Source organism: Clytia hemisphaerica, unplaced genomic scaffold (genome assembly GCF_902728285.1).
Source record: "Clytia hemisphaerica strain Z4C2 unplaced genomic scaffold, Clytia hemisphaerica genome assembly, whole genome shotgun sequence".
NCBI classification, from domain to species: Eukaryota; Metazoa; Cnidaria; class Hydrozoa; order Leptothecata; family Clytiidae; genus Clytia; species Clytia hemisphaerica.
Window position 1 is genome coordinate 3,191,150 of NW_027103286.1, and position 117,235 is coordinate 3,308,384.

Here is a 117,235-nt window from a genome sequence, read left to right on the forward strand (position 1 = left end):
TCAGGTGTACAACCAGTAATACTATCAATTTTTGCTATCATTGCAGAAAGGAGTTCTTGTAATTCAGGTGCTTCAGATTTGTGGTCTGGATTGTTGGGTTGTCTGTAGATAACACAGAGAAGAATATTAAATTTTTTTGATAAAAGCATCAATGCTTCATTTACTCCGTTCGAGAATTCGAAAATGGGCTCGAAGAATGGTGCAATGTCATTACGCACATAAAATGCAACGCCTCCGCTTGCTCTGCCATATTTCGATTTTACTCTGTCTCTGTTTTTCTTTAAAAAAGTGTAATTTTCAATCCCAAGTTCTCCTTTTTTGTGATTGTCCGTTAACCAGGTTTCGGTTAAGCCTAAAAACAGTTGTTTTGAGCTGTTTGTAAGATCTTTGAGGTAGGGTACAGATGAAGGTTTTGTTTGTGGGCAAAGTCCTTGTATATTGACAAACGAAAACATATTCAGTGTAGGTTTAGAAGTAGTTTTGGTAGTCGGGTCAGCATCAGTAAGGGCAGTCACTGTCCCAGTAGATTCCTTGGAAATGTTGGTTCCATTGTTGGGTGCTGGGGTGGTAGATGATGTAGGGGATGTTGACGATTGAATGTTTGTTGAGGTTGATGTGACAAATCAATCGTTGTTCCTGAATTGTATTTGTTGGTTTTGTTGGTTTTGGTTGCTGAAACAATTGTTCACAAGAGAGATTATTTCTGTGCGAAAGTTGTCCAGGATTGCGAGAAAATCCTGAGGTTCATCATTACGATTGTTTTGCTTTTTCTGATGTCGTTTGGTTCCCTTAACATGCGTGAATTTGCAGTCAAGATTAAAGCATTCCCCTCTTGTAATAGATGATGAGCACATCCTCGGGTGGAAGCTTTGGCACTTGGTACCTAGGTTGCAGCCTCTTGGTTGTTTGTTGCCATATTTGAGCAATTTTGTACAGGCTTTAGGATGGATAAATTGACAGTCTCGGCCTTTCAGTCCATATTTACATTTTCCTTTTATGTAAAAGCGACATATTTGATCATTTGTCTTTGATTTGGTCTGAGATCTTGATCCAGGATATTGGGCGTGATCGTTGTTGCTGTTGTTCAAGTTGATTTCATTTGGTGGTCCGCGAGCTGTTTGGTTTACTATGTTGGAAGTATCGTCTTCTGTCATTGGTGTATTGATCTCATCATCCTCATCTACTACACTCCAAGTAGATTTGTCCTGGGATTCAGTTGATCTTGGTGTTTTGTTTGGTGGATTCGGTGTGTTACTTTCATGGGTGAAAGACACAGTGTTATCTTGGCAGGATTTACATAGGAAGATCATGCCTGGAAGTTATGATTAAAAGGAGTTCTTTACCTACCATTTCTCTGCTAGGTTTCTTTACGAGAACCGGAATTTTACCTACCGTTTTTTTACGCGGGAAAGAGCGATTGCTAAAATCAAAACAATGGAAAATTTTTTGGACGCGTGCGCAGTCGACACTCCTAAACGGTGTATTGATCAGGATTAGAAACTAGGCTAGTCTTACCTCTTTTATCTTTTCCTTTACAACAATACAATGCTGACAAGTTGACACAACACATGTGTACATGTACATTGACAAGTAATCGCTGAGAGAAGTTTTTATACCGTCAACTGCTCTAACTTGGGACGATTGGTCGAAACATGGGACTGGTTGATATCTGGTCTGTATTTTCACTTACCGTTAAATCTCTTTGACAACAAATTTGTTTTGATAACTCCACCAAGTTTATCAATCATACATACTTCTTCGTTCCTCTTAGAGTGCACAGACACTTTTTTCATATTTCGATTTAAAAGTCTACTCGGTGTGAAAGAGAAATCGTGTATTTTCTAATACGACGTTCATTAACTCAAATTTAATGACTTTGAAGGTTCGGTGAAATGGTGGCCGAATTGCCGTCCCATGTTTTGTCAGATAGTCCCAAGTTAGAGCAATTGGCGGTAGAAATCTGCAACAAAAACGAAAGTGGTCTCTTCTACTGGGTCAAGATGAACATTTAACAAGAATTTTTGTCATTGGATTGGTCGTTAACTATTCAAACAAAAACTTTTATTATATTTTTCTAAAGAACGCGTCATCTCTATTGTTTTGAATAACCAATTATGTAATCATGTTATAAAAACTGCAGTACAACTGCTTCTACTGATTGCCTCCCAGCGCTCCTTCGCAGTTGTTTATCAAATTTCCACCAATGAGGTTGCCACATTTCAAACAGCCCATCTTTTTGGCACCTGTGGCCTTTCAGTGCCTTGCACGACAGGCGGCTGTAAAATCCCATCCTTCATATGTTTGTTTCAATCCTTGATCCGTGGCTTAGGTTTTTTCTCATCTTCAATTTACTGAAAAAAGTGGGAATTTGATGCGAGAGTTAGATTGTCAAGAAAGTGCCTTAAAAAATCATTGAATAAAAGAAGAACTTAAAATCTTAAATATTTTCATTTTGAAGAATAGGTGCAAAAAGGTGAAACATAGAAAAGTTTCATTTTTCATTGCATTAATCAAAATGGGGGATTTGGAAAATTTTCTATGTTTAGTTTTTTGCACAAACCCCTGTAACTATGGGAGAGCACCCGTTGCTAAGATGCTGGCTTGAAATTGAAAATGAAACCACTCAAAACGAAAGTAAAATCAGCCTGTACTCGAAATCCCGTAATCTTGATATACGAGTTTAATTCTATACTGTGAAAGTGGCAGCCTATGGAGAGTCTTCATTTGATAAAAACGCGGGAATTTTTTATGTCTACCCGGAGATTCAATATACCGGTTTCCTTTGTTATTTCAATCCGGAGCTAGAAACTTCGCATTGGAGTTGTCAAGTTGAAGACCGCGGGCATGCCCCTTGAATGTTTTGATCGCAATGTAAAGTCTTCTTTTTCTTACTTTCGATTTTGTTGGTCGCAGACTGGACGTCTAACATCAACTTTTTTATCAATATTTCAGACGAAGGAAACTATATTGAGCTGATTTTTATAGAAATGCTTTCTAACATACTCATTGTTTTGGACAAGTATTTTTTGGAGTGTCAGTTGAAGCATTTTTTCTTAACGAAGCTTTTTTGTCCACAGGTGGCCATTTTTTAGTTTTTCGTAAAATCCGTTTTTTTCGTGTGCTTCCGTGAAAAGTTGGATCTTTCTGATTCTACTCGTTCTTTTCTAGAATTTTTTTTACGTAGTACGGGAAATAGGTCAAGGCAGATAACTACCAAGAGAAATTCTCCAGAGGTTTGTTATTGTATGACTTATCTGGGTTCAAAGACGTTCGTTCGCCAACTTCAACTAGACCGGTCGCCAAATGGGCAGGGGACTCTATTCTAGCAGTAAGTGGAAGTACCTCGATTTTAAGCATGTTCAAAGTTCACAATAACGACTTTCTTTTTATACAGAAACCAAACAAGTGAGAACAAGTCATAAAACTAAAATTCAGCACTCCGTGGTTGTGACGTAGTTTACAAAATTGTTAAGATAAAATAACATACAGATACAAGATATACTTTTTAACAACTTTCACTTTATGGCAGATCAAAAAGACAATCAGAAAACAAAAGCTTCTTCGTTTTTCATTTTCGCATTTATGAGCATTCCCATTTCCGTAAAATCGCAATTCCCCATGGTTGCAAAATGGTGGCTATGGGTAATTCCTTTGTTCTTTTGCTATTTTCTTTTGTTCTATGTGACATAAAGACGCTTCACAAATCGAAGTACTTCCACTAACTATAGTAGGCTAGTAACAATGACAAATTTTTAAGCAGCATTTAACAGTTAAGTGTGGGAGGGTTTACCCAAAAACCCAACTCTCGAACATGGCCTGAACACGCCCCAAACATGTGGGCAGGCCAAGTAATTAATGTGTAAAATTGTTGTTTAATGTCACTCGCCCTTTTTACTTTCTGTCTAATTTTTGCTAATTTTTGCCTTTTGTCAACTTCCTTCACTGTTATTTTTCGAACAGAAATTTTGCCTACCCTGAGCACTTCCTCTGGTATGTCTAGTCCAACATAAAGACTTAACTATTAACACTATTCCAGAATATGCCATGCTAAGTCTTTGAGTCTTCTTCTAAGCTTGTTTTTCCCCTTTCTCAGCTTATTTTAACAATGTATTATAAATTTATCAGTATTTATAGGCTTAACCTTTTTAATTTTCATAACAATTTTTGTTAAATATTTGCGAAAGTAATTCTAATGAATTTATCCAAATAAATATATAGAAATAGAAATGAATACAGCCATCAAAAAACATTTTTGAGCAAATCTTTCGTGATTATCTTGCATTATCATGCAGTTTATATTCTTCATTTTCTTCTTTCTAGTATCTTTTCTCAGAGAATTTGACGGAGAACGCCAAGATAGAAATTGTGTTATTCATAGAGCAGAATGTAAGTTTTCATTCTATCAAAGACTACCAGTTAATTTCTTTAACTTATTTGCTACTACGTTTTTGAATTTCATAATATACCGAGTGACCCAGAAAAAAGTATAAAGGTTTGATGGTTAACTGTGTCCCAATTAATGTGAATTTTTACTATATTCTTTTTTAATTGTCAAGAGGAAAGGCAAACTTAAAATTTGGCACAGTGGTTTTTTTTACTTCAAAAGCTTATAACTTGAGACCCACTGAACCAAATTCAAAAAGTTGTATGTACCAAATTTTAAGTTTGCCTTTCCTCTTTACAATGACAAAAGAATTCATTAAAAGTTCACTTTATTTCGGACACAGTTAGCCATCAAACTCTTATACTTTTTTCTGAGTCACCCAGTTTACACAATGATAAATTCTATTTTTTGCCAATTTGACTTTATTTTCTACAAAAAAGGTTTTTACTATGCAAAACATTTTGCAGTTACAATTTGGCAATTTTTAGTCTGTAAAAATGAGTTTGTAGTACTTTTGGCCAATGATGGTAGGTATCTGCAGGCTAAAATCTAAAACAGTCTGGTAATTCTTTAAAACTTTTTAATTTGTTAATTAAATACATTCAAAGTAAAATACATTTCTAAATTTTGAGTTCTCAATATTTTTCATCTCTTAGATAACTTTTCTTGTGCTTGATACAGATGGGTAAAGTACTTCTACTTTCTTTTATCTTTCTTTTTTACTTTGTCAGAAAATCGATTGTTTTTTCCTAAGATGAAAATCAGTAAACTTATTAACTTTCTACCAATACGCAAAATTTAGAAAGAATAATAGTAAAATTGATTTATAGTTTTATAATTTTCACCATAAAAGGTTGTAATTTTTCATCCGTACTTTTGTATGTATGTACATTTGGGCTCAACTTAATTTCTCTTGGCAGTTCCTTAAATGATCGTAATGTTTCTATTTTTTCTATCCATTTATTTGCATAAGCCTAAAGAAGCTAACATTGCAAATGTCTCGTCATAAGCTTGGTTTTAAAGACTTTCTATGCTTGTTTTTTTAGTGCGGAGCAAGTGTTTGGTTCCCTTCAAAATCTTTTCACTTTTCTTGGAAATCATTTGGTTGCTTTAAAATGCCAGGTCATTTTTTTAATTTTTGGTTTTGACATTACCAAAAAATTAGATTCTGTTTTTCTGGGGAGGTTGTAGTAATTTTCAAGTTTCTTCTTATACACGTTTTTTATAAGAACAAACTATAAGAACATAATGCTTCAATGGCCAATATATTAAGAACAAGTTAAGAACATCCAAAGGTTTCAAAAATCTTTTTTTATCAAGAAAAACCAAGAACATTAAAAACAAAGTATATCGTGAAATAATTGGGTATTTTTCTGCATGGTATTCCTACTTTGTATATAATAAGATTTACTCTTTTCTTTATCAAATGTTTTTCAGGTTTTACTGACAATGACTGTGGTTGCGAACGTTTTTGATTTCAAGGTATTTCATTAAAACTGTTTGACTTTTCTTTATTTTCTATTTGTGTTTAGCTGCCATTTTACTTACCTGCCTTTGATATGTTCAAAGAGACTTGCTGATTTGCTTTGCCTCTTTTGGTAAAAATCAATGTCAATATTTAACTAATAAAAAATAGTTTGTTTTTAGAATGAAAAATATGACCTTTATCAAACATTACTGGATCAACTTCTGGATACAATCTTCAAGGCATGAGAAATTTTAATAAGTCATCTACAATTATATCCCAATTATGTGTTAAAATTACATTGCAAAAGTTGGGCTATCCCTTCTCAAAGAAAAGAGTTTTGAATTTTGTTTTTACAATTTAATCAGCTTATTATATATGGCCCGGGGGGTACTACCCTTGTCGACCGACGGGGGTGCTCCGCTGATGTTCGAAAAATGGACCCGACGTGGGACTGAAATTTGCGAAAAAAGTGACCCTGAATGGGACTGAAATTCCAAAACTTTCTACTTTTTCCCCAAATTTTCTAGAAATAGGCACCCTACGAGGGACTGATTTTTCTATTTTGGTGTTTTTGCGACCCTACCTGGGACTCGTGGAGGTTAAAAAAGGTACCCTGACCAGTGGAGCATCCCCGTAACCCATTTTGCCCTAGTACCCCCCCCCCCCCCCCCCCCCGGATATATGGTATGATTATTGAGTAGTTCCGTTAACAAATCTCTATAATTTTTATTGTGCTTAACCGAAAAATACCACATCATCACATCCAAACAAAAACTAATTAATAAAAGAACTGAATTGATTTCCACATTTAGACACATCAGCAAATATTTATTGAAAAATTTTAAAGAGGTCCCACCGGACAAATAATAGTATTTTACCCCTTTTTTATCACACTCGATAATTAATTTTTAATAGTACGCATCAATTCATCACTTTTTAACACTTATTTCAAATTTTTAACTTCTGTAGATAAGAAAGAGTATGTTTTTGATTTTCATTTACATATGATTGTTGCTGTAAGCAGCATGAAGCTATTAGTAATATGTAGAAAATATTTAACTTGTTAATGAAATATATTTGATTTAATTTTTATAGGTTAACAATGGACATCCATTGCTTAGAAAAACATGCAGTCAATGTTTAATTTTGTTTCAAGAAAACTTTGATGTAAGTTTCAAAATCTTTCTGTACTTCATGTGATTAATTTTTTCATTCTATCTTTTTATAACAATGCTTTTATAATGAAGATACTTTCCAATCCATTTTATAGGATGGACTACTGGAACAGATGAGCACATTATTGGCAACCGCTAAAGGGGAGAGAAGCTTTGCATCATATGATCATAGTGTAATTTCATCACATTTTTGATATTCATGATGTAATCTTTTTTTTGATTGACACTCCGATTCAAAACATTTGGCCCTCATTATTGGTGGCAAAACATTTGCATTCCCCAATGTTTTCCAAGCAAGGACCCCCAGAAAAAAATAAGAAAAGATTAATCAAAAAGTCCAAATACTCCAAAACGCAGAAAAAAACTCTCTCATTGAAATTCTTTAACTATCTACAATAGACTTCCAAAAGATATTTAGTTCTATTATATTACATCACAAATTATTAAAGTTTATTTTCCCCTGGTTTCAATATGAAATAGGTTAGTAGGCCAAATTTCTTGCCACCAATAATGTTATCTCATATCTATTGTTTCGGCGCAAAGATTACATCATGAATATCGATAATTGGTAAAAAATAGTGGAAAATTTTTGTATACTTATAGCTGATCAGTAAATCTTAATTTTGGGCACATACAAGTGACTGTAGTGATTATAATGATTATTATGTGATTAATATGTGATTAAAATCAAATGTTTACATTTTGTCGCAAAAAAATAAACATCTTAATCTCATTGTTGTTTTTTTCAGATTCTTTTGGCGTTTTTAATTAATCATATCACTGGACTAGCACAGAGGTAGATTAAAAATTTTTCTTAAATTCCTAGAAAACATACAGCTACTTATACAGTGATTCCTAACTAGGCATTCTGTAAGATAGGTATTTTCTCTTGCGTATTTATAATTCTCACTCAGAGTATTATTTAACTGTCTTCTTTGCTTTATTTTAGGAGCGAAATTCAGGTATGCTTTCTTTATTGACATATTTTAATTGACTTGAATCAGTGTTCCTTGAAAATAATCTTTGAATTGATGAAACCTCCATACCATATTACTTCGAATAAACGCCCAGGGTGTTCATTGAATTTTTTGGATTTTAGAAGGGACATTTGAAAGAGGAGAGAGTTTAAAAGAAGGGGGCGTTTTTCAAATAATCTTCCACCAAGGTTAATTCAATAAAGTGAATAGGAACCATGTTTTACCTTTTCATTTTCTTTCAGTTTAAATGTGTCTTTTTAGAGATGTAAAGATGGGTCAAAACTAGTTTGAATACTGAAAGAAGAAAAATATTAACACATATCCAAGTTTTCCTCCTTACGGTTCTCCCTTACAGCTACTCGTTTCAAATAAATGCCCCTCTTAGAGGGGAGGTGTTTATTCGAAGGGGGTTTGTTGGGTTTGGGGGTTGTTTATTGATTTTTTTTTCTTTAGGAAGGTGCCTTTAAAAGAAGAGGATGTTTATTCGAATATTTTTTATCCCTTTCAGCTGGACGAAAAACTTCAAGCAGAGCTAAATAAGAGTATATCTTTCTTGATTGATCAAACAAGATCTCTATCTGTGACGGGTTTACTGCAACTACTGGTCAAGGTAAAATGCACATCTCTATTCTCTTAGTTATTCTTGTTGCATCTCTTCAGATTTTTCTTGAACGTATATTTTGTTATTTCAACAGTATTTCAATCCTTGTGTTCTGTACTGTGTTAATTATTACTATTTTTTTTTAATACAAACCCTTCCTTTCTCTTTCAGCTGTTACCTTGCTTAGATCAAGGGCGTATTTCCAGAAATGTAAGCTCCTACTACTGAAAATTTGTGGAGGACTTTCTTCACTTGCCTTTATAAGATTCAAGGAAATGGGGGTCATCCTTCTCTAGTGTTCGAAAATTACTACAGTGGAATTTCTATAACTCGAACATATATTACTCGAATGTCTCCTTAACTCGAACAAGCTTTCTGGTCCCTTCAGTTAACAATGCCCTATAAACTATTATCCGTAACTCGAGATTCCCTTATCTCGAACAAATTTGCGTTCCCAATGGGCTTTCTAGTTATGGAACTCTACTGTATTGACGAGTTTGTCTATTTCAAATAATTATTCAATCATACAAATCCAATCATACAAGGTGCTCGACAACCATTGGTGTATTTAGCCCCATCAGCACTTTTTACCAGCATGATAATCAAGTAGTAATTTTAAATATACCATGGTTGCAATACTGAAAAAAGTGAAAAACTGTTCTACTTTTATCACTCATTTTTACTTGCTTTTAGTTGCTGAACACTATCATGCAATATAGTATTCAATCCTGGGATGTGCTTTTGACATACATTTCTATTTATTCACAGGTCAGTTCTGGCTTTCTTTTGATAATTTTTTGACAATTGAAATTCTTTACCATCAAAACTGCACTATATTTTCTTATAAATAGCATAATTCTTTGTAAAGTAGTCTTAGTTGATGATGAATAGTTATATTTCAGCATAAAGCACAATCAGCTCTAGAATTTTATTTTCAGATGAATTATCCAAGTCTGCTACAAAGCCAACAAGCCGATGATCAGATTATGACCACGTTGATGTAAATTGATAGTTTACCATTATATAAATTTAAGTAATTTTGCCAAATATTTAGATTTAAAGATTCTAAATTCCCAAAAGAATTTACATTTAATGTCTCTGACTTAGCCGTTCGTCACATCATCTCCAACATAAATCATAAGCGTCATTTCCTTTCGGCTTTCTCCAGAATACCCTAGTGACCAAATAATTTAAAATACATTTTTTTCAGGAAGTTAACACTTTCACAAAATATGGATCAGAATTATGACGAACTCATTTCTTTAATTCATTATTGGATTGATGGGCTTTTCACAGTGAGTAGAAAACTTTTTCATCCTAAATCTTAAATCAACAAAAATGTTCGTTTTATCAAACCATCAACTCTGCATGATGTCTTTTGGTCAATTTCACTCAAATTATGTTGCTTACAACTGTGTTTTCTCTTTGTTTGTTTTTTTTCTGTAGAATTTACCTCGAACTGTCAACCAAAGTGCAAGCTTCATGATGTTTTCTTCGCTGCAACCAACCATATATGATAATATGTGTATGTTGTTTCAGTATTATATTTTGGTTTTAAAAAATTTGTAGCGCTTACCCGGGGGGGGCAGTGGGTTTACCAACTGACGGTATGTGCGGCGAAAAAATTGGCTTTTAGAATCGCACCCTTACAGTGCAGAAAAAAATCGGTGAAATTCATACCCTTACAGTGCATTTTTTCAAATTTTAAACTCTTTTAGGGCAAAAAAAATCAACATTTTCGAGCAAAAGTTTGCAATTTTTCTCAGATTTGCTGAAATTTCCACCCTTACAGTGCATTTATCAAAAGTCCACCCTTACAGTGCATTTATCAAAAGTCCACCCTTACAGTGCATTTCTGATTTTTTGAAAAACATACCCTTAACCGCCGCACATACCCGTCGGTCAATTTGCCTGACTGCCCCCCCCCCCCCGGGAGCGCTTAGTACCACCTTAAACAACTTGATAAGAGTAGAAAAATGTTTTTCTGAGTATTTCTAGTCATGAGTTTACCTGGAAACCAGTAAAATATTTTAAAGATTTGATTTGACTTGACGATTTTTTCTAGATAAATTTCCTGCAAAATATCAGACCATTGTCAACATATCAGAAAGATGTAGCATAGGTATATCGTATTAGACCATATTATGTCTCTTCAAATTCCGTGAGGTTTACTCTCATTCTTTAAAAAGCCAATTAAACGCTAAAGGAAAACCATTAAGGTTTAACTCGATAAACAATTTGTACTAAATGTTCTGTTTTCACTTAAAGGTTTTATTGTCGAGTGTTCCCGTTTCATATCAAATTAAAATTGATAAGTAAGCAAACGATATCACTCTTATTTAAAAACAAAATCTTTAACGGGCCTGCAAATATTCTAAAAAGTTATTATTTGATATATTTTTCGCAGAAATACCAGCTGAAGTACAGAACTCGATGTTAGAGATGGTGTTACGTCATGCCTCGTCCATCCAAACAAACAAAGACACTTCTTCTTTTTTCTTATGTTTATTTCACTTGTATTGTCATGGGTCGAAGAAAATAAAAGATCAAGTCATTGCGTAAGTTTCTTTGTATTTTTATCAAATTTATCCAGCTATAAGAAAATCTTTCTTTAGTGCTAACTTTCCGTCTCATTTTTGACTTGTAAAGGACTAAGTAAATTAATTGGCTGTCTTAAATTTAAGGGACATGTCTTTGTATTATGATTTTATCATTGACCTTATGAATTACTTTTGAACTATGCACTATGAGAAAATTAGTTTTATAGTAAGTTTTTGTCTTCTTCAAGCATAAGGGATAAGAACATTATGTGTAACTTTGCTATTACTCGATTATTATCATTATGGTTCTCATCGTTTAGGCTCATAGAAGAAATTGGTGTCAAGAATGTGGAGGTGTCAGCCAATGTCGCCGATTTCTGTCAAAGCATAGAAGCCCATTGTGAAAAGTATTTCCTTTAGTTTTGGGTATAAAACTTCAAGAAAGAAATTTTGCATTGAAAACGAAAAAGAGGCTATTTATTGTTGACTTATTCCAATGAAAGTAATCCATCGATTTTCTCACAGCATTTAAAAAGGGTTTAGTCGCAGTCATGACTGGTGAAATTTTTGATATAGTTTTCATGATATAGTTTATCTTCAACCATTACTACATTTATCCATTCTGTGTTTTTTTTTGTTTCGTAGAGGTTGCTCAAAAGCTGTATGGAAAGCCATCATGAAACGATTACTAAACTTCACATTGAAAGAAATCGCAGCTTCCCTATCTTTCTACCTCCTATACGTCCAATATGTGGCCTCTATCAAAGAAATATGGCCCATGGTGAGGAAAACATCTTAAAATCTAAACCAGAATTCGATTCTCTGCACTGTCAGTCGGCAAACATTTTGTCTGAGTTATGAGTGAATTTCGTAAAACTTGAGTCTCGCAGCACAACTGCCATTCACGTAGATCTATCTACTTTGTAGCTCGTGCGAATTGATGCACGTCAAAACACAATTTTATGCTTATGATAAAAATTTACCTTATTGACTTTCATGTTAAATTTTTATTGATCAAACCTTTTTAGGCCATCATACAGAAATTACAAGGTCTAGTTCAATCCAGTCTTCTTGACGAATGTAGCTGGGAGAACGGATCACAACTTCTCTCCGTTTGCACAGAAATACTCCTATCTAATGGTCAAAAAGCAGAAATCAGATACGGTATAGAAATCATCTTTTTTGTGTATGTAAAATGTTTTTTCCGAATCTTAACTTTCCTTATTTTTGTATTTCGGAGCCATTGAAGATAAATTCCTATTCTTGATATGCGTAAGTCATTTTTTAACGTAAACACACGAAAAAAGCCAGTATTTGACCACTGCTTGTTACCAAAAAATAGAAAGACGGTGATCAAAACCTGGCTTTTTTCGGCTACTTCCGGTAAAAAATGCGACGTCATTTTGACTTACTCATATCAAGAATTGTTGTTAGCACTTGACTTAATAAATCTTACCTACATTCTTTTTGACTGTTCAACGCATACTTTATTCACAATAATTATGTAGGAGTCTGTTCTTTTAGGTGTTGCTTCAATCTTATGGGAAATTTCACAGAACTTCATCGACTACAGTATCCTTTTTCACCATATGTCGACTTAAAATGTTTTTGAATGTTCGTTCTTGAAACTATATTGAAATGAAGTATTTTCGTACTTTCTTTGTAGAAACCTTTCCTTAAAATGATGAGTAATCGCCTAAACGAAACACCTGAGTTTATTTTAATTCATTCATTCATTGAAACAGTCTCACAAATCCTTGAATCACAGACAAGCTAAAGATATTTTCCCTTGACTATATGTACACAACCAGACATATGTGATCGAGCAATGTTTTATTATCTGACTATTGGCAATGTCTCGCACGAATATGTAAGTGAAATACACGCTCTTTCTTGACTTGTTTGCATGCAAATCAACCCCCGGGAAGGGGGCATATAAGATAAGCAACCTACCTTACGTGTGTAAGTACGTTTTTCAGGCTGCTTCCCAAAATGCACTGTTAGGGTAGAAATGCGGGAGAAAGTGCACTGTAAGGGTGTACAAAGTGAGAAAAAATTTCTAAAGAAAATGAAATGAAAGGGTCGATTTTTTGCCCAAATTTGCTCGACCTTAGTTAAATTTGCTCTGTACTGTCGGGGTCCAACTTTTGTCCGCACGTACGTTAGTTTTCAGGTCGAGTGCCTCTGGTAGCAAACCAAACTTTCCTCCCTTTTTTCCAGTTTTCAAACATATTGATACCACATTCACAAGACAAAAATCAAAATGTTAACCATTTGGGAGGTATACTTTGTTTATTTGTTTTATCACAAGTTAGCTTCATAATATTTCCAAATGTAATGTTTGATCTGCTCTTCTTAATGTCTATGTGGATTTATTTCTGTTCCCTCTCTCCATAGGTAGATCTTTATAAAAGGTAAAATTTCCAGGGAAACTTTTTTATGAGAAACATCTAACCTTTATGTAACCAATTCTGTTTTTTTTTTAGAAGTTGCAAAGGCTATCAATTCTGGTTTACCTTTCATTAAAGAAGTCGAAGAAAGCTTCCTGTCCTTCCAAATGTAAGTAAGTGATATTTTGTCACCGAATAATTTGGCCCTGAGTAAATTTCCCGTACACCCCTTCTGTTGAGGATATCCATTTTTCGAGTTCCACAGCCCCCTGGGTGTCTGGGTTAAAAAAAAAGACCCCCTGGATATCCTGGATGTCCAAGTCGATAAAAGGATTGAATATTGTTATATCCATGGATTTTGTCCGGCACCCATGGATATCTAGACATTTTGTCCTGTCCGGCCCTTGAATATCCAGGCATTCTGTCCTGTACCACCTGGAAATCCTCTCCCTCTTATAAAGCCCTACTCTCTGGATATCCAAAATTAATAGCATTGATCCCCTGGATGTCCGATATATATCCTCAACAGGGAGGCACGGACTTTTTTGGAAAAGCAGAATTATTTGGCCTTGAGGTAATTAGCGCGTCTATGTGTAAAATATCTTCCAGCGCTGAGATGTCTTTTGTTGTAAGAAAACACTGAATAGACAAATTTGATTACCAAGGTGAGAAGAATTATTATTAAATATATTAGTAGAAAATGTATACGGATTAAAATATGAAAATTACAAGTATTGGCTACTGCCAGATTGATTCTTCCAAATTCTCGATTCCCAATGGGAATACACGTCATTGGAAAATTCTTCAAAGAAGTTACGTTGTGTTCGGATAGTTGCCATTGGCATTGGCATTGGCAATGCATTTTGGTTTTCGTTATTTTTGCTTTTCACTGGTGGCCCGATGGGACCAAATTTACTTTTACTCTCGTTCAACGGCTCATAAACATCCTTGTCGTCCTTCGGCATGAACCAAGGTTCGAAGGTTTCAATATTTTGGCTACTGGTTTTGGCCAGAAGGTTGGACAATCCGAAAGCCGAATAGGTTTCTCCTGATCCACTATCGGATTCGTATCCAGCGTCTTCCAATTCCTTTATTTTGGAAGCTTCTTCATAAACATGAGTTTGTTCCAAACCTTGTTCACTTTCCATAAGGAGATTAACATTTTCCCTGGTGTCGATTGCTGGCTCTTCCAGGCCGGTTAACGAGTCCTCATAGTGGTCTTCTTGGACCTCGACAGCATCGGCCTTATCTTCAATAATTTTAGATTTTATGATTTTATCACTGGGGTCCATGAAACAGATTTCTTTTTCAACAAACCGCCCTTCGTTTGTGAAAAAGCCTGAAAATTACAAAATTGGAAATTATGAGTTGTTTCTTCAAACATCAAATGTAAGCTGAACCAAAAACTAATTTGTTAGTAGCTTTAGTACAGACAAATTTACCTTTGGAATAGCTTTATTGAATTGATGTAGGAAGTCATTTATACAATTACCTGTTTCAAAAGATGAGCCATCGAACCATTCAGGGATCATCATGTTGTTCTTTTCAAGAATTCTTTTACATTCTTGCAATAAGTCTAAAATGACCGCCTTGTACGATCTGCTTCCACCTTAAATGAAAAATATGTTATTAGTTCTCGAAATTAGAAATTAGGCAAATATCAATGCGAATTTGTCTTTGTCTAAAGTCACAACTAATTTTTGTATCGTAAAATTAGAAAGCAATTTTCCATGAGAGACCTTCCAAAAGACTCCTAGGGTTAAGGTATTTCAAAAGTTCGAAAGCTTACCTTTCAACTTGGGAATACCGTTAGGTTTCTTGAAGACACGTCGAATTCTCATCTCAAAATTTTGTAATCAAGCAAATTGATTAATCGAATAACCAAACTAAATCAGATTATCTAGCGGTCCAAATTCAACTTTTACTTTGGAATAAAGATTTCAAGACTTTTTTTAAGTTTTCGTGCAAAAAAATATTTGACGTCAGTCTGCGCTATTACGTCAGTTATAAATTGATATCTGTAATAGGTATCTTATCTGGCCTATACTAGACGACGTGGATTTTTTCCCTTAGTATTTACTTCTTTGCACCATTAACCCTTAGAGGCGCGATCTGCTTCGAAGTGACTGGTAACGAAAACACAAGCGTAACAGTACTCTTGTAAACAATATAAAGTACTCTTATTTTCAACTATCAGCAAATTCAGGCAGAATATAGCTTAATAGAACTTTATTTTGGCGGAATATTTTAGGCAAATTTGGCGAATTTAGACGAAATTCGCCAAAACTAGTTCCCGCCGAAATATAATATTTTGTTCGCTCGCCAAAATCAGATATTTTGGTTTCTTGCCCTTAAAATTACCCTTAGAATTCATTGAAGTTGCTCAAAATAAGGGGAAATGGAACATATTTACGCTGTCATTTTGCCAAATTAAGTTCTCACCAAAATTAAAAAAACTTTTCACTCGCCAAAAATAAGCTAATATTAAATTTTTTTTTGACTTTTGCTACTCACCAATATTAGTTCCTACCAAAATTAGTTCCCTTTTGGTATGCTTTTATATTTCACCATACCAAAAGTCAACTTGTTGACTGCGCCTAAGGTATTTTATTCTAGAGTCTTAATTTCTCGCCACTCGCGCGACCCTACCTAATTTCCCAGGACATTTAGACCCATGACGTCATAATGTCTTGGGAAATTATGACTTTGAGGTCCTCATTTCCTGGAATATTTAAATTGACAACTTTATAAAATTACCAAGGTTAGAAAAATTGTTATTAAATATATTAGTAGAAAAAATGTATACGGATTAAAAATATAAAATTATAAATATTGGCTACTGCTAGATTAATTCTTCCAAATTTTTGATTCCCAATGGGAATACACGTCATTGGAAAATTCTTCAAAGAAGTTTCGTTGTCTTCGGATGTTTGCCATTTCGTTTTGGTTGCCTTTATTATTGCTTTTCACTGGTGGCCCGATGGGACCAAATTTACTTTTACTCTCGTTCAACGGCTCATAAACATCTTTGTCGTCCTTCGGCATGAACCAAGGTTCGAAGGTTTCAATATTTTGGCTACTAGTTTTGGCCAGAAGGTTGGACAATCCGAAAGCCGAATAGGTTTCTTCTGATCCGCTATCGGATTCATACCCAGCATCTTCAACTTCATTCGTTTTGGAAGCTCCTTCATAAACATGAATTTGTTCCAAACCTTGTTCACTTTCCATAACAAGAACAACATCTTTCCCGGTTTCGGTGACTGGCTCTTCTATGCCGGTTAACGAGTCCTCATAGTGGTCTTCTTGGACCTCGAGAGCCTCGTAATTGTCTTCAACGATTTTGGTTTTGCAAATTTTGTCATGACTGGAGCTTACGGAACAAATTTCTTTTTCGACGAACCGCCCTTCGTTCGTGAAAAAGCCTGAAAATATAAAAACGGGAAATGATTAAGATAAAGAGCTAAATTCTTTCTCAAAATATAATCTGCAGCAAATTAAAGCCTCCAATTTTTTAAATAAAATTTGAATAAAACAGCGATTTTTTGCTCATTGAAAACATATTCAAGAGTGGAATATTACAAAATAAAAAATAATCAAAATATTATAAAATAAAGAAAAAATCGATTTCGTGAAAAACAGTGCTATAATTATCATTTTCACGCGAGCGATTCTTTGTTCTAAAAACAATAAATGGAGCCCATTTCAACCAGCCAACCAGACAGAAGTTTCAAGCTATGTTTTTTGACTGAATGAATATTTTTGAAAATTTCTTCACAGTGATAACCCTCCAAGATAGATTGGAGATTTCCTAATAAGAAAGTGAAGATCCTAGGACAATTTTTAATGAAGTTTTTTTTTCTTCTTCATTTTCATCTTCATTTTCATTTTTTTTTTAATATTTTCAAATTTATTATATTTTACTCAATGTCATCTCTTCAACCAGTACAGAACCACTCTTATATACGAATTCTATCACATGTCCCAGTCTTTTTGTCTTCGCTACAGATTATATTGAGACAGACTTTATTTCACGAATTATAAGTCGAACCAAAAAATAGTACTTTTTAGTACACCACCAGGCTATACATAGAGTTGACTTTTTTATGTCTGCATACCTCTGAGTGGCTAAATGATATAAAAAAAGTCATTTATACAATTACCTGTTTCAAAAGATGAGCCATCGAACCATTCAGGGATCATCATGTTGTTCTTTTCAAGAATTCTTTTACATTCTTGCAATAAGTCTAAAATGACCGCCTTGTACGATCTGCTTCCAGCTGAAATGAAAATAGATCATCTTAGTTTCAATTATTCTAAAGACAGATAAAGTATATATAAATGCAAGGAAGATCCCTTGTGAAATCAAAAAAATGCTGATCCTTCAAAACTAGCAGTTGTTTAATAATTTTAGAAATTGGAGCGTTACGTCTTTCCATTCTTCCATTAAAGAATACGTCTCTTTATAAAAATATATAACACCGACCATAAAATAATCAAAACGCTTTGACTAGATGAACTCAGAATCACAATAAATTTAAACTAAAAAATCCAAGAAATCTATTACCTTTCAATCGCAATACACTATTAGGTTTCTTTAAAAGACGACGTACTCTCATCTTGCAACTTCCAAAAATAAAGTCAATGAAATGAAGCAAAATCAAATTGACAATTTTATAATCCAACAGCAAAATAACTAAATATCTATTGGCTATTCACTACTGTTGCTCTAGAGCAAAATATTCCAACTATTATTGATTTCGGCCAAAACATCGAACTTTAAAGTACTGTGAAAAATATTTGACGTCAATTTTTTCTGGTTGTCTAGCTTTCACGTCACATTTTTGTATTGCTAAGACCGATTTAATCATAGTTGCTATAATAAAAAACAAGTCCGGCTCGGAAGTCGGGTTGTTTTAAATTTTAAAGATGATTTTTTTGTCCATCGATACTGGTCATATTGATCACATGATCAAAATCTGCGTCAGAGAAATCAACAAAATCTACAAAATTAGGAAAGTCGCTGCAGGTGACCCAGCTAAACAATGTAGATTGTTCACCGATATTGATCATTGATAAAATGAAATTGAATCTGCTTGCCTGAGTTTGCCGACCAGATAGATATTCAATTGACCTTGATTGAACCTAAATTTGAGTAAATATACTAGTGACAAAGCTCCATATCGAAACGCTTGTTGTTGTTTTTTTACCAGGGATGATTGCAACCAAACATACGTCGAAAGGGTCCTACCGGATATTCCCGAAAAATGTAAGTCGTCTTCTGATTGGTTGGTAGTGGACAGGAGTGTTTCCATTATTAATTTTTTAACCTTGATGGCATCACTTGAATGAGTGAGTGTTAGACTTTATCCGACTTTTTCCAAATTGTGAACATTTCTCCTGTAAATTTAATTCTTTTTTTATTTTAGCTCCTGCACAAATTTACCACGAGACTTTGACAAAAGATGGAAACTTTGATAAAATAATTCAGAAAAACTTTCTGCTATCTTACGTAAGTTTACTTTGTATCCAAATTCACTTTCTTTACTTTTCCTGTGTTTTTTTTTTTGGCTCCTCTTTTTTCTTGTTTTGTTCGTTCCTTCATTCTCCGGATATCAAAATCCACATCTTAAGCCTGAACCCATTATTTCTCTCATATTTTCAAAAAATCTTAAAAGCCAAGTTGGTCGTATTTATGCAATGTTCGTTCATTCATTCGTTCATACATCTTTTCATTCATCTGTTCGTTTATCTGTTCATTCATTCGTTCATTCATCTGTTCATTCATCTGTTCATTCATTCATTTATTCATTCATTCATCTGTACAGAAAGACGACCTGGAGAACAAGGAAACTGTTGACGATATTTTCGGAATCGAAGTTGAGATCATTTCAGAAGAAAATCATACAAGTGCAGAAAACGTGTCGTGCCCATACCTCTCCAAAAGGAAAAATACCAAGCCTGAAGGTAAACGATCCATAAGTTTGTTAGTCTGAATCACAGACCTCTTAAAAACCCGCTGGTAGTATACACAGGAAAAAATGTTCGAATTCATGGCTGGAAAAATACCATTTTTCGCCCCCGAATATGTAAATATCCAACCTGGAATTACGTCATTTTCGCCGCCGAATATATAAGTATCCAACCTGGAATCACGACATTTTCACCCCTGAATAAGTAAATATTCAACCTGGAAAAATGCTTTCCACCCTGGAAATAAGCCCTTTTCGAACCTGAAAACTATTTTATGAATTATAACGAGGCTGGAAAATTATTTTCTCTGGTGTAAATAAAGCAATTTTCCTACCCTGTAAAAAGTCATTTTTCCTACCCTGTAAAAAGTCATTTTTCCAAGGCTGGAAGAGGCGTCAACATTAACCCTGGAATTCGATAGTTTGTTCATGTGATAGGTATCAGGAGCACGAATCCGTTAGTGGATATCAGTAGTCTATACGTCTGTTAGAGCAGGTATCCCGGCGATTTTCTTTTACACTTTTGTCTGGATTTTGATATTGGTGATATTGGTAAAAGTGTGAACTGTGTGTTTTGGTTGGAACTTAAATTTTTTGTTATTTTTTCCACAAAGGACAAAGGTTAGCTGTTTGCTTTACCTTCGAAAAACCATGTGCTGCAGATTTCAAGACAAGGTAGTTAATTGCTAAAAGTTTTACATACCGTATAGTAGGTCTATTAATAAGTTTCTTATATAATTGAAAGAAGTGTTGCTTTGAAAATATTAACTCTCCGATATGTGTTGATGGTTAAGATGGTTAATTTTAAATATCTCTACAAATTTTTTACCATTGCAGTTGCATTTTTTGGCTCGCTTTATCACTTCTCAATGCTAAGGGTCACTTCGCCCTTATTTTAGGCGTACAAAGTGTCGGGAACAAAAACCTTTGCAACTTTCGCGATTTTAGTTTTTTTTTCTCGCAAAAGTAAACGTCTTTGGGACTGAGTCTTGAGAGTTTATTCTCGCCAGCGAAAGGTTTTGTCGTTAATTTCACGTAGAGTTTCTGCTTGCGAAAGCATGAATGATTTTTTTGTTCCCCACTCATAATGTTACTTCAAAAAAAGAAATATTCTTAAATTCCAGGATAACATACATTGACAGACAGAACGAATGTTCGGTTTGCGCATGTCAATCTTTTCAACTGTCATTTGTGGACATCATTCAACCCTTACCTAAACTTTCTACCGGACAGGTAAGTGTCCAAAGCAGCTTGTCATTTTAAATTCACCTCATTCTCATCTCGTACCCAGAGCCACTTGCGCCATTTTTTTATTTCCCCAATAGACGTGATACAACCTTTCATGAGCGCTATCAGTAGATAAGAAGTGAACTAAAGGAACTGGGTTCGACTTTGTTCTTTGGTTAAAGTGAATATACCGGTAGATGTCATTTTGTGATCCTTGTGGTTATTGGACAAATTTACAAAAATTGGCGCAGTTTATTTTGTAACGCCCCCCCCCCTGGGGGGTACTAGGTTTGCGTAGTGATGGGTATATCCGAGTCAAAGTTCGACAATCGACCCCTGAAAGACCGAATTTCGACGTTTTTGCGACCCTCTTAGAGACTTTGTCCCAATTTTTAGCTCAAATTTACCAGAATTTATGACCCTTTTGAGGGAGTCGGCTTTTTGTATTTCGTAATTTTGCGATATTTTCAGAAACTCAATTGCGAATTTAGCGTTTTATGTAACCTTTTGAGGGACTTTCGAGAGTTTAAAAAAGGGCTTTTATGACTCGCACATACCTGACATCCATTTTGCCCAAGTACCCCCCCCCCCCCCCCCCCCCCCCGAGTGTAAACCATTATTTTAAACTGATTCTCATCCATCTTTCCCTTTTTACAGAATATCGAGTTATTCCATCAACTTTGGAATGATATTATTAACGACCAAAAGTCTATGTAAGTAGCAATGAAGTGAATGATTTGAACAATGATTGGCTTTCATCCCTTTGAAGAATAGTTCAAATTTGTTTCTAAAGGCTTGGGGACACGAGAAGTTTTTTTCGCGTTGGTGCAATGCAACATGCTCCATCCCACCAACCTGAAACGCTTTCTCGTGTCTCCACCCCATTTTTCTTTCTACCAATAAAAGTGAAATCTGACTTTTGTCCCAGGGACAAAATCAGCGTGTCTTTTGGGTATTTTCCTCACTTTTTGTCCCATGAAACAAAAAAAGAAACCACACACTTTTTTTCTTGTGTTGGTGGGATAGAGCATGTTGCATTGTACCAACGTGAAAAAAACTATTTGTGTCCCCAAGCCTTAACTTTTACCGGAATTCATCTTTCTCTTTCAGAGAGAATCCCACATCAATGAAAGCTCTTTCAGTCAAAGTGCTTCATAATTCAACTCAAGAGCAATTGTTGACGCTACTACAACCGTTTACCTTGGATGATGACCAAGATTCAGGTCAGGATCCCTTTTATTCGAAATTCTGCTATTCGAATCTTTATATAATTCGAACTAATCCCCAGTCCCCGCCAAAGAGAAACCCACTTAAAATATCTTATATTATAATACGCTTAAATCGGAACTCTCCCATTCTCGCATGAGGCTTTTTCGCTAGCGATTTTTAAATACACGGCAATTTTTTTCGCGCCTTTTTGATTGTATATTCAATTCTATTCGCCAAGTGCACTTCCATTCAAGAGAGCACATTTCTCCTTGATGGAGAAACACAACTGACTATGCAATAGCACTATCAGCATAATTTATAGTTTTTTAAAAAAAAGTTTATGTCGGTTATGAAATAATTTTGATTCACATGGGAATACGTCGAAGATAAAATTTGAGTTTTCAAAAAGACATCATATTTATGATTACCCTTGAGATTAATAAAACTCCGATGACATTTCCCTTCTATTTGATACTCTGATAAAAACATTTCAATTTAATGGACTTGACAATATGAGAAAAGTTGATGACTTATTCCCAATTCAATTATGAAAATTTTCAATCAATGTTTGCTATTTTTTGTTCTATTGAGATAGCAAAATGAAAACGCTTTTACTTACGCATTGAGTTTAATTGTTAAATAATTGTTGACTCTGTTAAGAGGTATTGAAAAAAGGCACTCTTTATATTCCACCGTAAAGCACTGTGGTCTTTGGAGTGATCGGTGTTGCCAAGTACCTCCAATACTGAATTTGAATTTCTATTTGTTTTTTATCTTCATCCTTGCGTGAGGAAAATAATAGTCTTTCCTCTCCCAAAAACCCAAAAAAAGCACGTTTAAAGTATGACCGATTTCTCGCGAGAAATTTTTAACTCAATTTTCACCAATATTTGCATGAGCATTATTTTTAGCGAGTCAAGAACATTATTGTTTGAAGGTTTTCAACAAAAGAAATTATGACAAATTTATACAATTTAATAAGGAGAAGAAAAATCAAAATTCAACTAAAAATACTTTCACCATATTTTTTAATGTGCATTAATTTTAGTGTCCCCTTAAAAATTTTAAACATCAATTTTTACGAAAAAGGCCTAAATTTAACAACATTTCTTCTCGCAAAATAAGTACATTTGTATACAAATCCCTACAAGTTTCTGAAAAATAGAAAAGCGAGCGAAGCGAGCGTATTAAAAGGAGTAAGAAGTCGTCTCGGACGACGCCGGGACGGCTAGTATTTAATAATTCGAATCTCTCTTTAATTTGAATAAAAAAGATTCCCCGTTTCAGTTCGAATTAGCGACTGTCAACTGTATTCATTTTGATAGTTTGTCATTTCCCCACAACTTGTGCGTGTTTGAGCTAATTATTAGTTGGCCTCAATTCATTTGCTATATACGTACTATCAAGTTAGTTGCTGTTTAACGGCGCACCGTATAAACTTTCATAACCTTTTTCTTTCATCAGCATTCTTGAAAGTTGGATTTTACTTGCCGCCACAGAGCACTATTTTAATGAAATTCGAATCCAGTGAAATGAGAACGATCGCACGAATAGCAGTTGATAATTACACGTTACTTGATGACCTCGACCGCTACTTGAACAAACTGGCGAACTCTTAAGAATTACAAAACGGACGGGATTTTTATGTGAATGTTTTCTAATATTTTGTATTAATTTTGATTTTCTAGCTATTTTCTCGACGATTATCGAATTCTGACTTCTGGGCTTAGCATTTTCACTTGAAACAGGGAAATTCAAAGAAGATGCCTTCTATATTATAATACGCTTAAATCGGAACTCTCCCATTTTCGCTTGAAGCCTTTTCGGTAGCGATTTTTTAAAGCACACGGTAATTATTTTCGGTGCTTTTTCTGTATTTATTGGTCATTCAATTGGTCAATTTTCAGCCTTAAAATGAAAACCGTGAAAACATCAAAAAACATGTTTTGTGTTTCGTTATTTCTAATCTTCTTTTTTGAAGATTTTCAAGAGTAATATCCAATTTTCAAAGTTATTCCAAAGTCACCCTCGAATGTCTGCCCACGATGTTGACGATGGCTAGCCACGATGATTGGACTACTAAAGGCTTAAGAATAGGTTTACAAGATACCCTTGATGGTAGATAAAGATCTACTTTCCTTGCCACTAGATTAAAAGAATGGCAGTTTCGATTCGATTTGCTTTCAAAATTACTCTACCATTTTTTCTCTTTTTTTAAGACAGAGTAAGAACATAGTATAAGAAAGCCGCGGCTGGAATGAGTACAGCTGAATTTCTGTTGTTCTATCTATGTCGTAAGAACGAATTTTTTTTATGGTTCAGTGACAATTTCCATTGTCAATTTAATTTGACTTTTAACAAACTCCCTCGTTGGACGTAATTTTGCTCATAAATGCAAATCTCTTGATAATTCGCGCATTCATAACATCAAAGTAAAAGAAAAGACTCTTGGTTTAAAAGTTCTAGAACGTCAGAATGTCAGTGCTTTAAGAACTTGAAGAAAATTGAGTGCCTCGAAATGCCTTCCTGATTATTCTGAAAAATTAATACTTATACTAGTAAATAAATATTCAAGCTGCATTCTGTGAAAATTCCATTCGAAAAACAACAGTATTGAGGTGACAGCAAGCATTCAAAGTTTAACATTTGAAAATTAGTTCTTGTAATAAAATGTGTGTTATTTGGTCCAAAATTTATAAAAGTTTATTTGGAATTTATAGAAATATACTTCAAATAAGGTAATAAGAGAGGATAGCGAGAAAAATTTGAGACTTGAAAAGTAATTGTACTTCAATTAAAAATTATGAACACTTTTAAGGTTAAGGATTTTGTTACCTTCGACTTAGTTCTTATAAACCACGGAGACACAGATAGAACATCCATTTACGACAAAAACAATAGCGTCATCATTCCAGCCGCGGCTTTCTTATACTATGGTAAGAAAGCGATTTTCTTGAAAAATCAACTTGGTGAAAGTAGCAAAAATTGTTTAACTTCAATAACTTTCTTGAAACATATTAAGGTTGTCTCATGTAATTTTTTCCTTGGAAAATACAAGAAATGTGTTTTATCTAATTTTCCTTAGAAATACTAGTATAATTTAAGAAATATTTTCTGTATAACTTTTCTTGGAAAATACAGGAAAATGTTTTAATGGATGTTCCTTTCGATATAGGAAATATTATTGTTCATTCTCCTTGGAAAATGCAAGAAATCGTTTAAGTAAAAATACGTTTATTTTCTCAACAATAACAGCGAGCTTAATTATCACGGTGAAGAGTCTTCTCGGACGAGGCCGGGATGGCTAGTTTAGGGTAATAACTCGTGGGATGAAAGCTCATTAATTTCATTTTGTATAATCTGAAAAAAGTATACGTCAAATGTTTCTTGTAATTAAGTCAGCAATAAATAAAATCTAACAAACATTGAAAATTGTAGATAATAAATTAATTTGGAAATAAAAAACAAAGTTGTTCATATATCAATTTTTTGCATGAGGTGCATTTGTGATTTTTAATCTTTTCATTTTTACTCATGTGGTCCTTCATGGCCTGGAGCGACACAACATCCAGACTTTCCAACTTCTGGTTGCTTGAAAACTGTTCCAGCCGGGCAGATATTGCAGACGGGAAAGGGATAGATTTTTCGGATAGGGTCCATTTTATGTGGACATTGACAGTAAACACGTCTGTTGTCGAAAGCTGGGTATTGGTATCTGATGTCGTCTTTTGGGCAGAATGGGCAACTGTCGTTGTAACCTGATATATAAAAGAAATGTTTTTGAATGAAGAGTCATTTTAATCAAATGAGCCTAAATGTTCACTACATACCTAAGAATTGCTTGAAAAAAGCATTTAGAAGTTTGAGTACTTATTTCGCTCTTTGTGATTAGAATCACCGTCAAATTTTGGTAATGATTTTCTTTGATGAAAAAAATTATTTTGTAGAATTGCTTTTTTATAAGTTATTATGTGACCTCCTTAGTTTAGAGTTTTTTTTTCGATGAGTATGTGGTCGCTTATGGTCGCTACTGGAGGTTTGGGCAAGAGTAATTTACTTACAGATGGGATCTTTTTCTTCTTGTTCCTTTTCTTCCTCTTCCATTCGTTTGAGGCATCCTGAAGAAAAAAAGAAAGAGTCTCCATTTAACAGATTGGAAATAATTTTTGAGAATAAATTCACCATTTAACGGATAAGAAGTAATTGGTATATTTCCAAGACCATTTAAAGAAGGAAAATATGGTTTGAATGGTGGTATCGACTTACGTTCTTTGACCTCTTCTTTGTCGAAGTCACGTTCGTGGACGCAAGTTTGACACTCATCCAAGAATCGGGTGAATCGTGGACAACGGAAGCATTTGAGCGCACGGCATTCAATGAATTCACGTCCTGTTTCATCATTCTTGTTACGTTTGTATGCTCTCAAGGTGAATTTTCCTTTGCAAACATTTCTGGCACGTCTTGCTGAAAAAGGAAAGATATATTTTTTTTATAATCTTCAAAATAGTCATCTAGTCTCTGTTATAAATGTACTGCAAGCCACGTGCTCGGTTTAGTCTAGTCGGTGTATGTTGTAGAACAAATATTTCATTAGTCCTTGTTTTGACATAAAACCTTCAAATTGCTGCATTACATAATTTTAGAATTGCTGGGAGTTAGAATTCCAATCCTTTATTTGTACCCAGAGCTACTTGCATACCACTTTTTGGATTTTTTACTGATAAACGTATTGCAATCTTTCGTGAGCGCTATCAGAATTATAAAAAAGGCACTGAGTTCGAGTTTGGGGTAATTCTTCTTGTTGACTTACGACATCTGGGGTTGAAGACTGGTGGTCTTGTTGGTACAATGATCGGATTGCCGTCGGCATCGGTTTCAGGTAAGTAGGATCCTGGAAGGAAAAAAGTTGAAGTCAAAGTTTAACAAAATTGTTTCTCAAAGGTCCGGGGCCACTTGAGACATTTTTCAATTTTTTAATTGAAAAACTTTGTTTCAAGTGGTCCACCTTATTTAATGATAATCGACGAATATGAATTTGTATTTCATAGTGTCCAAAATTTTCTGCAACAGTTTCTGTCTAGGTATCATAATTTCAATGAATTAAGGAAGCACTCAGATGATTGAGAAAGTAATAAATTAATTAAAGATTGCGGTTTAAGAAATAATTTTGTCAACAAGTACATACCACATGCTGCAATGGTGATGCAGACAGCCAAAATTGTAAGTTTCATCATCTTGAAGACTTTGTTGTTATCCCTTTACAGGTTTATTCAAAGTAAAGATGAAGGATGATTTTCAATTTGGATGGATAGAGCTTTTATACTGATCTTCGGTTACGTAAACATATCCTTTCATCAAGAGGGTGTTATTTCTCTTGCTACTCCTGAAAGAGACCCATCATTTCCGCCCTATTGACACTCGCCCGCTTTCGGTTTGATAGACAAAAGACAAACAAAGTTGACAACCCGATAACAGTTACGGAATGTACACAACAAGGCCCAGCTACGTCATATTACAACAAAACCATCTTCGTTCTATGTGACGAAATTGTATCATTATTCGGTATCCTTCTTTATACATAATACCGCGACTGGGTGGATAAGGTATGAAATTGATGTCAGTAAACCTACCCATCCTGAGTGTCTGCAAATTGTCTGTTGCTATGTAATGGAGTTGATGAGATCAGGGATATGTTATAGCGGAGCTGGATGAAGGACGAGAATTCCTTAGCGAATTGCTTCTTTGTCTTTTCTATTGTCAACTGTTCATAATAGAAATCCATCTCAACCTCGTCCCCATGACGATTTGCTTTTTATATATGATGTAGCAAATCGCCCTGGCAAACAACATTAGTATTCCCTTTGATCTGTTGTTATTCGCCGACACGGGAAATTATGACAGAGTCAGCATTTTTTTTCGTGTGGGCGTCTATATGTAAATCGATGTGAAGTGCAGGCTGTCTGCCTGCTAAAAAACAAAACAGTTTTCGAAGTCAAACTTTCAGTCAATATGTAATGAAATGTTATTATCTTGTTATTTTTGTACTAAAGACTGGGTAGATCTTTTTCTTTATAATGTTTGATGTGAAAAAGCTTCATAAGTAAGTAAGAAGTAATGTTACGGATATATAAGTAGGCAGATAGGTTGGAAGGAGACTAGCCTACAACTTTTACGTTTTACCACTGCCACTAGTTGCCACTATTGACTATACAATTTTATTGTGTATCCACTATACAATTTTATTGTGTATCCCCTGCCTAGCATTTTCATTAAAATTGCAACTGAATTTTTGCTTGTTGTGTTGGTGTTGTACTGTACTTTTGTAAGGACATATAATCCAACATGTTTGGAAAGCAAGAAAAGTTGATGGGGGGGGTCAGGGGTGTGAGATCTGGTGAGATGACAATAAATCTCATTGAACATTCTTGGGCTTTGCATTTTCAAATTTTCCCGTAGTTTGCACCCCTCTTTTACCCCCTATTAAAAGAGGATGCCAACTTTTCTTGGGTCTTTCTAGGGGGCACAGTACAAATCCTGCCAAAAAAAACTGGGGTGGGGTGAGAATTTAGGGAAATAAAATAATAAAGGGGGTTTGAAAATTTTGGGCAAAACTTAATGTTTACATTTTAATACTTTTATGTCCCTTTAAAAGAATAAATGATAAATGTGATTGATGGCAAAAGTGTAGGTTAATAAAACTAGCAAAGTTTCATTGTAATGGCTGCATATACTTTGTACTCTTTAAATAATTTTGGTGGTGCATAGACATAGAGCAAGTTTCCTTCAAAACGAATGTTCTGTAAGAAAGGGAGGGGGATGGATGGGAATAAAGGGGGTCTCTGCAAATTATGTTTGCATAAACAGCCTTCTGACAGAGTCCCCGTTTCACTGATATTATATAATTCAAGAAGCTAACAATGCGGCGTGGATGATTTTAATATGGTGCAGTGAGAGCTACAGATCGAATCTGTGTTTGACTGGACGCACCAGTCTTTATGATTAACTTTATAAAGATACAGTCTGTATTGCAATAATTCTTTGATAAAAGCATAACAAATGTGTGCATTAAAAAAAAAAACTGCTCGCAAATATTATTTTTTAACTCAGCTTATTTCAAAGCATTGCATGAAAATTGAAACCAGCAATTTAGCTCTTTGTCAGAACTACTTTGCAGACAAAGTTCTAGCCTATTTGGAAGAGTCTTTTCCATAATAAGTGTAACCAGATGGTTTGTAATATTTGGCATGTGGGATCAATGAAGTATAAGCCCGAAGGGCTAGAAGTCAATCTCCTTGGTAGGATTTGAAGCCAACAGATCCTACCAAAGTTGCACAGCCTTGAGCGGCTCGCCTGGTTTTTACACAAATGACAGATTGAAACTAAAATTTACCCCTAAATTTAGAAAAAAATTTCAATCGTAAACAAAGGAATTGCTAGATTCAATCTGTCGTCAAAAATGCGGCGCATTTTTTAAGGCTTCATTTTTTCTTGCCTGAGAAAGGTTAGATTAGAGATTGAACTCTAGCCCTTCGGGCTTTAAACTCAATGTGTCCTGTAATAACCCATTTAAAAAAATTCTAAATTCTGATACCTCAATTTCGGAAAGTTGTTACAAAAAAATACTTTGAGGTTTTACTTGGCACATTTTGCATAAATGATTTTCACGGTTGCCACTCACTTTTTGCTCAAACCCTTTCATATTCCAGTATAAAGATTGTATTTCGTGGAACTAATTTTTGCAGCACTCTTTTGCGGTTAAAGGGGGTCACTTTGCAATTTTTCGGGAAAAAAATCCCCCAAATCATTTTATAATGATAACCCCAATTTTATGAAATTTTCCTGAAAAAGTCCCAAACCAAAACCTTCATTCTCCTAGGGGTTTTTGGGAAATGCACCCCAAAATCGCTTAATATTGACCTCCCCATTATGGATTTTCTCCCAAAGTACCAACTCCCCTACTTATTCCACCAACCCCTACAATTAAACACAAGAGTAGACACCGAAAAACGCATTAGTTCCACAGAAATCAGTTCCTGCGAAAAATATTGCTATTAAACTTATAATATATAGGCTCTTTTAGTTTATAGTGTGTTATAATTTCCTCGAATTCTGAGAATTGGAGAAGTAAAAAGATTTTTCTGAATGAAAACAGTGGAATAAGATATTTCAAAGATCAGAGATTTTCTGATTTCTTTAAGAGCTTGTTGACATATGTATCTGATGCATGTGCTTGATTTGCTAAGTTCTCTCCTACTGTAGAAATAATTTGACTCACACAAAAATATTCTAAAATAACCTGCCTGACTTTTTTCTAAAAGGCCCTATATAAGACCAGAAAGAATTACGAACATCATATCCTCTTGTAAATATAATATAGGATGAAAAGGGAAAAAAGATTAAACCTTGTATCAAGAATATTTTGAAAATTGTTTCTTTCTATCTTTCACTAGAATTAACAACACAATTAAGTGTCAAGACACAAAATTTGTAAGCCTCTTTAAAAAATACACTTACACGTTGATGCGTCTTTTGGATCAAAATAGATTTTCAATAACAGAATAAACAGGCTGTACCCTTATGGTAGACCTTTAGGCTAACGCTATGTTCTATTGAATAAGGGAAATTACTTCTGCATATATACACGAGTTGTACTTATTCAAAACAGAATAAATTATTTCATCTTAAGGCAACAGCTGTAATTTATGCTGTAGTAATTAGTTATTCAATGGACCATCCTGATCACCTAATGTCTATCATAAAGGTTGGTGAGTCCAGTCTAAACACAGATTTGATCTGTAGCATCACGCTTCACCTTGTCTTGATAATTGTCAGATAAATTGCAACAAACAATTGCCAAAAAACTCTGGTACTTTTTCTTGATTTCAGAAGAAATACACGTAGATTTGGTCGAGCAATATACTGTAGTTACAAGAAAACCAAGAATGGGTTACTGTATTATCAGAGATATCAAACTATCAGTTTTTGGCAATAAAAATCTTCCATATTCCCAAGTCAAAACAATTTGAATTGAGATAAAAGTGAAACATTTAAAGACGTAAAAAATCAGAAATCAGCTCCCAAAATCTTTACGAGTAATTTCTTGTTCATTTTTCTTAACTTCTTGTGAGGCTCACAGTTTTGAACCAAATCTCCAGATCTCAGAGTTTTTCTGCCACCTTAAGATCAAAACAAATTCAATGTGAAAATTTTTGTATAAAAACAAACCTACAGGGATAAGTACTGGGAATTCCCAAAATTTTACCTTTTATAGATATCATATAGCCTTTGTCAGTTGCAAGAAAGTTCGGAATTTTGTGGGGGAGGTACTAAACTAAACAGACCATTTTCTACAAGTTTTTAGGAATTTTTTAACAATTTCCTTAAAAATAAAAGTCACATGGCTTTCACACGAAATCTCCAAGTTTTTAGAGGAACCAAATTAACAGTCTCCAACTCTTTTTCTTTTTTTCTTTGTACAAAAGTTCTGGTTTTACCACCTTCGATAACATGGAAAATGAAAAGTGCTGACTTCAAGTATATATGAAATGAATGGATCCCTTTTTAAAAAAAGCATTTACCTTCTTATATAATCCATCCATCATCTGTATGCTTCCTTCTTCCAATTTCGATCAGCCTGGTGACTGGCTTTACAATCTTTCCATTACCATTGGCATCAGCCATTTTTTTCAACTTTTTAGAGGAGGGTCAGAAATGCATGAACAGAAACTTATACACATCTTCCATCGATGAGCTAATGTTTTGATCGATTAAGGTATGTGATTGGTTCTTAGTAGCTGTGACGTCAATGCAACCACGGTAACAGCAGAAAAAAATTATCTTCCAGAAAATGAAAGCTTGCGAAAAAATAGTTGAAATCCAACTTTTTTTTCGCTGACGTCAGCGAATTTCAATCCTTTTTTGCCAGGGCGATTCGAAACGACTATCAAAATTATAAAAAAGTGAGAATCAGGCCCTGGGAACGAGGTTGAAATCCATCTCTGTCCCCTTGAGTGTTCTGTTTTTATAAGAAAAATGAAGCAGACAAAGTATTCATGCAGTACGTTTGCACATATTTTGCTATGATGTTCCCGCTTTTTATCAAAATGATATTTGTAGAAGATACCCCAAAAGCTTCCCTGTAAATGAAATCGATTTTTATCAGCGTGTGTTATGAATTTTGGAAGCTTTCATGATTTCTCTTTAAAATTTCGGATGTAAATATTTTGACAAATATTGTTTCAATTGACTTGAAATTTTTTCCATAATCAGACATACCGACTTGCTATCTGAAAATATCAGTTAGAAAGTGAGGCACCCCGCGGTGTAGTGCGGTATTTCAAATGAAAAAGTACTATTTATAATCTTAGAGAAGAAACTTCTTATAACTTTACTAATGAAAACAATGTTTTTCATTTTTTTAAATTGTCATTCACCAATGTTTTACAGACCCTCTTGATAATTAAAAGTTTTTAATCGTGAACGATAAATGTAGCAGCAGAATCATTGGCTAAGAGGAAATCCAAATTTCACGAGTTTGTAATTAAAAAAGTTAAATTTCATATCAAATTTTAATGTCAGTGACAGAGATAAGAACAAGGCTTTTTTAAATGTGCGTTATCCAGCTCCGCTATAACATATCCCTGATGAGATGATGATGATCAGATTATTATTTGAATTCGCTTTAAAAGTGTGAAATAATTCTTGTTTTGCTTACCATCATTTTTCAGCCAATGTTTCAATCCTAATAAATTATATACCGTTGGAAAGATAATCCAAAGCACCAATCTCGTCCCGTGTATCCCAGGCTTTGTTTGTGTACCGATGGGCACCATAGAATATCTAGCACTATCAATCAGTAATTAGTAATGAGAGATTTTCAAACTTTTCTTAGATTATTAAAAAGCTGATAATGCACAGGGAAAGAGGTTGCCAAAAAACGATAATTTTTTAAAATCATTTGCAAAAATTCTAGAAATTAAAGATTGGAAGAAGAAAAAAGGATAGATCCTATAGATCCTTTGCTTTAAAAACACTTTTTAGCATGGAGGTACTTTTTATAGCCTTTTATGATTTCAACTAAAAATTATGTTGCATCCAAAGTTACAGCCGATCTAGTAAATGGTCTGTTGAAGTAAACGAAAGGGTTTCTTCGAATTCAACAAGCTAACAATATGGGCTCTTCCAGAAATTGTGCGTGGGGGGGGGGGGTGGAGGAGGATATATTGAATAGTTTTGTCCAGGGGTAGTGGAAAATCCGCAAAATTTGGCTTGTTTTAGGGGTAATTTTGAATGCCCGGGGGGTCAACTGATGCTTGTCCGTGGTGTAAGATCTGCGGTCCGGGGGTCATAATTCAAAATGTCCGGGGGGTAAATTTCCAAAAGCTAAACTGTCGAGAAATACTAGTTTTATTAAGTAGCGCCGAAAGGGTTTCAGCCGTTTTCATGCCCGTTTCTTACATTTGCACCACTCACTTGACAACCTTTCGTGAGTGTTACCAGAATTGAGATTACTCTTGGGTACCTAATAGCCGGGGGGGGGCCCGCTAATTAATTTTTCGAATATTTTCCACCCAGGACATTCTTATTCCAACCCCCCCGCTTATTGAGTTTTGGGAAAATCTTTTTGAAAATTCCCTCTTTTGCCCTAATTTTACTGTATTAGCCTCCTTTTCGAACATTTTCCACTCAGGACATTTTTATTCCAACCCCCCCTGCTTATTAAATTTTGAGATTTTTTCCAACCCCCCTGCTTATTCAAAACCCCCCGGCTATTAGGTACCCGAGAGTAAATAGATAACCGAACTACGGACTGGGGGCTATAGTTTCAGTTACCAGCCTGTTCATAAACTGTTGGTTTTCTGTGATGGATTCGTTCTCTCTAATTAGAGTTTATAAAGAAAGTACAGCTTTTAGCCAACTACTTTGGCTTTGCTTGGATTAGCAGCCCGAGGGAGGGGCGCTGACCGACGGCGACGTGCCGCTAGAGTTTGAAAAGTTGACCTTATCAAATACGAATGTTTGGTAAATTTGGGACCCTGTCAGAAAGGAAAATCGAAAATCCTACAGATAGACTGAAGATAAGATTTGACTTTTTGAAAAAAGCAAACTAATTGTGCACTAGCTAAAAGTTGATATTTTTTGTTGTGACACTCTAACAAGGACATGCTAATTAAACACAAATCTTCATAATGATGCGATTAGTCGTCAAGAATCTCCAATTTCTATTTCTGATAACATAACAAGGAAGATGTGAACAATGCATGACGTAATCAGAGGACAGTTGCGATGTTATCGAGTTCGAAAAGAGTTGAGATGAGATCTTCAGTGAAAAGACTTCAATACATCAAAACAAAAGAGATCCCTTCACATGTAATTGATGAAAAACTTTCGAATGTTATAAAAAAGATGCATAAACAACAACATGGGATCTGTCACAATTTTAAACTGTCGTAACGTCACGATGAAAGTTCAGTGTGTACAAGCTTGATAAAGATATCTCATGATTCTAGTAACTTTCTTATTTCATTACACAGATAGGGATATTGCAACGGTTATCAGAAGTCGGAAAAAATAGATTCAGAAATGGGTTGTTTTTCTCATTATCTTCGGCGTAGTGTTGTGATGATCATCGCTCGCGCGTACTTTAGACTTTCGCGAAGTCGAAAAATTGCGAAATTTACAACATTTTCTGAATTGAGGTAAAACTATTATTTATATTTTTTGCGAGCATAAACTTCCCAAATCGTTAGAAAAAAATCAGAATTTTGGCAAAGAAGGAACAAATGTTTTTGAATCCGATAAAACGGTAGTTCTTGGGCTAAAAATATGCTGAATTTTCTTATTTTTTACAATTTCGATGTTCTATAGATTTTAAATTTTTTAATGGATTTTTCGCACAGCGTAAGGAGTAGGACCTACGTATTTCCCTATGTATGGGGAGAGCGTATATCACGTCTTCGTCTTCTGTTTGTTGAGAGCCAAAATATTTAATCTTTCGGAACAATTAAAAATAATTATCAACATGAGCAAGCTTTTACACACTGGAACATCTTTTGAGACAGAGCCATTTTTAAGAGGTTCAATATTCTTACACTTCACACCATCCTTTATGACTTAAAGCTTTTTTTCAGAAAATTACCTTAAGACAAGAAATTATGGCGGAAGAAATTTTGGTGAATGAACCCATTCGCCAATTTTGGCGCAATTTATTTTGACGATTTAATGAAATTTCGAAAATTGGTGAGAATTAATTTTGGCAAACAACCCATTTTTGTTGAGAGTTTAAGCTTAAAGAGGATGAAATAAGGGCTTTACTTTTAGGAGATATAGAGACTAGTGTGAAAGAAATTTAAATTTGACGGGAAGAGATTTCGGCAAATTTTTGAGGCGATTCGCCAAATCCGCCGAAATTTCTTCTCTTAAGCTATATCCAAAAGTTGTTAAGCAGAGAAGGAGTGGCATGCGAGAACAAGAAAATAAGACATCTTTTTGTTGTTATTAAAAAGACCCTTTATAAATTTTCTTCTCACGTGACGGTGGCTAAATATTTACATTCGATTACAAAAGACTAACAGAGACGATAAAACTGCATTCAATCTTCTACTTTCGATTTTTCTGAACAAAATCCCACACTTCTTGTTGCGTCTAGAAATAAATGAATTGGAATACTTTGTTAATAAACAAGTGATACTTTTATGGACCTACCTTGTTATGAATTTAACACATAATTGATATCTACGTGAGCATGACCGTTAAACAATCATTCAGAACACAAATAGTGACGATCTATTAAAATTAGTCGTTTGTTTCTTATTAAAAAAAAAACGTTTAGAAACCAAAATTTCATAATCTTGAAATATTCTTTCATATTCAAGACTTCGTGAGCAAAAAAAACATCTATCTCATCAAATAATTGAGTAATTTGACTAAGAACATTGATGTATGCTTATTAATAGTGATTCTTATAGATAAACATGCGTTTTTTGAGCCAACAAAATTTTTTCGCAAAAATCTGCTTGAGCCATCTTTCACCTATGATGGTACCTATTTTCATGGCAAAAAATCAGAAAAAATTAATGATCCAATTTTTCACAAAGTCCAAAAAACCCGTTTTTTGGCCCAAATTTGCCCAAAAACATTTTCTTTCGAAAATCCGGCTCCGTCACATTCGAGGGTTTACAGTTAGGCATCTTTGTGCAAAAAATCATCATAAAGAATGAAAGAGCCAATCTTGAGAAAAGCTAATACCTAAGTAATTTGCTCATAAAAAAATATCGAATTTGGCCAGTTTTTCTATAAAAACACGCCAAGCATGGGAGTGTAAAGAGATGGAAAAACAGCTTCTCGAAAACAATTAAAAAACCGCTCGTCATATACTAGGTCTCTTGCCCTTAAGGGAGTCTATGTCGAGTAAATAGGTTTCTTTTGTTGTCGCTTTAAAAAATCTGCATAATTCTTTTGTTTTATGCCTGATTATGCGCAAACTTTTAGGGCTTATATTTTGGGTACACCTCTCCTATACGAAAAGGTACCTAAATCTTCTTGCTCAGAATTTCCTAGCGATTCTACTAATATAACCGCATCATGACCGCACCATAATACGGAAAGCTAGAGCTCGAGAAAATTATAACTTCATCTTGATTTTACTCGACTTCTGACAGTTTTACAAGAACCAATTTAATATCATTGCGTTAAGAATTTCTTTTGCTATACATTGGTAAAAATATTGCTCCTTATTCTTAAAAATTGAACTAGTAGTCGGCAAAAAAGGAAAAACAAATTTTAATTTTTATCGTCAAATCATGTAGAAACCGTCCGATTTGTATGGCGAGCCGTCTTTTCTGGACTTTCATTTTATGACCTAATCAATGTTTTCACAATAGAATTTTCAATAGAAGTGATCGTTGAACTTTGAGTAATCAGAAAAGCTGTTTTTCCATCTCTTTACATTCCTCTGCGCCAAGCAACCAAAATTTCATGTCTAAACACACATATTCTTCAAAAGTAAGCCCTCATGAGCAAAAAAAAGCATCTATCTCATAAAAAATTGAGTAATTTGACTAAGAACATTGATGTATGCTTATTAATAGTGATTCTTATAGATAAACATGCGTTTTTTGAAACAACAAATTTTTTTTGCAAAAATCTGCTTGAGCCATCTTTTACCAATGATGTTAGCCTACTTTCATGCAAAAAATTAATGATCCAATTTTTCACAAAGTCCAAAAAAACCGTTTTTTAACCGTTTTTTTTGCCCAAATTTGCCCCAAATTTTTTTTTTCTCGAAAATCGGGCTCCGTCACATTTTGGCCACTACCATTTTTGCACCTTTGTACCAAAAATCAAAAGATTCCTATGATTCAATCCTGAACAGACGAACGAACAGACGGACGGACGAACGGACTAACACAGGTAAATTTATAGGACCTCCACCCCACCAGGGTAGGTCCAAAAAGGCGTTGTAGATAGGGAGAGGTGTAGTGACATTGAGTTTCCGCGGTAGCTTCTCGTAACAGCTTAGCTCCCGATCCCATTTCCACGAAAATTGAATGGTTCACCAAATTAGAATCAGTGAAAGCACACAACAATGAAGGTACAATATTGAAAGTAAATTCACCTTTTTATCCGTAACTTTCAGATTGTTTTTCATATAATTTGCAAATTTATCGAATTTCTTTGGTAGATTTGGCGACTAAAAAAAAGGTTTAGACAATTAATAGAATTCTTCCAACAGAATTTTTGCATTTTTTCCTGAGAACAAGCTTGAAAATAAAAAGATATTCAATCAAAACTGCTACACAAATTCCGAGAATAGAATATAAAAGAAAAGCTAGGTTAAATAATTCAATCGTGCTTACTTTCAATAGGAGGGACTTGATTTCATCCGTACCCTAGAAATAAAAGAAAACATTTAAAGTAGTCAGTGATTCTGACGATCGACGAAAAACCCAATCAAATCGATTAGCATTTGCTATTTCAAGTGCATTCATAAATGAAAAACAAAATGGAAAACTAAGCTTACCTTTTTAGCACCAGCTGATTTTGAGGGCGTTTTAGCGGGAGTTTTTTCATCTTTTTTAGCAGGTGTTTTCTTAGCATGACCATTTGTAAGCGGTTTTTTGGCGGGAGTTTTTTCTTCCTCACTTTCCTCATCTTCATCATCGTCTTCCTCCTGTTGAATTGGAAAGATATTCAAAAGTGGAATTAATTTAGCTTGGTAAAAACAAGGGAAATTTACCACCCTTGTGTACTCTTCAAATCTGCTAAGGTTCCCTCATATTCACTCAACTTGAAATAAAATCTTGTTCTAACGACCCTCTATATAGACAAAAGTCAGTAAGACAAATTCAAAGAAAACAGAGGTAACATACTATAAAAATGAAGGACACTTTTGTCTAAATCCTGACTTACTGAGGACGCCTGTACATCAGCACTTTTACCGTTCTCGATTTTGGGCTATTCCAAATTGCTTCTGGCACTTTACCGTCCTCAATTAAGTGCAAATACATAAACTCGCTATGCTTGAGTAGGGTACGGTAGTCATAAATATTCGTTCTTTTTAAGTTTTAGAGCACGTAAACTCAGTGCCTATCCTTACAAATCTAGCTTTGCATTAACTTTTCAGCGGAGAAAAATCTGGTACATACCTTTTCATCATCTTCAAAGTCTGCTCCAAGCTTGAGCTTACAGGTAGTTTTTCATTTTAGCCTGTACCAATCAACCTGGTGCCTAACCTAGCTTCAATCTTAAACTCTAAGCAGAGAAAAGTCTAGTACATACCTCTTCGTCATCTTCAGAGCCTTCTTCTTCTCCTTCTTCCTCATCTTCTTCAGAGTCGACATCGTCACCTTCCTCAGGTTCATCTTCGTCCTCACTCTCTTCATCGTCATCTTCGACCGCCTCACCGTCTAATAAACTGGGCTACAAAAAGTAAAGAGCAGCTTTTTTAACTTACTGTGAACCATCTTTTGTTATGTTGTACTCGCAGAAGTTAATGAAAGGGAGAATTATAAAGATAATGTAAAGGGACAGCAGAGCAAAGATTCTTTCATGATTACCCTACAACAACATGACCAACATTTGAAAAACACGCTTATTAATAGACTATACAGTGTGTCCATTCTAAATTTCAGCAAGGTGATGAGTTTTGAGGATTTAACTTTATATAAGTAAGATCTGTTCCAACACCTTTCCATAGAAAATTTAGATTCTCAGGAGTATTATATCTGTAATAAATATCCATAGATCATACCATTTCTTCGTCTTCAGAACCTTCTTCATCTTCACCACTCTCATCTCCTTCCTCAGGTTCATCTTCGTCTTCGTCTGACTCTTCTGGTTCCGGCTCAGGTTCAACCTGAAAGCAAAAGAATTCATTTTATCTACCTTATTTAACTAATTTTCGCGAGAACTAATTTTTGCGGTCAAAAAAAAAATCAAAAAAATTTCATTTCGCGGGTTTTGCTCTTTTTTGGACAAATTTCTTTCATTTTCCTAGGAATTTTTCAAATTTTTGATAAAATTGAAAAAAAAAAGTATTTCCAGTTTTTAACTCTCAAAATTTTTTGCGGACTCAAATTTTTGCGATTTTGACAAAAAAACTGCGAAAAACACTATAAAATTAATCCCCGCAAAAATTAGTTCCAATAAGGTATTCGTTACAAGGATAACATAAAAATTAAAAAATGGCAAAGGCGTGGACCAAAATAGATATATCAAAACTAACCCTACGTAGGGAAAAGGTTGTAGCAGGGTGTAGTACTCTTTCAGAGGGTAAACATTACTTTTGGATATGTTCAAATTGTAAATCTAAAGGATGACCCTGACATTCTTAGGGAATGTAAAAAGCCTAGAACTCCAATTCCTTTATAACTTAAGCTACCCTGTGTTTTTGAATCGCACAAAATATAAACGCAAACCTTTTTCTTTTTAGACGGTGTTTGTTTATCTTTTTTATCTTCTAATGGTCTCTTCCCCTGGAAGAAAATTTGACATCAAATCATTATTTCCTTCTGTATTAACACTGAAATGATACAGAGGCAATCAAAAAGAAAAGAAAATTACAATTAACAAGCAAATAATAAAGATTAAAAAGAAAAGTCGAATAATTTATACAGGTTTATCTTCTGTCTTTTTTTCGTTTTTTGTTGGTTCTGTCTTTTTTTCTATTACTGGTTTTGGTGCAACTGCTTTCTTTGGTTCAACGAGATTTGGAATATCTTCATCATCTGAAATGTAAAAACAGAAAATGGATATTATTTCATGCTCAGTGGTCAAAGTAAAGTGTGAGACTGAACTTGAATCTGCTTGAATTCTACACAGCAAATTAGCCCTGATTCTCCAAATCTAACTGAATTTTGAATGGAAAAAGTACCGGGTGTCCCAGAAAAAAGTTCCGCTCTTTGACGTGAATTTTCTTGAGTTCTATGAACTTTTAGATAATGAATCTTTTTGCATTGGAAAGAAGAAGGATAAACTTAAATTTTGAGGGGTCATTTATTAAATTAAGTCAACTTGATCAAAAGTTATGGCCTAAATGCTAAAACATCACTCTTCAAAAAAGTAAAAAAAAGACGAAAAAAGAGGAGATCAAATCATTATAAAGAAAGCACTTCTTTTGCCAATTTATTTACGCTCAAAGTTTTTTCCATGCAATTCTTTAAGGTGTCTTTATTTTATTGTTAATTCCTTTTCTTTTCTTTGTCTAATTTAACGAGCTCCCATGGGCATAATCAAGGGGCACGATTTTGCTAAAATTCTGAAAAATGTTGCTATTCAATGTGTAACCAGGCATATTAAAGGTTTGGTTTTTAAATAAGAGTGATAACGTTTGCTTACTCATCAATTTTAATTCACAAGTTTTTTCACATTGGATTGACACGAATGTGGAGCAAGATTTGTCAAAAAGAGGAAAAGAAAAACATTTTTTGCTTATATCAGCACAATTATAACAATAGGCAGATATGAAATGTGTCTGATATAAACTAATGTAAAAATAAAACCTTTAATAAAAAAATACCTTCGCTATCACTGAAATCCTCGTCATCCATCATATCAAGAGGAGCTGCTTTTAGATGTGTACCACATAATGATAGCGGTCCAGTGCCTTCACGCAGTCTGAATTTTGTTGGATTATTGAAACCTAATTCTAGATGCATACACTCATTTCCCCCAGCACGTAAAGAAACAATGGAACATACAACTTCTTCCCCATTATCGTTTGCAGTTGTTACTTCAACAAGGTTCCGTTCTCCATCTTTTGCTTTTGCACCAAGGCATGCAGATGTGAGTTGTAATTTGTGTTCAATATCCTCCTCTGTTTCTAAGGGGTCCCAAGTAGTTTCATTTTTTCCTTTTGTAAGGGTACAACCTGAAAGAAAATTAGATGAAATGTTTACGTCTATTTACTGCTATCCATTTGTAATATAAATAAATTTCAGATATTTTGTTATTCGAAAGCCCAATGGTAACATTCCAAATATTTAGTATTAGGTAGCAAGTATTATAACTTTGTCCCTTTTGGCTGAAATTTGGTACACTTGTTCCTTGGGTGAATACCTAGGGTTGTTTTATCTTCATTTTTCATTTTTTTATATACGTTAAAATAGTGTCTTTAGAATAATGTCCTCGTCCTCAGAGCCTTTCAAAATAAATTACTTCAGAGAAGCGAAAAACTCGTCCCCAGGCCCCAAAAATCTAAATTTTTGAAAAATGAAAGAAACACCCCCAGATATTCACCCAAGGAACAAGTGTGCAAAATTTCAGCCAAATCAAACAATTTTTGAAGTATCCAGGGTGCCCCAAAGTTTTTGGACGGACATACAGACATACATAAAGACACTGTCAGATTCTAGCTCAACTGAAGTTGAGAATTATTTCAGAAAGGGCTTTTGTAAGAAAAATAGTTTCATTGGATTTAATCTTCAAAGAAAGGTTGAAGATATTTTTTTCGAAAATTGGGCTCCCTTACATTCTAGGTTTTGCCATTTTGCATTAGTGTGCAAAATTTTGTGACAAATAGACAAGTAAAACTTGATAAATTCAATAAAAACCGTTTTTCCGGCGATTATCAGCTGTTATGGCGATTTTTAGAAAGTTCTGGCTACCAGAACTTAAAACCTACAAAAATAGAGGTACCCTCTGTCTGAAAATTTAGGTGTACTTTAAGGCTGAAATTTTTTAAGTTGAAAGTACACTGTCTATGGTTCCCACAAAATGGTTTTTCTTGAGTAACTTTTTATAAAATAATCCTTTTGGTCTCAAATTTTGAACAGTAATTTACCGCAAAGTAACTAATGTTGCAATTAGACCATTGGGACCTAAATATTTTCAAAACTGTACATTGAAATCAAAATAAACCTTTAAAACCTAAATTAGAACTTTGAGGGCCTTAAGATTTCTTTGAGGTCTAGCCATGAAGAAGAAAATGATTTTTTTCGTACCTACCATAAGTATAACAAGTATGACCTTAAAATTCAATTGTGTAATCCCTAGGTCCGAAAAACTTAATTTTTTGAAGGGATTCTTGATAAAATCTTGAAAACTTCGAATTTTATAACACTTTGTGATAATTGAAATTCTAGAAATTAGGTATTTTATGTACGTTTATAAGAGGTTGTAAAAAGTGAATTATACAATACTAAATTAAGTTTGGTGGTTAAGAGAACCTAAAGAGCAACGTTGTAGGTTTGAAGCCCGGGTATCCACTGGTACTTCTAGATGTTCATTTTCTAATCTTTCAAGAAATTGATCATACAGATATAAGCTCATAGAAAACTTTGTAAAAAAGACAACAGAACGTCTGATGGACTAAACTGAAAAAGGCTGAACGCATATAATTATATAATTTTCATAAGATGTTATCTAGTAACATCTTATGAAAATTATATATGTTAATCACATAATAATTCTAACAAACTCCTGACATAAAGTTAAAATCAAAAGATCAAAAAGATTTTTCCAGTTTTCCTGTTGGAAAATGCACCTATTTCCCCAGTTTTTCCAGCTAATTTTCTGAAAGAAGCCATTTTTCCAGGTTTTTCAGCATGTGTGGCCACCCTGTGATTAACCACTGTGTTGGTTTTATAACCTATTTTTTGGACTTGCGAGAAGACAAATGTTATTGTAAAAAGATTTCATTTGGAAGTGTAATTATACCCTTTCCAGTGAACTGGACCCACATTTTTCAAGTCAGAATTCATTGCCAGTAATGTCGCAGCATGGCTTGAAACCTTGCAGGTGGTTGTTGTAGGTCTGGTGGAAAATGGATTTATTTGTAAATGTAAACATTACTGTATAACTAAAATATTTTCCTTAATTTGACAAAAAAAAGGTTCAAGGTTTGTTTACTTTTTCAACTGGCTTCTGAAGGCCTTTGAATTTTCTCCTGCTCTTGTTGAACCAAGTTGTCGACACAAATGCGCCCCAAAATTACAGTACGAGTGTAGAGGCCAGCTCTGGTTCGAACAGTCTAGAAACTGCGCTCTTCTCCTAAGAAAAACCCTTTGCTTGGAGTCGAGCTGCAGGTTTTTGGAGAATGACAGGCTAGCTCTAAAGCTAGGCTAAAACATCTAATAACATGAAAACCAGAATATGATTTTCCAATGGGAAACAAAACTATAAAGTGCACTTACAAACATCAATTTGTCAGATCTAACAAAATTAATAAAGGCACTGTCATCATTGACAATCAAACAAAGGATTTTCTGTCAAGAGCCTTGTAAACATTCCAACAACTTCCATTGAAATGATCTGCCGCAGCTAAGTCTACCATTTAGAACTTTTGCAAAAAAATGGAAAAATACAAAAGTTGTATTTTTTACTGCTCTATTCACATACAAATTTGAAAGATCTTCTATGTGGCGTTTTTCTGCAAACTTAAAAAAACTGGGCCATTCCAGAATTTATCTTTAACAGGGGGGGGGGGGGGGCGGACAACACAGGATTTCCGAGGGCAAAAGTTTTCACCGAAATTTGAAATTTCCAAGGCGAGAGAAGAAAATGTATGAATTTCCAAGGAATTGAATTAAAAAAGGCAAAAAAGAGTGGAATTTCCGATTCATTTTGCAAAAGTACAAGGATTTTTATCGGAATTTCCGACCACCACTGGAAAAGAAAAATTATTTCTGAGGCTAGAAAAAATCAAAAAATGCACGTTGTCTGACGGGGGGTAACAAAATTTTTCTGGAATGGCCCACTGATTTTTATCCCGTTCTTGCGAGACTTTAGCTAAAGTGCTTGAGTGCAGCATTGGGTACAGAGTCCAAATAACTTTTATATGAACAGTTAGGGTCATACTGAATGAGCCCCGGTTGTGTTGGTTTTAGTCAAACGGAGACACCATTCTGTCTTCAGAGGAATTTTTCGACGACATCTCTACACAGGAACTAGCAGAGTTTTATGTTCTATGAATATGTTGTTAGGGGTTTTTGGATCAATATAGTTTGATTTCCTAAAGATCACAAACAAGCGAGGGGTCCCTTTAAAAGGCAATTTCTTTGCTGAAGGTTTTTTTCTTCATAAATTTTCATCTTCAATCTTTTAAAGATTGGATAATTTATCATTGTCTTGGTTTTTCAGGGTTTTCAGGGAGTAGAGAGCTTTTTACAGATCTTAAAAAGGTTTACTACTAATTCTTTAGATATAGCTAGTGAAAAGTTTAGACATCGGTAAAAACTTAGGGGGCAGCGTATATTCAAAGTTGCCACGCGTAACAGGATAAAAATCAAAGATCGCTTACCATAGCGCTCACTTCTTTGCTTTTTCCTTTAGCGCGCTATCCGAAATCCTTTCCCTGAGCAATTTAAGGGTGGTTTCAGAGTATAACATTCTTGCCTCAGGAGTTTTAAAAACAAAGGCTGTTTAAAAATTGTGATGAAATTTGGTCATCGTAAACCTTCGAAAATGGTGACCTTTGTATAGCAGGCCATTTGTTTTGATTTTAGCGGGAATGGAAGCTTCGGTAAAATTTTGGTCAAATCATGAAGACCGTTAAGGAGGTGGGTAGTTATGTTTTGAAAGTAACGGTCTTTTCCTGTTACGCGTGGCGACTTTTTGAATATGGACGTCGCCCCTTATCGCAAGCATCCACCGAAGAGAGACTTCAAAATAAGGCACGTTCACCATCTAGATATGGCGGTCTGTTCTTAGTGAACTAAAGAAAAAAAGTCTGCTGAAGTGGTCCGTTCTACTGAAGATTGGGACCAGCTGGAAAAATATGGTCTGTTCTACAAAAGATTGGGACCAGCTGGAAAATTATGATCTGTTCTTATGAAAAAATAGTTTGATCCAAAAAATAAGGTGTCTAAGAATTTCCTATCTGTTCTGAGGGAATTTCAAAAAAGTCAAAAAGTCTTTGAGATCTGCCTTCTGAATGTGGTTGCCGAGACGGAACCTACCTAGATCTGCGCACTGCCGGATAGGCTATTTCCCAGAAATTTTGCCAGACCTCAAACACTGACCCATTTACATGTGCGGAATTGTTTTTACTTTAGCGTATAAACAAGGCCTTAAAAATCGAAGCGCTGTCTCGGGAATTGAATGACAAATTTTGGTTGGTTGATTTTGGCTGCTGCACGCTTTATTTTGTTTCAAACTTTCAAATTTTAATTAATTGTTTTGCGAACTTGATTCAGGTAACTCTCATCCTTGTTGCTGCAAATACATCCTGTAGATGACTAATGTTGTTTTTTCTGAAAGCTTTATTTCCTAGTGTGAATAACTGTCAGATAGTCCCAAGTTAGAGCAGTTGACGGTATGTCCCTGATTGAACACGTTGTGGTATAGTGGACATCAACCTTGATTCCTGTACAGGCGACCAAGGTTCGATTCCCACTCACAACGGCTCACTTGGCTAGTGAACAAACCTTCGCCCGGGTTAACCCATGCCATGTGAGGGGAATTGGGTAGTCAGTTCAAGGTGCTGACGGGATGCTTACTCAAAGCATCTATAGTTGAGAGAATGGGCTCCCAGAGCCTCCTGTAACTCAACCATAATAGATAGATAGAACACTGACACATGCATTTCAGTTTGGGAAATTGCATAGATCCGCAACGTTGCGTAATTTCGCATTTTTTGCGTTGTAATATTTTGCAGCGCTGCGAAATTCCGCAGCTTTATCGCTGCATAATTTCGCAGCCTTAGCCTATGGACCAAAACCGGCATTGCAGGGCCTGGACCGGGATCCCAAAATAATGTGCATTTTGAAGGATAACCCAAAAGGAAACTATTCACCCTAGGATTTTAATTTCCTACCTGGCGATTATTCACAATCATTCTTAGAAGAAATGCTACTTTGTTCAAATATGCCAGATTTTGCCTAATTTTGCTTGTTTGCGAAAATTGGTCGTCATAGTTGGTGTTTATAATCGCACACTTCCATTGGGAACGTTGCGAAAAATTGCAGCGCACGCTGAGGGAATCGTTGCAAAAAAACGCAAAATTGCGAAATTTTGAAACGTTGCGGATCTATGCAATTTCCCGAACTGATTTCCAAGTCCAACACCTGTGCTGGTGCAGGGTAAGGAGACAATTCTTTAAAAGGGTGATTTTTTGTGTTTTAAAAATGGAATAACTTTGGAAATACTCAACAAATTTAAATAAATGACTCCTCTAAAACTGCTAATTTGCTGGGAAAATTGAGCATCAGAATGAATGTGAACTCAAACATAAAAGAGTAATAAAAAAGAGTTAAAAACTTACCCCAGAAGTCTTCAAATGTATCACCACCTTCTGACATATTGAATATTATATATAAAAGTTTTTATAAAAAATAAAATTATTGAAGATTTTACAAAAAAATTCTGTCTGTCCTGCACGGCGCTTTCCCACGTGAATCGAACTTTTGAGTCATACACACACTTACTATCTAAAAACTAGCTACAAAAGCCCCGTTATATCTGCGTGCGTAAAACCAGGTAGACTTTTCAAAACAAACTTGCAAAAATGACTAGTTTACAGAATAGTACTATATGAGGACTATCTAAGGAATAAAAACATTTTGCAAAATAGTCTACTAAAGGTAGCCTAGAGTCTGAGCTACAAATTTCTCTTAAATATTTTTTCATGCGACAGCCTGGTAACCGCTGTTTGCTGCAGTCGGTTGCTCTTATATCGGATGGCCAATAGTCACTTTCGTTTTTTAATTTTATTTTTTTATCCACGGATCGCTGATAGTCACTTTTCCGGGGGTTAGGTAGGGTCAGGGTTGCTAGTAACGGCTTGTCACTGTGCCGGGTGCATACTCGGCGCCTTGGGCCCCGCAGGGTTGTTAGTAACGGCTCGAATTTCAGTCAGGTTTAAAAAAGGGGTACTGTTACCCATATTATAATAATATTACCCCCGTCTTTTGCCAGTTCGGTATAATATGTTATGAATTGCGTGGTTTTGCTGTGCGGCGATGGCTCAACGGATAGAGCGCTGGCTTCCGAATCTGAAGGTCTTTCTTTGGTGGTGGTTCGAATCCCACTCGGTGCGAAAATTAGTCAGGTCGAAATTGATGGACAAATGATTGACAGGTATGAAAACTCAGTCAGAAATGAGGAACTAAGTCTCAGAAACTCAGACAGTCAGAAAAGAGAAAAATAGGATAAGAGATAGGAAAGAAAAGAAAAGAAGTTGAGGTGACTTTTGGCCATCCGATATAACATTTTCCGCTGCAGTCAGCACTGGCCACAAATTTGGTAAGCCTACTTTTTTTTTTTTCTTTTTTCTTTATTTAGCTTCTAATCTTTGTTTAGAATTAAGAGCCATATTCTTTAAACTAGGCAATGCTTGTTTTCCCTTAATCTAGCTAGCTACTACTGTCCTAAAAAAGCTTTAATTATGCAGATGGTGTCATAATTTATTGAACACCGAATCAATTGTGAATGGATGGGCTATCCCCCCCCCGTGCCCAGGGGAGGCACTTATAGGCAAAATTGGGTACGTGGATGTGCCGCTAGTCAAGCTCCCTTTTTAGGCTCTGAAGATATCTGACAGGCAGGGTCGGTCCAAATCTACTAATTTATAAGATGTGTAATTAAGCTGACCCCCAGTTTTCAGAGTAATGGCAGAAATCATTGAGATCTTGCTCGAGGGCAGAGATTGCTCACTTTTCAAGGGCAGGGGCAAAATTTTGATAATATTTAGAGTTCAGGGGCAAATCATTGAAAACTGGATATCTGTTTTTCTGGCTTTTTTTGTGATGGGAAACGGATCTTGAGGGCAGAGTTTTATGTTGGAAATTTTCCTTGGGGGCAAACCATGACATGCTCTGAAAACTGGTACCGTGAGTGGTCCTAAATTAAATTCGACAGCCCTGCCTAAATCCGATAGGGTCTTTCAGGCGTACCCAATCGATGAAATCGATACCACAAGTGTTACGCGTAAGCCAAATCGCGTATTACGAACAACCTCTAAATTGCCGAGTACAGGAGAAAAAAAATCGAAATTCAAAATGGCGGCCAAGGCCACGATGATAACTATCAAAAATCTTTGTTTTTCATTCAGCTATTGCAGCTCAATAAATCAATGAAATAATTTGAAATAAAAAGTAAACAAACCTTGAACCTTTCATGAATCCAAATAAATAAAAGTATTCATCTAAAGTGAAGATTACATTTCAAAATAAAACGATTTCCAAACCAACCTAAAGTAAGTCTCTGCCAACATAAAACTTCTCTGCGGGGTCACTGACAAGGAGTTACGACTTCAGACTTTAGATTCCAATTCTTGTATAGGCTGCAACTACACTGCCAAATGATATGTCTTACAAAGACTTCCAATTGGGTCCCATAAGTTAAGAAAATGACATTATCTTATAGCACGGGGGTTCTGTTTTTAAAAACAAACTTCAAAATAAAATTGTTAATGAGCTTGTTACTTAACATATCACTTACTTACATAATTAATTTATGATATAACACCCCTTTCTTAAATAAATGGCCTCTTAAAGTCTTTTATGTTTGCCGCAAGAAGGAAGAAAAATTTTATTTGACCCCCGGTTTTTTCTCTCGTTTTCTAGCCATTTCGCGCGTGTTAGTGTAGACACAACTTTAATCCGGGGAAATGAAGCGTTTTCATTGGTCTAAAATTACAGATGGTCACGTGACCAGAGTTTTTATCCAGGGAAATGCCGTGGCCGCAATGTTTTGCTTTAGTGAGATTGACCATTTTGTTGTTTAGATTTGAGCGGGCGAAATTTCTGTACAAATCAAAATATGGCTTCGTTGGAATACCGGTTGAAACACTTGTGATACGGGAAATCAATCGATATTAATCGATCTTAATCGATAACAATCGAATTCAATCGATGGCTAAATCAATAATAATCGAATTTAATCAATGAAAATCGATACCAATCGATAATAAAATTTTACGTTCCTATCGATTGGCCATGGATTAGTAATCGATCGATCATTGAGTACGAACGACTTTTAGCGATTGACATCGATTAAATCGACAATCGATGTTATCGATTGGGTACGCCTGGAAACTAAAATAAAAACAAACCTTTCGCTGGCGCTGTGACGCAACGAAGATACCAAAGTGTCAACTAAACTCAGAGATTTGATACATTGAACCAAATGAACCAAACAGAATTAACAATGATTGCTTCTTATAAAAAACATAATTTTTTATTGCAATATATATGTACAACGTCATAAATGACAGCAGTAACAGCATCATATAAAGTAATTATTATTTACAATTCACACTTTTTAAATTACATTGATTGGCATCTTGACATTATAGCCATCTTGTTAGATGTTTCGTTTCGAGAGTTCTTGCAATAGTTTATCATTCAACTTGGAGAGGGAATGTTTGTAAACATAGAATTTTTTTCATAGCAGTTATTTGGGGGTCGTAATTAGGCAGGGCTGTCAGATTTAGGACCACTCACGGTAGCTGACAGGATCAACTTTTGTTTTTTTGACAATTTTCAGGGTAGAAATTCGGAAATCTTTCAACTTTTTCTTCTACTTTTAGTCATTTTTGCCACTGTACAGAGGGTGAAAATAAGAAATTTTTCGATTTTTCGTTCTGACAGGGTCCAAAATTCAGCAAACATTCACAGTCAGGAACAATGTCTTAGTTAGGACAATGGCCTAACTAGGACAATGGCCTAACTAGGACAATGGCCTAACTAGGACAATGGCCTAAGAAGGACAATGGCCTAAGAAGGACATTTTCTTTATGTCCTAGTTAGGCCATAGACAACCTAAGTAGGATATTTTTAATTTGAACCCCCATTTTAGATATTTTAGAGGAAAATGCGCATGCTAAAAACAAAAGAGTGACCTTTAATTTAATTGAATGTATGTTGAAAATTTCTTCAAAATCTACAGAAGGGTTTTTTCTCTATGTGTCTTTAAATTTACAATATTATGCTCTTTAATTTAACTTAACCATCGCCACTTGGTCTACCATAATGAAAATTCCCGATTTTACAAATAAAGGACTGTCTTCATCATAAAATTTTGGGTTTTTGTAACATGTAGACTACTGTAGGCTTTAGGGCTTGAGTTTTCAAACTATCAGTAAGATATTTCTTCATTCCTTCAACCAAAATATTTGAAAATCACCAAGAAACTTTATTTTTTGGTGCTCTTTCGATTGGCGATGGTAAGAAAGTGCGCATTTTGATTTTGATTTTGCGTTATAGGCAATTTCTACTTATTTCCTAGTTAGTATATACATGATGTCCTAAGTAAGACATCATCATCATCCTGACTGATTCAGATCCGACAGAATCCACTTTTCATACTCCAGCGGCACTTCCCCGTCAGCCGTCAAGTTCAGTGCCCCCTGTTCTATCTTCTTGTCTTCTTGTCATAACTGGCACTGTTGAACTAATTTCATACAGAGTGATCAAAAATATATAGTGAAAATTCTGATATTAGAAAAAACTAGAAACAATGAGCTAGTGACTATACTAGCTATACTGATAATTTTATTGCCCTCGGCCCCATCTAACCATGGTGGGGCCTGCGGGTATCACTGTAAACCAAAATATCTCTATCAAGAAATTTTCCGTCTCACAGAAAAAAACTGCTTTGACCACTAAGTTATGTCATTCAAAATTTCCAGACCACTAACCCCCGCCGGGTTAGTGAAAAAAGTTCGTCAATACCCCTGTACAATTTTTTTTTGGAATAGCCCAATGCAATCAAATAATTGCCATTCAATTGTAAACCCAATGGGATCGTAATCGAATATTACCCAGGATTTGCTGTTCCATTGCTTCGTTTCGATTACGTTCGATTACGTTCCAAAGCTCTTAGTCTAATTAGTCAGGGCGGCTTCCTTTAACTACACGACTGTGCCTATACCCCGGACAGTCTGGGATGTCCGAAAAACTATTTTTCCCAGGACATGTGACTTGCACCACCACGCGCGTCCTGTAGAGGCTTGTTTCTGAAACCATTTTAATGTGCATAGTGCTTTGTTCCGAATTTGCATGTTTTTTTTGAAATTTGTCACCAGTCAGGCCTACTACCTTAAGGGAAGTAATTTTCGTGGTCTGAGGGTATGAAATTGGCGTTTTTTGCTAAACTTATTTCTACGGTTGACACCCACTTTTTGTTGAAATTCTTTTATTTCCCTAGGAGTTTTCAAGAGAACTTATATATAGTAAAAATTATATTTCGCGAAAAAATTTCAGGGTAGACACCTAAAAACGCTAAATTAGTTCCTGCAAAAATTAGTTCCCTTAAAGTGATAGAAACAAAGCCACCTTACACCTAGATTCAGAATAAAAAGAAAAGAGAATCTCAATGAAATAAAAGAAATTACACTTTTTTGATGCATGGAGTTAGGCCCATTTTTAATTTAATTGGACTTAATCAAACTTAAGCAAACTCCTTTTGGTGGACATTATGACCCTTTTATTGTGAAATAATGATAGACTTTTAGGCCCTAAAATTATGAAAGATTTATGAACTTACAGGTAGGCTGTTTTTTAATTTTAAACATGATTTTTAAAACACATGGAAAACACATATGGGGGCTAGAAAGCTAGTTAAAGTTTTTTTTAGCTTTTTTTCCAAGTGTGAAAGTCTGATTTTGAGAGAAAATAGTTTTAAGTTCAACTATAGGTCTACATTATTTAACTTCATCACATGTGAGTTGCATTTTCAAAAAAACATCAGGTATAAAGGTTTTCAAGCGTGAATTTTTAGATTTGATGTTATTTCCGGGGGTCTAAAATTTAAAGTGAATCCTTCATTAAGATGGGGGGTCTTCCAACCTCAGAGGGGTTTTTTATTTGTGTTTTGTGCCAAGGTTGGCCAATGATTTGATTTTCAAACGAATATTTTTTTTAAACCAGAACTATCTCAAAATTGCCAGAAGAGTCGATTATTGTCAAAAAAGAGTTTTTCTTGAATTTTTACATTTTTACATTTATTTGCCTTTTGGGCCAAATTGAAAAGTCCCGTTTCTGTCACGGAAGGAAATCAGAGCCTTTTTTGGCCTATTTTTGAAAAATGGTAAACTTAATGAAAATAGTATTAGTCCTGAATTAAACCCTTCATAGTATTAATACTTCCAAACCAAAATAAATTTCATAAAAGTTTTTCCTCGTTGAATGATTGAACTTTGAAGGTTCTGTCACGGAAGGAACGCAGCAAAGACATTAAAAAAGACAAAAGTATGCTGATTCAGATTCCTGTGAATTTAAAGAGAATTTTAAAACCAAAATACCACCAGAAGAAACTTATGTCTATCTGCTTGTCATTGAAAAAAGAACTGAGTCAAAAAAATTAATTTCAATGGCTACAGGCCTTTGCAACTGAGAAAGGTCAGTGTCACGGAAGGACACCTGTACTGGAGACTTAGTTAAGCTTATTCTGAGCTCCATACAGGGTTGATCTGGTTCCCAATGGTTCTAAACCTCCTAGGACACTCATCCTGCAATAAATTAGACCCATTGAAGTCCAAGATTTCTAAAAATAACAAGATATTTTTAATCCGTCACGGAAGGACAAGGTGAAAGTGTCATGGAAGGACAATAATTTCAGACCTTGTAAGTGAATATGAAGGAGGTTGCTTTGGAATGTAATTTCATTTTTTGTTAGGGGGTACCAATAGTTAGAACTTGCAATAATATCAAGAATAGTGTACTTGCACAAAACTGGTGAAAAAACTTTTTGTCTTGAAATTGTCACGGAAGGAATTCGATATTTGAAAAAATTTTCTGCTTGCAGTACTTTTTTGTTGTTTGACTTATTTCAAAATGAACAAACCTATTAAACTAACTAAGGTATGTACTTGTTTTAAAACAACTTCATTTTTGATTAATCATTTTATTTTTCAAAAGAAAGTCCATTATATTTTAACACTTGTCCTTCCGTGACAAACCTCACTAGTTGTGTTTTGATATAATCACCTGATTACAGAGACTAAAAGTGCGACTCGGTTGATTTAAAAGTTGAAATTGGAAAATTTAAAAAAAAAATCAGTTACTTATTTTGTTTGTAAGATTTTTGATTTTGTGTTTTGGTTGACCACTTTTCAATTTGGCCCTTTTGGACCTACCCCGGTGGAGGTCCTATAAATTAACCTTTGTCCGTTCGTCCGTTCGTCTGTTCGTTATTAGCTTTCCTCATGATTGGCTCATTAGTTTTTTCTGATTTTTTGCACAAAGATTCATAACTATAAACCCTCGAATGTGACGGAGCCCGATTTTCAAAAAAAAAAAATTTTGGGCAAATTTGGGTCAAAAAACGGCTAAAAAACGGGTTTTTTGGACTTTGTGAAAAATTAGGTCGTTAATTTTTTCTGATTTTTTGCATGAAAGTAGGGTACCATCGTAGGTAAAAGATGGTTCAAGCAGATTTATGCAAAAAAATTTTGTTGGCTCAAAAAACGCATGTTTATCTATAAGAATCACTATTAATAAGCATACATCAATGTTCTTAGTCAAATTAATCAATTTTTTGATGAGATATGTTTTTTTTGCTCTCGAAGTCTTGAATATGAAAGAATATTTCAAGAGCATGAAATTTTGGTTTCTAAACGTGTTTTTTTATAAGAAATAAACAACTAATTTTAATAGATCGTCACTATTTGTGTTCTGAATGATTGTTTAATGGTCACGCTTTTATGTAGATATCAATTATATATGTGTTAAATGCATAACCAGGTAGGTCCATAAAAGTATCACTTGTTTTCATTAAATTTTCACCATCATAGCTCAATCTTTTGATAACAACTTTTCAGCTAAAAAATGCTGGAGATGCGTTGGAAAAGCTGGTTTTCTTAAGATTTTACCATTATAATATTCTGATTTTTGGTTTCTAAACATGTTTTTTTATAAGAAACAAACGACAAATTTTAATATATCGTCACTATTTGTGTTCTGAATGATTGTTTAATGGTCACGCTCACATAAATATAAATTATTATATAATTATGTGTTTAATGCAAACCAGATAGGTCCATAGAAGTATTGCTTGTTAAAATATGGAGTGTATATAGGGGGATGCAATGTAAGGGGGCTCAGACCCCCTCTGCACACTGTTTAATTCATAAATGTATCACTTGTCTTTCCTAGAAGTCACCCTCTTGATCGACTCCCTCTATGATGCTTGGATACTACCGGATGGGTCGGTAGTACTAACATAATTTAAAGTCCAAATATCTTAGAAATGGTTAAGGATGTAACTAAAATTTTTTAACCAGGTATTATATAGACACTTTAGACTATTATTCTCTATAAGTTTTAATAAGCAAAGTTAATTAAAAAATAAATCACAGTAGTGATTTTATTGAATGCCCCTAATTTTGAAATGTTGCAAAATTGACGTCGAAATTACGTATTTAAAAGTAGCTTACGTAATGCTACAGCTTTTTTATTAGTTTATAGTTTTAGTATATAGTTTTATATTTATTAGTATTTTTGTTACCCTTGCTTTGTCATTTTGTATATCCAGTGCTTTTACAACTTCATGAGTTTCATATTTGTTTCGGATAGTCACTAAAGGGTTCAGGTTTTCTGCTTTAATTATTTCAATGTAATGTTCAATGTTCTGTAGATTAACTATAAAAGTATCAATTGTTCTTTTTTTAAGCAAACGATCTAATTCTAAAAAAATTAAAATCACATGTATCTATGTTTTTCTGTCTCTTTAAAGATCAGCCATGTCCAGTTTGCTGGTCACTGCATTCGTGCATTCGTCTGCATTCTTCTGAGGGAAGCCTTTCCCTCTCTTTTTCTTATGAAGCCCAAGGGAGTTGCTCAAGAGAACATAGAATTATTTTTTAACTGCCACAGTGAACAGGACACTGCGCTTGAAACCATGAAAAACCATGGTAAACCATGGTAACTGTCATTTTTGATACCAAATGATCGAATCCACCAACCCGACTAGAGTTATAAGGTTCCTTTCTGAGGAATAGTCTCTTTGGTTTTTGGGAGCTTTACCAAAGAAAAGTTATAGAACTTGTTGTTTTCAAATTAAGTCTGTTTTCCATTGATTTTCAGACCTTACAACGAATTACACAGCTATGTCTGCACATAAGGGGTAGTAATATTTGATTTTTAATAATAAGAAGGGGTAAACTGATCAAAGGGAAATTAAAGGCTATTAAGCTATTAAATTGAGCCATTTGATTTCGAAAGCTTGAAATGTTGATATATTTGTTGTGCGCTTTTTAACCTTTTAGTCCACTGCATCCTATTGGAGCTTTATTTATTTACATGTGGATGATGATATGGAGCTCACAAAATACTCCTGACTAATGGTCTGTGCCCAAAGAAACAGGGCCCAATTCACTCAAGAAGTTGAGACCATCCTTTTAACAAGCATTTGGAAAGCTTACGATTGGTTTTTAGGAGCTACACTATTTCAAAGCTTTAAAAAATAAAGAAATTTCTTTTCATCTCTTCGTGGCTTTTTCTTAATTATTTAATTTCCTTGTAACTATTAAAAGTGTGTATATTACTATTGACGAGGTGACGTCAAATTTAACCTTGCTTTTGGTAAATCCAAATATTCTTTCTCCATCTGCCACACTTCATCGCTTCCCATTTATTTTCAATGTTTACTTTTAGGAAGAGGGACTAGTTTATAGAATAGATCGGAGGAAGGGATAGGACCAGCCCCTTCCCCTTAACACTTCCCTATTTTCTTCTTCGGTCGTTGAATAGAAGATTTCGAAAGGAGACCCTCCTTCTTTTAAACGTGATATAAATTATTCATACATCTGACGATCTTTTTCGATTGATTGAAAGGATATTGGGAAGAACCAAAGTTTTTTTTTTAGCTCTGTTCACTTCTGTGGGTGCATGGGAGTTTTTCAACACAAATTTGCTGACGATTCCTGCTCACGTCATCTTACATGCTTTTTTAGGTTTCTTGTATTTTTATATGTTTGTCCATACAGTTTACGCTCTCTGATTCCATTTTCAAGGGGAATCGGATTTTGATTAAGAGAATTATCGAATAGTAGAGCGTCGTTTATAAGTGTTTCTTGTTGAAGGTGGTTTTCAGTATGGAGTGTATCGAATAATAGAACGTCGAATTAGAGAGCGTCAGCTGTATTGTAATGACCAGTGGCTTGAAATCTTCACGCTAGATTTTGAATCAATGTGAATGACAATATTTTCTGTGATAATCTCGGATAATCTAAAAAGTATTACTCGTTGAAATATTTTAATGAGGTGATGCAGAGGCTGCTTTTTGTGGTATTTATTTTTCTAGATCACAAACAAGGCCTGACCTGGTAAGCAAATATCATCTATGATTGATGCCTATAGGAATTTATTATTATACAGTTCTAGTTAGAGCAAAGAAAACAAAACCTGAATTTTCAAAGTTTCATCAGAGCTCTCAGGGAATATCTTTTCAATCTTGTTTAGTAAGATAGAAGTCTTACTTCTCTCTCAGAAGCCTCTCTATGGTCACATCCTAATCCTCTCGTCAAAACGGAGGAACACAATCTCAAATTTTGCTATCAGAGAAAGAGGAGGTCAGGGTCACAATAGAGAGAGCATGTTACGTATTTTCCCTCCCTCCACCGTACTGTTATTTGATTGATCACCTTTTATCACCATGCTACATCAAGAGGCTTTGAGGGGGAGAACTCGTCTCTCTACCCTTTTGTGTGAAGACCTTCTTTCTTGCTGTTCGTGAGGTCGTATGTCTCCTATTACTTTGTATGAATGAAGGAACGGTTTCGATAGGGAAAGCCTCTTTCCTGCCTGAATTTTCTCTATTTCTCTCTCTTTCAACGGTCTCTGAGAATCTGTCTTGTAGTCAAGGGTTCTTTTACAGGGCAGAAAGAGCTTGTTGACTGGATTTTCATACTTTTCATTTTATGTTTGATTCTGTTTTCAAGTTTTGTTTTAGGTTATGGATCTTGTAACTATATCTCTTGATTGAAGTTATGTGATTTCTTTATGTAAGGTGTAAACAAAGGAGAAAAACTCTGCAGTCGAAAGTAGTGTAAATAAAGTGTGAAGAACAATGCAAAATGAAGATGAGTATCTAATGGCGAGCTCACGTCATGACCATTGTTACCAAGGCTCAACTTGCTTCTTTCAGTAAACATCGTGTTGTTATGAAAAACGTTCGGTCGTGAGTGTCAGGAGGTTGGCTCCTATTTACTATCATACAAAAGAGGTGTCAAACATTGAAATTCTTCAACACGCGCTTTCCATAATTAACTATCATTAGATGCTCATTACTTTGAACGAGGGTCATAATAATTATCATCAACCACCTTTTGAGTTGTTATCTTGAAACATATGTCCTGATTTGTTCTTCTGCTGTTTTTTTTTTGCGTTTTTGATGACAATGGTATTTTCTGGGGAGATGGATTTTATCAGCACATGTCACATCACAAAACTCAGCCCATGGGTTAGTATCATTTTTCAATTATTGAAAGGAAAATAATTTTGCGTGTAACACAGGGGGTTTGAAGATGTATAACCAGAAAGCTGTGTTTTCTCACGGTCCTTCTGATTATGAATCAGACCGAAGGTAGTAGAAGGCAGCTGTACACCTTTTCGGGAGGATGGTTGGTCGGCCATTCGGTATGTTTTTTGTTTGGTTAGAGCGTAGAGGTGGTTCGTGGTTGAATGTTCGTTATGCAGATTGTGAGTGAACCTTTTCTTCTTCTCAATGCTTGTACATGTGTTAGAAATAAAAGTTCAGGCAGCTCCTCATTTCAATCTCGTTATATATGAACTGATTGTTGAAGTTTGTGATTGAATGTTCTTCGTTGATTTTGTGAAAAATATGAGACGCTTTCAAGGAGGTCATTTTCATCAGGTATTCATCTTCTTTCAAGTCATCTTATATTTCACCCATAGTTATTGAACAATTAGTTTTATGTAAAGCATTGTATATAGTATAGTTAAGGTTTACACAATTAAAAAGTATTTGACCCTTATGTCCGCCTTCGACACGGAATTGATGTCATCTTATTTGATTACCTTTTTCCTTTTTAACTGAATATTTTGCGGTCGTCAATATTAAGTTAACGAGTTTACATGTTATCCGGAGTAGTTGAATGTCCAGTCGCCCACTTGAAAAATGTTTTGGTTACTTTAAGGGTGCGGAAATCCTTTGCTTCCGATGTCCGAGTGACGTGTACATGAAGTCTTAATTATATCAGCTTTCCATTAAATGGTAATGACCCTCACCTTAACCGGATGTTGTGTGGTTGAAGTGCTTTGTCTCTTCGTATTATTATTAGACGTAACCTTACTGAAAGGGGCTGTTTATGGTTTGTAATGAGACTTGTACTATCAGTATTGGGTTATTCCTCTTCATGTTGCTATGAGGATATTTTCTCAATTTTTGAGATACTGTTTGAGGATCATCTTTGGTATTTGTTAATTGAACGAAATTGAAAACATTTTTTATCTATCATATGGTTATGTGGTCATTTGATTTATGAAAATAGGCGGGGCTAGGAGAGTTTTGCAAACGGACATATAACTAAGAGTCGTTAATAATCCGTGTAATACAGTATAATTTTTACAGGGTGAAATTAGTTTGTGTATTAACGCAACGGTGGGGATGACACCTTCCAAAAAAGTGAAGAAGGGGGGATCAGAAATTTTCACTAAAAAGGGGGGATAGCAAGGAGGGGGGGATCGTTTAAGAAGGGGGGGCTTACATATATTGTAGATTATTTTCCAGCACTGTTATGAAATTTGGTCTGCATGAAAGGAAGTTCTTTATTTTCACTAAAAAGTGGTAATTTTTTTGCCAGACTTAATTTTTCATTACTGTTTCCCTTCCCTTTTTATCATAAAAAATTTAGCTCGAAACCTTTGGGGGATAGGCATTTTTAAAAGGTTGGGGGAGATGCCAAGAGGGGGGGGGTCATGTAAGAAGGGGGGATCAGACCCCTTTCCGCACTATGGGTAGGTTGTGATAAGAGAGATTTGATGTGAACTAATTTGACCCAATTCTCTTTTCGTTTCAGCCGATGAAAGAAATGACGCTGCCAACGATGCATAATTTGAACACGTCAGAATCTAACATTGTTGTTTGGAGAAAATGTACGCCTTTCTGTGATAAAACTGTCGAATGTCCTGAACATCATGAACTCTTACAAGCAATTGTAAATTGTACAGACCAATTAGGTCACTTATCGAACTTAGATGGCTTGAAAGCCTGTATAGAGAAATATCAGAGTATGGGTTGGGATCGGAATGATACCATCCCAGACCCTGTTGCTTCGAACAGGTTACCGTTGATCCACTGGGCAGCTTCTCTCGGTAAATGTAATGCTCTTGAGTGGATGCTAAGCAACGGATTCGATTCCACCGTTACGATAGGAAGTTTAACAGAAAACGCTTTGCACAGAACTATATTATACCTTTATAAATCAAGGCCTAAATTTACAACGAAAGAACTGAAACCGAAATTCCGTAAAATATGTAATTTATTATCAAACTTAATGTATCATTCGGACTTAGGGAATGGAACTCCGTTACATTTAGCCGCTAGTTTGTTATGTAGCTCAGAGACCAGGCTAGTTTTCTTTCAAACAGCAATTGAAGTTATGGCCGCTCAGGCTAAGGAAATGAACGATTCGGATAGAATGGCGACTTTAGACGCTAAAAATAACGAAGGAAATACTTGTTTGCATATACTTGCTGGTGCTAATGAGAAAATCAAAGTTGATCACGTTTGTACCGCCATTTCCGCCCTACTTCAATCGGGCGCTGATAAGACGATGAGAAATGCAAAGGATCAAACACCCTTGGATATTGCCATTCAAAAAGGTTACAATAACGTCATCGATGAACTGGTCAAGGTATTGTTTGATAACTTTGAAATTTACTTTATCTGACATGTTCAACTCTTCGAATTGGCCGAATCCTGGACATAAATTGGTAACCTGAAACAATTAAAGTACTCCCCCTTATTGCATTATGGAATATACCTAAAAGAATTCTCCAATCTTTTCTAAAAATTATTAAGTCCAAAATTTTACGTTGACTTTTACTATGTTCTGATTTTCTTTTCTGTTTTTCAGATAGTGAACCCATCAACGTCCTTGGTCAAAGAATCGCCTTCTTCGTCTACATCTCATCACGATTCACGCTCCCTCATGACCATGGTCGATATGCGAAGAGGTAGCCCGGTCTCCAACTCCATGATCAATCTCAATCGCTCGGCATACGGTTACACGGAACGCAGGCGTTCACGCAGTCGTTCGCCCATTCGGTCACCGCGCTCTGAACGTGAACGCGAATCACCGCCAATGGCCCACTCGAAGTATGAAGACTCAGCGAGGAACGGATTTCTCATTAAACAAGAGGACGAAAACGAAGTAGGTTTCCTTAATTTTAAAGGCAGAAACCTTAGCGATTTTTTAGTTTTGGCTGCGAAAGTTTCTAACAAGCTAAGTAAAAATTCTTTTTGGACCTACCTAAGGTAGTCCTTTAAATTAACCCTTGTCCGTTCGTTCGTCCGTTCGTTCGTTCGTCTGTTGCCAGCTTTTCTCGGGATCGGCTCATTAGTTTTTTCTAATTTTTTGCACAATGATGCAAAATGGCAATGCCCAAAATGTGACGGAGCCCGATTTTCGAAAAAAAAAATTTCCGGCCGAAAATGGCGGAAATATGCCGGAAAAACTGGTTTTTCGGCATTTTCTCGAGATTTCATCATTAGTTTTTTCTGATTTTTTGCTCAAAGATGCGTATTAACAATGCCCAAAACATGGTCTAGTCCGATTTTTGAGAAAAAATTTTTTCCGGCCGAAAATGCCGGAAATATGCCGGAAATCGCCGTTTTTCTGGATTTTCATTGGACTTTTCCATATAATTGGTTGTTTTTTCATTCAAAAAGATTATCAATAGCAATTCCCACCATCAAGCATGTTTCAATTTTCAATAAAATTGATTTTTGAAGCCGGAACTTTCTAAAAATCGCCGGAACAGCCGATTTTCGCCGGAAAAACGGTATTTCTTGAATTTCTTGAGCTGTACTTTATATTTTTTCATGAAATTTTGCACATTGATGCAAAATGTCAATGCCTAAATTGTGACGGAGCCTGATTTTCGAAAAAATTCATTTCCGGCCGAAAATGCCGGAAATATGCCGGAAAAACTGGTTTTTTGGCATTTTCTCGAGATTTCATCATTAGTTTTTTCTGATTTTTTGCTCAAATATGCGTATTAACAATGCCCAAAACATGGCCGAGTCCGATTTTTAAGAAAAATTTTTTTCCGGCGGAAAATGCCTGAAATATGCCGGAAATCGCCGTTTTTGCAGATTTTCATCGGACTTTTTCCTTATAATTGGTTGTTTTTTCATTCAAAAACATTATTAATAGCAATGTCCACCATCAAGCATGTTTCAATTTTCAATAAAATTGATTTTTGAAGCCGGAGCTATTTAAAAATCGCCGGAACAACCTATTTTGCCGGAAAGACAGTATTTCTTGAATTTCTCGAGCTGTACTTTATATTTTTTTATGAAATTTTGCACACTGATGCAATATGACAATACCTAAAATGTGACAGAGCCCGATTTTAGAAAAACATTTTTTTCTGGCCGAAAATGCCGGAAATATGCCGGAAAAGCCGGTTTTTTACATTTTCTCGAATTTTCATCAAAAGTTTTTTCTGATTTTTTGCAGAAAAATGCGTATTCCCAATGCTTAAAACATGGCTGAGTTTTTTTGATTTTTGAAAAAAATTTTTTTTTGGTTGAAAATGCCGGAAATCGCCGTTTTTGCAGATTTTCATTAGATTTTTTTCTTGTATTTCACTCAAAAACATTATTGATAACAACATCAAGCATGATTCAATTGTCAATAAAACTGATTTTTGCGACCAGAACTTTCTATTTATTTTTCCCCTACAACCCTTCCCTCTCCCCCATCAACAATCAATGATGAATTTATTGCGTTATGCATTTTCGCTAAACGATATACTTTTTGACTGATTTTTTTCTCCTCGCATTTCTATCCAACTTTCATCATCAGGTAGGTCCATTCAGCATCTAGCTTGTTTCGTTTGATTTCGCATTACAGTGGAACCTCTAATTAGCGGACACCATCGGGGAAAGGGGTTAGTGTCCGCTAATTAGAAGTGTCCGCCTTTTAGAAACTTTTGATCTCGGAGCTCCAATTTTGAAATTAAGCCATCCCAGGGTGTCGAAAATACAAAATTGGGGTCTAAAGTACTTATCTGCAGACACTAGGCCCTAGAAGAACAAGAGAAAGGTTATTAAAACGCAACAATTTAGTTTTTAACAAATAAAAGAAAATCAGTGATTTACGATTTCTTTGGCCCACCTAAATTCGTTGAATGGGTCAAGAGAAAACTGGAAATTTATAGAAATAATTTGAATGATAAGACTAATAAGTGCTCGAAATAAAAATATCTAAAATTTTTTTTTTCGATTTTGGACGTTTGTGACCAGTTTGATATTCAATGTCCGCTAATTGGAGAGCTAAATAGGGGTTTTGGTCATTTCGTGCGAAAAAATTTGTCCGCTAATCAGAGGGTCCGCTAATTGAGTGTCCGCCTTTTAGAAACTTTTTTATGAGGATTTGACTAGGAAACGGCCGAGGAAAATATAATTGTCCGCTAATCAGAGGTGTCCTTCTTTTAGAGTGTCCGTTAATTAGAGATTTTACTGTATAACACTGATATGAACAATGCGAAAAAAGTTACAAATGGATAAACGATTGGGACCCTTGTTTACATGATCTGGAAATAGTGGTACAGTGGCATTAAAATAGTTTCTTCTCCATTTAGGTAGATAGCAGTTTGCAACCGACGAGTCCTGCTTCAGATGCCATGTCTTCTATGTCCAACATCGATGGTGAGTAAAGACGGAGAAATGGAGCGTTTGCCTGTTTTACCGTTTATAAGATAACTAAAGGTTTTTGAAAATACTGCTCAGCTGCTCATGCCTGGTTAGGTCCCTTGATCTTCACGATTGTAGCTTTCAAGGCAGGTCTGACCATGAACAGTCATCAGTCATCATTAAATTGTATCTTTTACATTAGATTGAAAGTTACGTTTTTCTGCTCCAGCGGGAGTAAGTAGAGCCTTGCAGTTTCCATAACCTTGATAATTAAATTTTACCCTTTTTTTCAGTCAACTCACCACTACTGTCACACTTGGCGGAGGCTGGTCTTTTGAGTGAAGTTTCTGATCTCCTGTCACGAGCCAAAGCACGCGATGAAAGCCAGTTGAAACGTTACCAACAACAAGCTAAAGACCTTGATACACAAATCATGTACAAACAAAAAGAAATTGAACGTATAAAATCCGAAGTAGAAACTTTGCGTAAGAAACGCAATCGTTGCGATGACGAGACGGCGAAACTTAAGAAAAAACTCGCTTCTTGCTCGAACGCGATTCGCGAACTTCCTTACGGACAAAACTCGAACACGGGGGAAGCGCAATCAGTTGCTCACTCCCCTGCTACGTAAATCTCTTTTATAGTTTTACAAATTTTTAGTTTTTATAGAGGCGTCTTCATAGTGTAAAACTTATTTTCCTTGTAACTTGTACATTTTCTTTTTGCATTTTTTACAAACTTATCGGCCCTTTTTACACTTTTTATTCCTTGTAAAAAGGAACGCGTGACCTTTCTGATACTTCACTTCATATTTGTAGTCTTGATTATCGCGCAGAACCGGTCTAACAGAAAATGACGTTGTTCAAGTACTCTCAGGTGCCTAATAAATGCCCCCCCTCCCCGCTTTTTAATTTTTATCCATTTCGTCTTTTTTAAAAGAGGAACACCTTATTTTGTTCTGATTAGCCAGGTTTTATTCTATAATTACCTCTTGCAGGTATTTAAAGGTATAATTTCCAACCCCTCGATAAAAATTTTCCAACCTATGAAGAACTTTCCGCGCGATGACGAGGCTTTCATATTCGAGCATTACTTGATTGTCGCTTTATTTCAAAGAATACTTTTTCTTTATGTGATCTTGTGCGATGTATTTCTTTTTGAACTTTTGGCGCCTGAGAAATTAAAGATTAACAGAGTCAGAATATTTTTATTTCGAGATAGTATTGTACATAGCTGATGAATATAATATTTCTTTTCATTTTTAAAGATATTTTTAACAAGTAAATTTGTGTATCATAGTTCTCGTCTCGGCCCTTGAGTAGGGTCAGATTTTAGTGATTTCGGCCGTCCGAGAACACTACAAATTTTCATCTCAAAATCTTTCAAGCCTTGTGTTCGAACTGAATGGTTATATCACTACGATATTCTCCGGACATCGATTTGAAACGAGTTAACGCTAACGCCGTGGGATTTTACGGAGAAGAACTCACCAGTGATATAGCTGTCTCACATTGAGAAAACAAGGTGTGATAAGCATCACGGTGACATCAATGGAATCGCTCCAATTTTTTTCCTGAGTGAGTAATTTTTGCAAACGTCTTTCGAATTACTCAGCTATTATTAAAACATGAAATATCAAAACCTGGATAAAAGTTTTGAAGGTGACCCAACCCCGATTCGCCCGGGATCCCTAGTGTAAAAAAATTTTAACAAGCTACATGCTGAATGGACCTACCTGATGGCTACTGTAATAAGACAATAGAAAAAATGGCAACAATAGCACGAAAATGCAAACTAAAAAATCAGACCAGATAAAAATATTAAGCCAATTATTGAGAGAAATGCTCATTTTCCCTAAAAGCGACAGAAGGGAATTCCCCCAAATACAAAAATCTGATTTTTTACGGCCAAACAAATTTCTGGTAAAAACGGTTTCAGCCACTTTTTAAAGAACCTTGCCCTCTATATTTCTGCCAAAAATCAGAAAAAACTGATAAAGCAATTTTGCATAAAGTCCAAAAAAATCTATTTTTAGACATTTTCGGGCCCAATTTTGCCCAATAATCTTTTTTTCGAATAAATCGGGCTCCCTTACTTTTGGACACCATTGTGCAAAAAATCAGAGAAAACTAATTAGCCAATCCCGACGAGGACGAAAAAACATTGGTTAATTCATAAGATTAGGTAGGTAGGTCGATTTTCTAGGAACACGAGGCTTTAATTCTTCAAATAGAACAAGGTTTTAGGAACGGCCAAATAAAAAAATGCTGATTGAAGCCTTTTATAGGAGGGGGGGGGTTGTACTTTTACGGTGTGACGGGATTGACCCTTTTTCAGTACGGTATTACGGGATTTGACGAAAAAAAAAACTAGAAAAAGGTATTTTAAAATCAGACGGTGACGGTATTTGGTCTTATTTTTTGTCATTATGCCGGTATTTGAACCTGTACAAACGGGTCAAGCTGGAGTTTTTACAAGGTTTTTGATGATTCGGTTGGTCGTTGAATCTTGAGACAAAGGATTTTATTGCTTTTTCTAAAGAACGCGTCATCTCTATTATTTCAAATGACCAATTAGTGAAGTATCTTATAAAAACTCCAGCTGATCCCGTACAAACCAGTGTGACGGTGTTATTATTTTTTTCAATTTTCGGGATTCATAAAAAACTTTGACGGGAAAACGGTATTTCGAACCCCTACAAACCCTTTATAGAAGAAGGTAATCAAAAACATTTCATACAAGAAAATTAGTTATAAAATTTACCTGTAAAAACGAAAAAGGAGTGATCTTTAATTTGAAAACCATATTTGATATGTATTTCTGATTTAAAATTGACAAATATAATACACAAATGACACATAATAAAAAGCAAGCATCGTTAGCATAAATAATTCGTTATTCCCATAGTCTCTCTCTTGATGCATTATTTAAAAAATCTTCTCTAATATAATTTATAACATTCAAATATTTCATTTCTATTCGCCGAATACAGCGTGTCAGGAAGAAAATTGGAACGAAATTTCGAGCATTAAACACCTCTAATTGTGCGTGTTAAATTAAATTAATCATTTTAAAACTTTTGTAGATTGCAAGGGTTTGAAATCTTAAAATAAATTTAGTTCCACTTTTCCCTCACACAATGTATCAGGCAAAATTAATTTTAAAATTGTTTTTCTACACTAAATAATTAAGTCAATTATTATAATAAATTACAGTTTTGTTTCGGATGAATTTCTGCTGAAAGGTATCTCGACCTAAACATGTAAACGTTATCAAAATCGTTTGATTTCCTAATCAGAAAAAGCCAGAGGAAAAACTCAAACAGTAAATTGCAGAGTATGACAATCAGTTCACATTTTGTGAGAGCAAACTTTTCCTTTCCTTTTGCTTACTTTTCCGTACTCATAAACATTAAATTTTTTCATCTCGGATTTATTAAAAGCAAAATGAAAACCGTCATGGCACTCGATGAAGTATTTGTTTAAGTGAGAAGCACAATAAAACACAAGAGCTTGCGGTCTATTTAGCAGGTTTGAAGATGGTGATTTCGGAAGAATCATAACCGGTGACACCGAAACTGTTGTCGATCGCATCCATGAAACGAACACCTGTCAATTGAACGTCTGTGATCGCTTTCTGAAACTTCAGTTCGAACTAAATGGAGAGAGAAAAGGTGAAAATCAAATCAAAGAAGCTTTTTTTTACTTAACCCTACTCAAACTAATTTGGTACTTTTACCCAACTGTGCCTGTTCGATATTAATTCTTTCAACTGGAAAGGTTTTCTCTTAAAGTCAACTTGGCTGAATTACTTAGGACGTATCGAAGGGTTAAACATTCGCCTTGTAAGAGCTTAGACAAGGCGTAACTTAAGTCCAACAGTTTTACTTACCGTCTCGACGTCGAAAAGTCTAAGGAAGGTGTCTTCTGAGGCTGTCACCACCTAACAAATTGGAAAGAGAAAAATTTGTTAAATTCTCATATTTTCTTTTGAAGAACGAGCCTGAGCTGCATCATTTTTGTGAGGATTATTGAGCTGAGATTTAAATTGCTGTTTTAATTGACCTTTTCATAAATTACGTCACGAACATCACTTGCCTCGTTTTGAAATTATTGCCATGGTGATTAACTCCCAGTGAGTTTTATTAAAACTACTTTCTTTTTATTTATTCTTCTACCTCATATCTTAAAGAATTAATAAAGAGATTCGACGGTTTGTTTGTTTGTTTTTATCGGTATAAAGTAATTAGACATGAGTTTGTAGATTTATAACGAGTTCTTAGAATGATTCATAACATCACGTTCTGAAATCAAAGATTATATATGGAGAGACAAGTGAAATATCGAGAACATAATGAACAAGTCGCTCAGAGGTAATTCAACGTCCAAGATAATTGATAATGAACTTGCTCCATGCTGGCAAAGCAAATCACTTAAATATTTAAACCTGAGCTTTGGGCTATACAGTACTTTGATAACCATATTTGGAATTCCAGGAAACCTTTTCATTTGTTTTGTGATAATAAAGGGACAACTTTTGAAGTCATATCATTTTGTGTTCATCTTATGGTTAGCAGTTTCAGACTTGGTGACGTGTCCATTCCAGCTCCCTCTGGACGCTACAGCTTATTACACATATGATTGGGAAGAATATTTCATTTCTCCTGTATGGATTGTTTTTGTCAACGCTTTTTGGTATTTTTGTTTTGGTTGGACGATATTCATCCTATTTTTCTTAACACTGAATCGATTTTATGCAGTGAAGTACCCTCTCCGTCATTTGAGAGTTACCAGAAGTTTGATTAATAAATCTATGTTCGTGGCATTCGCATTATCGGCTGCTATTTTCATATTTGCTTTTTTTATTCAAGACTATCCAGAGCCTGGGTATTACGACTTCTTAATGCCAAATTGGGCTGAAGGATTGCTCCTTGCTTTCTTACTGCTACCCCTTTTCGCAAGTATGTTGCTGTACGGCTTCATTTTCGAGACTGTTCGAAAGCGACGCAGAGACGCTCAAAGGGAGAGCTCACTCCGTGGGAGGGTGACAGAAAATCGAATGTACATCACAATGATGTTTTTGGTGATTATCACTTGGCTTCCCTTCAGTATCTATCAAATATATATGCTTTTCGATACCCAAATATTTTTGACCTGCACAGGCGAATCTATAGACTCCTTCTTGGCAGCCCTGATTAACCTGAATATTGTTGGCAATGCTTTTATTTATGGATATTCAAATGCTGTCTTTAGAAAGTATTTTAGAAAGATACCATGCTGCAAGCGACAGAATGATAATGATTGTGCAGTTGAATTGAATAGAATCAGATCAAATCTTTCAAATAACGTTACTGAATGTGCCCCGTAGAATATAATTTTTAAGATATCTAGAGTTATATAGTGTAGACATTATTTTTCAAAAAATCGGAGCACCATCTCAAGTTCTTCAATCATAATAAATTTAATGAAAAACAAATGATGCAGACAAGGCTATGTGTCAAACTAAATGAATCACCTACAAATCAGTGAGGAACTTTGTTTTTTTTATTGTTCCACTTGATCGTTCAATATATTATCGAGAAATCTTTGTTATAAATGTTTCAAAAGAAGAAGTAATTGTCTTACCAGTGTTCCGTCTTGTGAAAGGTCCATGGCGTTAATCCATTTAGCGTGCGCTGCAACTTCAACGATTATTGTTCCCGTCTTGCAGTTAAACTTTCGAAGGTGTCCAGAACCGTACGCTGCTATTATGAAGTTCTCGTGCAGTCGAACGCTCGTGCATGGAAATCTAGACATAAATAATGGGAACATCTTAGCTACCGTCAGTTAAAGGTTTTGTTTTGATTGAAAAGTCTGATGACGCTGATGTAGTAAAAACAAGTGCGACAAGATTAGAAAAATGTTTTGAAAAGATGAAAATACATTGATTAAAAAAACATTCCTCAAACAAAGGGACTTTTACTGATACTCTTTCGAATGTTTTTGTGTTCATAATAAGTGGAACGTTTTCTATCTTATAATCAAAACGATCTTAACGTTACGTTACGATCGTAACGATCAAAACGAAAATTTGCTCGAAATCAACTTTGCTATTTTCTTGTTTACAAAAGCAATGGAATGTGAGGTCACATCTCGAAACAACTTTCGATCTTTCACTTGTTTGCAGGATATCGTTGCTTAAAAAAGTAGCTTTAATTTATCTGACTCAGCATGAAGACACTGCCTAAAATAAGCCCCTTTTATTCCCGTAAGAAAACCTTTAACAACATAAAAAAAATCAGCCTTTCGTGTTCATGTGAACACAAATAAAATCACTGCTATACAATAGTATCCATTACTCAAGCCACTAGCTCAAAATTAAAAACACAGCAAAGCAACAAAACTAAAGCCTACCCAAAACCTTCAATTTCGAGCGTTTTGGTGACTGCTCCACCAACTTTCCACAAAATGATTTTGCCCATATCATCTGCTGAAACCATACAATCATCCAGTGCATGTAAATCTGTCAATGCACATGTGTGTGCATTGATAGTGTCGTGTAGTTTAACACCATTTCCTTTTGAGGGAATATCGAAGACATAAATACTCCCATCCGCAGTTCCTAAAATAAAATGGAAGCTTGATAGACAGCATTCCACAGTTAGGGAGCAGGGTTCATAGACCTATTTCAGTTTCAAATTTCATTTAAATTACTCCGACCCAATTGGCAATCCGACAAAAAGATCGAATTTCAATTAGCAAATTTGAGACCTTAGAAATCAATGAAAGTAAAATTCAATCAACAATTCCTCCTCACCAATACATATTCGATTATCACCAGCTGCAGTAATTCCTCTGACGAACTGTGGTTTCCCTTCTTTAGGATGTGGCTGTAAGGCTTGCCAGAAAATCATCATTGACCCATTCTCATCAAACATCTAAAGAAAATGAGGCTACGTTATATATCAACTAATAGGGGAACAGAGGAAAAATATCAATACCAAATACCATTTTATTACTAAATTAAGATTTTTCCCTTGATATTCCAGCTGTCTAAGATAGCCAATATAGTTTATAACATTGCCCTCAATGTTAGAAAGATAATCAAAAAGGTATCTAATGAACACAGAGACATAGGAGGATGTGAAATGGACAAAGGGAAAGTACCTGTGCACCTTTGACTGAACCAACAACAAGAAGAGTCCTCTGTGGTAAAACACACCATTTGGCCTGAAAAAAAAATGGGACGTCGAACTTTTAAAAGATCTTATAATATGATCATAAGTCCATCTAAGACATTCTGTATCTATCAATTAAAGCATGATTTTTATATCATTTGTGTAATTTGCTGACCTGCATGATGGTGGAGCTTGTTTGTGTGCCTTCTCCTTTACAAACAACCCTTCTGTATGCAGCTTGGTTGGTCTGTATTTCTTCTGCATCAAACACCCAAACGTTGGATTTGTGAACAACTGCATACTGAAGACCAGATGCAGATGAAAGGACATCTAGATTATTGTACAGCAGTGAAGCACTGGACTTTATTGACACTGCACTTTGATTGTACATTTTTATTTTATGATCTACTACGTTTATTTTTTATTTCACCTGATAAACAAAATGAATGTGAAAATGGAAGAAAGTTATTAATTATTCTTAGTTATTCAAACCTTTTTCAAATTGTTCAACAGTTTTGATAAATCTGTTATGCCAAACAAATACACAGCCCAAGAAAAACCTTAATAATAACAAAAAAGTGAAAAATGTCGACAAAATGACAAAACGTCTCTTTTCTTTTACTGAATATATTGTTCTACTAAATTATAATACATTAAATAAAAATGAAGCTTCATATTAGAAACACTATATCAATAGGCCTTCAAGACAATTTTATACAAGGAAACTTTTTAGAGGAATTGATCTGAGATTATCTGCTGCAGGAACAACACCATGTAACAATAAAAGTTCAGAAAAATATGCTCTTGTAAAGAAATCGAATTTTTGTTCAATTATTAAAAAAGGCACCCTTTGCTGTTTGCTGAGCAAGTTAAATACCTCTTTGTCTTAGACCTTATATTACCTCATTCGACTCAAAAAAATTAAACAATAAATACACAGAGAGAAATAAGCTATGAGTGAGAATGAAAAATATGTTTAAAAATTAACTCTCAATGTCAACATTTGCTGCAGAGGCAACATTAGAAACTTTCTGCACAATTCCAGATTGTAATAAAGAGACAGGTAGCATTGTAGCTCCACTCACAGCAGTCTTTTGTGGAGGAACAATAACTTGAAAACCTTGACTAGAAGCCATAATTGGAACACCTATAGCACCAGTGTTTCCAGCAGGGGCAATCGCAACAGGATTGCTCTGTCTGATTATAGTGTTCATGGGCGAATTGGATGTGAGAGCACTTAAGGATGAGGCATCAAGCCGAATTTTTTTGGTCATTTGTGTTGTGTTCATAGGTGTAGCTCCACGAATAGTCATCGTCTGATAAGGGCCTTTTTGTCCAATCTGACGTGGTGTTGTGGCAACTTTTATCTGTGGTCTCAACCCAACAATGGTTGCATTTGTTACATTTGATGAGTTCAATGTCTGAATAGTTTGAAAATTGGTCCCAAGAGTTGAATTGATTTTCACAGAAGATGCACCTGCATTTGATCCTTGAAGAAGAGCTTTCTGTCTCAGCACTAACTTTTGTTGCGCCGAAGCTTTGGAACGTACTTTGGTGCTGATTTTTTCTACTTCTGATCCAAACTGTTTGACAGCGGAGTGCAGCATATCAATTTCTTCATCACCCCATTTGCTATCTGTAGACCCCTTTTCTGCTCCGGGTTGCAAAGACATTGCCAGGTTACCCAGTTTGGTGAAAGATTCGCCAGCAGTCGTAAAGATTTCTGCAACTTTTCCAGCCTGTGCCATTATTTATTGACTAAACAATGATGATTTAGGAAGATTTTTCAGTCTTTCAAATAGAAATATATATTTCAAATGAAATAACAACAACAACAACTTTAATTTGATCCAAGAGGCAGAATTATATGGATGAACATGTATAGGTATAAGAAGGGGGCGTACGGTTTTTCGGAATTGCAGAAATCAACCCTTTTTTCTTCAAAATTTTGGAAATCGGGCAAAATTCTTTCAGTATTTCTGAATTCTAAAATTTGGTATCGGAAATCCATGAAATTTTGCTTCGAAATTTCGGTATTATAAGGTTTTTATCCCCCTTTTTCGGAATTCATACATGAAAAATCAAATTTGATGAAAAATTAGTCAAAACGAGGTAAAATACCCAAAAAAAATCGGTATTGGAATTGTAAGTATTTTTTTACAGAATTTTGGAAATTTTGGCAAAATTATTCGCTATTTTGGAAATCGCAAACACTGTACGCCCCCTATAAGAAAGCTAGTTTTATTACTTCTATGCTGCTCATGGTACACTTTCCTTTTAGCTTTGAACTATTAAGAAAAAGCTAACTGAAAATTATCAAAATTTAGATTACTCATCGACAGTAACTTCGAGATTGAAACTTTTAACTTTGTGGACAATAAAATGTTTGGTGCTCCCACCCCACAACTTAAAAATCACAAATCCCGAATAGTTCTGCAACCAATAGCACCCATTCTCAGGGATTTTTAGATGACCTATACCTTAAGGTTTCAGGATCCGGTTGTGACATAATCAAATATTAACCAAATAAATCAATTATTAATACTAAAGAAAGTGTGAATTATGACGTCATCAAAAATGTGTCCCTGCAAGCGTTTTAGAGCACATTGAAAATAGGCCGATCCTTAAAAAGCCGAACTTTTGGCTGATATGGACCGATTTGGACCGTTCCTGGCCGAATTTAGCCGGTGTTGATTGATCTTGGCCAATCTAGGCCGATCTTAGCTGAGCCATGTTTCTATATCTTTTCTCTAAACAAAGGCCGATCTAGACCGGTCCAAATCCGCTAAATTCGGCCGAGTCTGGTCTGAAAACAAACAAGCAACTCTTTTTTGTATGACATATTTTTTTGTTTACAATCTCGAGTGTCTAAAAACTTTCGAATCTTTTTGTAAAGTGTTTGAATGAACTCCAGAAATAGTTTTGAAAATTGTTTGATCAAATTATAAAGAAAGTTTTCCGAATGTTTTGAAAAGTCTCTGACTCTAAAATCAAAACAAAAGCAAAAGGAAAAGAACCACAAAAAAATCAAGAAAGAAATTTTCATTTTTATGTTAACCATCACGAGAATAATTTTTTGTGAGCTAACAGATAAGATTATAAAGTATCAAGATTATTGTATTATTGGAATATCAGCAAAGGAAAAGACAAGAAATACAGTTTCTTTTTCAGACATTGTGCTGTCATTAGTAAAAGGTCGAAGCAATTGGTATTCCTTTTGCTTTTGGTGTTACTTTAGTAGCTGAGTATGAAATACGAAGAAAAATATTGACATGCAAGTTTTAACAGGGGGATATGTAAATGATACAGGGATGTCTATAAATAAACTAAATGTTTTTTCTTTTATAAGCACAACGTTTATAAGCATATGCAGGCTCAGTTTTTGGTACCTAAATGAACAATGGCTCTATTGTTTAAGAACAATAGAATGCTAAGCATAATGCGAGCCTGATGTAGGGGCAGACACTTGCTTATAAAAAAAAAACATGTAACGAAGGGACACAGTGCAATTCTATTCTAAATCTAAGGAGGATTTCTAACAATCTTTTCTATATGGATTTATAAGAGCGAGTGAGTCAAGGTTATGAAATACAGGGGAGTATGTCATTAAACGACGACGGCTGTTTGGAAACAAATAGTATTGCGGCTTCCGTAAAACGTTCTAGACCGGTTTGAATCGGCCTTGACTGATCCATATCGGCCTAGACCGGTCATACATTGGCCGAACATCATTCTTTTTGTTTTATCAGGTTTGTAACTTGACAAAACTGGACCTGGCCGTTATTGGCCGATCCAGACCGGACTTGGCCGATCCGAACAGGACCTGTCCGATCTAGGCCAATTTGGGCCGTAGAATTACTTGGCCGATCCTGGCTGATCTTGAATGTGCTCTAAATCGCTTGCAGAGACACAAATTATGATGTCATAAATCGTAAAATAGCTCTAAGTCTATAAGTACATGTCAAATCTTTGTCAAATTTGGACCAAAGATGCGTCTTAATGATGCCAAACTTTTCAAATAAAATTTTTTTGAAAATTTTGATGATGTCCGCAAATTTGCTGACGTCATCAAATTTTTCCAAAGTTTTTTTTTCAAAAAGTTACATTTCAGTTAAATACATCTTTGGTTCAAATTTGGGAAAGATTGGACATGTATTTTTAATATTATAGCGATTATAATGATTCATGACGTCACCAAATTGATCTTCACGACGTCACCAAATTTGATCAAATTATGTCGTCATGATTACAATTTCTTTAATTATAGATTTTTAAGGTGATATTTAATTAGGTCACAACCTGATTCATAAACTTCAAGGTATAGAGGTACTTTAAAGCCCTAAGTGGATCTCTGAATCTGGCTGCTAAAACTTAGGGTAAACTGTTAGGTTTTTGAGACTTGCCGGCCAAGTCACTCGAGAAGTGTCTCCAATTGTACATGCAAATTCCAAAGATTAGAGAACGATCACTTTTGTCCACTAACAGTTATATACTAGGAAATTAAATCCAGCTTTATCTTCAACACAAATCTAGAAGCTATCAATGCATTCGAGCTGTGTGATCACCACTTCAAGTCTGTTGGGGATTTACAAAAAGATATTGATGCATAATAAAAGCACAATAGGAGGAAATTTCAAATTTGAAGGCTGAGGTATCGACTAACAATATGACGACGCCGAATATATTCGGAGTGAGGTAGTGATAACTTTAGATGTATTGGCGTAAGGAGCAGTTATAACGTAAGATATCGGCGTAAGTTTTTCAAGACGAGAGGAGCACCGCCATTCTAACATCTGATTTCATTACCTCAGGTTTAACATGGCTCCGACTGGGGTTCTAGGTCTCCCCTGAGAACAAGGTCCCCACAGCCTGATAAAATTTTAGGTCCCAGTATTGGGGAAAAATCTTATGGCATTCACAAAGCTCTATTTACATGTGTGTGCACTTTTAGAGAATGCAATAGAATGTCTTCATTTTTGCATTTTAAGGATTAGATCACACTTTGTATGAAAACATAAAGGTTTAGAGAAATTAAAAACCAACAGTAAAGAAAAATATTTAGGAAGTGTTATTTAGCCCCCAGAGTTACGTAAACTAATGCAGGTCCCCCCAAGATAGAGCTCCCCCGCCTGTCGGGAAAAACAAGCAGCTCCCACCTCTTATATGGCATATTTTAGGTGTAGCTCCCCCAGGTTTAAGCGCATCCACCTTGTTCTCCGCCTCTCTCTTTTGACCGTCATACCATGAGTTGTCCTTAATCCAACAGCCCTGCCTAATTCCGACCCCCTAAATAACTGTTATTAAAGAAAATTCTATGTTTACAAACATTTCTTCTCCAAGTTGAACGATAAACTATTGCAAGAACTCTTGAAACAAAACATCCAACAATGGCTTTAAAATGTCACAATGTCAACCAATCAATTTTTTTATTCTGAATCCGTTGTTTGTGTTTAAAACGTTAACAAATGTTATTTGATTTAATGGGTTCAATGTATCAAATCTCTCAGTTTAGTTGACACTTTGGTATCTTTGTTGCGTCACAGTGAAAGGTTTGTTATTATTTTAGTTTGTATCTTTGAAAGACCCCATCGGAATTAGGCAGGGCTGTCGGATTTAGGACCACTCACGGTATAACAACGTCGAGTGTAAATAGAATATAAAGCTTATTATGAACTACTTTTAGGCGTGGGAAGATTAAATATCTGAACCCACACCAGCCCCTGGACCTGTTAGGAGGGCTTACTGCCAGTTAGTCACACTAGGAAATCTAGCTTTCAGAAAAAAACAACATCAGTCATCTACAGGAGGCCCCCCCAGCGGTTGGCGTGATGGCGTGATGGAGGGTTTTTCGTGGCGTGATGGCGTGAAGTTTAAAAAAAAACGGCGTGATGGCGTGAAAATGAAGTGCCGGCGTGATCGTGAAATCGAGTTTTTTTAGGCGTGATGGCGTGAAATTTGCAGTTCAGCGTGATCGTGAAAACTATATTCATTAGTATTTCTATGTCCATTTTAGCCAATTTAGAGGGTTTAAATTTCAAAATTTTCTTGGTCGGCCCCAACTATGGTGGGGCCTCCTTTAGATTAGACTTCATTTTAAAAAATAAAAGAAACGGTGCAAACAGTTCTATTCATCTGCCATTTATCCTTGTAACTTCCGATTGTTTTTAGCAGTTGCTAGCTAGTCTTCAAAATAAAGTCGAATGCTATGAAAAGGTCGAAAATTGAAAATTGTTTCCCGTCAGCGCAAACCATGGTTGCGCTTCCTCCGTAACTGACATTTCCCTCTCTTTCTTAGATGCTTATTCTTAGATGCATTTGTAGCAAAGCCAAACAGAAAGAAGCAACAGGTTTATTATGAGGTGTAATTTTAAGCAGATTGATCAAAGGAATCCTGTGATGTTTAAACCATATATTGGAAAAAAGAGAGTAAATGAGGGCGGTTTTAGCCATACTAAATTGAAAAATTCTCCTGTCGACGCAAACCATGGTTGCGCCTCCTCGTTCCCCTTTTGAAAACTATTCACGCTAATTCACAATTAATGCTCCCCTCATGTTGCTTGTACTTTTAAAAGATTTCCATTATTTTTACAAGAATTATTTTTCAAATTGAATTGAAATGGGTCCTAAAATAGCACTTTGAACCCTTCAAAATTCAAAAATTTTCTCCGTTACCCAACCATGGTGGGCTTTGCTAATTTACTCAAACCGGTGCCCTTTGTTGTGACCAGTTGTGCAACAATCTTTGATATGCATAAGTCAAGATTACGTCATTTTTCCTATCGAAAACACCGGAAGAAACTGGAATTTACACCTGTGTATTACTAAAAATTAGAGAAACAGAGGTCAAATTTCTTCCAGATTTTTCGGGCGTTTCCGATAGGAAAAATGATATGATCTTGGCTTACTTACGCGTATGAAATGCCGATGAAAAACTGATTGACGACCAAACACACAGTTTATATAACAAAAATTTTGAGCATGAAAACTAAATTTTCTAGGCGTAATGGCGTGAAATCTAAAAAAATTGGCGTGATCGTGAAAATCAAATTTTTCAGGCGTGATGGCGTGAAATCGAAAAAAAATTGGCGTGATGGCGTGAATTTTGGGTCCGCTGGGGGGGCCTCCTACAGGATACATTTCAACAACAAGGATAAGAGTTACCTGAATCAAGTTCGCAAGACAATATTAATTAAAACTTGAAAGTTGGAAACAAAATAAAACGTGCAGCAGCCAAAATCAACCAACCAAAATTTGTCATTCAATTCCCGAGACAGAGCTTCGATTTTAAGGCCTTGTTTATAAGCTAAAGTAAAAACAATTAGGCACATGTTGTAAATGGGTCATTGTTTGAGGTCCGGCAAAATTTCCGGGAGATAGCCTATCCGGCAGTGCGCGGATCTAGGTGGGTTCCGCCTCAGGCCATGGCATGAACCCCCCCCAGCCTGCAGGGGGGGGCTACAACCAAAATCTTCCTGAAAAAGGCTGGGGGCTGGATTTTTTTTCAATTTCAGGGGGTACCTATGATCTCTGGGGGTATCTAACTTTTATGCAGTAAGGTCTGGGGGCTTGGGAACTATATTTTATCTTGCTTTTATCTAACTATCATTATTCTTTTTAATTGTAAAAATATACAATTTTTTTCATTTCTTGACATAGACTCAAGTCACAGGGGGTACCAATCACAGGGGGTACCTACTAACATCTGTTCTTAGGGGGTACCAAAAATTCAGGGGGTACCTATTTTCTTAGGGGGTACCTAAACCCCTGGTCCATGCCATGGCCTCCCCCGTAGATCTTTTTCTTGGTAAGTTGATCTTCAAATTAGTTTTCAAGGTTGGCTTGGCTCAAATTTTTTCATCTATGGCTCAAATTTTAGGCAATTTCTCAAAGTTTTTGAAAATGTTAATTTCATTAAAAAGCGCCGGGTTATTTTTTCATGAATCCCTTTAGAAGTTTTGCGGTGCATTTTTTTGCTTGAGAGTCAAGTAAACGATATAGCGCTTTCGCAGCATTAATCTTTGATATGCATTTTGGCGGGATGCTAGTGTGGCTAACTGACTGCCCCCCAAAAAAAAATAACTCCTCGCAATTTCGGCAACCAGAACCTTTTTTTGGCGTAGACCTCATCTTAAATAAATAACAACTCGGAGTGGACTTAACATCGTTTCCACACTGGCACGTGTGATAAAGTAGTCGCAGAAATTGAAAACACTTGGGAAAAGAATTGTACGTGCCGGAATGCAAAATAAATAAAATCGCAAACAAGAAATCTTCGTCTGTGAATGAAATTGCTTGTGTTAGACAGGCAGCTGATGACATCAAAAAAAGTGAATCAGTGAAAATTCGAGGGACAAATATTGAGTACTTATTTAGAAATCTTTATAGTTTAGAGAGTTAGAAAAATTTACTCGGCGTGTTTAAAAATCTTTACCGGACGTGTCCGAGAATAATTTATTAATTGATGACGTCACAAGCAAAAGTGAAAAATTGATGTTGCAATCACAATCTTAATAAGTAAAAATTTGAATATGAAAAGTTATTGAGGTCCCTAGCTCTTCTATGACGTCATTTTTGAAAAAATGCCTCATTTTATAAGGAATTACGATCTCAATTTTCTCGAGTTAGGCTGAGAAATCGAATATACCCGTTTAATTGTCTTCTATATAGTTTTTGACGAGCTTTCGAATGGTGTAAATTGTTTTTCGATTTGATGACGTTGAAATTTGACATTTTTAGGGGGTGAGATGGTCATGATTGACCAAAATCACATGTCAAATTTAAGTCATAACTTTTGAAATCTAAATTTTTACCTATTGAGACTGATGTGATTTAGAATCTAGATCGAAAAATGCGTCGAATGGTATATATATCATTATTATATGCTGAAATCAAATTTTCACTTTTGCTGGTGACGTCATCATTTGACAAATTACTACCGGACATGTCCGTTAAATAAATTTTCGGACGCCGAGTAAAATTTTTAGGATCAGTAGATATCATGGGAACAAGAAAAATCAACTCGACACGTTTGTCCCAAAGTCGTCCAGATTTTAGATGTCGTCAGCTGCCTGTCTATGTGGAAAATCAAGATATTCAGAAATAAAGAAGAAACATCTTGGGTCGCATGAACGAAATTGATGTAAAACGTTTCCTTGAAAAAGAAAAAACGGATGAAAAATGTATCGACTTCATGTAATCTCATGATAAATCACCTATGCTATATATATAAAACTACGGAAGACACGAATAGCGGATAAGAAAGATATCGAATAAGAAAGAAAGGAGCGCGCTAAAGGAGATCTGCCTGCGCAATTCAAGATGTTTTTTTGAATTTGAATTGAAGCTACGGACGATCTGTCAAAAAACGAACGAAAACCTCATTAAAGAAGAGTGGTACCAAAAGGCAAAAGAAGGAAATATGAAGAAGAACGATGACAGCTTTCAGTGGAAAGTCCGTGGAACAAAGCCCCCAAGAACTTGAGACTTTTTAAAAGAAAAAAAAGTATTTGTAAAATAAGAATAATCATGAGCTGTTCATTCCAGAGGTCTTTGTCCAGACGGTGTCAATCGAACGAATCGAACGCCGAATCAATCGAACGCAATTGAACGCAATCGAATAATTGCAATTTGATTGTCGAACGCAATCGAATCGCAATCAAATAATACCCAGGATTTGATGTTCGATTGCTTCAATTACGTTCGATTGTATTCGATTACGTTCAATTGTATTTGATTACGTTCGATTAATTCAATTGTATTAGATTTTATTCGCTTTAGTATGGTACTTAAGCGCTCGGCCGCCCACGCTAAAAAGCTCTAACAGAGTGATCCAATTTAATTTAATCGCAATCAAACACGTAATCAAACTCATCGAACATAATCGTAATCGAAGATTAATCCAATGTAATTGACAATCAATCGAACCAATCGAACATAGTCAACAATCAATCGAACCAATCTAACCTTACTCAGACGCAATCGAACACAATCGAATATAACCCAGGAATCAGCCGTTCGATTGAGATTAAGTATTTTAGGTTGAAATTTTAAGATATTTGAGTTAAAAAAACTTCAAAAAAGCAGTTTGTTTTGAAAATAGAATATCAACCTTCTTTTGATTCACCAGAGTTTGTACATGTTCAAAATGCATAGATAGAAATTTTCTCTCGTGACGATCATGAAAATTACCAAAAAAGGTTTGTTCACCACCAGTTTTCAGAGCATGTCCTGGCTGCCCCCAAGGAAAAATTATAACATTGAAATCCTGCCCTTGAACTTTGTGTACCCACCCAGAAAGGCTACTAAAAAAACAGAAAAAGTAACAAAATTGGCAATTTTCAGTGATTTTGGCCCTGAGACCAGAATTAATTATCAAAAATTTGCCCCTGCCCTTGAAACTGATACACACTCTGCAAACTGGGTTCACCATGCAAATATCGCGAAAATAGCCCAAATCTAGTCTACACAATAGACAGCTCCAGGCTTTTAGGCCTTACTTAGGAGTTTTACGCTCGCCTCCAATTATTTCCCGATCACGCATCACGCAAACGGCTGGGTACAACTTTTTAAAATTGTATCATAAAATGGCTAACTTTCTCATTTCCGGAATAACACATATCTGCCCCGTCTCAGGGATCTTTTTGCTTCTAGGCGTCTCTGGCTAAAATCGGTGTTAAATCTACTTTTGTGGCGTTTTGCTCCTTTTCCGTTGTACACTAGCAATCGGAAAGTTTCGCTGGGAATAAGGAAGTTTAGCAATCCTACGGTATGTAGTGTAAAAAACCTTTCGCTTGCGAACACGAGATTTTCGTATCGTGCGTAACCCCTTTTACAATTGATTACATTATATTAATAAAAAAATTATACTTTTAGATTAGAACCTTGACTAACTTAGCGACTGAACTATAAAAACTGCAAACAAAACCAAGCAAGAACAGAAGAAACAGAGAAATCGTTTCTGGGACTTAGAAGCTTTCAGTTTGGTTGGGTCCACCTATAAGAGGCTATAATCTATAAGTGTTATACTAGTATTATTACGCACGAGCGAGCGCAGCGAGCGAGTGCGACTCTTTTGGCAAAAGCGCGGGAAAAAAAGCTGATATGCGGGGTGATAAAATCGATTTTTCAGCTTTTTTAGCCTCGTTTCCATTCAGACTTTCGTCGTCGTGTGCAACTGTCTTAGCTACCAATATGGAGAATTGTCGCCTGCACCCGACTGTCTGTTGGAAGCATTACGTAATGGATTTTTTCCAAATCTCTTTGTAAGTCGAGCTCCGGCGTCAAAAACAGTAGAGTATTTTTATAGGAGGATGAAAACGTCATTTCTTCAAGAAAACGTCGCGCGAAAATATAAGTATCCTTCTCGATCGGGAAACGTCGCCCGGTTCGGAAGCGTATTGCTGATCGGACCATACTGCTTTCTAACAGTCAAAACAAAGATGGCGGCAAAAATAAACAACTGGTTGCTACTGCTCTTTCGCTATTTTTCTTTGGTTCTTTATGCTTTAAAAATGAGTTGAATTGGATCATGATTTTTGTATGATTGTTACAAGAAATGGTTGATGATGAAGTTTTCTTATTCCTTCCTGGATTTGATGTTTCGTTTGGTTTGGCATGAGAGATTGATGCAATCTCCTTCTTGAAAAACAGGACATTTTATCAACTTTCACAACAAACTAACTTCAATTTTGCCCGTATATTTACACAAATTCTAACAAGGCAGTTGACTGAATATTTGTGGATAAATCTGACCATGCTATATTTGAAAAATTAAATACTTGCGACATCAAAAAAGTTTGAACACTTTTTTATGATGGTCAGATTGGTAGATGCCGGCACCCAAGGAAATGGTTGTGGTTGGATATGAACTGGTTAGCTTTAATGTAAAAATTTAAACCCAGAGCAAAATTTACTGATTGATGATGATGTTTTAAAAATGCAACGTGGAAAACTTTTGGATGTGAATTTGGACATTTTCTTGCACGTGCTTTTAAAATGTGGAAATTTTTGCTGTGAATTTGGACATTTTCTTCTACGTGCATTTTAAACGTGGAAAACTTTTGGTTATGAATTTGGACATTTTCTTCCACGTGCGTTTAAAACGTGGAAAACTTTTGGTTGTGAGTTTGGACATTTTCTTGCACGTGTGTTTTTTAAAACGTGGAAACTTTTGCTGTGAATTTGGACATTTAAAACGTGGAAAACTTTTGGTTGTGAATTTGGATATTTTCTTTCACGTGCTTTTAAAACGTGGAAAATGTTTGTCTTTAACTTGACATTTTCTTCCACAAGCATTTAAAAAATGTAGAAAAATTTTGCTGTCAGGCAAAAATAAAAAAAAATGTAGTGTTTCCGGAATGCGGGTGAAGGAAAAAAGCTTTGATGCGGCCGGCCAGAAAAAAATTTTTATTTGATTTTTTTGATGACTTTAGTAATATATAAGATCATTGAAATAGAACTTTAACAATAACTTTTATGTACAAACAGTATGAAGTAAGCCCTGAATATACTAATGTATCAACTACTAACTAACAAACAATTCTTGATCTACAAGTGGGAATATCTAACCAAACTACTTTTATAGCTTAAATGCTCCAACTTGATTTTTTTTATAATGAACTATACTGTATAGATGAACCCATAGTCTGTGGCCAGATCAGAAAATTATTATTTTTCACCCGGTTGGTTTCCAGAAACGCTACATTTTTTTATTTTTGCCTCAATTGAAAGTTTTTTCAAGCAATATCCTGGCATGAAGACTTTTTTTCTTTTTGGAAATTTTGGAAATTATGATTGCCAATTATGTGACATTTTTTGCATTTGCAGCATGCTTTTGAAAATTACAAAATGCCTTCTGCTACTGTCTGCTAGGGGAATTTTTTCCTTTCGGCGTTCTTTCAGATTATGAAAATGTTTCCCAGTATATATGAGATTTTTTTTCTTCTTTTGCATTATATACACTTTTTTTATATAAGAACCAGTAAAATTTTTCTGAGCCTCGACTGTTCTTTTTTTTTTTTTGCACTTTGAGCTTCTATCGTGTTCTTATTAATAGGATTTAATCAGGTACTTTAGGAATCATACCCAATTTTTATTACTTTGACCCCTAAATTGATTGAAATTGAGTAGTTTCAGGCTCAGCATTTTTCTTAAATTGTTCTTATTTTTTGGCGATTTTGAGCCTCGTTGTTCTTATAAAATTGTTCTTATATTAAAAAAGTGTATGTTTGAAATTATGAAATTGTTTCCCTGTTTTGAAAGTTTTTTACTTTTTGACATGCATTTCAAAAAATATAACTTTTGGATGCTATCATTTTTTACCTTTTTTTCAATATTTTTTATATTTTACCTTTTCTCCAATATTTTATATATTAAACCTTTTTTCCAATATTTTATATATGAAAGTATATGCAAAATATTTCATCTATTTTGAAAATATAAATTTTCCTTTGGTTTTCTTATTGTAAAATATTCTCAATTTTTGATGAACAAGATCAATTTTTGTGAAAAATCAAAATATAATAGCCGCATTCTTTTTCACCGTCCAACACAAGATCAATTTTTGTAGATATACATTACCCCCTGATTTAAGAAAACGAGAAAAGAGAAAAAGTATTTTAGGTTGAAATTTTAAGATACAGTATTTGAGTTAAAAAAACTTCAAAAAAGCAGTTTGTTTTGAAAATAGAATATCAACTTTCTTTTGGTTCACCAGAGTTTGTACATGTTTAAAATGCATTAATAGAAATTTTCCTTGCTCTCGTGACGATCATGAAAATTACCAAAAAAGGTTTGTTCACCATGCAAATATCGCGAAAATAGCCCAAATCATGTCTCGAATTATTTCCCGATCACGCATCACGCAATCGGCTGGGTACAACTTTTTAAAATTGAATCATAAAATGGCTAACTTTCTCATTCCCGGGAAAACATACCTGCCCCGTCTCCGGGATATTTTTGCTTCTAGGCGTCTCCGGCTAAAATCGGTGTTAAATCTACTTTTGTGGCGTTTTGGTCCTTTTCTTTTACACTAGCAATCGGAAAGTTTCGCTGGGAATAAGGAGGTTTAACAATCCTACGGTATGTAGTGTAAAAAACCTTTCGCTTGCGAACACGAGATTTTCGTATCGTGCGTAACCCCTTTTACAATTGATAGTATTATACTACCTGAAATCGTCACGGTGTTATTGATTATATGATCGGCAGCCTTTCTCTCTTGTAATAATAACTTTTGATTAGACCCGACTGTTTCATTGAGCGGGAGAAATCTACCATTTTGAATTTTAGAATACTTCTTTTTAAAATGCCGGTACCGACAAATAAAGCTAAAATGGTAGATTCTTACTGTGGTAGAGAATTTTTCAATTTGTTCTGTTTTTTAAAGTTCTCTAGTAGTTCAGGTTTTTTAGGGAGTTTCAAATGAATATAAAGCATTATTTTTGTATTTCAATACAAGGTTTTTCAAACATTTCAAATAATAATGTCGAATCAACAAAATATGATGATGCAACAGATGAACTTGTTGAAACAACCTCCTCAAAAAGATGTTGGATTTCTGCTGAATGAACTTAATCAGCAATATGAAATCATCATGGCTGCTATGAAAAAAGTGCATCCACAATCAGCTAGTATGACAAAAGAACAAATTCAACAACACATTGCGAAAGCAGAAGAACTTATAAATACTTTGATTTTGGTTTTCAAAGAGCGAAATATTCTGGGATTACCAACGGATTATGACATCCAAAATATGGCAGCAAATTTAAAAAAGACAAATGACTCATTGAAACAGAACCTTAACCATGCTACAACAAGTGCGAGCATAATTTCGAAAGCTTTCATGACTGAATTACCGATAAATAGATGATCAAAAATAGAATGAAATAGATTTTTGTGTAATAGTATGCTATTTCATTCTTGTGTTTTGATAGAACTTTTCTTAATCACGATGTCATGTTGGATAATTTAAAACCCCAGCATTAAAACGATGACAAGACAAAAATTAGTTTCACTTTAACAAAATTTGTGCATAATTATGTTATTGTTTTGATGCTTGACTTTTTGGACCTACCTGGAGGTCCTATAAATTAACCTGTGTTCGTCCGTCCGTCCGTCCGTCCGTCCGTCTGTTACCAACTTTTCTCGGGATTGAATCATAGGTATCTTTTGATTTTTGGTACAAAGGTGCAAAATGGTAGTGGTCAAAATGTGACGGAGCCCAATTTTCGAAAAAAAAAAATTTTGGGCAAATTTGGGCCAAAAAACGGCTAAAAAAATATTTTCGCAAAAAAATTTTGTTGGCTCAAAAACGCATGTTTATCTATAAGAACCACTATTAATAAGCATACATCAATGTTCTTAGTCAAATTACTCAATTTTTTATGAGGTAGATGTTTTTTTTGCTCATGAGGGCTTACCTTTGAAGAATATGTGTGTTTAGACAGGAAATTTTGGTTGCTTGGCGTGTTTTTAAAGAAAAACTGGTCAAATTCGTTATTTTTTTATAAGCACATTATCAATTACTTAGGTATTAGCTTTTCTCGAGATTGGCTCTTTCATTTTTTAAGATTATTTGCACAAAGATACATAACTATAAACCCTTGAATGTGACGGAGCCCGATTTTCGAAAAAAATATTTTTGGGCAAATTTGGGCCAAAAACGGCTAAGAAACGGATTTTTTGGACTTTGTGAAAAATTGGATCATTAATTTTTTCTAATTTTTTGCATGAAAGTAGGGTACCATTATAGTTAAAAGATGGCTCAAGTAGATTTTTGCAAAAAAAATTTGTTGGCTCAAAAAACGCACGTTTATCTATAAGAATCACTATTAATAAGCATATCAATGTTCTTAGTCAAATAACTCAATTTGTTTTATGAGATAGATGTTTTTTTTGCTCACAAAGTCTTTAATACGAAAGAATATTTCAAGAGCATGCACGTTTTTCTATAAGAAACAAACGACTAATTTTAATAGATCGTCACTATTTGTGTTCTGAATGATTGTTTAATGTTCACGTCACGTAGATATCAATTATAAATGTGTTAAATGCATAACCAGGTAGGTCCATAAAAGTCACTTGTTATTTATTAGAAAGAATGTCAGTTTGTAGAAATATGGGTCTATTATATATTAATAAAAAGATACGCAAAAATAAAAAGTACACCCGAATTTTAATACTGAATTAAATATCAGCATGAAAAATATCAGTACACATTTTTTACATAAAGCGAAACTTTGTATACTGTATCGTTATGGAGAATATTCTCTCGAAATAGCGTTCCGTTTTTCTTTAGGACAGACTGAAGTTGACTTTAAACTTTTGAAATTGTATTGATTTTGTCTGTAAAAATACTTCGCTTTCAATAAAACAACAACCAACCCAGTCCTCCCATACGTGCGTAATTTAAACGCTGTTTTAACTTTTCAACAGTCAATCCACAATTTCGTTTATGTTGCACCAATCTCGTACCCAGAACCACTTGCACCTCAATTTGAAAGTTTCAAAATTTAAGCAAGAAATGTTCCGGATATGAAGCATTCAGACTTCCATCGTGCATCTACAATGAATCGAAGCATCTTTTAATAATAGGGGTTCCAGTTACTCTCGTCTGCTGGTTGTAGCTCTCCAGTAACCAACAAAATAATATCAACAAACCACCAAATACCAGCTCCTCCGATGGTCAGTAGTTTACCAACTGCTGTACCTGTATGTCCTAGACAGAAACGATCCACGCCGAAGAATCCAACAAGTATCGAGTATAACAACGTCGTTACAAAATAATGACCCGAATACCTGCAAAATTAAAGTCGGAAATATGTGAAAATTGGTGCTCTTTGCACGTTGATACTGTATTTAATAAACCCCTGTCTCTCGGCGGCAATTTTTTTACACTTGATGTGCCGTATCGTCTTTAAATTTCCATGAAATTTTTTCAAAAGAAGTCCAAATATCACGAAACTAGCTTTGAATTCTGATTTAAAAATCCGTAATAATTAGAAATTTCCTTTTTACACCGGTCAATGGGGCAGCTCTTGAAAATAAGACTTGCAAATTATAACAAAATGGTTGTAAGTTACAATGTAACAATTATTTGTTGAACCATGGAATAATAAAGAAAAACAAGAGTTGAATTTGTTGGTAATTGGTCGTCAAAGTCTTTTGATTTCTTTTATAAAATGTATCAAAAGAAATTCTAAGTTCGCCCGATGAAATACGACTTTTTAGTAGAACTTAAGTTTGCTCTGAATATTCTAACTCTACTAATATTGTATCATTATCTAAGATTTCTACCCTTTTAATATACGATATTAAATAAAACTTAGCCACACGAGACAAGTTTTTGTTTAGTTTCGTTGTCCGTTAAATTTTGTTTTGAAAAGATATTTTCTTAAGCCAAAAAATGAAAGGTTCTTTATAAGCACAAACGATTTCAGACTCAATTTGTTAACAAAACGTCACTTGAAAATTTTGGAGGAAAGCATCAAGAAGTGCACTTTGAAGAAAGCATTGATCGAAAAATATTGTCATTTGATGAAGGATTGCCAAGTTTACAGGCCTTTTTTAAGTCCAAATATTTTCTTTCAACGATGGCAGAAACAATGAATCTCGCCTCATCTAATTTCTAACACTTAATGAACCAATGAGATTTCACCTATTGACAAAAGAGCTCATCAAAAATGCATGATATATACTCTCGGGTACCTAATAACCGCCCCCCCCCCACTTTTGATTTTTGGTAAACTGTTTTTGAAAGTTTCCTCTTTTGGCCTAATTCTGCTGTATTAGCCTCCTTTTCAAAAATCAAAAATGTTTCACCCAGGACATTTTTATTCTAACCCCCTGCTTATTAAGTTTTGAGATTTTTCTCATACTTACTTAATGCAGGGTACGTTCCCACGGAGGAAAGTCCGACTTCCACAGCATTCAATACCATCCAATGCTTGACACCTCAACTTTGTAAACAGAACATCTTCGTGTTTTTGGCCTCCGTACTAAAAAGAAGAAACAAAATGACTAGCATAATCATCAAGAGTGGCTGAAGCAAAGTCTTTTTGTTTGGACTTCATTAGAAAAAATTTTGGCTGATATTTTTCAAATTTTGGACATTTCAAGACTAAAGTCACGACGAAGAGATTTCTCGCATTCTAGAGAAACTTAATTCTGAGTGTATTTAGACAGGGGAAATAAATACAGTAAAACCTCTAATTAACGGACACTCTAAAAGGCGGACACCTCTGATTAGCGGACGATTTGATTTTCCCCGGCCGTTTCCTAGTCAAATCCTCATAAAAAAGTTTCTAAAAGGCGGACACTCAATTAGCGGACCCTCTAATTAGCGGACAAATTTTTTCGCACGAAATGGCCAAAACCCTTATTTCAGCTCTCCAATTAGCGGACATTGAATATCAAACGGGTCACAAACGTCCAAAATCGAGAAAAAATTTTTTAGATATTTTTATTTCAAGCACTTATTAGTCTTATTATTCAAATTATTTCTACAAATTTCCAGTTTTCCCAGGTTTTCCCTTGATCCATTCAACGAATTGTATTTTCAATTTTGGTGTTATATTTCTAGATTTTCTTTCATTTGTTAAAAACTAACTTGTTGCGTTTTAATAACCTTTCTCTTGTTCTTCTATGACCTAGTGAATGCAGATAAGTACTTTAGACCCCAATTTTGTATTTTCGACACCCTGGGATGGCCTAATTTCAAAATTGGAGCTCCGAGATCAAAAGTTTCTAAAAGGCGGACACTTCTAATTAGCGGACACTAACCCCTTTCCCCGATGGTGTCCGCTAATTAGAGGTTCCACTGAGGTCCGGTTTGAGGGGTCGCTGTTTGAATTCTTAACCAGTTGGCAGAATTCTTAACCAGCTGGGAGACGAGTTCTTTACCAGTTTTTAGTGTGAAATCTGATCCGTAAAATGAGCTCAAGCTGAATGTTTTACCAGCTTTAAAAACTGGTTAAGACTTCAACTAGCGACTCCTCAAGCCGGACCTGATCCAATACCTTAACGGGGGAAAAAATATCAGAGTTTTATTTAGTCGGAGTTTTATCTAGTCGGGGTTTTTTTCGTAGGGAAAAAATTTCGTCACCTAGAGCCATTTTCGTCACTTTCCCCCGACCAAAATTTCAAATTCGTCACTTTTCCCCGACGAAATTTACAACTTAGTCACTTTCACCCAACTAATAATTGTCCAAATGAAATGGTTTCCTTCATTAGCTCGAAAAAAGATCTTGTAATTCGACGTTTAAAGCACTAATTTCGGTTAATAAAGGTGTTTATAGCCCTGCAATACAACTGTCAATCATTTTTAAGAAAACTGATTGGATGATTAATGTCACGTGGCCGGTCAATATTAAGCAGTTATTGGACAAAGTCGAATCCAATATGCAAAAATGTTGGGCGTGCGAGAAAAGATATTGGACGAGGCTTCGCCGAGTCCAATATCTTTTCTCGTAGCCCCATATTTTTCATATTGGATGAGACTGCGTCCAAATAAATGGTTTATTATCCGTTCATCGCTAAAATATTTCTCGTTTTCAAACATAATTCTAATTTATAGAATAGGCTCATTTATAAGGCCACGCACAAACGTTTTTGGTCAAGGAATAGGTAACAAAGAGCTAAGAAAAATCAGATCATTTATTTTTTATAAATACACACAATCCATCAAAAAAAATATTTCAAAAAGTATGTTTTGAAACCAAGTGTTTTCTCCGTTCTCTCTTTTTTCCTTTAATCCTAGGAAGCGTTTCTCTTTATAAAAATAATTTTACATAAAAATATAGCAAGCTTTGTTTCGAAACTGCTGATGCAAGATTTAATTACAAAAAAATATAACATGATAGTTTTCGAGTGTTATGTATATTTAGTGCAATCGGCTCTTGCATGTTGGAAATAATCTAAAATCATTCCTTTAAGAAGTCAATACCTTGACAGAGTAAAATTATACAAGTCATGGCAAAATAAAGGTCTCATCATAATCATTGTTCACTTCACTTACACATCACCTGCGTGGCCGAGTGGATAAGTCGATGAAACGGCAACTAGAGGGTAATAATTTCAGAGAGTTCGAATCCTATACGGTGCGACGCGAAAATTGTGTTTTTTTGTCTGTTTTGTCAACATACACGGTATAAGGATTATTTTTTTATTTTACCCTAAAAACGAAATTTTTACTGTACATTGTAGGTAGACGCTCTTATTTATTTCATTTTAAGGGACATAGTAGTGTTATACCAAAACGTTATTTGGTGATGAAGGAGAATTTAATTAAAATTAAAATTGATCAAACTTTTTCTGGTTTTATGAGCTCTTGTTGATATTTTTGAAAATTTCCGTTAAAATTTTAAGAAACAAAAATTGGGGGGGGGGGCAGTCAGGCAAATTGACCGACGCCGCGACGGGTATGTGCGGCGGTTAAGGGTATGTTTTCCAATTTATTTTATAATGCACTGTAAGGGTGGACTTTTAATAAATGCACTGTAAGGGTGGAAATTTCAGCAAATCTGGGAAAAATTATTGCTCAAAAAATCTTGATTGCTCGAAAATCTTGATTTTTTTTGCTCTAAAAGAGTTTAAAATTTGACAAAAGCCAATTTTCGAAATTTTTATGCCGCACATACCGTCAATTGGTAACCCCCCCCCCCCCGGGAGTGTCACCTCAGCTCAATGCAGTTTGATTCAAGTACAGTATTTCAAAATGGATCAGGTTGGTTAGCGGGTGGAGAGTCAAGAGTCAAGAGTTTTATGACTTTCCCTTCTCTTGAAAATCCAATGTTCCAAAACTTTCAACTAAAAAAATGCAAAAAAATCGTCTTTCGTCTTTTTTTATTATCTTATAAACACTTTTTTCAGAACCACAAGTGAAAAGAAAAGCAAAACTGACTGATTATGCTGCCAAAAAAGTGATTGACAGGTCTAGAAAATGATTGACAGGCCCGGGTTAGATATTTCCGTGAGCAATCTCGTTATATTTATCAAAAAGTAATATACTTGTGGAAAGCCCAATTATTCTACTTTTTCGAATGCTGTGTCATGGAATTTTTTTAACAATTAAATAGAACGGGGTTTCCTCTGACGTAAACAAACCTCGAGTCCTATCCTGAAAATTGACATTGAGCGTAGAAAAAAAGACAAATGAAAGTATTTTCCTTTTTAATTCATATTTCCAATAATTAAAGACTAACTTGAAAACACCAAGAGTGAAATGTAGCGAAATGCTTAGAACTCCTTGCGACTTAGAATTTTTTTTCAAAACTGAAAATTTGACCCCGGCTCGAACTACCAAAGTCTCTTGTCAATGATTCTGAGTCCGGCACGCTAGCAATGTACTATCGAGCCGATACAAAAACGTATACAAAATTGGTCAATTTAAAAATCCTTATAAAAACACTACTGCATATACGGGTGAACTGACCTCATGGGCTAGGCTAACTGTTTAGATCAATTACATACTCCAGGCTCCGTAAGGTTCCTTATTATAATTGAAAAAGCGTATACTAACAAACGATACGGAACTCGTGAGAGTGTTTTTAAACCGTTGTCTTTGTTTATCTTCACAAGATTTTGTTTATCTTTGCGACTTAGTTCTCGTTTTCGGCCTTTCGTCTACTCGTTTTCAGCCTATCACCTTCGATTTCAGCCTCCCGACTCCCGCCTCCCAGCTTTCGTTTTCAGCCTCCCGCCTCCCACTTTCAATTTCAGCCTCCCGCCTCCCACTTTCGTTTTCGGCCTCCCGCCTCCCACTTTCAATTTCAGCCTCCCGCCTCCCACTTTCGTTTTCAGCCTCCCGCCTCCCGTCTCCCACTTTCGATTTCAGCCTCCCGCCTCCCGGCTCCCGGTTCAGCCTCCCGAAATTTCGGATTAGGTCTAAACCACCATCATTAGAAGAACGTTAATTTAGACGTACAAAGCTATCGAAAGCAGAAACTTTCGTAAAGTCAAAAATACGCAGGTTGCAAAGTAAAAAGTCTGAAAACAAATCACGCTTTTACTCGAAATCTTTATGTGTTTGTTACATGACATTTATTTCTGATTGATTCGAATTTATTGACACTAATTAAAGTTATCAGCTGTAAGTTGTAAAGCAAGTAACATGGGGGGGGGGGTTCAAGGGGCACTGAATACCGAAATACCGGCAATATTTTCCCGAATTTCCATCAACTGAATTGTTGATGAAATGAGGAGTAAGGGATACACTGTTTATCAGACGAACGATCTAATTTCCAAGTGCAAATAGCATAGAAGATAAAGTTTAATTACTGACAAAGTGCAACCATGCTTTCTGTCGACCGAAGAAAATTTTGATTTCAACACTTTCTTATTTGGCTAAAAGCATTATGTTTTAGAATGGTTTTACTATTGTAACTAAGTACCTCAAAAAGCTCTTTTTATGGATAATTCTTTAGTTCTAATTTGAGAATTAGGCAGTACCTATCCCATCACCTTCCTTTGAGAAAAGGGCAATAACATGGTTGCTTGGCCAAGATTAGGGAGTCAAATCAAAAAAACATTTAAACAAAATAATGCGAGCGAAGAGAGCGCGAAAAATTTGTGCTAATTTACAGGTCCACTATGGGGCCGTCCACATAGTACGTACGCACTAAAATGTCGAAAATCGAGTACCCCCCCCCCCTGTACGCAAGCGTACGCAAATGGCTATACCCCCTGGTAAGTATGTACTTTTTCATTCACCCCCTCCCCCTCGAATTCAAATCGTTCGGTTCGGACCTTTATTTCATACATGAAACTCAATGTTTATTAAGAAACTTTTTCTTTTCTTTGATGGGTATAAGAAGCGTAAAAATCGACAACAAAACAAGCAAAAAAGGGCTATGAAAATTTTTTCTCTGCGTACGTACATTTTCCTTTGACCCCTCCCCTCCCCCTGTACGCAAGCATACGTTTTTGAGAAGACCCCTCCCCCCCCCTTAGTGCGTACGTACTATGTGGACGGCCCCTATTGTGGCTAAAAGTGTGTTTTGTGATGTGAAATTAGGGAAAGGGACTCCAGATTGGTTTAGTCCGTCCGTCTGCCTTTGGATCAAATTCTACTCTAATAAAGAAAAAAGACATTTGTAAGTGCTTGAGAGAAGGTAGCACTTTATTTGTAAAAAGTCATTATTTAAAAGATAGTGGATTGACTATAACCACAAAAAAGTTGCCACTAGACTGACTAGAGGTAGAGCTGTTTCTGACCCCAGAAGTTTGGGAGCTAAAGTGGTGCATACATACTGTGTCAAAACTGATCGTTTTAGAAAACATGGCTGAACATGGGTGTACTTTTGTAAAATTTAAGAACGTTTAGATTTTTGGAAGTCTCTTTATGTTATGAAGAAAACGGTTCGGAAAGATTTTAAAGTTACCGAAATACCGAAGTTTTACGAGTAAATACCGAAATACCAGAGCATTTTTAGGCAATTTACTGTAGCCGGCAGCATTTCAAATACCGGAATACCGTACTTTTTTCTTAAAATACCGAAAGACCGGACAGAAAAAAGGCCGATACCGTGTCACCATAAACCTTGACCCCCCCCCCCCTAACATGGGAATAAAATCACGTGAACTTTTTCAAGTAATCGCATGTTTTGACTGCATTGATATAATTTTGCAACCCGTGTATTCGTGAAATTTACTTTGAAGGACAGCATTTAAGGTATTTCTACAACCTTAAGTGTATGTAATTCCAATTTAGTACTCGCGAAAACAGGTTTCAGGAAACAGGAAAATGCCAAAGTAATACTAGCTGGTACTACTGTAGCAGTAATAATTCATAGCATTATACGCAGATATACTACGGTAAGTCCTCGATGATGATATCGCTCCGGTTCTTTGACACACCCCTGTATCAGTGACCCGGTCGTTCTGCCAGGTTCTGCCTCGGTAGATAAACCTACAGACACATTGAGATTATGAGATCTGAAAATCGGACCCGGTAAAAATTTTTATCACTGATACTGGGTTTTGATATGCATTTCCAAACTTTCTAATAAATCTGCTTACTTTATAGCATCCATAACCTATAGCTTCTCTTGTTGATTCATTAACATCAAGTAGTTTATCACAAATCACAAATTCTTCTGGCCTAAAAATGAAATTTTAAATTACTTTTAAGAATTTATATGCATCTCAGGTGACTTAAGACAAGTTCCCAAACATTATTTTGCATGGCAAAAACTGCTTCCCATCATATTAACAAGAGGAAAGTGCTGGCTTGGTCAAAGATTTCAATAACTGATTTTGGCATTATGAAATACATAAAAAAGACACCTCAAAGTAAGATTCAAACCCGGGGGAGGGGGTAATTAGGCAAATGGAGGGTACGGTATGTGCCGCCCTTAAGCTTAAGGGTACCTTTTTTGGATTTCCAAAGTCTCGCTTAGGGTCAGAAATATCAGACAATCAAATTTCAGTCCCACTAAGGGTCGGAGAAATAGGAAAATTTCAACTTTTTACCCCCGGAAGGATCGAAATTTGGTCAAACTTGGTCAAATTTGTCCCGGTAAGGGTCATAAAATTCACAAAATTTTCCTTTGTTTTCTCCTTTTTAGTCCCGGTAAGGGTCCGAGGGTCGAAAGTCGGGCGGCACCCCCCATCAGCTTGCAACTCTAGTCCCCCCCCCCGGGATTCAAATGACATATGACAAATCTATTGATGCAATCAACATTAAAATTCTGAATGAATGGAAATGCATATAGGTATAATATTAAGATTCTGAAATATTAATTGAATAATTTTCATTAGAGGGTCACTTGATTGCTTGATTTGTCAATTTTGTCAAAAAGACCTCACTGACACCTACTGGACAATTTTGAATACGGACACTGTCAAAAAGAAGGTACAAAAAATGGCTGTTTTTGCACCATCTTTACACCCCTGACTAGTTTTGAAAATTACAGACTCACATAAATGTCTACTAGGCCCTACATTGATACCCATGGTTAAGTTAAAAGGTCTGTCTTCGGACCCATGCTGGTCCCGTAACTGTAAAAGGTATACTTAAAGAGACACATGCCTTTGAACTGTGGTCCTAAAAAGGACAATGAATTGTCCTAACTGAAAGGATAATGAGTTATCCAAGATCAATAAGTCTTGATAGGGTGCTCCGATCAAGTCAAAATTTGGTACACATGTAAAACATTATCCTACAACAAGATTCATAGTGTGCAAGGGGGTTCCAGGTCCCACCTGAAAATTCAGGTCCCACCTTATCCTAAAATTCCCACCTTCAGCCCAGACTCCCAGATCCAAGCTAAAAATACTTGTTCTTTCTTTTTTATAACTTGAATCAATATACAGTAGGGGAAATTGTTTACCGGAAGAAAATTTTTCTTAATACAAAACCCGTTTTTTGCTTTGTACATTACGGTCCGCAAAACATTGTTCGTCAATATACGATTATGATTGTTAAAAATAATAGCAAAAATATTTCTTGCGTATTGTTCACATTATGTAAGTATAGTTTTTATCATTATTTTACTGTGGTAATTATTCGTATATGTATAGTTCCATTTTCTCAAAATACCTTATTACACTTATATAACTACTCATGTTATTAAAGCGAATTGCTTACCTCACGTTAATTATTACAAATGTTTAAACAAAATTCGAGCCGTGGTTATTTTCGAAAACCCTGCCTTTCGCGTTAATAAATTCTTGCACTCATTTTACCTGCGTACTTTTACTTGACTAGTCATATAAGTGTAATAAGGTAAGCAAAAGTAAAAAATAAATCATTCTTAAAGATATTTATTCAAACATCAAATGACCTGTAATAATAAAAAGAAAAGTTTAGCATGGTAAAAAATTATTTATAAAATATATAAAAAAAATATATCATAAAATCTGAAAATAAGAAATTTTACTTTAAACTTTTCCAAAACACCCAAAGTCCCACCTAAAGAAATTAACTCCCACCTTAACTTGTTTCTCCCACCTAAAACCTGGAAAACCCCAAATCCCACCTGAAAATTTTCGACCCAAATCAGCAAACCCCCCCCCCACTATTCTGGGGGGGGTGCACACTATGAGATTCCAATTTTAAAATCTTGTAAAAAGGTCCAAAAATGGACAATAAATTGTCCTAAAAAACAACTTTAAAACAAAAATTCATTCAAGATCCTTACAGATCAGGCTCGAAATACCTCAAACATAAGATAATTAAAATTAAAATCGTTGAACGGCCCCTCTCGTGGACAATCTGTTGTCCTAAAGGCAAATGTATTAACCACTTTTTGTGCTTTAACACTAGGGATTCAACCATTTTATCAGCTTATTTAAGCTAAAATTTTGCACAAAACTGTATGAATGGTTCACAATTAATTTTCAGGTAGCAAATTTTGGTTATTCGGTCCCAAAAAGGACAATGATATTGTCCTTTTTGTAAAATATCACGGTTAAAATTAAGGACAACTTTATTGTCCTATTTTGGGACCCAAGAACGTAAAAAGTGGGCCATTTTACTATTAGGAGTTTAAAACAACCATTCAGCTTTAGTTTAAACTAGGTTTGGTATAGACTAAGCTTAAATGGCCCTTTTTAGGACAATCTTTTTGTCTGGACAACAAATTAGCCATATTTGGGCCATTTAACCCCTGGAGTGATTTTAACCATCTTTTACCCTTTCTAATGTTAAATATAGAGGTTTTCTGAGATTTTCCCTAATTTTTTATGTAATTTGAGCAAGTTATTACAAAAGCCTTATTTTAAGCCATTTTTGGCATGGTGCATGATTTGTACCTTCTTGTTGACAGTGTCCATACAAGGTAATTACCCTCTGACAAAAAGATGCATTGAGGTAGAGTAGTAGTATACACTCTTTTCTCATTCAAAACCAGGAATGCGCCACTTTTCTTTTTTGTGGTGGTTGTATAAGAATGGACTTGGTAAGAATTATATTAATTAAATTCACCATAATCAAAATTGACCGAAAAATGCAAATTATGTTAAGTTAGCAACAGCAACTAATATTGCCATCTTTTTCGACTGAAATATGTATCATAATATTAATAATAATAATAAATTGTTGAATTAATAAAATGTTAAATTTATGTAGGGGTTTGGGTTATAGGAATTATGAATAGTCCATCATAACTATAAACTATATGGCTTAGAAATATGGCAGTGTGTCTGTCTGCATTTGTGTCTTGGTCCTGGAGTTGAACCTATGCTAAGGTAATTCTCCCAGAGGGGGGTACTACCCTTGCCAACCGACAGGGGTGTGCTGCTGAAGTTCGAAAAATGGACCCTGTTCTGTAAAGTGGCTGGGTCTTGTTTTATGAAAAAAGTGACCCTGAATGAATAGGACTGAAATTCCAAAATGTTCTCAAAATGTTCTATTTTTTTCTAAATTTCCCCAAAAAGGTACCCTACGAGGTACTGATTTTTCTATTTTGGTGTTTTTGCAACCCTACCCCGGATGACTGAATAAAGATACGCTGGACCCTGATCCTGATGGACCAGCAGCCACATCCCCTGCCTGACCTGTAGCTGTACCCCCTTTTACCCAAGTAATTACTCTGGGTAATTTGGGGCAAATGAGTATACTTACAGTAAAGAACAGTTCACCAATGGAGAATACGGATTATCACACGTTTCTTCAGCAGAAGTGACAGTGAATATTACAAAGATACACAGAAAAATAAACCAACAAAATCTAGAAATTTCTTTCATCTTCGCTCTCGATTACCATATTTCGCCGGAGTTACTTCGTGTAAACAAATCCCGTATTTAATTAGCCTGCTATTTGTTAGCAAGAAACTTCGTGCTACTTCTACATGAAAAGTTTTCAAAATGGTAGGCCTAGGCGGTACAATTTTTTAAAATCTAAGACATCATCCACCATATCACATCATCCTGTCATCACTGCTGACTGCCATTTGGATCTAATTATATTGATTAAAATTCATCAGCTTTAACTCGAAAGAACATGCCACGAGATCGATCAAGATCACCACGAAGGAAAGGTAAATAAGGACCTTTAAAGAGCTCATTTTTAACCTAAAGTTTTCAGAGAAAAACCTTTGGCTTTACTTGACAGTTAGTGAGAGTACTTCGATTTGTGAAGCGTCTTTACGTGGCTTAGAACAAAGAAAATAGCAAAAGAAGAAAGGAATTACCCATAGGTAATATTACGGAAATAGACCTTTTTTTAAAGAGGCAACCCTGTTGAATAATTATGTAGTCCAGCATAAAAACAATGATACAGCCAGGCATAATTACTGTTTCATGCATATTATAATAATTATGCATGGCTATATCATTGTTTTTTTTGCTGGACTACATAATTATTCAACAGGGTGGCCTCATTAAAAAAAGGTCTATGGGAATCCTCATATCGAATACATACCGTGTGAAGTCGGTAACTTGCATCGGAGGGAAACTTGCATGCATTAGCAGCCATCAAATGACTGGATGCTCTACTCTACCATTTTGTTTTGATTTAACTTTGTATTTTAATGACCAGCCAGGTCATTCATTTGAGGGGTATGCATGTTAGCCTACACTGATGCAAGTTACCCGTTCTAGGGTAGAGCATCTTCTGAAAATTTCATAGACCTTTTCGCCTTTCCATCCGCCATATCGAATGGCATGCAAAAATTATGGTGGTCTAATTGCTGTGGTGAGATTTCATTGAAAAGTATGCAAAACCTATGCAAAAAGAAAGTATTATAAAACTTACATGCATAATTGGCATTATATATTAAAGTTAAATCTTGTAGAAGAAAGATTAAATTTGCTTCTCTCAAAAACTAAAAATGATTATAGTCCCTCATATCACAAGCACTTCAAAAAAACATAAAAACATTAGACATATCTCAAGTTGAAAAATCACCAGCGAAAATAATCCTTATTCGGCTGACAGTAAATTATAGACCTTTTTTCAAAGAGGACGTCCTATTGAATAATTTTGTAGTCCAGCCATAAAAACAATGATAGAGCCATACATAATTACTGTATCATGCATAATGTAATAATTATGCATGGTTTTATCATTGTTTTTCTGCTGGACTACATAATTATTCAACAGGGTGGCCTCTTTGAAAAAAGGTCTATTCTATCTATATCTATCTATATATTTCAGTAGTTAACAACATAAATGTTTGTTCTCCCTACATATAAAAGCATTAACAAAGATAAGATAAATTAAATTGGTTTAATAATAAAAAATGTTTGTATGTTTATTCAATAATAAATATGTTAAAAATTCTAAAAAAAATCTAAGTATGTTTGGTTGAGGACAAAGCCTAGGTTATCGAGATTAAGAGTAACGAGCATAAGGCTAAACAAAATGTTCTGAGAATGCCAAGATACGTGGAGGCAAAGTAGTAATGAGAAGTTTGAGCCTGCTCAGGCTTAAGTCATGAGTAGTAATTAATAATATTGACGTTCTAGGCAAACTAAAATGGTGTAAAGTTAAATCAAAAGTTAAATTAAAAGTTAAAAATTTAATTAAATTAAATTTTAAAATAAACCAGTATTGTGCTAAAAAGATTAATAAACTAACTAGAAATAAAGAGACATAGCTAAAGTAAAAATATTTTTGGTAAGTAGGCAAGTGACGTCAAAACAAAATTGCTTCAAAGATGATTAAGTGAGTAGAGTGCAAAGATATATGAATTGGATAAAATAGGTTAGGGCAGGGCAATCCGATGATTAAGTGAAGTATGGGAATGTATGGGAATAGAACCGCCAAATGATCAAATCACAACATCTGAATCCTCTGATTTACAGCAGCATTTACTAACGTGTTCCGCTTGACCTTGTATATTCAAACAAGGGGTTTTAATATTTTCTTGCACATGAAAGAATGTGTGACGTCATAATTACTGCGTGTTTTGAAAGTTTGATGTGTGTACTCCGTCTTTGTGGAATTTTTTAATGGCATGAAAACAGAATGTGCTGGGTCTTTAAGAACAAATTTCTAAAGGGCTTTTGTTGTGTTGTTCTGTAAATATTTCTTTTTGGATTAAGAAATTCCATCTTTTATTGTTCTAACAATTATAATTAGATGCTTTGTTGTCTTTTTAATCTTTGTGTAAACTTGCATATATGTTTTGCATATTTTCCAACTAAATCCAACTAAAAAAGCAGTTTTCGTTCCTGTATTTTTGCATACAATTTAAGATGGCGGATGGAAAGGCGAAAAGGTTTTCTTCCCCATAAATGTGAAAATGAAAAACAAAGAAGCTTTCGTTTTCTGATTGTCTTTTTAATCTGCCATGAAGTGTTATAAAATTCCTTAATATAGAAAGACACATTCTCCTACAAACAGGCTTAAAAAAAAAAAACTATGTCACACAACCACTGAGCGCTGACTTTTAGTTTTATGATTTGTTTTCACTCGTTTGGTTTCCGTAATAAAAAGAAACTATTGTGAACTTTGAATATCATGAATTCCATATGTGACTAACGGACATTTCCACTGTTTAGCAGGCTAGAAGTCAAGCTTGAAAATAGGAATAAAACTTCTTTTGGTGTGGTAACTATCAGTGGGGGTCAAAGTTTCAAGAACCATATAAAACTTTTTCTCTTGACTTTCACTTGGTCAGAAATTGCAATTAATAGGCCCGTGACTAACGGACACAAAAATTAACATCTAAAATGGGACACTTTTACAATCAGCTGTAAAGTGCTGTTCCTAAAGCTACAGTTTTGGTTTTTTGCTTAAATTCACTAGAGGAAAGGTTGAATTTTATGTTTCAAAATTAATTTTGAAAAAAAATTGTCAAAGTAAGAAAATATGACAAAAATTGGGCAAAAAATGCTGTGACTAACGGACATTTAAAAACGTGACTAACGGACAAAACGGTTTTTTAATGATTCTGACGAGGCAATCCAACCATTCCTATATTTGGTGCTTTAGGGGTGAAATGTTATATCAATAGAATGAAAAAAGCCTAAAAGAATAGAAGAAATCTCATTTTTCTCTGTGTGGTACCGTTCCTGTCAAGTTCATAGATCCCGAAAATTTGAAAATTTTGAAATATGAAGATCTGTTGAGTTTTTATGGGTGTTTTTTGCACTGCATTGTTTCTTTGTTGAATCAGGACAAAGACAGACAAATAGGGTAAGGGTATTTTATTTATTTACTTTGGAAAAGGATTATTCTCCCTATTATGACAACTAGTCCGTTAGTCACGAAAATGTAAAATGCACACACAAAGAAAAGATTGACCATTTAACATATATCTATGGGTAAAATGGGTAAATATAGTCACAATAGCTTAAATAAGAACAAAATACATGGTTTTTTTAGCGAGTGCCGTCTATTATACTCTCCGAACTCTGAATTTTAAATCTATTTCGTGACTAACGGACAATTGCCATGTTTACTAACAGAAAACAACTTTTAGTTAAAAAATACTTCATTTTTGGTAAGTTTAGCCTCAATTTGTTTGCAATAAGGTGTTAGAAACCAACCATTTTCAAAAAGTGATCTTATGAAAATTTCATCTCAGGTAGAATGAGTTTCGTGACTAACGGACACTTTTTGATGAGCCTCTTGTGAGCTACCCACTCAACCTTTAGGGCTAAAATTTTGCACTTATTTTATGGTCATAGTACTTCTGTTTTTAAGACAAAAATAAAATAAACATGCAGCTTCCCTTGCCTTTCATTGGAACTTTTCTTCTTATCAGTGTGACTAACGGACAGTCGGGTAGGCATGCATAACAATCAGAAAAAAACAAATAGGAGTTAAGCAAAGGAGATTTTGATTATTGATATGTTTTCTATAATGGTTATCAGTACTCTATCACAGATTTATGTACTGATACAATCATATTTGGATAAAAAAAGTTTCTGGCAAAGTTCTTGGTTTTTTCAAGCAATTTTGCATTTTTTTGTATTAAAGGCTTCACCCCAGCACAGAAGCGTGAAAAATCAACTTTAAAGAAAGATTTTCTGGATTCTCACACTTCAACATATTTATATTCAAGAGAAAATGAAAACTTGTGTTATTTCTGAATTTGAAATTTTGACCTAGATGTTAATTTTCTCATGGAATTCATGATATGCTTATTAAAATCAAGGTACTTCCACTAACTGCTTGACATCTTGACTTGGTGGGGGAATCTGGGGAATGTCAGGGGGACACAACAACTAGGCTGCCGAGGTATCTCTGGCTTAGTTTTTGTTTTTTATGCTTGATTTTCAATACTGTATATCATAATTTTTTTTATTGGATTTTTTAATTATTCAACATGACATTGTGATTATAGGAAAAGGTCTGATGTTGGAGATTTTATCATCATTATAGTGCAAAAATGAACTTTATGTTGCAAGAGTCAGCATTTTTAATAGGTTGCTGGTCAACATATGTACCGTGAAATTGGGTAACTTGGATCAGTGGAGGCTAACGCAACATGCATAGTCCTCAATTGAATGACCTGGCTGGTATGGATATTAAAATGCAAAGTTAAATCTAATCAAATTCTCCTTATCATGAAAGTGATGGTATGCATAATTATGTTTAAATATCATTATTAGATTTGAGATTACATGTCCAGCAGCCATCAGCAGTTAGTCACACTAGCGTCCCACCAAAATGTGTATCGAAGATTAATGTTGCAAAAGCGCTTTATCGTTTACTTCACTAGCAACCAAAAGAATGCGCCGCAAAACTTTTAAAGGGATTTATGAAAAAATGAATAGGCGATATTTTATGAAATTAATGTTTTTTTTTTAATATGAGAAATTACCTAAATTTTGAGCCCTAGATGAAAAAGTTTGACCCAAGCCAACCTCAAAAACAAATTTGAAGAACAACTTCCCAAGAAAAAGATCAACGAAGGAGAAGACACCCGCACCTATCCGCGTACCGACAGTATTTTCGGAAACTTTGCCAGACTTCAAGCACTGACCCATTTACATGTGCAAAGTTATTTTTACTTTAGTGCGTGCAAGGCCTAACGAATCAAAGCACTATCTCGGGAATTGAAATTTGCTGCTTTGGTTGGTGGTCAGGCATTTTATGGCTATGCAAATTTCCCTCCACTGATGCAAGTTACCCGACTTCACGGTACTATTGAGTTAGACTTGCCAACTTGAGATGTTCATTTTGATGTAGGATAAAAATTTGGAACCTAATTTTATCAGAAATCTTAACTCGATTTTTCAATTTTCCAAAATCGAAAATTGGTTAATTTTTTTCTGAAAATAAAAAAATTGGGCATTTTTACCAGAAAATTAGTGAAATATTTTTTGGGACATAAGCAGACATAAGGGGAAATTTTTTCCAAATATATAATAGAAAACCGTAGAAAATTTTCCAAATTATATCAGAATAATTCTCCTTTACATGACATGAACCCCCCCAGCCCGCAGGGGGGGGGGCTACAACCAAAATCTTCCTGAAAAAGGCTGGGGGCTGGATTTTTTTTTAATTTCAGGGGGTACCTATGATCTCTGGGGGTATCTAACTTTTATGCGGTAAGGTCTGGGGGCTTGGGAACTATATTTTATCTTGCTTTTATCTAACTATCATTATTCTTTTTAATTGCAAAAATATACAATTTTTTCATTTCTTGACATATACTCAAGTCACAGGGGGTACCAATCACAGGGGGTACCTACTAACGTCTGTCGTTTGGGGGTACCTAAAATTCAGGGGGTACCTATTTTCTTAGGGGGTACCTAAACCCCTGGTCCATGCCATGCTTTAGGCGAACATGATGGTTAATTGGGTAACTAATTACATAAGAACATCAAAATTTTTGAAGCCTTTGAGTGTTCTTAACTTTTCGGGTCTTAAAAAATGTTCTCATTTTCTTCATTTTGTGACCTTTTTTACTCATTTTCCTTAAAAAATCGAGTGTTTTTGAGTCCACAAAAGTACAAAATGTTCTTCACTTGCTCTTAGCATTTTGGCCATCAAAGGCTTATGTTCTTATATAATTTGTTTTTATATAAAAAAACTTGTACTCCACACTCCAGTGGATGCAAGTAAAACAAGCGGGAAATTAGATATTATCTATAAAAAAGTTTTGTTCAAATTGCCTTGCTAACATTCTCCCGAATTAGCATGCGATAACACTGCCTGCCCAACGTCCTATAAAGTATTAGCTCTAGAATTAGGGTTCTATTTCCATAATACAGAGTAGATAATTTCCGGCCTGAATGGATGGAGTAGTTTAATATGCAGAATATGTGTCAAACTAGGACTATTACAGTAGGGAAACATTTCCAAAAATTGAAATCAGGGTAACAGAGATTCTGGGGAAACTTTTTCTCTTCATTTCAAAATGGCTTACACACTCGGATGGAAATCACTGTTGACAACTTTGATTTGAATTTTTCAAATGCTTTGTTCATTTTCTCGCCAGAATCGCTTTAAAATCATAATTTCATGACAAATTTACAACTCGTCTTCTTTGCTCAAACTAAAATAACTCCTCTTGAACACATTATTATATATCTTAGCTGGAAAGACTCAACTTTTTGAACACTGAAAACTAGAAATTTCCATAAACGTCTGTCATTTCATTTGTGAGATGTATCCTGATGGGGAGACATGTAAAGACGATAATTTGTCAGATTGTGACCAAACAAAGGAAATTATGAAAATTATTCTAGGCAAGAATTTTCTTATTTTCACCAAATTTGCACAGCTTTTATCAGGGTGTCTACGGGCCCTTGAATACCTTGAAAATGAACCACCCAACCTTAAAAACCTTGAAAACTATCAATTTTCTGGAAAAACCTTGAAAACCTTGAAAAATCGTTAAAAACCTTAAAAAGCACTTCTTCCTATTCATCCTTTTTATCATACAATATTTTCAATAGGGCAGTGGCTGAGTCTTTTTTTTCTCTAGAATTGTGAATTGAGGTATCTCCATCCCTCTACTGGCCTTTCAATGAACTAGGTTTTTTCATTTCTTTCCTTTTTAGCAAAAATATCCTACGTCTCCATAAAATTGCCTTTTGTGATTGATGGGTTGAAGCCATTGCATAAAGGAGGCCAGACTGAAATTTCTATAGGATTTCCTAAGGGGGTATCTCAATTTTCAAATGTATTTCCTAAGGGGGTTACCACCTAGGTGTTCTCTCAATGTATCACAAGATTTCCAGCACAACTACATAACCAAAGACAAATGGAATTTCTAATGCACTAATTTTGCACTAATTTTTTGCCTGACCAGTTTTTCTTTTCACCCTGTACTGTATGGCTGATATGTCTAAAAGATGTAAAAGCTATTTTTATATCTATTTGCCTTGGAATATTTCTTTTTCACGATGTCTGCTAGTAGTAAGATACAAAACTATCTGTCAACTGAATATCAAAAAACCTTGAAAAAGGCCAAAATTTTTGCCAAAAAACCTTGAAAAACCACTTAAAAATGACCAAAAAAACCTTGAAAACCTTGAAAATCCCGAAAAAAAATCCGTAGACACTCTGATTATCAACACAAAAAACTGTTGCAGACAGGACAAAAGCTTGCAGACTAAGCAGGATTGTCTTATAATAAAGGTGTTTTGCTCAACTGATCAACTGATCTTTTAATGGAAATTGTATTTGATGCAGCATTTTGCAGATCTGGCTGTAAATTGAGCAAGATTTTTGAATCGCTATATTCAATTAATTTTTGATTCAGAAAAAGCTGGAGTGAAGAAAAAGCGTTCAAAAGTTGATGTCTCATCTGACCTTGGCGAGAATGAGGAGAGTGATCAAAGGTATGTCTTTAAGTCTCTTAAGTATGTTATAATCATGGATACGTGAAATAACACTTTTCATATTATACAAAAGCTCTACCTAATGTGTTGAGCAATATGACAACATTATGTTTTTTTTAATTATACTATAATAAATTACAAATTTAAATTCTAATGAAAGATTCCAAAATTATTTTTATTTTGTTTATTTTCTTAGTGTCAATACTGGAGAGGGGGAGGAAGTTGAACTTCAAGTGGAAAAAGGATCTGATGGCAAATTCCATTGCCCCATGTGTTCAAATGTATATCGAAAAAGAAAGATACTCAAAACTCATTTGATGAAAGTTCATTCTATTAATGCGAAATTCACAAACTTTTTTCGGATATGTACTTATCCTGGATGCAACCTATCATTTTGGAAGAAACAAGAATTTTGTGATCATCTCAGAGATGCACACAATGAGGATATTGATGAGATTGATGTTTTTACTGAAGAAATTCATGCTTCCAGTAATCAATAGTAAGTTATTATTCCTAAAGTTAAGCTTGACATATAAAAGTTGACGAACTTTGAATTATTAAAAACTAAACTAAGAAATTAGAAGATTTGATATCAGAAATAATATTCATTTCGTAAGGTAATGAAATAAAAAGATCATCAATAGAAAAGAGTTTTGTTAAGTACTAAATCAATATTTTCGTTTTAGTATAAATGGGATGCCAGTTGAAGTTGACATCGAAAAAGGAGCAGATGATCGATTTCATTGTCCAATGTGTACTTGTAGCTACACCAAACGAACCAGGCTGCGACTACATCTCAACAAATTTCACGGGCTTTTATTAAGTGACAATCATTTTTCGCAAGCATGTAATTTTCCTGGTTGTAAGGAAAAGTTTTTCAAGAAAAACCTTATGATTGAGCACCAAAAGAATGCTCATAATATTGAATTTGATGAAAGGAACTTTCAATTCCAATCATTGGAAGAGTTTTACAATTGGAAAGAGCATGAAGAATCATCTAACTACTTCTACTTTAAAAAATCTGACAATAAAGACAAAAATTCGTTTTTGTATTTTGTTTGCCATTACAGTAGTAGACGTGATTTACGCAAAGACCAACCCGTATGTCCTGCCCTCATCAAAGTGGCAAAGAATGGAAGCAATTTCGATGTTTATTATATAGCCAATCACAATCATATGGTTAGCCTGGGAGACATGTCTCACCAGAGAGTCAAGTTTGCAAAGATTGACTATGATCGATGGTTAGTTCAATCTATGAATCTCCATGACACAATATACTCTGTTAAAAAGATGAAGGATAAGTGTAGCTGTGAGGAAGAAAAAATCGGAGAAGATGGTCTTTGCAGTCATATCTATATTTGTGATTGCCCAAGTGAACTCTCTATTTGTAGACATGTTGGAAAAATCATTGTAAAGCGTTCGAAAAAACAGAAAATAGTCAACGAGGAAATAGCTCGTCAAGAAATTTTACAAGTGTCCCAACATATGATCACTTCTGAAGAAAGGGAAGAAGCAAGTACTGTTCAGAATCAAGAAGAGCTTTTAATGAAACAACAATTTGTCGCATTATTAGATCATATGAAATCGTACACTGACTGTCCAGCATTCACCAAAGACAAAGTAGAAGCAATGATTCATAAACTAAACACTCTGAAACAAGAAATGGACGGAGAACTCTCTATTGCATATCCTTGCCCTGTTTTTTGGCCATCTTCGACGGTAGAATAATTTTTCTGAATTTTATGGTCATGAAATGTTAAACTATGATACTTTGAATAAAACCAGTTGGATTATGATTTTTTATATTATTTTTAAGATTTTAATTTTGTTAAACTAAGATATATTATAATATTTAGATAGCCTTATTATTGTGCTTTCGATAGTTTTAATGAGAGTTCTAAACGCAAGAAGTTTAACTATATGACGAATTCTTCTATTCTTTATTTTCCTTGGAATTTTTGCAATTGATTTGTTAATTTCCACGAAGGAAGTATATTGAATTTTTCCAGGGCGTATTTTATTAAATTGTTGAGAGAATGGTCTGAACATTGCCTTTGCATTGTAAGAAAATTTTCAAAGAATATTTAGCTTTTAAGATTTATTCGGAAATACTAAACCCAATTACAGTTTCAAGTTTCTTAAAATCCAAAGTTTGACTTATTTTGGTTGTATGAAGTTTGATTGTTCTTACCTGTATTGCACCATCATCTCTGAGAGAATTTAATCAAATAAAATCTACATCAACCACTGAGTAAGGTTTTTGTCGGTTGGAATTTTTTCCAGCAAAAATTATACATTTTGTTTTTGATTCAGAGGAGGAAATTGCTGAAGAAGAACAAGATATCATTGTTATCATGGAAATAGAAAATGAAGAATTACAAACCAAAGAAAATGCTGAATCAGCAAAGTAAGAACTTATCATTTCATTTTTAGAAATAAAGAAATGCATGTATATTGTACGATGGCTCTGAAAGCGGTTTTATTCTCTTTTTCAAAATTTCTCCGTTCCTTTTAATGAAAAGGAGAAGTGAAATATGAAAGGTGAACTTTTTTCTCCTTTTAACACAAAAGGTGAACTTTTTTCTCCTTTTAACACAAAAAGGTGAACTTTTTTCTCCTTTTAACACAAAAGGTGAATTTTTTTCACTTCACCTTTTGACAAAATGGAAATAGGAATTCTAAGGGAATGCACACGTGTGTGGACAATCATTCGTGTTAAATATGTACAGTACTAGCTAATAGCCAGGCCATGACTTGATGATAACCTTTATTAGATTTCCCAGAAACAAAACGAGGGGGGAAAAATGAAGTAAAGCCGAATGATAGAAGTGAATCTCCTATGTAGAATTTGAAGCAAATTGTTTTCTACATAAGTTGCGCGGCCCGCATGGTTTTTGTATACAAACGCCAGATTAAAGATGGTCCGAAGACAACGGGAAATATTAAACTTTTCCTCATCAACTCACGATTAAGGTTCAGGTTAAAATCATGAAATTCAAGGTTAAAATGCATGACGACTAGTCTAAAAATCCAAATCCAGGCGATAAAAAAATTCACCTTTTGACAAAAGGTGAAAAAAATTCTCCTTTTGACAAAAGGTGAAAATAATTCTCCTTTTGACAAAAGGTGAAAAAAGTTCTCCTTTTGACAAAAGGTGAAAATAATTCTCCTTTTGACAAAAGGTGAAAAAAGTTCTCCTTTTGACAAAAGGTGAAAGAAATTCTCCTTTTGAAATTCACTTCTCCTTTTGTTAAACAATAGAACCTATTGTTTGTTTTAAAAGGAAAAGAGAATTTGAAATGGAGAGGAAATTCTCCCTCAGAGCCATCGTAATATTGTCCCGATTTTCTTTCTTTTATCATCCTAGCTTAATAATGTTGCACAATCTCTCTAAGCTAATAAATTTTCTCTTTAGTACGGAAAATGGAGAGAGTACGATCAATGTGGAGCAAGGAGTTGACAACAAGTACCATTGTTCACAATGCCCCAAAATGTATACAAGAAACCATAGGCTGAAACTTCATGTTCAGCAAGCACATGGGTTGCCAAGCACCAAAGATCGTCACAAACAAGCTTGCGATGAACCTGGTTGTCAACATACATTTTATAAGAGGAAGGATCTGGTTCAACATCAAAAGATTGCTCATAAAATTGAGTTTGATGAAAGAAACTTTCAATTTGATACCATGGAAGATTTTTATCATTGGAAAGAACAGGAGGAAATTTCGAATCATGTTTATTTTACTAAACAAGGTAGCAAAAAGAAGGGAACAACCACCTACCTTTTCTGTCAATTTGATGGCCATATTCACTCGCACAAAAAGAAAGGAGAGCCTCACCGAAAGACTGATCGCAGACAGACTTACGGCGTACTAAAAACAGGGTTGATATGTCCAGCTAGAATAATAGTTACAGAGAAAGCCACTACTGTCGAGGTTGAATATATTGCAACACACAATCATGACGTGAAGCTTGAAGATACGAAACATCAGTCCCTTAAAATCGGCAAAAATGTGAGCAATGAATGGTTTGTGCATTCTTTGAACTTGCCAGGAGTTTCTTATACAGTCAAAAAGATTGTCGACGATTGTCTTTGCGAAGAAGAAAGAACGGAGAACGACCTGTAGCCATTTGTACACATGCAACTGCTCATGCCCGCTCCCTATTTGCAAACATGTGTTCAAAGTTAATTTCTCTTATAAAAGACCTAAAAGGAAGTCGAAAAAGCAATCGCAAATTGTCGAGGACAACTTTCAAGAAGAAGAAGATCTTATAGATTACGATACAAAAGAGCAATATTTGAATATGTTGGAACATTTCAAGAAATACGCGGAGAATCCCTCTTTTACGGATGAAATGATGGAACTGCTAACTCAAGAATTGAATGAAATAAGACTTAAAACTGAAGCGCTGCTTTCTACTTCCACCTAAAATTTCTTTGTCAAAATATTTTGTTGACCAGTGTTGACATAAAATTAGTTATTTTTCCATTTTGCTTTGTATATTTCGCATTTTACTATTTTTGTTTCTCGATATCCTATAATAGTAATTGGATCATGTTTGTTTTTGTCTATTCAAGTTAGCTGGTTTGACCATCATCTTGTGGTTGGGAAAACCTGAGAGGTCAGCTTCTGCATCGAAAACCTGGGAAGTTTGTTAGTTTTTGAAATACTCTTTCAAAAGAGGGATTAAGGAATTTATAATAACACAATAGCTCTTGATAAGGAGGTTTGTTTTCAAAGTAACGTCTTGTCGGCAGCTTTTCATCATGTGTTTATTGAAATTGAGTACTGATTAAAGATTTCAGTTTACTTTAGCTTCACAAACATCAGGTTGTCACTTCTATGCAGGCCTTTACTAACCAGTCAATAGAATTTTAAATAAAAAAAATGATTGTTTTATTTATTAACAGAGCGGAAACGATCAAAGAGTCGTGAAAAGAAACTTGACAAATTTGGAAGAGATGGTAAGAAAATTATCCCTGCTCTACTTTGCTTATTTTCAGGTCAACTGAACACACTGAATTAAACATTTCGAAATCTTTGAGTATGAGAGCTAAGCTAAATTGGTATGCTTCTTAGTGGGTTAAAGATGGAAGCCAGTATCAAGTGTCGTTAATGATGGTGGAAAGTTAATCCCCAAGTAGACTTAGAATTATTCTTTTAAAAAGCAGTAAATTTTAGTCTTTTTACCATCACGAATCAGAACCAAGCTAATGATGACACTTGATGCTGTAAAAGGGAACATTTTACTTTATTTGCTCAACCAAACGTGGGATTATTTGGCAAACTTAATTATGGAATTGTTGTCATTATTATTAGCTGCTTAATTTGAATGGAATTTGAATGGACTTAAGAACAGACTTAGGAACAGTGAAAAATGCTTTTTGTCACTCGTAGTCTGAGCTTTTTTTCTTGATTTATAGTGAGCAGTCGACCATCGGATCGTTACGGAGGCAGTGCAAGTGGAGGAAGCACTCGTTACGAACCCACTTCTTCATCGACTTCCATATCTTCCTCATCGAGACGAAGGGAGGAATCGAGTCGTGAACATCGAGAATATCGAAGAGAGGACGAAAAACGTCCTTCTGATCGATACAGTAATAATTATAATCAACAGTAAGTGATTGTATGTTTGTGTTCTTTCTTAAAGTCTGTGAATCTCTGTTACTTCAGTCTTTTTTCTGTAGATTTATCTTTTCGTTCATGCTACTATTTTGCTGTCCTAGTTCTAGCTCTTTCATTTAAAAATGGTGGAAAGCTTAGCGAGTAACTATACAACAATTTTACTTTCAGACCGCCACCCCCTCCTCCGCCAACACAAGATTATTACAGCGGCGGCGGCGCTGGAGGTGGTGGATATCCGCCACAAAACACTAACAGTTCTCGTGGCGGAGGGAATAACCAATCATACAATAATTCACGTGGTGGAGGGTACAATGAATACGGTGGAGGTTACCAAGACAACCATGGAGGAGGCGCAGGCGCACAAAATGCATATTACCAAGAACAACAGCCTGAAGAAAGCCAAGGTATTAATATTCTTGTTTAATTACAGTGATTATATTCTTCTGATATTTCACCTTAATCTATCTCTGGGTACCGGTTGTTATACTTCGCCTTTAGAATACGATCCTTATTTTACCATTAGTTAGATTTTTGAACGCATTTTTTGTCTAATAGAAGTTCCTCCTGTGTTTGAAATTTTGACAAATCTCAGTTAGTACTACTTAATAAAACTTGACTTCAAATTCTCGTGACGACAATTCACAGTCAGATTGAAGTTTATACCTACTGATCATATAATAGTCAAGCTGTGTAAAGGATAAACCATCTAGAGTGATTTATACCAATACGCTGTAGAAAAATGCCAGATAACAAACATTTTATCGAACAAGAAAAAATTAGTGTTCTGCTTTTTAAAAAACGATTTTGAATTCCGAGGACTTTGAACACTTGATTTAAATATGCACATTACGAGACTCTTACGTAAATGAAGCTCTGTATATTCCTCGACCACTCAACATATTATGTTGCTATGAAATTTTTTGGAAACTCTAATCTCCAAATTTTCTTTTCAGAAGAAGAAGTTGACGAAGAGACGCGTAAGATGCAACAATTGATGGGCATCGGTGGATTCGAAACGACCAAGGTACCTTTTTTCCTTCGTTCCCAACAAGATTGGTGACCTTCTTTTTCGTCTTATGGAAAGGGTAACTCTGAGTGGATTGATATTATTTGTAAATGATGTTATTGATAGCAAGCGCGGGAAAAATTAGCCGGCTTACAGCCGTTATTGGGTGTATAGAGAAACATTAACGAGCTCCATCACTGAGCTCACGGGGCTGTTTTCAATTTTATCCTGCTCCCAAATTATTCCTTGTGTATACGATAGGATCGTCTTCATCTTAACAATTTTCTTTTGTTTAGAACAAGAAAGTATCAGACAATGTTGGTGGATACGCGAAAATCAATAGAACACAAAAATATAGGTGAGTTTTCATTCATGTGGTTTGCATGAATGAAATCAACAGCCTAAATTCAAAATTAACTGGTTTTATATAAACTAATTTCAGAAGCTGTTCTAATCGACAAATTTCTTTTGTAAAAAGGGGAGGTTTGTAAAATCGTGCGAACTTTTTAGTCAAAGCACTTGCTATACATAGGGAGAGGTTAGAATGGCGTAGTATTAGTAACTAACCGTCCGATCGATTGCATCATCTAAATTTCTTTTTTGTTTCAGACAATACATGAATCGGAGGGGAGGCTTCAATCGACCCTTGGATTGGGTTCAATAAAGAGGAGAAAAGACTGTTTCGTTTATTTCGTGGAATTCATTTACGCGTAAAGTTTTTCCACTGAGCTTCAACTTCTCAATGACGATAGGAGAGGGTCAAGAAAATGTTGCAACGAGAATTTGCGTTCAAAGATGTTACGATAAAAAAGTGAACTCCTTTCTAGAAAGATGACAAAAAAAATTATACCAGCATTGGGTTTGTGTACAGCGTATACAGTTAAATGAACAATAAATGGATATAACCGCTTATAACGGAAAGATGTTTTAAATAAAGATACGTAAATCGGAAGAATTATAAATTTTTTCATTTTAATACAATATTTACAACGAGCCATACATTTGACACAAATGCTACTGCTTACAAAAGATTTTTTTACAAAAAAGCACCCCCTTCTCTCAGACCCGGTAGGATTTTTCTAGCCAGTGGGGATAAAAATAACGAATTGAATCTCGATGAGGATTGGCATTCCAATTGTTTTTATGGCTGGGGATTTCAACTCTTTTGTTTTCAAGTCAGAAAATTCAGTGGGGATGGAAAAAATAGTAAATATTTTGCAGTGAGGATTGGTTTATTTGATTATTTTCAACGGGGACAAAAATTGGAGGGAAATTTTCCACCGGGGATGATATTCTGGCCGACTTTCCAGTGGGATGCAATCCCAGTAGGTCTGTGAGAAGGGGGTGTCAAAAATATACTCCTAAGATAGAAATGTACATTAGGCCAGATTTCTAGATTCTAGATTTGCGGATGTCAAGAATAAAGAGACATGAAGAGCTTTAACCCAAATAATGGTTTTCCCATGTTAAATAGCAGAAAACTTATTTCCAGCTCCGATACGAGAAACATTTACTTTATATAACAACTTTTACATAGTAAAACTTTTACATAGTAAAAAAAAGCAACTACCACACTACTTATTTACATTTCACACTCTAGTATTTTCATTTTTAGTTTTGCTCATTCTTCACAACTCGATAGCGTGTAATGTTTCAATGTCTTCAATTTCAGAATTTCACTTACAGTATTTCGTGATAATTTACACCGCACATGGATACTCTCCAAACTCTCACATTCCTTAACAACGCGCAATACGGCATCGTCAAGTTCGGCATTTGGTGATGACGTCACTTCTAAAACACGCAAAGTTTGTTTGTAGATCATGGAGGCGAGATTTATATGTTCGTTGACTGTGGCTTGAAAGTATAGCTTTAAGCTGGATACGGGCACTTCCGGTAACATAATACGGAAGGTGGATTGTAGCGGATAAGTTGGATCGAAATGTAGCTCGATTCGTAGATCAGGGATGGCTTGACGTATCGAATTCCAATCGTCGCCACTCAAACATTTAAAGAATTTATCCGCGCGTTTAAAAGTGAGCGAAAGGAATTTCAATTTGGTTGTTTCGGAGATCTGTTTCAGAGCTTCTCCTTCAAAGCACGAGTATGGGATATGTAAAGTGTTCAGGTTAGATGCTTTCGAAACGAATTTAGCGATACACTTAGCAGAGATCCGACCCATAAGGATTTTGTTTTGGATGTTCAATTGTTCTAAGCTATCTGCGTGGTTTTGAGTAATGATGTTTAGCAAGTCATCATCAAACGCTACTGGGAACTTCGATAGGTCGATTTGTTTCAACGGTTGTTTGAAAGATGGATGAAGGAAAAAATTCTTCAATGTGCCCAGTAAGAGGTGCCCAGAATAAAATAAAGGATTCTCTTCACAAAATTCGAGCGTGAAATTTTCCAGTCTCAGAGTTGGCTGTCCAACTAAAGCTTCCAAAAAGGCACAAGTATTCGTTCGGTTATTCTTAGCGCTCTGATGACATTTGATGTGTAGGTTTTTGAAGTATTTCCCATAATGCTTTGCGACAAGTTCTAATTTAGCATCTCTTTCTTCTTTGAAAATCACAATGACGTCATTCCACAGGTGTCCCACACAAAGCGAGCGGTACCAACGCCGACATGCGGACGCTGCTTGATAGCGGTCAACCAAATCTAAACCGGTTAAAATTTCAACGCAAATTTCTTCCGGAAGTAATTGCCAATCGTGTTGCATGCTTGATAGATTGTACATTTTTAAAGTTTTCAAATGTTATTGAGTTGTATAAGTAATTTACGTTTTTTGTTATCTTAATCTATTTTGCTGGTTCTCTCTCAACTCATGACTGTCACATGTTTCTTCTTTAAATTCAAATCAAAGTTAATCGCCTTAAGTCGTCATTTGATTTCTCAAATTGAGCTGTGTTTTGATCTTATGTTTTTAGCAGTCAATAAGGCTATAATTGTATCCATGTCACCATGTCAAACAAAATATAGTATCTACAATAATCCTAAATATATTCCCATCTCAATGGAAACCTTTCTTCCTATAGAAAATCAAAAATAGGAAAATTCTTTTTCTTGTTCATTTATTAAATATTTTATGTTTTGATACTTTCGTATATGACGTCATAATGCTCATAACTGAGTTATTGCAAATGATAACTTTATATAAAAAGTTTGACTAAAGTTATTCTTCCAAACATTTGATATAAATATCTCCGTAGGCTGGGAGCGTAGGTGATTAAAATGCGGTCAACTGCTGTGCAACACTTGAGTCCAATTCAAAGTATATCTCTTTTTCTCTGCCTGGAACAATTTGCGTCGTTTATGACTTAGTCACATAGATGGGATTCATGTAGGCGTTTTTCTTTTCGCTCGGCGAGGCAAGGAAAAGTCATGAAATATATGTGTTGCTATAAAATCTACAGTACGATTATCGAAAATTCTAAAATTTGACGGTGACTTTTGACACCAGCCTGAAATAGACCCTGTTTTAATTTAATACATTTTTGTCAGATACTAGCTATCTTATTGGACCAAAGTTCCGTATGAAATGACACTTTCTTGCAAAATTATGTACAAAATTTTGAACTTCTTGAGTAGAATCATGGTAGAATGGTTTTCTAACATCTTCCACTCTCTAGCAGAGAGCACACCCAATGGCTAAATTGGAGGTAAAAATCTTTATTTGAGTCAGGGTTGTACAATATATATTACATAGTGTACAAAATATACTTTCGAACTCTACTTTTTCTGAGTGTTTTTCTGCTGTTTCTTTAAAGTTCTTACTTCAATTCCCTCTATTCTTTCTTGGTAAGCCTCCATATAATCTCAGTTTTCATTTCTAAGGCTTGACCACGCGTAATAATTAGAATAAAATTGATTAGGCAAAATTAAGGGTGAGGTTTTATTTTTACATAAGTGTTCCCGTTTCATATCAGACACATATTTCATATCAGGACAGTGTCTCCCTTTTGTTATATTATATTGATGTAAGCCCTTTCTGACCAATCTTGCTCCACATCCGTATCAATTCAATGTGAACAAGCCACATGCTAAATGGACCTACCTAACAATGAGAAACAGATAAAAATAGAAAAATTGCCAAAGAGTAAGAAAATGCAATGAGGATAGCTTGAAAAGATAGAACAGAGATGAACATTATATACCGTAAATCACCGATTAAGCGCCCGGGCGCTTATTTAATTTTTCAGGCTCTGAGAGGGGCGCTTATTCAAGCGGGGCACTTATTCAAGCGGGGCGCTTATTTTTTTATTTCAGAAATTCGTATATCAACAAATTCGGAATCTGCTTAAATTAAAGGATGAATAAAAGAAAAATCCAATAAGAAACAGAAAAAAAAGAAAGCTAAAAGACCTTGATTTTTATTTTTGTTCCAATTTTTTTCGACTGTTAATCATCTGAACTGAAGAGAAATTCTTATCCCGGAAATTAGCCTAGGCCACCAATTCGAATAAGCGCCCCTCCCTGGAGGGGGGGGGTGCTTATTCGAGCGGGGCGCTTATAAAATTATTTTAACTAAATGGGGGCGCTTATTCGAGCGGGGCGCTAAT

The 117,235-nt window shown here is 35.0% G+C and overlaps 11 protein-coding genes across 17 annotated transcripts; 3 read left to right on the forward strand and 8 right to left on the reverse strand.

Moving 5' to 3' along the window:
• Positions 1–4,324: 4,324 nt before the first annotated feature.
• On the forward strand, positions 4,325–23,580 carry LOC136807295 (uncharacterized). Its single transcript, XM_067063909.1, has 32 exons — positions 4,325–4,386; positions 5,041–5,069; positions 5,431–5,506; positions 5,822–5,866; positions 6,032–6,091; positions 6,948–7,019; positions 7,123–7,200; positions 7,777–7,823; positions 7,977–7,989; positions 8,513–8,614; positions 8,777–8,815; positions 9,299–9,373; positions 9,544–9,605; positions 9,816–9,900; positions 10,052–10,130; positions 10,671–10,727; positions 11,013–11,163; positions 11,466–11,552; positions 11,791–11,926; positions 12,174–12,309; positions 12,670–12,717; positions 12,957–13,015; positions 13,366–13,426; positions 13,632–13,704; positions 18,746–18,801; positions 18,962–19,044; positions 19,361–19,499; positions 20,119–20,179; positions 20,629–20,737; positions 21,389–21,444; positions 21,842–21,954; positions 23,405–23,580. The coding sequence occupies exons 4-32, from the start codon at positions 5,834–5,836 to the stop codon at positions 23,557–23,559; spliced, it is 2,325 nt and encodes a 774-aa protein (XP_066920010.1). The 5' UTR covers positions 4,325–4,386; positions 5,041–5,069; positions 5,431–5,506; positions 5,822–5,833; the 3' UTR covers positions 23,560–23,580.
• On the reverse strand, positions 14,261–15,376 carry LOC136808114 (uncharacterized). Its single transcript, XM_067064661.1, has 3 exons — positions 15,325–15,376; positions 15,028–15,144; positions 14,261–14,874 (listed from the first exon to the last, which is right to left on the reverse strand). The coding sequence occupies exons 1-3, from the start codon at positions 15,374–15,376 to the stop codon at positions 14,261–14,263; spliced, it is 783 nt and encodes a 260-aa protein (XP_066920762.1).
• Positions 16,334–18,552, reverse strand: LOC136805799 (uncharacterized). The gene is made up of 3 exons (XM_067062363.1): positions 18,100–18,552; positions 17,696–17,812; positions 16,334–16,957 (listed from the first exon to the last, which is right to left on the reverse strand). Exons 1-3 carry the CDS (start codon positions 18,149–18,151, stop codon positions 16,383–16,385), a joined length of 744 nt encoding a protein of 247 aa, XP_066918464.1. The 5' UTR covers positions 18,152–18,552; the 3' UTR covers positions 16,334–16,382.
• A 1,721-nt stretch (positions 23,581–25,301) lies between the features above and the next one.
• On the reverse strand, positions 25,302–27,527 carry LOC136807306 (uncharacterized). Its single transcript, XM_067063919.1, has 5 exons — positions 27,126–27,527; positions 26,751–26,831; positions 26,207–26,404; positions 26,002–26,058; positions 25,302–25,698 (listed from the first exon to the last, which is right to left on the reverse strand). The coding sequence occupies exons 1-5, from the start codon at positions 27,172–27,174 to the stop codon at positions 25,469–25,471; spliced, it is 615 nt and encodes a 204-aa protein (XP_066920020.1). The 5' UTR covers positions 27,175–27,527; the 3' UTR covers positions 25,302–25,468.
• A 7,898-nt stretch (positions 27,528–35,425) lies between these two features.
• On the reverse strand, positions 35,426–46,799 carry LOC136807330 (nucleoplasmin-like protein ANO39). Its single transcript, XM_067063930.1, has 10 exons — positions 46,641–46,799; positions 40,959–41,309; positions 40,055–40,167; positions 39,859–39,915; positions 39,192–39,296; positions 38,720–38,860; positions 37,962–38,111; positions 37,798–37,830; positions 37,557–37,631; positions 35,426–35,584 (listed from the first exon to the last, which is right to left on the reverse strand). The coding sequence occupies exons 1-10, from the start codon at positions 46,675–46,677 to the stop codon at positions 35,540–35,542; spliced, it is 1,107 nt and encodes a 368-aa protein (XP_066920031.1). The 5' UTR covers positions 46,678–46,799; the 3' UTR covers positions 35,426–35,539.
• A 799-nt stretch (positions 46,800–47,598) lies between these two features.
• LOC136807361 (uncharacterized) lies at positions 47,599–64,490 on the forward strand. 5 transcript variants are annotated; one of them, XM_067063969.1, is made up of 5 exons: positions 47,599–47,620; positions 59,361–60,197; positions 60,420–60,716; positions 63,154–63,220; positions 63,499–64,490. In XM_067063969.1, exons 2-5 carry the CDS (start codon positions 59,364–59,366, stop codon positions 63,834–63,836), a joined length of 1,536 nt encoding a protein of 511 aa, XP_066920070.1. In that variant the 5' UTR covers positions 47,599–47,620; positions 59,361–59,363; the 3' UTR covers positions 63,837–64,490. The 5 variants fall into 5 exon arrangements, with proteins under 5 accessions (XP_066920070.1, XP_066920063.1, XP_066920040.1 ...); XM_067063962.1 differs by lacking the exon at positions 47,599–47,620 and adding an exon at positions 51,806–51,867; XM_067063939.1 differs by lacking the exon at positions 47,599–47,620 and adding an exon at positions 56,792–57,781.
• Positions 64,491–65,993: 1,503 nt separating this feature from the next.
• On the reverse strand, positions 65,994–70,812 carry LOC136807396 (WD repeat-containing protein 54-like). The gene is made up of 7 exons (XM_067063979.1): positions 70,537–70,812; positions 70,351–70,413; positions 70,001–70,121; positions 69,598–69,805; positions 68,830–68,992; positions 67,097–67,147; positions 65,994–66,859 (listed from the first exon to the last, which is right to left on the reverse strand). Exons 1-7 carry the CDS (start codon positions 70,750–70,752, stop codon positions 66,725–66,727), a joined length of 957 nt encoding a protein of 318 aa, XP_066920080.1. The 5' UTR covers positions 70,753–70,812; the 3' UTR covers positions 65,994–66,724.
• A 166-nt stretch (positions 70,813–70,978) lies between these two features.
• On the reverse strand, positions 70,979–72,180 carry LOC136807405 (uncharacterized). Its single transcript, XM_067063991.1, has one exon. The coding sequence runs from the start codon at positions 72,107–72,109 to the stop codon at positions 71,345–71,347; it is 765 nt and encodes a 254-aa protein (XP_066920092.1). The 5' UTR covers positions 72,110–72,180; the 3' UTR covers positions 70,979–71,344.
• Positions 72,181–86,717: 14,537 nt separating this feature from the next.
• On the reverse strand, positions 86,718–98,091 carry LOC136807447 (TM2 domain-containing protein 2-like). The gene is made up of 4 exons (XM_067064036.1): positions 97,921–98,091; positions 94,374–94,455; positions 88,239–88,354; positions 86,718–87,155 (listed from the first exon to the last, which is right to left on the reverse strand). Exons 1-4 carry the CDS (start codon positions 98,040–98,042, stop codon positions 86,942–86,944), a joined length of 534 nt encoding a protein of 177 aa, XP_066920137.1. The 5' UTR covers positions 98,043–98,091; the 3' UTR covers positions 86,718–86,941.
• A 53-nt stretch (positions 98,092–98,144) lies between these two features.
• LOC136807416 (U4/U6.U5 small nuclear ribonucleoprotein 27 kDa protein-like) lies at positions 98,145–114,120 on the forward strand. 3 transcript variants are annotated; one of them, XM_067064019.1, is made up of 7 exons: positions 98,168–98,335; positions 110,956–111,009; positions 111,469–111,661; positions 111,839–112,074; positions 112,624–112,694; positions 112,973–113,034; positions 113,286–114,120. In XM_067064019.1, exons 1-7 carry the CDS (start codon positions 98,299–98,301, stop codon positions 113,338–113,340), a joined length of 708 nt encoding a protein of 235 aa, XP_066920120.1. In that variant the 5' UTR covers positions 98,168–98,298; the 3' UTR covers positions 113,341–114,120. The 3 variants fall into 3 exon arrangements, with proteins under 3 accessions (XP_066920104.1, XP_066920120.1, XP_066920112.1); XM_067064003.1 differs by lacking the exons at positions 110,956–111,009; positions 111,469–111,661; positions 111,839–112,074; ... (1 more) ...; positions 112,973–113,034; positions 113,286–114,120 and adding exons at positions 105,965–106,043; positions 106,240–106,542; positions 106,730–107,967 and having other exon boundaries at positions 98,145–98,335; XM_067064011.1 differs by lacking the exons at positions 110,956–111,009; positions 111,469–111,661; positions 111,839–112,074; ... (1 more) ...; positions 112,973–113,034; positions 113,286–114,120 and adding exons at positions 108,357–108,450; positions 109,459–110,246 and having other exon boundaries at positions 98,211–98,335.
• Positions 114,121–114,171: 51 nt separating this feature from the next.
• LOC136807437 (F-box/LRR-repeat protein 8-like) lies at positions 114,172–115,513 on the reverse strand. The gene has a single exon (XM_067064027.1). It carries the CDS (start codon positions 115,411–115,413, stop codon positions 114,298–114,300), a length of 1,116 nt encoding a protein of 371 aa, XP_066920128.1. The 5' UTR covers positions 115,414–115,513; the 3' UTR covers positions 114,172–114,297.
• Positions 115,514–117,235: the final 1,722 nt, after the last annotated feature.

Excerpts from the sequence above, each read along its gene's own strand:
- LOC136807330 (XM_067063930.1), bottom strand. The coding sequence starts at position 46,677 with ATGTCAGAAGGTGGTGATACATTTGAAGACTTCTGGG. Across the intron at positions 39,297-39,858 it reads CACCGTCTAAAAAGAAAAAG|GTTGAACCTGAGCCGGAACC; the intron begins GTTTGCGTTTAT and ends TTTTGCTTTCAG. Across the intron at positions 38,861-39,191 it reads GTTCTGAAGACGAAGAAATG|CCCAGTTTATTAGACGGTGA; the intron begins GTATGATCTATG and ends TACTTTTTGTAG.
- LOC136807405 (XM_067063991.1), bottom strand. The coding sequence starts at position 72,109 with ATGGCACAGGCTGGAAAAGTTGCAGAAATCTTTACGACTGCTGGCGAA.
- LOC136807295 (XM_067063909.1), top strand. The coding sequence starts at position 5,834 with ATGACTGTGGTTGCGAACGTTTTTGATTTCAAG. Across the intron at positions 18,802-18,961 it reads ACCGGATATTCCCGAAAAAT|CTCCTGCACAAATTTACCAC; the intron begins GTAAGTCGTCTT and ends TTTTTATTTTAG. Across the intron at positions 21,955-23,404 it reads GGATGATGACCAAGATTCAG|CATTCTTGAAAGTTGGATTT; the intron begins GTCAGGATCCCT and ends TTCTTTCATCAG.
- LOC136807416 (XM_067064003.1), top strand. The coding sequence starts at position 98,299 with ATGCCACGAGATCGATCAAGATCACCACGAAGGAAAG. Across the intron at positions 98,336-105,964 it reads AAGATCACCACGAAGGAAAG|AAAAAGCTGGAGTGAAGAAA; the intron begins GTAAATAAGGAC and ends TTTTTGATTCAG. Across the intron at positions 106,543-106,729 it reads CATGCTTCCAGTAATCAATA|TATAAATGGGATGCCAGTTG; the intron begins GTAAGTTATTAT and ends TTTTCGTTTTAG.
- LOC136805799 (XM_067062363.1), bottom strand. The coding sequence starts at position 18,151 with ATGAGAGTACGTCGTCTTTTAAAGAAACCTAATAGTGTATTGCGATTG. Across the intron at positions 17,813-18,099 it reads TAGTGTATTGCGATTGAAAG|CTGGAAGCAGATCGTACAAG; the intron begins GTAATAGATTTC and ends TTTTCATTTCAG. Across the intron at positions 16,958-17,695 it reads TGGCTCATCTTTTGAAACAG|GCTTTTTCACGAACGAAGGG; the intron begins GTAATTGTATAA and ends TTATATTTTCAG.
- LOC136807396 (XM_067063979.1), bottom strand. The coding sequence starts at position 70,752 with ATGTACAATCAAAGTGCAGTGTCAATAAAGTCCAGTGCTTCACTGCTG. Across the intron at positions 69,806-70,000 it reads TGATAATCGAATATGTATTG|GAACTGCGGATGGGAGTATT; the intron begins GTGAGGAGGAAT and ends ATTTTATTTTAG. Across the intron at positions 66,860-67,096 it reads GACTTTTCGACGTCGAGACG|TTCGAACTGAAGTTTCAGAA; the intron begins GTAAGTAAAACT and ends CTCTCCATTTAG.
- LOC136807361 (XM_067063939.1), top strand. The coding sequence starts at position 57,713 with ATGACAATGGTATTTTCTGGGGAGATGGATTTTATCAGCACATGTCAC. Across the intron at positions 57,782-59,360 it reads TCACAAAACTCAGCCCATGG|CCGATGAAAGAAATGACGCT; the intron begins GTTAGTATCATT and ends TTTTCGTTTCAG. Across the intron at positions 60,717-63,153 it reads AACAAGAGGACGAAAACGAA|GTAGATAGCAGTTTGCAACC; the intron begins GTAGGTTTCCTT and ends TTCTCCATTTAG.
- LOC136807437 (XM_067064027.1), bottom strand. The coding sequence starts at position 115,413 with ATGTACAATCTATCAAGCATGCAACACGATTGGCAATTACTTCCGGAA.
- LOC136808114 (XM_067064661.1), bottom strand. The coding sequence starts at position 15,376 with ATGAGAATTCGACGTGTCTTCAAGAAACCTAACGGTATTCCCAAGTTG. Across the intron at positions 15,145-15,324 it reads CGGTATTCCCAAGTTGAAAG|GTGGAAGCAGATCGTACAAG; the intron begins GTAAGCTTTCGA and ends TTTTCATTTAAG. Across the intron at positions 14,875-15,027 it reads TGGCTCATCTTTTGAAACAG|GCTTTTTCACAAACGAAGGG; the intron begins GTAATTGTATAA and ends TGTAATTTTCAG.
- LOC136807306 (XM_067063919.1), bottom strand. The coding sequence starts at position 27,174 with ATGATGAAACTTACAATTTTGGCTGTCTGCATCACCATTGCAGCATGT. Across the intron at positions 26,405-26,750 it reads AGTCTTCAACCCCAGATGTC|CAAGACGTGCCAGAAATGTT; the intron begins GTAAGTCAACAA and ends TTCCTTTTTCAG. Across the intron at positions 26,059-26,206 it reads CAAAGAAGAGGTCAAAGAAC|GATGCCTCAAACGAATGGAA; the intron begins GTAAGTCGATAC and ends TTTTTTCTTCAG.
- LOC136807447 (XM_067064036.1), bottom strand. The coding sequence starts at position 98,042 with ATGAAAGAAATTTCTAGATTTTGTTGGTTTATTTTTCTGTGTATCTTT. Across the intron at positions 88,355-94,373 it reads TAGGTTATGGATGCTATAAA|TACGGAGGCCAAAAACACGA; the intron begins GTAAGCAGATTT and ends TCTTCTTTTTAG. Across the intron at positions 87,156-88,238 it reads GGGAACGTACCCTGCATTAA|GTATTCGGGTCATTATTTTG; the intron begins GTAAGTATGAGA and ends TTAATTTTGCAG.